This window comes from Urocitellus parryii, unplaced genomic scaffold (assembly GCF_045843805.1).
Source record: "Urocitellus parryii isolate mUroPar1 unplaced genomic scaffold, mUroPar1.hap1 Scaffold_40, whole genome shotgun sequence".
NCBI lineage: Eukaryota > Metazoa > Chordata > Mammalia > Rodentia > Sciuridae > Urocitellus > Urocitellus parryii.
The window spans coordinates 4406445-4533471 of NW_027553586.1; the positions used below are offsets into that span (position 1 = coordinate 4406445).

The 127027-nt window shown below is 36.7% G+C and overlaps 1 protein-coding gene and 3 pseudogenes across 1 annotated transcript; 3 read left to right on the forward strand and 1 right to left on the reverse strand.

Annotated features, from left to right (window-relative positions):
• Positions 1-27220: 27220 nt before the first annotated feature.
• LOC144252320 (HORMA domain-containing protein 2-like) lies at positions 27221-36141 on the reverse strand. The gene is made up of 5 exons (XM_077794723.1): positions 36127-36141; positions 35442-35468; positions 30331-30398; positions 27669-27820; positions 27221-27501 (listed from the first exon to the last, which is right to left on the reverse strand). The coding sequence occupies exons 1-5, from the start codon at positions 36139-36141 to the stop codon at positions 27221-27223; spliced, it is 543 nt and encodes a 180-aa protein (XP_077650849.1).
• Positions 36142-47883: 11742 nt separating this feature from the next.
• Positions 47884-59431, forward strand: LOC144252321 (leucine-rich repeat-containing G-protein coupled receptor 4-like; annotated as a pseudogene).
• A 5681-nt stretch (positions 59432-65112) lies between these two features.
• Positions 65113-70223, forward strand: LOC144252322 (protein lin-7 homolog C-like; annotated as a pseudogene).
• Positions 70224-91576: 21353 nt separating this feature from the next.
• Positions 91577-92323, forward strand: LOC144252262 (homeobox protein BarH-like 1 pseudogene; annotated as a pseudogene).
• Positions 92324-127027: the final 34704 nt, after the last annotated feature.

A 127027-nucleotide genomic window follows, 5' to 3' on the forward strand; every position in this document is an offset into this window, starting at 1 on the left:
AGCCAGGCCCACCCTGATCACCCAGTCAGTCTCCTTTCCTTAAAGCTGACTGTGGACTTGAATCACAGCTACAAAATGCCTCCGTGGTGACATCTAAATTATTGTTTGGTTGACTAACTGGGACCGTAGCCTCAACAAGTTGACATTCAAACTGTCCTTCATAATCTTCCCTTGAAGATACACTCCTAGATCCTGGGAGACTGGAGATGGTGACAGAAAATGTAAATACGCTATATGTGTTTGTAGCTGTGTAGCTGGACACACATGTGAGTGATATGTGTGGGTACGTGTGTGATAAACATGTAAACATGCATGTGTTTCTGTGGGTGGTACACATGCGTATGAAATCCCCCGAGCGGGGTCTGTGTGTCAACTCTGAAATCAGCTCTACGCCGTGACTTAGAGATGATCTGTGTGCTTCCCTACGTGACAAGGGTTGCCCTGTAAGACTAGCAATAACAATAAATATAAATAAATTACGTGCGGCCAGTTATCCATGTTAAAGCTGCAGTTCATCTGGAGGGATCAGCCACCGAGCATGCGGCAGCCCTGTGGGGGTGGCTCCTGTCACCAGAGGTCCCATGGAACGATGGGACCATGTGAACTTGGACTCTGTCTCCTGTCTGAACAATGGGGTGGTGTCTGGGGCTGTGGGGAGCTGGGAACTGGGCTGGAGGAGAGAGGCTGCCCCGGTCCCGCCCCACCCCTGGGATGACCTCCTCCGGGGGGCAGCAGGGTGCACACTCGAGGAAGATGATGGTGTTGTCCAAGGTCCACCTGGGGCCTTGCTGGTGCAGAGGCTCTGCCACGCCTGCCTGTGGCTTCCCGACACATAACCCACAGGGTGGGCCCTGAGGTCAACGGGCCAGTGCTCCTGGCTCAAGGGCCCAGTAGGTAGGGTGCAGCTGGTCTGTCTGCAGCTGAAGTGCCAACCGCGGGGTCAGGGGCTGTCCTAGCCCAGAGAGCAGTGGGCATGTCACAGGGCCGTGGGAGGCTGAGCAGTGGCTTCAGAGATCCCAGATTCCAGTCCCTGAACCTGAACACGTGATCTTACTTGGGAAAAGGTCAAGTGCTTACGAGAAGGGTCTTGAGACAGTGGGTCTCCTATACCATCTGGATGGGTCCAACGCCATTGCAAGTGTCCTTCCACGAGGGAGGTAGAAGGACTTGAGACACAGGAGAGGGGAGGGTGGTGGGACTGGGGCAGACTGTGGATCCCTGAACGTGACAGACGTCCAGGGCCACCAGAAGCTGGAGAGCCTGAGAGGCAGTGAGGCTCTGCCTCCAGACTGTGGGAGAATTGGGTTCTGCTGCTTTAAGCCACCCAGCCTGTGGTGATTGTCACAGCAGCCACAGGGGACTAATGTGACCCTTACAAAAGTTGAGGCACCTGCTCCCCTGCCTGCCCGTCCCTTCCTTGCTGGAGCCAAATCAGGGGTCCTGGGGCTATGTAAGGACACTGGAGGTCACTGCGTCAGTGGCTGCTGTCATAGACTCAATGGCTCATCCTTCATACAAGTTCTGCAGGTCAGCACTGTGACTCAGGTCCAGCTAGATCAAGGTTTCAGAAGGCTGAGTCCCACATGGAGGCTCTCAGGAAGAGTCCCTTTCCCTACCTTCTCTATATGCCAGAGGCCCGGAAGAGAGGAGGTGGAACTTCCTGGGAGCAGGAAACTGGGGGGTTCAAAGTTCGAGAGCTCCAGGGGAGCCTCTATGTGTCTTGCATACAAAATATCAGGGGATGCCAAAACCAAAACAAACACACCTGTAATTAAGATAAATGACATTTAACTGCAATTGAAAAAAAAAATTAAAATCAATGCAAAAAAATTCATGATAGCCCGGCATGGTGGTGCACACCTGCAATCCCAGTGGCTCAGGAGGCTCAGGCAGGAGGATGGCAAATTCAAAGGCAGCCTCAGTCTCAGCGAGGCCCTAAGCCACTTACTGAGACTCTGTCTCAAGATAGAACATAAAAAGGGTTGAGGATGTTGCTCAATGGTTAAGCGCTCCTGGCTTCAATCCCTGGCACAAAAAACAAACAAACAAACAAACAAACACACAAAACCCAAACCAAACCAAAATAAAAAACTCCATGATAACAAATATTAAAGTTTTAAATAAAGACAGATAAGCCACGGTGCTGTGCTGAGCCAGGTGAGGGAAATCGGTAATACTGATCCTGTCTCCATTTAAAGGTTCAATATTTAGTGCATCGTGGATAAGTCTTGCAGTGATTTCGTATTTTGAAAATACTATTTCTCTGAATACGGATAGTCTTCCGCACCTCCTTGAATTTCCCACCCACTTGGGCGGCCTGGGGCGGCTGCCGGAGGCTGCGGGCAGGATGGCTGGGCCGGAGCCAGGGCGCCCCGCGCTCTCCCTGCACGCCGCGCGTGCCCGGCAGGGGGCGGCGTGGGACCGTGCGTGCGTCCGCAGTGGGCCGCGTCCTCCCTGCCGCTCCCTCCTGGCTCACGGCCGGCCGAGAAGCAGGGTCTCTGGCTGAGGTCTTGGGACAATGGGCCCAGTCACCTGCTGTGACTCTGGATGCCTGTGGCTGGGCCCATAGATGTGGAGCTGAGATCACCACCTCTCCTGGGGGCATGGTGGACAGAGCCTGCACCTGTCCACCTGTCCTCCCCACTGGCCTCCCCAGCCACCTCCCCAGGCAACCACTCGCCCTCCTGGGCATGCCTCAGGACAGCTTCTGTTCAGTAAGGAACCCTAGCTGCACCGCATTTATTGAGCACTTCTTGTATGCCAGGCACGGTGCAAAGGCATTGTGAGTTACCTCCCTGGAACCTCACAATGGCCCCAACTGACTGAGAAGCAAACAGGAAGCAAGGTCACAGGGCTGTGGGGATCCCAGCCAGGTCTGAGGTCCCTGTCCAGGATGGTGAAGCTGTTACAGGAGGACAGGAGGACACCTGAGACTGAAAGGCTGGGTGGAGAGTCCAGGGAGGGGGAGTGCATAAACACCAGGCCAGGGTTCCTCTCAGGCAGTCACTTAGAATGGCCAAGTGGGGTCACTGATGGTGAGTGTACCCTGGGCGCCCAGCCATACAGAGGGAAAGGGAGGCCCTGCTGGAGTGGGCCAGCTCTGGCCAGGGATCTTGGTTTTCTCTTTGTGTGTTTTCTACTTTGCTCACTTTCTACTGTAGGCAGAGGGCATTAGTTTGCATAATTTAAAAAGAAAAGCATAAAATGGAGGCCTTTTGGAAAAAAGGACTTTTAAAGAAATTAACTGAGAAAACACAGCTAAGATAAACTCTCAGCAAGAAGCCAGTTGAAGGGAGTTTCTGGGATGAGGGATGGGTGTGGGCCTGATTCCCTGCTGGAAGGGCAGGGAGAGTGCCCCTCTGGAGGGGTCCACCCACAGACAAACAGTAACTCCTAACACTGATGTGGGGATGGCCATGTGCCGGGACCCTGCACACTTTTAATCTCCACAGTAACTCTGTTAGGTAGGTCTTTCTATTTTAATTATCGTTCCTATTTGTCAGATAGGAAAATTGAGACCCCAGCCAGGTAAAGTAAATGGCCTAAGGTCACACAGCACAAAAGAATTCTAGTCTCTGAATTTAACCCAGAGCCCTCCCTGGCACCCTGACACCTGGTCCTCCTCCCCACCCTGGGATGCCAGCTTGGTCTGTATAAAAAGCAGATGTTTCCAAATAGTGAAGATGCACTTTTAAAAAATAAAATTAAATTTGTTCTTAATTGTTATACATGACAATAGACTGCATTTATATACTTTGATATATCTTACATAGATGGGGTATAATTTCTTATTTTTCTGAGGATACCTATTGTAGACACATTGGTCATGCACTCACATGTATACATAAATCAATAATGTCTGTTTCATTCTGCTATCTTTCCTATCCCCACATCCCCTCCCCTCCCTTCACTTCCCTCTACCTAATCTAAGGTAACGATATTCTTCCCTAGTGCCCCCCTTCCCCTGCTGCCTTATTGTGAATTACCATCCGCATATCAGGGAAACCATTTGGCCTTAGGAGAAGTGCAAATCAAAACCACACATCGCACTCCAGTCAGAATGACAGTTATCAAGAATACAGGTGAGGATGTGGGGGAAAAGGCACACTTGTACACTGCTGGTGGGACTGCAAATTGGTGCAACTGCTCTGGAAAGCAGTATGGAGATTCCTCAGAAAACTTTTGAATGGAACCACCATTTGACCCAGCTATCCCACTCCTCAGTCTATGCCTAAAGGACTTAAAATCATCACACTACAGTGACACAGCCACATAAATGTTCCTAGCAGCTCAATTCACAATAGCTAGACTATGGAACCAACCTAGATGCCCTTCAACAGATGAATGGACGAAGAAACTGTGGTATATATACCCAATGGAATGTCACTCAACTTTAAAGAAGAGTGAAATTATGCCATTTGCCAGTAAATGGATGGAGCTGGAGACTATCATGGTAAGAGAAATAAGCCATTCCCCCCAAATCAGATTCACTCTTGACAGATCAGAACTTTTGAGGGCCACAGAGGGTGTGTTGTCCTTCAAAGGATGGTTCAGGGTCACAGACCCTCCTTCAGCTGTGATCTCTGATGGGGAGAGGCTGAGAGCTGCTAGCACAGGGGTCCTGAGTCAGCCCTGAGGGGGTCCGTCCCACAGTTCTTGGGGTGAGGTGCTGGCAGGGCCGTCCATCTGCTCACCTCTCAGCTCCCTGCTGCTGCACTGTCTCTCCCTCCCTCTGCCCCAGTCCCTCTCTCCTGGCCAAGTTCTCATCTTAGCTGTGTCCCTCTCAAGGGTGATTCCTGAGCAGGGTCTCTTCACACCTCTCCCAGCCAAGTACGCCTCTGAGCACGCAGCGCGCGCTGGTGCAGAGGACCAGGGTGTGGAAGATCCACTGTCTTGGGGAAGGGACAAGGGCCTGTGGTTTCTGCTGCAAACGGGGAAGCAGGAGGGGGTGATTCAGGCAGGAGAGGTGGTCAGGCTTCTGGTGCTTTCTCTAGGGTTCCTGTCTGTCCCCAAGGCATGGCCAAACTCGGCTTTGGGGCTTTGGTTGCAGGTGGAGAGAGAGCCTGTAGCCCTCTGCTGTGAGAAGCCTGTGCGTGACCTCAGGCAGCAGCGCACCTGGGGCCAGGAACCTTGAGGTCCTCCCTGTGGGCCAGGAGGTCAGAGGCATGAGAATAGGGCCCTTGATGAGGGGGGAAGGGGAGGATGCTGGGGGATGGGGGATGGAGGCCGATAGGCCCTCGCCTGGCGCCCTCCTCCTTGTGCGGGGCTCTGCGAGGCAGACAGAATGGGGAGGAGGCGCGGGTGGAGAAGGATGGATGGCAGGGGCCTGCGGGTGGGCGACAGTGATGGCTGGGTTTTTTGTGGGTGTCTGGCTGGTGACCTTTTGGAGGATGGATTCAGAAGTGACTGCTATTTGTTGAGGCCCAGTTCAGAGACGTTGGAGGGGGTTGCCTCCTCCACGTTAAATGTCAGGCCCCTACTGTCTCTGGAAGAGGGAAGTCCATCCCGGCAGGATGCAGGCAGATGATGCTCAACAGGCTCCTGACCAAATGTGTCCTTAGAAAATGCACCTGTCACCTGGCCTGTCGGGGTGGTGAAGGGACGTGTGTGCCCACATGCTTGCTCTTGCCTTCCCCGAAGTCGCAAGTTCCTCCTTCAGGGCTTTGTGGTGCGGAGTGGAAACTCAAATTTGCTTGCCACCCCCCCTTTGTATTTTTGAAAGGGGGGTACTTTGGCGGGGGTCTGGCTGAGACAGTGGCAGAGACACTAAGAGGGAGGGCTTCCCAGAATTGCTGGCTCACAGCCCAGCCCTTGCAGCCTCTGGATGGACAGCAAGGCCTATGGTGCTGAGATCCCAACTTCTCCAAGGTCCACTTTGCTGATCTCCTGGCCTCTGCCCTTGGGACCCTTAGGGTTGGTGCAAATCAAGGCCCAGGGGCCAGAGCCACAGCACCAGAGTCTGAAGCAGGCTCACCCACCTTGCTGGTGGCCTGGGGCAGCCCCTTGAGCCTTTGCATCCTCCCCAGTGGGTTGGGACAGGGAAAATGCTTGCTTGAAGTCCAGGAAGGGTCAGGCAAAGCATATTGAGCCATGGCTGGTATGCAGAAAGTGCTTAATCAGTGCTTGCCCTTGCTCTTCTCTCTGTAGTGACTGAGCAGTGCCAACTGACTCTGGGCCTCCCTGGAAGGTGCGCTTGACAACAGGAACCCCTGGGCTGGGAGGGGATTCTCCTCAGCCAGTGGGGTGGGGCGGGTCCCTCTGGGGGTGGAGAAGGTGAGGAGTGAGCATCCAAGAGCTGCAGGGAGATCTGGACTTTCTGCCTGTCTTGCAGGAGGCTGGCTGGACTAGGATTGTGGTCTCAGGGTTGATGTGGGGACATCTGGCACCAGCTAAGAAAACCCACCCTGTCACCTCAGTGGGTCAGTCCAGCATCTTTTGAAGGGATCTATGGCACCTATTTTATGGGTCAGCAAACAGACTCAGAACTGTCCAAGATTCATGGCTGGTGACTGGGGACAGGGTCTAGAATCAGGTCTAACTGCCCCAGGCTTCTTACAAATTAGACTCAGCTGCCCTTCTGGGGACAATGACGTCCCAGGAGGCACCTGGCTTGATTTCAGTGACAGAATTAGCTCTGCACTGCCCCCACCCCCATCCCCATCCCAGCCTGGTCTTCTAAGGCCAGTCCAGTTCAAGTAAGTGGCCAAGCCAGCCTGCATGGACCACCTCCACCACCCTCCTCTATCCTGTTGCCTGGAACAGAGTAAGTGACCACACAGAATGCTTGTGTCTGGGACAAATGCAGAACTGGACAGTGGTGTCACCTGGGCCTGTCCTGGGCAGATGGTTGGCCCCTTCTTGATAGGCAGTGCTGGTATGAGGAGCGGGGACGGGGGTAGCTCTCCCTTGGCCTGCCAGGGTAGGATAGGGAGTGGCTCATCCCTCCTTGCCCTCAAGGAGGATGCAGAAGGACCTGTTGCCCAGAGGTAGCTCACCACCAGGGGGGCAGGGTGGTGCCGCCCAGGCTGGCTGGGACTGAACCTTGTGCTCTGTGGGACGGCTGCTCCCAGGCAGGCCCAGGCTCCCCTCTCTGGGGCTCACCCAGGAGGTCCACCGGGACCCCGCCCTGCCTCTCTCCCACTGTTGTGTATTTCTTTTCTTCTTCTCTTTCTCCCTCCCTCCTTCCTTCTGATTCCCCTCCCTCTCTCCTCCCCCACCTGGGGTGGGGATGGAGGTGCTTGTGCCCTCTGTGGGGCCTGACCTTTTCCATTCTGGAGGAAGGAACAGGGATGAGGAGCTTACCTAGACCCAGCAGCCTGCTGTTGGCTGAGCGGACGCTGCAGAACACATTCACAGGGTGGGCGTGTGGCCTGGCGGCTGGAGAAGAGGAGAGCTTGACGGGCCACCAGGGCTTGGTACTTTGTCAACCTTCCCTGGGGTCCCTCCAAGGCATCTGGGAGCCTGTGGAGGGGAGGAGGGTGGGAGGGTTAGGGACAGCAACTTCCCTAAGGAGTCAGTAACACAACAGTGACCCAGATTCCTTCCCAAACACTAGAGAAATATTTGTTTTCTGCAAGTTGTTTTTTTTCCTTTCCCCCCCCCTGATTCTAACCCTGAGAACAGGGCTGGGGATGAAGTGCAGTGTTAGAGCCTCACTTGGCATGAGTGAGGGTGTGTTCCATCCCCAGCCCAGGGCGGGGAGTGGGTTATCCAACCCTGGAAATACTTTTGGTCTGGGTCAGTAGCTCTCCTGTCCTTGTGGCCTCCATATCCTCAGGTGGTTTGCACCCTCTGCCCCCTGTGCTGGGTGAGGTCAGCTGCTTCATGCCCTTTTGGGACCCAGGAGCTTGGTCCCAGATGCCATTTCCGTTTGCACAGAAAAGCAGTGTATGAAGGCTTTGAGATCCACTTCTGATTAATTCCCCATGGCATGGAGATAGGGGTCTGGATGACACCTCGCGGCATGAGGTCTGGCATGGAGATGCAGGTACTGGACAGACAGATTCACCTTCTGGGCATCTGAAAGCCAAGCTGTGGGTCATTTAAGGGTTTGCAGGAAATTAAACATATCCAGTGGATTTGTGCATTTGCTATTTACTAAAACTGAAGTAACACAGGGAAGTGCACATATACACACACAGCCAAACGTGTGTCCACAGGCAGAACACACCTGTGCCACGACACTCAGACTATCTAAGAGCAGAAGGTGATGAGCAGCCCCCACAGGCCCCTCCCAGCACCACCCACATGACTCCCATCCTGACCCCTGTCACCACCATTAATGTGTCTCTTTGCACTTCACATAAACAGAATCCCTCAGTGTGTTCTCTTTCCTGTTAGTGTTTGGCCCAACGATCTGCGGATTGATTTCTGTCTTCGATTCCACCACAGCAGGTTTCCTGAGTCTCAGAGCGATTATCATGAGCAGGTTCTTTGGGTGCTGCTGGCTGACGGCAGGAATGACCAGGTGCCCAGTTGGCCACAAGTGAGAGTGAGAGCCAGTGTGGCTGACTGGGGTGTGAGAGCCTATCTCGGCCCTCCATGGTGTTCCACTTGACTTGTGCAGTGGGTAACATATATTCTCTTATACGTGTAAGAAGTGGGGAAGACTATGTATGAGAAATAGAAAGTCCTGTGGCCCATTTTCAGAACATAGTATTTAGCATTTAAATGTAAAATGACTTGGGATGTAAGACAGGCAGCTGGAGGGAAGAGCAGGGTGGAAAGTTACAGGCAGTTAATACCCGAGTGTAAAGATTCACAGCCCCTCGACAGACAGGAGGTGAGAAGGAAGCCCCCACCTCACCCCCACCTGACCAACAGAGCTAAACTCTGCCAAAAGGCACTAAATCCAAGGGGACTTTCTTGCCACAGGAAAACAAAGGGAGGTGGGGACAGCTAAAGATCTATTTTTTAAAAAATAACCTAATAGGGGACAGTAAAACCCAGGTGACATTTGGGAAGACTGTGCACCCCAGAGTGCTCACCCAACAGGGAACTGGGGGAGGGAACTTGCACTCTAGGAAGAAAACACTGGTTGTGGCCAATCTGTGTGTCCCTGACCAACAGGCATCTGATCTTGCAAGACTGCCACTAAAGCCTTGCTTTCCCTGTGCCTCTGTCCCAGTCCATTCTTTAGATCTGGACACAGTTGCGTGTGTTTCTCACAAGCCGGGGGCTCGGCTGGGATCTCTGTGTCTGTGTGGGGTGGAACTTTGGGTGGACTGCGCTAAACTAAAACCTTGCTTTTAGTTCAGACACATTTAAACAAAGAGAACCTAAAGCTGTTTTTCCAACTTGCTTGAATGTCGTGTCCCCTTAGAGGCCATGGAAAGACCTGAGACTGCCCAAAGGGGGGCAGTTGAGGACACAGGGAGCTCTGGGTGTGCAGGAACTTCTCAGGAAGGGGGACTGGGCACATGGAGGGCTTGGGGTGTGTGAGAGACCTCCAGTAAGGGGGGTGGAGTACCTGGGGAAACTCAGTTACAGAATCTACCAAAACGGAGGTAGGCCCACGGACAGGAAAGGAAGATGGAAAGATCCCCATGGGCACAAGGCTTCTTTTCCTGAAGACCCTTTTCCTGAGAAACCTGTGGTTTCCCACATTCTTTAAATATCTGGACTGACTCTAGTCTGATGCCAAAGTCCACTCTGATGGGATACAGATGTTCCATCAGCTCCTTTACTAGACTCCTTATGGAGGGGACTTTTTTTTTTTAAGCTTTTGTCTTTTCCTCAGCTCAACGTTATTCTGGTGAACTCATCTTTGGTCCCACACACCTAAAGTGAGATAGTTTGTTCTGATTAGTCCTGTTTTTGTCCCAACTGGAGTTTCTAGTCCTTTGTTCTTCTTTAGGCTGTTTTTATTCAGAGGCCTGTTATTCAAGGGTTAACTCTGAATACACTAGGAAAGAAACTCCTTTGTAGAGGCCTAGGCAGCAACAGTCAAGAGTGTGATGGTGGGAGTGAGTCTGTCCCCACGGAGGAGGAGAGGCCCCTGAGCCTGTGAGTCCAGTGACCACCGAGATTGACGACTCTATTCCTAACGTTCCCAACTGCACGGTGCTTTTCATGTCCGGGTCGTACTGTTAAAAAAAAGCCTATATTTTGGCCCTTGCCCTCCAAGGTCTATTTTAGTTTCTAAAGCATCATTTTACATGGGTAAGAATAATGTCTTTGAAATGAATAACCTACATGTTTTCCTAGGTGGTCAGCCAAATACTAGTTTCTATAAAATATTTGAAGTGAAATGTCCATTGGCTTTGAAGGATTTTTCTTTGTCAAGAATAAGTGAGTTAAAATGTTAACTATAGATTTATCTGATACCTTAGTTTTCATGGGTAACCTAAGTTAAAAATGGGTACATTAGATTTAAACACTTATGAATGTGTTTGTTAGAGGAGACATCTAATTAATTTGCAAAATTAAAATACTGAAACATCAACTGCTAAATTTAAATTTAAGTACCCTTGGCTTCTTAAATTTTATAAGGTAATATATGCTTGGGTCTATTAAGCTTTTTTTTAATATTTATTTTTTAGTTGTAGTTGGACACAATAACTTTATTTTATTTACTTATTTTTATGTGGTGCTGAGGATCGAACCCAGGGCCTCACACATGCTAGGTGAGCACTCTACCACTGAGCCACAACCCCAGCCCCTTAAGTGTTTCTTTTTAAAAAAATTTTAATTATTTATTTATTCTAATTTGTTATACATGATGGTAGAATGCAATTCATTTCATATTACACATATAGAGCACAATTTTTCAAGTGGCTGATTGTCCACTGCCTCAGCCTGGCTGGGCACCGAATCACGAGCCACTCAAGCAGGAACAAAACTTTATTTTGAAAATGCTGCCAATCCCGGTAGGTCAGACAAGCCAGCTGATCCACCCACATGGTGGCGTCTAACGGAACCGCCCCCCCCCATCTCCCCCGGAATTCCCTCCTACCGTCCTTCCCCAACCAATGGGAACTCTCCAGGAGTCCCGTAACATGAGTCCCATAGCAGGCCAAGGTGAACAGCAGGAGTCCAATTTCCATATGAATGTAAATCTTAACATAATCATATCATCTCAATGGCTAGCTGGCCACCTTACAACCGAAAGTGCCATGCATCATATTATTTGCTTGTGGCTCCTAGCACTCCACCCCTTTATTCCTCTAAACAGTTTCTCTTCCTGGTACTCATGCTGTTGCTGTTAACCATTTATTGCCTAACATAACAGTACCTTGCTCTCAGGGACCTAATTTTATTTTGATGACTGGGGCAACCCTTACTTAAATACTACTATCAATTAAAGAGCAATACAGACTGGAGTGTAATTAAGTGCCCAAATATGTGGCTCAAGGGTAAGAATCACCAGCCTTTCAACATAATGAAGCCTGTGGGGTGAAGAAAATGACTGTTCATCCTGGCAGAACCCCTTGTCCCTCTCTCCCACATATACACACCTTTATCTCAGAGACTCCTAGTTCTTTCACCCCAAACTTCTTTGACTCATGCCCTCCTCCCTGCATCTGAGCCCAGCAGGGAATATGGGGGAGGGGGGCGTGACTCCCGCTTGGCTGGAGTGCTGGTTTATGTCTCTGCCAGTCTCTGGGAGGTGCTGGATGAGCTGCCCTAGTCCAGCTGCAGCTGACCCAAAGCACTTCTGCTTTTCAATAAGTCCTGAGGCTGTGGAGGGTGGGAGTAGCCTCCAGTGCTAGGGAAGCCTGGTAGGGGAAAGGGAGCTTGCAGGAGCAGGGGGTCAGAGGTAGGGAGCTTCCCCCTTCTGCACCCTCATCGCAGGGCCGCCAACTTCCAGCCGCAGCGGTGACTTTCAGTTTCATTTCCACGGACCCTCCTGCCTGGGCAGCAGCCGCCACTGCCATGCCCAATATGTTCAGCTGCCGGCAGCTCCGGGAGACGGGCCAGTGCTTCCTAGTCGTTCGGGGACTGGACATGGAGACAGATCGCGAGCAGCTGCGAACCGTTTATAACCCCGACTTCAAGATCAGGTAAGGGCCTACGCACCCCCGGCCCGAAAGGTGGGCCCTGCCTACCTCTGCTGCCTCCTGCCACTCCCCTCGCACTTCTCACTTTAGTGCAACCAAACTTTATGTGATACTAATGATCACTCACTATTACTGAGGTCCCCTATGTGCCAGGTGCTGGGCTAAGTGGCTTGCTGCAATGCTACTATCTTGGGTGAGGATCACAGCAACCTTTAAAAGAGGCAAGCCTTGCCATTCCCATTTCTTTTTTTTTTTTTAAGAGAGAGTGAGAGATGTGTGTGTGTGTGTGGGAGAGAGAGAGAGAGAGAGAGAGAGAGAGAGAGAGAGAGAGAGAGAGGGAGAGGGAGATAATTTTTTAATATCTATTTTTTAGTTTTCGGGGGATACAACATCTTTGTATGTGGTGCTGAGGATGGAACCCGGACTGCACGCATGCCAGGCGAGCGCGCTACCGCTTGAGCCACATCCCCAGCCCTGCCATTCCCATTTCATAACGGAGGGAAGCGAGGCTCCCAGAGGTGCAGTAACGGCCCAGGTAGCGAGGTCACACCCCTCACCTTGACTCACTGTGCCCTCCCTCTTTTGCCTGGCACAACTTAAAAATAACCTTAAAATAAGCATATTTTTATCTCACAGAAAAGACAACAGTCATTTGTTAATTCAATGGTTCATTAACCTGTCTCTGTCCCACATTTCTGTTATTTCTTCTCCATGTATACACTTAACACAGAAGACTGGGCCCGTGGAATCAAGATGGTATTAACATGACTGCAGGCCCTTCCAGGAATCACATGCAGGTAGCAAAAGAGGAAAGCAACAATTTTTGTTATGTATCTTCATTCTAAAACTAAAAACTTTTCTAGAATCCCCTCACATGGCCCTTCCCTCTCATTGGCCAAAATTTCTTTATATCCCTGCCTCAAATATTTATTGCAAAAGAAATGATCAGATGCATTCCCTGCAGCTGGAGATAGACCCAGCCTACTGTGAAGGACAAGATTACTCACAGGAGGGCACAGAAATTAGAGATCTGTTGGAGAGTAAGAAGATGGGCACTAGATTTTTCTTGGGTAAGAGCCACTTTCCAGCCATGATGCACTGCCTGGGTGATGTCATTGTAGGAATCTTCATTGTTTATGGCAATATTAACTTGTCTCATTAACCTGTCTCTATATATTTCACATACATGAAAAAGAATTAATAGGATTGTGAACACATGAGTACTGAATCACTCAGCTTTAAGTATTAACCTTGGCTTGGATATCATTAATATATTTGTGATTGCTGGGTGTGGTGGCACATGCCTGGAATCCCAGCTGCTAGGGAGGCTGAGGCAGAAGGATCACAAGTCCCAAGCTAGCGTAAGCAATTTAGCAAGGCCCTGAGCAACTTAATGAAACCCTGTTTCAAAATAAAAAATAAAACTGGCTGGGGATATGCCTCAGTGGTTAAGCACCCTTGGGTTTAATCCTTGGTACAAAAACAAGAAACAAATAACAAAAACCTCTGTATTCAGCTATCCAGAATTCATATGATTCCTACTTTTTACCCAGGTATGACTATTAACTGAATTTCTTATTCATCTTTCTCATGCTTAATTATATATTTATGTGTTATAAAGACACTTTCAAAATTCATTTGTGATTTCCCAATCATGGGTAAGGAAAACATAATAAATATTCAGGATGCAAGAATAACATTATATTCCTAGGAACTGCCAACTACAAAAAAATTTAATTCTTTATGGTCTTGATTTTGGGTTTCACCCAGTTCATTCAATCAAATGAATCAATAAAAATTGGGATCACATACCACAAGAAATTATTTTTATTTTTTTCATTTATTTATTTTTATTGGTGCATTATAATTATATATGATATGGGTTTTACCGTAATATATTTGTATATATTGTATAATTTGGTCAATTGGAAAGGTCAAGTAAATAAGCCAGTGATAAGCAATCCTTTATTTCTGATGTGGAAAAAAAAATGAAGAAATTTATGAATGGACTGCAGCTTACCTTATCAATGGGCAACACCTACTATCTTCCTACGTTCCTGTATTCTTCCTGAATTCTGGACACTGTCCAGAACAGGCTCATGGTTTTGTGTCCAAGATGTGTACCACCTCCAAGCTCTGTGACATGGCCATGTACTGGATAGCTGAAGGGATTTCCGAGCATCTCAGAAAACTCAGATATCAGTGTGACCAGGAAAGTCTCAGCGGAGAAACTTTGCTTAGGGCCTTTTTCTTACCTATTGTTCTGTTGCCCTGAATGTCAGGAAGGTCTTTGCCTCAGGCCACCCCTTTGTGAAGCCTGAAGAAAACAGTTTCCAAATGGAAATGAAGGGGCATCACCTGTGGCTCTTTGGTTAACTGCTTTGTAAAGGGATGTGTCTGAATCAGCCTCTTGGCCCTGTGTGAGGCTGTGGCTTAGATTCTCAGCACCTGATGAAACTAAATAAAGATCCCATGTGTGCATCCAAAACAAAAATGGCCAAAAGAGCAGTCATTGTGGATGAAGTCTCTCGCATTCCTCTGTAAGGTTCCTGACCTCCATGAAGTGAAAATAGGGATCCTTTGTGTCAAATTAGTTCTTCAAAGCCCTGCAGAGGCTAGCCCATAGGTTTTTGGGTTTTCTCATGACTGCAATTCACATAAAGAATCAAACCCGACAGTCAGTAGGCCTCAAATTTGAGTAGCTGAGCAGTATTAAGGACCGGCCTATTTGATCTCTGCTGGTTCTCAGGAAGGTTGTGCAATCCACCCTGACTTTAGGCAAATGAGGGGCATGAGAGCATATTTTGGATACTGTCTTGGGCTACACCCCTCATGGAAAATTCTAGCCAGAGGTTATGATGAATGTGTATGTGGAAGAAGATGAGGGCCATGTGGGAGTCTTTGGTTTTAATTGTTGTCTTTTGTGTGGCAGTTGGAAGACATGACTGGGTCAACCACATCTTGAACTCTGGTGTGATCCCCCTTAGAGACTGAGTTCTGGAACTTACCTCAGAGAAGTATTGCCATGATTGTGTTGGAGTTTTAGGAGGCCATTCATGAGTCACCCTTGGAAACTGAGATCTAGGCCCAGTGTGGCTTTCCACAGAGCACTGGGAATCTCAGACAGGATATCACATAATTTTACTCTTAAGACTTGGCAGGCATAGTTGAGAGTCAAAACACACATGTACCTCACATTGTAGACCTCAATGGGACTGGCTTCATGTGACCTTTTGGCCACTGTTTGCGAAGCCTTGCCTGCGAGAGTTCTCCAAAGCTTTCATTAAAAGGAGATTCCTCACCATTTAATGGTTCCTGTATGAATTGAAACCCACAGTGCCTCCTCCTTCATCCTTGAAATATGTCTAGATAAATACCATGAAATTTTTGATATTCCCATGAGCAGGTGGCACTGGAGAACCTTTGGATGTCCTGTTGCTGATCATGAATGTATCAGACAGTGCCTTGATTGACTGGATTTCATCAAAACGGTGTAGAACAGAGATTCCAGTAAGTTGGAGCCTGCTAAGAAGTGGGCCTGGAGCATTGGAGTGGAGGTGTGTGATAAAACATCTGTGGTGGGGCCATGGGGATCTGCCATTGGCTTCCAAATGACTTGTGACTGACATGGTGCAGCCAGCAGACTTTTATATGTAATGACATCTTGTTATGTGGAGAGGTTTCAGGTCAATGTTCAGAATCAGGTTGCTATGGTCAAGGGGGAAAGCTGTATGGAAAAGCAGCCCGGTTGGTGTATTCTTTTGTAGACTCTGACCCAGCACATGTGAGAGAACTTCCTGAAGCCCTGTGTTTCTTTTGTACTCCTTGTATTTCGTGAAATAAATTCAGCACTGCAGCTTCATGTTAATTGGAAAATAAGAAACCATGTACTTCAGGTCACATAGATGCAGACCCAGCTTTGAGGGTCTCACTACAAAGGAAGCTAAAGCTCCTAACAACAACATATATTTCAAGTGCCCAACCTCAGAGGCAGTTTCTCAAGAAGTCAATAAGCCTGTAGAGCTGCATGTTTATGGAGTGTTTACCCTTTCCCTTACTTTTAAAATCTCCTCTACCACCTCCAAGGTTGTGAACTCCTGAGAATTTTCCATTCCAGATATATCTTCACAGAGTTTCTTCCTCTTTTCCTATAACTTTGTCTTACTTGGGGTGATGTTAAGGTCAAGGAAGTGTTCTGGATAATACTTGGAAGATTTTTGTGTAGCACATTTTTGCATACACATTGGGTTCATTTTCCTCTTTTACATTTGAAATACTTAATCCCTGACACCAACCCATACCGTACTAGACTCTGAATACTAATCTTAACATGATGGAGAAAAATAAACCTAACAGAAAAGAAGTACAGGCAGTTCATAGGAGGCCTGGTGTATACTTGGATTTGCATTTTGCTTTATCAAGGTTATGTGTTATAAATCTAGTCAACTTTTCATTGTAATAATTCTGCATGAGTTTTGAAAGTTAACAAATATGTAAATTCCTGTCTCCATTTTTCTGTAGCCTATTCAAAACATGTATTTTTATATGCATATATAGAATCCTACCTGGTATCCCACGTACATTCTTGTGAGGTCACTGAATTTGGCAGATACAAATTGTGAGATCACCTCCCCTAAATGCTTATTGAAGTGAAAATTCAACCTATTGGTGAACTTCCTAGTTGAATAACATTATACATAAAACCATGTTCAGAAAAATGAAGAGCAAAAGTCATCTTCCATGGCAAAAAACCCAGTCAGGATGAAGGGATGTGTCTAAATCAGCCTCTCTATTTTCAATGTAGTGAAGATGGTCCAAACCAGGCCTGTGTTGTTAGCTGTTCCCTGGAGCCTATGGTTTATATACCATTCTAACTTGTGAATGTGTCACAGGAAGATGGGGCAGCCTTTATCTCATGGGACACTTGGAAACAATTGTTAGGACAAAGTGGTTGCCAAGGCAGTGACCTCATTCAGTTCCTTGAAGGTAGTGACCTCACATCACTTCCTTGGTGATGGAAATCTCTTAACTTGGGATCCAGGTAGCGAGGCGCCCAGAGACAGTCCCAGTCCTAGTCCCATTGGGCTCACTTGTTTGGATTTAACAAGGACAGTGTCAGTCTTTCTCGATACCTACTGATGAGAGGATGGACAAATGCCTGGAAATTTCTGAACAGTGTCCCTTCCTGAGAATGAAGGTATTGGCTCATCACTGGCTCCTGACGACTTCACAGATTTGGCCAAGGAGACCAGATCTGAGACAGCACAGGCCTCTGCTCGGAACATAGTATGGCCCATCAGTCAAAGGGCACTCCAGATAGTCACACACCTACTTGGGGGAAGGAGGTGCCTCTGTAGGTGTGTGTTTGAATTTATGGTTTTGTCTCATATTCTGAGAATATGTAGGAAAGTTGGTTTGTTTGGTTTGGATTGGACTGTTTCTAGTAAGTCATTTGCACATGGCATGTTTTTCTATGTCTATGTATCTCACTGTGTCTGTTGATGTAGACATTGGAAAACATTATGCATCAAGGGATGTGTCCTGTCTATTGGAAAGGTTCCAGGATTCTTCCTGCCCAATTTATGAATGGACTGAGGATTGCTTTATCAATGGGCAATACCTACTATCTTCCTAAGTTCCTGTATTCTTCCTGAATTCTGGCCAGTCTCCAGAATAGGCTCATGGTTTTGTGTCCAAGATATGTACCACCTCCAACTCTTTGACATGGTAATGTAATGGATAGCTGAAGGGAATACCAAGCATCTCAGAAAACTCAGATTTCAGCGTGACCAGGAAAGTCTCAGTGGAGAAATCCTACTTTGGGCCTTTTACTTACCTCTTGTTCTCTTACCCTGAATGTAGGAAGGTCTTTGCCTCAGGCCACCCCTTTGTGAAGCCAGAAGAAAAGAGTTTCCAAATGGAAATAAAGGGGCATCACTTGTGGCTCTTTGGTTAATTACTTTGTAAAGGGATGTATCTGAATCAGCCTTCTGGCTCTGTGTGAGGCTGAGGCTTAGATTCTCAGCACCTGATGAAACTAAATAAAGATCCCATGTATGCATCCAAAACAAAATTGGTCAAAAGAGCAGTCATTGTGGATGAAGTCTCTCACCTTCCTCTGTAAGTTTCCTGACCTCCGTGAAGTGAGAATAGGAATCCTTTGGGTCAAATGAGTTCTTCAAATCTCTGCAGAGTCTAGCCCATAGGTGCTTGGGTTTTCTCATGACTTGAATTCACATAAAGAATCTATACCCCAGAGTCAGTAGGCCTCAAATTTGAGAAGTGGAGCAGTATTAACAGCAGGCCTATTTGATTTCTCCTGGTTCTCAGGAAGGGTGTCCAAGCCACCCTGACTTTAGGCAAATGAGGGGCATGGGAGCTTATTTTGGATACTGTCTTGGGCTGCACCCCTCATGGAAACTTCCAGCCAGAGGTTATGATGAGTGTCTATATGGAAGAAGATTAGGGCCATGTGGGAGTGTTTTTTTTTTTTTTAATTTTGGTCATTTTTGTGGTGGTTGGAAAAGATGACTGGGTCCCCCTCAGCTTGAACTCTGGTATGATTCTACTTAGAGATTGAGTTCTGGAACTGATCTCAGAGAAGTATTGCCATGAATTAGGTTGGGATTTTAGGAGGCGACTAATGAGTGTCACCCTTGGACACTGAGATCTAGGTTCAGGGTGGCTTTCCACACAGCACTGGGAATCTCAGCCAGGATATCACATGATTTCATTCTTAAAGATTTTGCAGCCATAGTTGAGAGTCAAAACACACATGGACTTCACATGGTAGACCTCAATGGGCCTGGCTTCATGTGACCTTTGGGCCATTCTTTGGGAAGCCTTGCCTGCGAGATTTCTCCAGAGCTTTCATTGAATGAATATTCTTCACCATTTAATGATTCCAGAATGAATTGAAACCCACAGTGCCTCCTACTTGAACCTTGAAATATGACTAGATAAATACCATGAAATTTTTGAAATTCCCATTACCAGGCGGCACTGGAGCACCCCTGGATGTCCTGTTGCTGATCATGACTATACCAGACAGTACCTTGAATTGACTAAATTTAATGAAAATGGTGTAGAACAGAGATGGCTGTAAGTTGGAGCCTGCTCAGAAGTGGAGAAGTGCAGTGCATTGGTGTGATAAAACATCTGTGGTGGGGACATGTAGATCTGCCATTGGCTTCCAAATGAATTTTGACTGAAATGGTGCAGCCTGCAGACTCTTATATGTAAAGGCATCTTGTTACGTGGAGAGGTTTCAGTACAATGTTCAGAATCAGATTGCTACAGTCAAGGGGGAAGATGTATGAATAGCAGCCTGGTCGGTGTATTCTCCAGCAGACCCTGACCCACCACACATGACAGAACTCCCTCTAGCACTGTTACCCAGTTGAACTCCTTGTATTTCATGAAACTAATACCAAACTCCCATTCCAGCTTTAGAAGCACCATGAAAAGTGGAGGATGACCAAATGGCTTCACAGTCCACAAGGGGAGACGCTAAGCCCCCAGTGGCCACTGTTTACCTACAAAGAGAGGATTCAGCACTACTGCCTCATATTCATTGGAAAATAAGAAACCATGTGCTGCAGGTAACATAGATGCAGACCCAGCTTTGATGGTCTCAGTACAAAGGTAACTAAAGCTTCTGACAACAACGTATATTTCATGTGCTCAACCTCAAAGGCATTTTCTCAAGAAGTCATTAGGCCAGCAGATGTTCATGTTTGTGGAGAGTTTACCCTGTCCCTCACTTTTGGAATCTCCTCTACCACCTCCTAGGTTGTGAATTCCTGAGCATTTTCCATTCCAGATATGTATTTACAGATTTTCTTCCTCTTCTCCTGTAATTGTGTCTTACTTGGGGCAATGTTAATGTCAAGTCAGTGTTCTGGAAGAGAGTTGGAAGATTTTTGTGTAGCACATTTTTGCATACAGATTGGATTCCTTTTCCTATTTTCCATTCAAAATACTGAGTCCCTGACACTAACCCATACCCTACTAGATTCTGACTACTAATCCTAACATGATGGAGAAAAATAAACCTAACAGAAAAGAAGTACATGCAGTTCATAGGAGGCATGGTGTATACTTGGACTTGCCTTTTGCTTTATCAAGGCTATATGTTATAAATCTAGTCAACTTTACATTGTAGTACTTCACCATGAGTTTTTTTTTTTAAATATTTATTTATCTATTAGTTATTGGCGGACACAACATCTTTGTTTGTATGTGGTGCTGGAGGATCGAACCCGGGCCGCACACATGCCAGGCGAGCGCGCTACCGCTTGAGCCACATCCCCAGCCCCACCATGAGTTTTTAAAGTTAACAAATATGTAAATTCCTGTCTCCCTTTCTCTGTAACCTATTCAGCACATTTATTATATGCATATATAGAATCCAAACAGGTATCACAGGTATTCTTGTGAAGTCGCTGACTTTAGCAGATACAAATTGTGAGAAAAGATCACTCCCCCTAAATGCTGATGAAACTGAAAATTAAACCTATGGGTGAGCTTCCTAGGTGACCAACACTATATATAAAACCATGTTAAGTAAAATGAATATTTTGGGGCCTGTGGATGATATATATATATATATATTCCATGATGAATTTCAATTGGCATATATACTGATGCTATTTTATATATATATATATATATATATATATATATATATATTCAGCAGATTTTTCAAAATATGAAAAATATATGTCCTTTTATACACCCCTAAATTCATTCATTTCATGTATGCATGTGGATTTATAATCAACTTTTCACAAGATTATTCTCAGAAATATTCATTTTCCTGAAATACATATTTATTTCCTAGTACTGAAAACTAACTTCAGTGAATGGTGCATACAAATTCTAATATTTATACAGTAACTGACCCCAGTTTAACATCAATGCAAGTAGATTCCTATGGGTCATGATGTGTATTTTGATGTTAATTTTTATTCAACATTGGTTCATTACTATTTCTTCAGTTTATGCACATCATAGGATATATGCTTTCATCCACAAGTTCACAAATTTTTAGGCATTTCATTCACATTCTATCACTTCCTGCTTCGAAACTCATGTATTTCTCCATGTTTCTTGACTGGCCTTTTCATGAGACTTCTTTTTAAACACATTATTTTCAATTTGCATAATATTTTTTGAAGCAAAACCCACACAGTCTTCATGATAACCAGTAACTCTAATATTACTAAGAGATGTATAACTGATTGGAATGAATATATGTATATCAATATGAGATTTCATGTATATTTTCAGATATCAATTCATTCCATTATTTAAAGTTTGAACCAGTTATATTATTTATTGACAGTATGGTCTATTTATGCATCATCTCTATATACATAGACACAGTATACACCTATTTGTAACCCCAATACTAATTTATAGGTCTTCAAAATATTGCTCCCATAAATGGTGGAAAAATAGTCATCTCACCTGATCTACATATTCATTTCATCACAGTAATATTCTGGACACAAAATGCAAAGGTCAAACTTAGGATTTTACCAAAGCCTCAATTAAAGGTTGCATGGATTTCTGAAAACATCCATGTCTATGTAGCCTAATGCTTTGAAATTTCATTCCTATTGGTGACTACATATTTGTTTCTTCCTAAGATTATATTTTCAACCTTCCCCCTGTTGAAAATGTCTAATCCTATCACTCACTTTACACTTTGCTTGATTTCCTAATATCTATATTGGTATCTGCTTTCCTACATATTTTCCCCAGTTCATCATTGTGACTGACTCTTCACATGTGCTTACATTTACATTCACTCCATAACCGAAACTCTATTGCAACAGAACTTTTGGTCCAAATTTTATACACACTCTTCTTCCTAAACCTACCAATTATCTTCCGACTATCACTTTTTGACTGGATGTTCTCTTCTACATTCAATAATCCGAGGTACAAGATCCTATGCCATTGTATATTGATTTATCTGATACAGCTGTGCAGAATATAATTCAAACCTATGTATCCCAATCAAAGGCCCAACACCCTTCTGTGCTTCAAATCTTACCTAGATTTCTCTTTTCATACTTATATTTCACCTATATATTCTTATAAATATCACAGGTTTCCAATACCAGTATTCATCCAGCAGAATGATTCCTAACCCAAATCCAACATGTTATTAACCTAACCATACACTGTCCCTCAATCTAACTTTACAGAAGAGCAGGTACAGAGTTGATCTTACAATACAGGAATGTAGGAGATATTACATCTGCTGAGAATCTCAAAGGTAGATGCAGAAATAATCCCTGGAGAAGATGTAGGCAGCTATAGAGGACCTGAGAGAACAAAAGTCGTCTTCCATGGCAATCAACCTGGTCAGTATGAAAGGATGTGTCTGAATCAGCCTCTTTCTTCTCAATGCAGGGAAGATGGATCAAACCAGGCCTGTGTGAATAGTTGTTCCTGGGTTCCTATGGTTTATATACCATTCTAATTTGTGAAAGTGTCACAGGAAGATGGGCCAGCCTCCATCTCATGGGACCCTTGGAGGCAACTGTTAGGACAAAGTGGTTGCCAAGGCAGTGACCTCATTCAGTTCCTTGAAGGAAGTGACCTTACCTCAATTCCTTGGTGATGGAACTTTCTGAACTTGTGATCCAGGTAGTGATGCATCCAGAGCCAGTCCCAGTCCAAGTCTCATTGTGCTCACTTGTTTGGAATAACCATGGACAGAGTCAGTCTTTCTTGGTACCTACTGATGTGACAATGGCCAAATGCTAGGAAATCTCTGAAGAGGGGACTTTCCTGAGAAAGAAGGTAGTGGCTCATCACTGGCTCCTGACAACTTCACAGACTTTGTCAAGACGACCAGATCTGCGACAGGACAGGCCACTGCTGGGGAACATAGTATGGCCCATCAGTCAGAGGACACTCCAGGTAGTTGCAACCTAATTGGGGAAAGGCGGTGCCTTTGTAGGTATGTGTTTGAATTTGTGGTTTTGTCTCATATTCTGAGAATATGTAGGAAAGGTGGTTTGTTCAGTTTGGAGTGAATAGATTCTAGTGAGTCATTTGATCAAGGCGAGTGTTTCTATGTCTATGTATCCCACTGTGTCTGTGGTTGTAGACATTAGAAAACAGAATGCATCAAAGGATTTGTCCTGTCTAGTGGAATGCTTTCCAGCATTCTTCCTACCTAATTTTTGAATGGACTGTGGCTTGCCTTATCAATGGGCAACACCTACTATCTTCCTAAGTTCCTGTATTCTTCCTGAATTCTGGCCACTCTCCAAGATATGTACCACCTTCAAGCTCTGTGACATGGTTATGTACTGGATAGCTGAAGGGAATGCCAAGCCTCTCAAAAAACACAGAAATCAGTGTAACCATTAATGTATCAGTGGAGAAACCCTGCTTTGGGCCTTTTTCTTACCTATTGTTCTGTTGCCCTGAATTTCAGGAAGATCTTTGCCTCAGGCCACCGCTTTGAGAAGCCTGAAGAAAACAGTTTCCAAATGAAAATGAAGATGCATCACCTGTGGCTCTTTGGTTAACTGCTTTGTAAAGGGATGTGTCTGAATCAGCCTCTTGGCCCTGTGTGAGGCTGTGGCTTAGATTATCAGCACCCCATGAAACTAAATAAAGCTCCCATGTGTGCATCCAAAACAAAAATGTCCAAAAGAGCAGTCATTATGGATGAACTCTCTTGCCTTCCTCTGTAAGGTTCTGACATCCATGAAGTGAGAATAGGAATCCTTTGGGTCCAATGAGTTCTTCAAAGCCCTGCAGAGGCTAGCCCATAGGTGCTTCGGTTTTCTCATGACTTCAGTTCACATAAAGAATCTATACCCGACCATCAGTAGGCCTCAAATTTGAGAAGTGGAACAGTATTAACAGCAGGCCTGTTTGATCTCTCCTGGTTCTCAGGAAGGTTGTCCAGGCCACCCTGACTTTAGGCAAATGAGGGGCATGGGAGCTTATTTTGGTCACTGTCTTGGGCTGGGCCCTCATGGAAACTTCCAGCCAGAGATTATGATTAGTGTCTATATGGAAGAAGATGAGGACCATGTGGGAGTGTTTTGGTTTGAATTGTGGTTATTTGTGTGGTGGTTAGAAGACATTACTGTGTAAACCTCAGCTTGAACTCTGGTGTGATTCCAGTTAGAGACTGAATTCTGAACTGACCTCAGAGAAGTATTGCCATGAATTGTGTCGGAATTTTAGGAGGCCACGCATGAGAGTCACCTTGGAAACAGAGACCTAGGCCCAGGGTGGCTTTCCACACAGCACTGCAAATATCATCCAGGATATCACATGATTTTATTCTTAAAGAGTGGCAGCCATGGTTGATAGTCAAAACACACATGGACCTCACATGGCAGACCTCAATGGGCCTGGCTTCATATGACCTTTGTGCCACTCTTTGGGAAGACTTGCCTGCGAGAGTTCTCCAGAGCTTTCAATGAAAGGAGATTCCTTACCATTTAATGGTTCCTGAATGAATTGAATCCCACAGTGCCTCCTACTTCATCCTTGATATACGGCTAGATAAATACCAGGAATTTTTTTTAAATTCCCATAACTAGGTGGCACTGGAGAACTTGGTGGAATATAAATTGGTACAATCATTTTGGAAAATAGTTTTGTGTTACCTAATGAAGTTGAAAATGTGCAAGACTATAACTCTCTGATATATTCCCTAGAGATATTCTTTCACATGTGTATCAGGAGATGTGGACATGAATGTTTCTAACAATTTAAAAGAAATAACTTCAACAAGAGTAGGATATTAACTGGGCATGGTGGCACACTCGTGTAGTCCCAACACTTAGGAAGCTGAGGCAAGATTATCACCTAAGCCCAGGATTTTGAGGCCAGCCTGGGCAACAGAATAAGACCCCATCTCAAAAATGAAATAAAACAAATGAGTAAAATATATTACAACAGTATAAATGAAAGAACAACCACACATAATGGATGAATCTCAGTTTTGATGGTCAAGATAAGGACTAAAATCATAGAAAAATACTTGGAGTATTATTGTTTTTATATAGAAATTTTAAAAGGGCCCAAATATTGGTAGATGATAAAACTAAAAAGACCAAAGGAAGGATTATAAAATAACTCAGGATGTATTTCTCTTTAGAGATACATGAAGTGCATTAATAAAGGGATACCTGGTGATTTCTAGTGGTAAATTTCTACTTCTTGGCCTGTGTGGGTATATGGATGTTTTCATTATTCTTTAAATGGTTCAGATAACTTTTGTATACTCTCTTTGATGAATTATATGTTTCAAAATACAGTAATTTTTAAAAGCAATAATGTTAAAGTTCTACATATGTACACATGTGTATAAATTTTGTATTTTCCATGAAGTAAAACAATAGGAATCTTTAGTAGAAAAAATGTCAGTAGCACTTCAGTATATTTGCATTCTCTCATGTGACTGGCTGGTTGAGAGAGAAACTAATATCAAATATAAGTTTACCATGAAAGCCAGATCTTTTTACATATAGCTTCTGTTAAATATACACTTGGAAAAGTGTCATCACCTGCCTCATTTAATCTATTACTTAAAATATACTTCTCCAGGCTGTCTTACTTAAATCTTATTTTGCAAACAAGAAATTTTTAATTTTTTAAGTATAAAAATCCATTTGAAATCTGTTCATTCTTTTATTAACCTTTATTTGTTTTTTTCTTAGCCTTTCTATGTTAGCTATATCTTCCTTGAGTAGAATCAGAGAAGAAAACTGTACCAAAATTCTAAAGCCTATTTTCATGACTGATATTGTGAAGATACTAAAAATGAAAACAAAACAAAACAACCTTGTTGTTAGTTTGGTTGTATTATTTATATTAATTCAAGTAAGACTGGGTTTGTTTCCCATGCAGTAAACATATCACTGAGTTAAAGATCTGGAAAGAACCTTCAGAAATTACCTCGTAGTCATCTTCTGTAAGTATGACTCAGATTATCTCAGTCAAATAAGTTACTATCCTAATCTTAAAATTTCTCCTGAGAATATTTTTAAAATGTGTTTGTCTCAGAACACTTTTAATACAATGTCAGCCTACAGTTAGCAGCCAGTAAACAGTAAGCCAACAGTATAGATTTACCTAGGGTACAGTGGAGTCCTAGCAGTACCCAACTCTAAAGTCTCTATGCAAAATGCAAGATAAGGGGCTCAGAGCCCTGCCTGTTCAGCTCCTTTGGCTGCAAACCCAACAGCTCCCTGGTTTTCCCCAGTGATCTAGCCCCAAAGCTTGTCTCTTCACATAAATGAGTGCTGACATTCTGTTTTCACTCTGATTTGGTTTAATCCCCAAACTTTCTTTCTTGGCTCATTCCCACTTGATTATTCCAGAAAATAAAGAGCTGATTTGTACTTGTATTTGATATGAATAGACACCTAAAATATTTGTAAGTCCTAAAAATATATCACTTATTAAAATTAGAAATATATTGGGAAATATTTTTCTCCTAATCATGGGCAATAGGCAATTTCATCTAAAAACATATTTATTTCTTAAGGCCCAGACTTTTTTTTTTTGGTACTAGTGATTAAACCCAGGGGTGATTAACCACTGAGCCATATCCCCGGCATTTTTTTGTTGTTGTTTTTTATTTAGAGATAGGGTCTGTCTCATTGAATTGCTTAGGACCTTGCTAAGTTGCTGTGGCTGGCTTTGAACATGTGATTCTCCTGCCTCAGCCTCCATAGCTGCTGGGATTACAGCTGTGATTAACCTCATCTGTCCTGGCTAGGACTGTACTTTTTTAGAATAAAAAATCTTTGATGTCAAAACTTGTTTTGTTTCAGTTTTTATACCTGGCATGCTCCACTGGAATGTTGTTACTGTGACATGACCTGATTGCAAAGTGAAAAATGTCAGTTGTATTTAACTGAAGAATTGGAGACTCACTAAAACTTGGCCTCACTTGATTTTTTTTGTAAATTTATTGTAATTAAATAATTTTAATTTAAAAATTAATATTTATTTACTTTAAGAAAAGGAGACTTCAAATTATATAGGTAAAGCTCCTGACTTTTCCACAAACCAGCACTCTCCCTATCATTGAAAAGGATTGTTCCAGAGTTAATGCTTTTGTGTATACACATATACAAATACATATGAATATACATATATTTACTTTATTTAAAAATATTTTACTTAAATAGTGTGGTTGAATATTTCTTTCTTTTTTTAAAATTTTATAATATTTTTTTTATTGGTTGTTCACAACATTTGTACTCCTCTTCTTCATCATCACAGTCTAGACCCTGATGGGCAACTTCAGTAGTATTATTCTCCTGAAACAGATTTTTCTCCAAATCAGATACTCTGGCTGCCTCCATAGTGACTTTTATTTTCATGCTGTGAAAGCCTGTGGAGACCAATCTCACTTGCAGATTGACAGGTTCCCCATCAAACACCAAGAAGTGTGAGTTCACTCCTTCTTTAAAACCAGGCGGTTGGTAATCTTGTGGAGTCACTGCAAAATGAAAAGGGCAAAAAGCCATGAAACTTAGTTTCAATAGAAGCCAGAAAAATATTTTAAGTATAGCAACATGTATCTTTCAGATGTTTGTAAAATCCTTCTATTTACATAAAATATTAGTTTAGTACTTAAGAAGAATTGGAATAAAGGTCTACACCTACCTGAATTGTAGTAATGGAGTTTCATAGTAAGTATAACATCATTAGGAAGGGGTCCAAGGTTCTGCATCAGTATATATAATTTACGAATCAGTAGTACACTGGCTTTCTTAATATCTTTACTATTTGTTCCACTTTCAAAGCTTGTACTACTGCTATAATCACATAGAAAAAAAGGCATATTTTTCAATCATATGCAATACTGACAATATATTCCCAAAAGAACACAACTTTTGAGTATATGATCAAATAAATATAAACATCTAGACATTTTGGAGACAATTTTTAGAGTATAAATTAAAGGAACAAGTATACAATTTCAATGAATATACAAAGGACTTATAAATAATACATTCACCTAAAGCATTTGAAATATGACTTTATTTTTTTAAAATGTGCTTATTACAAGTAACCATATGTCATAATAATGAGAACACTGGATTTGGAATTAGATATCCTGGCATCTAATATAATCTCTGCTGTTAACTAGCTGAATGTCTTCAGTCAAATCATTTAGATACACTTTTTTGGTTATGTCATTTGTAAGATAAGCTTACAGACATTTCTACAACTTCCTAACCATAAAATCAGCTACTAGCTCTGTATCTATCATCTGGTTATCTCTCAAAGGCATCCCATCCTCACACTTGCAGGGATTACCCCACTGGGAATCTTAACTATTCTTCCTCTTTCCTTCATTTACACATTGCAAACCATTTTGCATACCACAGACAAAATAATAACCCTAATAGAAAAATATGCTCATATCCCATTCATGCTTAAAATGCCTCCATTAAATTAATAAACTTTAATGTCCATTTATACTCTTTAATGTCCATTTATACTCTTTAATGTCCATTTATACTCTTCTCTACTCTCACCAGCAACTACTGTCCAATTTCCTCTCAACCATGTGCATTTGCTGTTCATTCCACCTGTATTGTACTTTTCTATTTCTCTTCTAAACCCTAATGCAATGTGTCATCTTTTCAAAGAAGTCTTCTCCTATAATCCCCACAGACTCTGCACAGACTTAGGAGAACTGTTTGTCGCTCACTAAGCAGCAAGTGACTGTATCTTTCATCAATATCTTTCATTCAGTGAATATGAATGAACAAGTTGGACTAAATTACCTTCCAATTCTAAACATTTTTCTCTCTGAAATTTTCTTCTCCAATTAGTCTCATATTTGAGTAGTTTTGGGGGAAGAGCTATGATTATTAGTATAATTGCACAGTGTTGAAAAATAATCCTAAGTAATTGAACTATTGAGTTTTCCCCTAACTGATCTTTAGAGGCAGTGTAAATTTATAAAGCAAACCTTTATTAAGCTTTTCTATCAATTTCAAACAACTTAGCTTTGTCTGCCAGAATTTAACCAATTTAAACACGGTAACCTGAGTGAAGGGCTACAGCCAGGTGGCCCAGGGGATCCTCCAGGATTCATCAGTAAAATCATTCAAAACTCTGATGTAAACAAATACTACTTTTTGGCTTCTAGGAAATTCTAATATGTATTATTTTCTTGCCTCCCTAATATCTGCAAGATTTGGCCATTTTTTATTTTACTGCTTACCTCTTGGCATATGTGTCTTTATAACCAAAGAGATTAATCTGGTTGCCAGGGATACTTATATTTGAGTTTTAGAGAGTAAAAACAACAGCTTTATGTGAGAAAATATGTGTAAATGTGAATATAATCTGTAAAGTGCTATACAAACGTTAGCTAGTGATAATTAAAATTTTAACTCTCATTTTTGGAACTTTGTTCTCACATTTGAATATTGCCTAAAAGTTTTATAAATGATAGAATAATTAAGGAAGTGAGTATTAGAGAGAAATCATCAAGCCCCAGAGAGCTAATAATAGAGAAAAGGGAGAATTCTGCCACATTTCTCTTAAATTCATTCCTGTCAGAGATATCCACCTCTCTTACTTGGAGCACTCTACTACCTGGGGCTTTTCACTATCATTTTCATCTTCCACTTCGATTGTATCAGTAAATCTTTAGCTCTATCTACCTCCTGGATAATCTGAAGCCAAAAAACTACTGAAAGAAGAATAAATATTTCTCCTCAACAAACATCTTCATCTGCATTGGGCCCTTCTGAACTACTATTTAATCCACTAGTGTGCTATTTAATGCACTAAATGTGTTTAAAACTTGGAGTTTTAGATTTGATAGGACAATAAGGTGTTTTCCAGTCTTTTACATACAGAGAAGCACATAGAAAGTGCTATTTGTCCATCATGGTGGGGTAGGCAGATGACAAAAGTTATGCAGGTAGGCAAACAGTCCAGGGTTTTTTATCTAACCCTGGCCCCAACTGACTATATAGAATGTGTAAAAGATCAATATCTCAATATAGCAGTTGAGAAACATTGGGTTAGTAGCTAGACAGGGCCTTATGGAGTTCTTCAATCAACATTTTGCAGACAGCCTTGTTAATATAATGGTGATGCTTATCATGTCCTCTACTCTCATCAATTAAATCCATGGATTTCAGAAATTTAATTATTATAGTTCATTTTTATAATAGTGAAGTTTTATGGGAGTTATGGAAAAATGATAAAAAAAGTATAAAACTTTTTTCTGGCTTATAAAAATTTATGTTTATCTCACTTCTATATACTTTATCAGGTTCATTAAATAATTAGATTCTACCTGTCAAAATCCATAGTGGCTCCTTCTTTTGTATATTTGAATTTGAACTGGTATATCTCAGTCACTTTCTAGAAAAACCAAAGGTTATAAAGAAATTAATTTAAAAAAGAAATCCAGAATTTTACCTGATAATAAGGCACATTTTCATTGTATACCTACCATGCTTCCTATATACCTGTTTATTCCACAGTATTATATTATTTAGGAGTAATATTTCCAGATATTAAGATACTTTTTCTCCAAAAGTGAGTTAGATGATAAATGCTTCCATTATAATTGAAGTTGGAAAAACTAAGGCACAGTCAAGTATCTCACCCATTAGGTTCTGACAGGGGAATCAGTTGAGAAACTATTCTTCACATAATACGTATTTTAGTGAATGTCTGTTTTGTATCAAGCATTGGAGTCACAGTGATGAACAATATTTTGGTCCCTGTTGTTCTTGAATTTACAGTCTGCTCAGGAGATAATCAATAAATAATTTCACATAGTACAATTGCTGTGAACAATATGAAGCAGATGCTGTGATGGAAAGAAGATGAAGGGAGAAAAGTGCTGATTTGGCTTGAAAGGGCCAAGGAAAGCAACCCCAAAGAGGTGATATTTGAGTTGAACCTCAAGATTGAGGATATTACTGCTATCTGCTCTTCTGTTAAGAAAGCTAGAAATACCAAGGGACAGATTTCAGAACACACAGAAGTGCCCCTCATTCATCTGGTTGAATATTTAATCCTTGATAATGTGGGGATGAAAATGTTAGATTGATCAGAAAAAGTCTCAGTGCTTCTATTACTTTTCTCTACTCTGAAGTTTAGTCTTCTGGTTCTGCAGATCTTACTCCTTAATATACACCTTAATCACAGGTGACCATGTACTGGGAAAACTTTCTCATGTTGGTTAAACTCTAAAGTGAGAGATTTATCATGGAGTTAATTTCAATACAAGTATTTTTTTCTAACTAGACAACCTACTAGAGAAATGAAAGTTCAGAAGGCTGCTTATGGCAACATTAGGAGAGATGGGTGAGATTAGAAGCATCTACAGCTGCCTAACAGCAACAGGTTCACTCTGGACAGGCTAGATACACACAGTATCTTCTCTTAACCAATGCTGGATGTAATTGCCCTGTCAAACAATGCCTACAGCCTGCCTGCCCATGTTTCTGAGTCAACTATAGCTATTTAACGTTGTGAGCTTTTATTTTTTAAATGAAAGAAATCTTTCAGTAGCTGATAATTTTACTTGCATTTTATTATTTGATCACTGAACCAATAAGTTTTACATTTATAATTGTTTTATAGAAGATGCTAATTCTTTTAACTTGAAACTAATTTATCAAAGAAGGTATATTATAACTCACAAAATGTTCTCCCACTTTTCAGGCTGTATTGCCTGACAAAGGTGATATTTAAATTGATCATCAATTGTTTCTATCAATCATGCTGATCACATTCATATAGACCAAAGCAACAGCAACACATGAAGCCTCTTCTCCCTCCACTTTCCAATCCATTGGTAAGACTTTTCAGGACTATCTTCAAAGTGAATTGCAAGACCATCTAATATTCATTCTTTATTCTATAGCCCAAAAGATCATGCAATACCGTTGTGTAAACCCCTCTAACTAATGGCATCCCATTGCCCTGACAACATTTAATTTATGAATTATTTTGGTCAATAAGACATTACTCATCTGTCCCCTACCTATTTCTCCTGCACTTTCCCTCCCATTCACTAAGTGATAGGATCATGGCACCTTTTTTTTTTCATAAACATCCAAGATTCCTTCCCATCTTAGGGCCTTTGTATAGTTATGCTCTGGGACATGCTATCTCCGGTTAATGATAATATTTGGCCACTGCCCAAAATGCTGTAGCCATGAAGTAGATTTCAGTAGCCCTCCCTACTCTGAAGTACATATTATTATTCTCATTACTGAAGAAGCTGGTTAAGTGGTAGAGCTGAGATTTGACTCTAGTACCTGTAATGTTAATTAGCATATTATTCTACCTGTTATATTCCATTACCTCTCATAGACCTGCAAAGGCTGACTCCTTCTGGTCATTCATTCTCAGCTAAAATAGTGGTTTGGCAGAAAGGCTTTCTATGAACTGCCAATCTAAAAAATCGATTCAATTCTTCCTTTTCCATCTCTACCTCAGCATTCTTTAGTAAACTACATTTAAAATCTTTTTTTCATACACAGTATTATGACTATCTGAAAGTTTTTGCTAAATTTTGCTTACTTATTCATTATTTATCCCCCACATAAGAATGTAAAGCTTCAAGAGGGCAGGGACCTTATTTATTCCATTTACTTTCATGTTTTTGTAGCTTGAATAATGCTAAGCACATAAAATGAGCCTAATTCATATATAATATGTATATATCCTCTCTCTCTCTCTCTCTCTCTCTCTCTCTCTCTCTCTCTCTCTCTCACACACACACACACACACACACACACACACACAAACACACACACACATTTGGCACTTAATCATTGAGTCACATCCCCAGCCTTTTTTACATTTTTTTTTATTTTGAGACAGGGTCTTGGTAAGTTCCTGATGCTGGCTTTTAATTTGTGATCCTTCTGCCTTAAACACCCAAGCTGCTGGGATCACAGGTATGTTCCACCATGTCCAGCCCCAATTTATATTTGCTGAGTGAATAAATATTTAGCCCAGAGTTCATGCTCAGTTAGGGTTTCATCTTATAAACATTTTATAAAAAAACAAAATTTCTGAGAGCATAATGTGGTTAGAAACAGGGACCACCTATAGTTCAGTTCCTGAAGGAGACTATTATAATTGGACATTGACTACCTCTAATAAGCACAGAGGAATAGATAATAATATCATAATATCTGTATTCTTACAATATTCATATATACTAATTCTTTATGTCATAAATTAAAACTTTATTTAACATATTTACATACAGCTTACATATCTTATTAATACCCACCATACTTTTTGTAGTATGTGTCTATGAAAAGCTATCATTCTTTACTATTTCAGCTGCCTTTGTCAATTTCTCTTTCAAAAGACAGAGCAAGCAGAACAAAACTTAATGTGCAGAAATGCCAGAACTTTGTGCAGTACCCCAAACTTTGTTGGCCTTTGAACTAGGGAAGCACAATTTGTCTTAAGTCAAAGTCTTTCACTGTTGTATCATAACATACTTGTCATAAGAGTCCTGCAAATTTAAATTGATGTGTAAAGTATATTTTTGCTGCTTTAGTTAAATATTAACATTGTTATTGTTTCTGATATTTTGTCTAGGGAAGGATATATTTCTAGGGATATGACTCAAATGTTTGGCACAATATAAGATAAATGCCAAAGACTGTTTAAGTGAGAATGTTGTTTTGTGAGTACATAAAAGAATATGATCACGGAACTAAACAGTAGTATCAGTGACATAATGCTAAACAGCAAGTAAAACAATGTAATCTTGTGGAGGAATGCTTTTAGGCACTATGAATATTGTTATGCTATAGTAGTAGTTATACTATAATTATTGCTGACTCTGTTATTCTTTTGAGTTTTTTTTAATATCCTCAAGGAACCATCAAATCTTTTAGTAATCAGAAGGGTGCCTTGAACATCTAGTAGTTAGGGATCATCACTATAGGGAATAATTTACAAATATTCAAGATATTTTCTTGGGTCATAAGTGATAGCTTAGAACTCTCCATATAATAAGTTTTTGTTTTATATCCTCATTGTTGTATGTGCTAGCATTGAAACGTATTTAACCGTTTTTTTTTCCATTCTGTAAGATTTTTCTGTATTTAAGGGTAAGTTAGTCAGCATTTCACTACTCACCAAATTACTGATTTATCACTAGGAGTTTTACATTCATAAGAAAATATGATAAATGCTGTACCAAGAAAATAACCAATTAACAATTTATCAGAAAGTTGTAGTTTAGAAAACTTCTGTTTAAACCTAAGAAAAAAGGACAACAAGAGACAAAGGCAGATAGGGTTGTAGCTCAGTGGCAGAGAACTTTCTTAGCATGTGTGAGACACTGGGTTTCATACTTAGCACCACAAAAAAATAAATAAAATAAAGGCATTCTGTTCATCTACAACTTCAAAAAAAAAAAAAAAGAAGGAAAGATAAAACTAGTTTGGACATTGAGAAATGGTGATCCATTTGTATTCAAAGTTTGCTTCCCCTTTGCTTACATAATTATTCATAATTTGCAGAGAGAATTTTAAGAGTTAAAAACAATTTTGTCTTGAATATGAGCAGTTAGACAAAATACATTGGCTAAGATAAGAAAAACTGAAAGCAAGGAAAAAGTAAAGAAAGCTAGGAAGTAGATGAAGAGAACAGAAAAAAAGGAGAGAACAGAGGGCTTCTCCTTCCAACTCACTACTACAGCCACAGAAGCCAAAGGGGCAAAAGTAACTATTACGTGTCTAGGACTATAATATTCACTATGGAAGATAGAAAACAAGACAATAACCTTGTTCTCAAGAATTCACTGTCTGCTTGGGAAAATAATCTGCATGAGTCAATTGAGAGTGTTAAATTGTGGGGTTCTTCTGGAAAATAAATTTACAGAAGAAGTTAGTTTAGACAATCTAGCCAAAGAGGCTTTTATGAAAGATTTGAATTTAAGTTGGCCTTGAGGGTAAGTAGCAATCACTAAGGAAAAGAAAGAAACAGATAGAGAAGTAAAGAGGTAAAAATTCTGAAACTCTGTAAAGGTCAAAATGGGAGAATTTTGTTGGCAAAAATAGTTTAGAATTATGCCATGACTGGTTTATTTTACTAAAAGACCATAAGCAATTTTAAGAATCAGTTAAAATAAATAAAATGTGTTTTTTATATATTTATATATCAAGAGAGTCTTTTAGTGTTAATATGTTATAGAAGAGGCCCAGTTCTACTCAATGCCTTTAAAAAAAATACCCCTAGGTAATATTTGAAAATCTCATACTAAAGTATTGGTCACATTTATAAGAAAAAATGTTGAAAGAGCTCACTCTTACTGTTCAAATAGTAGTGGAGCAACATAGTCTATAGTCTCAACTCAGGTAAACATACTTAAATACAATACACATATACTATCCACCTATACATTTGTCTTCTTACCTCAGGTTTCTTTGGATTTGTGTAAAGCTTTTAAAGGAAAAATAAACAGCATATAATTTCTGAAATTTACTAGATTACTCCTCACAGAATACATTTTTTACATAAAGAGGACAATTTGTACTCTATTGAGTACTGTATTGATACATATTTCAAGCTGGAGATAGGATAAGCTCTTGTTTTGTGAATATGGATCCATTACAATACTTTATGAACACTGACTATTAAGGAAATTCCATAAAAGTAATATAAGGTATTTATACCTACTGTTAATGAGCTACAATAAATTTTAAATAATTGGCATGTTTTAAATGTTTAAACAAATTATATATCTAAGAATCTTAATGGCATATTCTCATTTTTTTAAACTACATATGCCATGTGATAATCAGGAGTATATAAAACTTCAAAAGAGTCTATAAAATTTCAAAAACAAAAAACTTTGAGCCTGTAAAGTAACTTTAAAACTATAAAAATCCTGATAGCCAACAGATGAAGAAGATAGTATATCCCATATGTTTCCTCATGTCTATAATCTACAAAATATATAATAAATGTTTTAATAAAACTTCTGATGAACTATTTTTTAAAATTCCAAAATGTAATAATATGGATAAAAAAAGGAAGAGGGAGAATACAAAAGTCAAGGAAGTAGAGACAGAGGTTTAGTCTTTAAGTGTGTACTTACTCTAAGTACTGCCATATGTAGCTTCAAGAAAAAAAAAACTTTGTTAGAATATAATTATATCTATATCATTGTTATTTTCAACAAAAGCTAATTAAAATATTATTTTAGAGAAAGTAAAGGAAAGGATCCAAGGGGAGGTAAAAGGAGATGGAAAGGGGAAATATTGAGGAATGATATTGGCCAAGTTAATATTGTTGTGTTATATGTATGTATAACATACATTTATGTTCAACTATAATGCACAAATAAAAATATGGAAAAGATAGCATTTCAGTCATATTACAAATATTTAGGTAGAAAAAAATTATTCAAAATTCAGATAAAGGAGTACTAATTATTCATTCATTCAAATAGTACCTATTACATACCCACGACTGCTGGAAAGAAAAGGGATACAAAAAAAAAAAAAAATGGTAACAATCCTACTCTCAAGAAGTTACACTTGAATTTTGGAGGCAATAAATGCATAAATGCATCAAGAAATATGAAATAATTCCTTGTTTCTAAAAATTAAAGACACCCCAAGTATCTTTTTAAAAAAAAGGATCTCTTTTGAAACTTATCTCCTAGAATAAAAATCTAAGGCTGATGTCTATAAAACTCTTGCCTCTCTATATATACACACTACTATTAAGAGATTCTCTCTGATTTATAGAATAGAATATATAGACATAGATAGAAATAATCAAGCTTTTTTTTTTTTTTTTTTTTTTTTTGTTAAGCCTAGAATTCAAATCGGAAAATTTTAGGAGTGCAAATAACTAAAACTTTAGTGACACCCTGTGGTTATTTTGGTTACTGCATATAATTGATTGGCATGTATTAGAATCTTTGTGTTGCTTGAAAATGGAAATTAGAGCAATGCTTTGGGAAGGCAGATAGGTATAATACAGGTCTTGCAGGTCATGTGAAGGACTCTGAGCTTTATTTTAAAAGCCCTGGATATTGTTTAGGTAAAAGAATTACATAATCAGATTCAGGTTTCTGAAAGAATGTAATGGGGACAGGGATTTGCAATGGTTGGGAACTGAGAATGGGAGTAAAGAGATAAATATATAATATTTTTTATAATAATTATATAAAAATTTACATAATTACATGAATAATTCAAGCACAGTATACATACAGCACAAGGAAAACAATGTAAAAAGCACCCAATATTTCATAATTGTAAATAATCATCTACTAGCACATATTCTAGGAATCTCTAGGTAATCCAACTTGACTTTACTTAAACTACTTTAAAAATCTTTTTTCCTACAAGCACAAAAATCACCTGAGAGAAGTTATAAAATATCAACAACTGAAAAATAATGTGAATACTATTTATCTAAGAGCTTAAGTCAATTTCTGAAACAATTTGCATCAGTTATACACATAACCATTTAGTATAACAAATGCATCAAACTAGTTAAGATATTTTTGTACATTACGTGTTATTTTAGTACATAGAATGTTAGATTTATCTTACTTAAGGAGTAACTCACTAGTACACTGTGACCCCCCCTGGAGAGGAGGAATCACATCTTCATCTCATTTGTATATCATCTCATTTGTATCCAGTGTCTAGGCACAATGTCTGGTACAGATTAAACAGTCAAGGATAAAGAGTGAAGGCATAAATGGTCAACATCTACATAGAGTATATTATGTGCCAGGCATTGTTCTAAATATTTCAGATCAGTGTTCCTCAAAGTATGTTCCTAGAGCAGCAGTGAGAGCATCACCTCAAATTTGTCTAAAATACAAATTCTCACATCAGAAATTTGGGGATGGGGCTTGGCAATCTGTGTTTTAACAAGCCCTCCAGATGATTCAGATATGAACTAAAGTTTGAGAACTATTGTTTTCAATTATTAACTCACTGAATTCTTAGTTCTTAGATAACCCTAAAAAGTAGGTTCTATTATTATTCCCATTATATATGTAGTACTAAGAGGCAGGTTACTAGACCAAAGTCACACAGGTATTAAGTGATAAAACTGGGATTCACTTAAGACTGTTTGATTCTGAAATTCTAGTTCTTAAATATATTGTATGGCCCTTTAATGATGAACACCCAGAAGATGTTGCTAAATGAATAGATGAAGGAGAATGCTCTTTAGTATGCCAGTGATGACCTCCTTTTTTAAACCTGTCCAAAAACTCAGGGTCTCAAAAGTTCAAAAGTCTTTCAAAATTTCCCCTTATGTCCTTATGGAGTACAACATTTCCTTTTCAATTCCTCATACTGCAGCTGATTAGTAGCTCTCCTTTGACATCTATCACTTTTTTTTCTTTTCAATATTGGACTGAACTTAGGGATGCTCTGCAACTGAGCTACATTACAAGCCCTTTTTTAATTTTGGGACAGGATCTTAATAAGTTGTTCAGGCTGGCCTTCCAACTTGTGATCTTCCTATCTCAGTCTCCCAAGTAGCTGGGATTACAGGCATGTACCATCACACCCAACTTGGCACTCATCATTTTCTTTTTTCTTTTCTTTTTTTAAAATTTTTAATTGTAGATTGACACAATATTTTTATTTATTTATTTTTATGTGGTGCTGAGGATTGAGCCCAGTGCACCAAGCCACAACCCCAGTCCCACCATGCATAATTTTCTGAGTCTTATAATTACTTATACTTGTTATACGGGTGATAGTCAAAAAATCGATATATATATATATATCCATATTTTTAAATAAAAATATAAAACTGATATAAAAAAAATCAATATTTGAAGTCCAATATGACACAAGAATTGACCAATCAGAAGGGATGCTGACTTAGTCTAGAGCTGGACTTGTAGACACAACTTTTGGACTACAGATGTTAATCCTTAGTTGCTGGATTTGAGAAAAGTCTAGACAGAAAAAAAATGGTGGGGCAACAGGAAGGAAGTTGGTGAAGGTTCACATGGGGCCTAGGAAAAGCAGAGATTTATCATAAAATACAGAGTACAACCAACATTTTCTCAGCAGGTAGAGCTGGGCCAGTATGTAACCATTGATCATTAGCCCTGCATATAAGTAGTGTTCATCTTCTACTGTGGCAATTTGGACCACATGAAAAAAAAAAAGAGTCAAAAATATTGCCAAGTACAGAAGTAGTTTACCCTTTCCCTGCTTTTAAATATTTTGAATTGATAACCATTATACCTTTCCTATTTAATTATTTTTAAATCTCCCAACATCTTTTAAATGCTTTTAGAACTTTAAGCAATTCTAAGGCAGTGGAACAACTTTTTTTTTCTCTCATAATGTTTATTACACTGAGGTACAAATGATAACAAACAAATCTTGATGTTTTTCTTAATACAAGTTTATTTTCTTTTGAAAACAAATCAGTATTTTAAAATAATCTTAAAGTATTATTGAAGAATACAACAAATTTCTAGAAAAAAAATTTTAAAGAAAGAAATGGTTTTAAGGAAATGATAATACTAAATCAAATCTAATGGGCAATTTCAGCTATTATAAAAATTTGTTCAATTTTTGAAATTTCAGTTACCATTTGATAATGTGCAGTGACCCAGGACATTTTTGTCTTCTCAAAAAATTTTTAAACTGAGATCTATAAAAATGGAAACAGTCTATTTTCATCTTCTGAGTACAGTACTGAGAATTTCCATGCTAGGATTTTTCCATTATTTTAGTTAAATAACTTATTTAATTTTATGGCCTATAAAACATTTTGAATCTCCAAATATCATTTTAAAAATAAATCCTATTTTGATAATTATATTAGTCCCAATTTGATGACAGTTTAGCAGTCTTTCATGTTTTCAACACAGAAAAACTAGATTGCAAAATTAATTTGTTACTTCTTCTTTTCAATTTTAAGTAATCATAGTATTGAGATTAACTCTATTTACTAATTTAAAACATACACCTCAATCTCATTTCTCTCCATCTCACTTAATAAAAAATGAAAAATATTTGCATGGATTATTCTCAAGATTCTTTTCTTCCCTAAATACTTGGGTTTCAGATGGAAATAATGTTTGGTAATAAAGCAAGTGTTTAGGGAAGAAAATAAATATCATATTAAAAGTGTCTTGATTAAGATCAGTCAAAAGTCAATCACTGATTTGTTATAATTTTGTATGAGTCAATTACCTTTTCATATTGTTTTCCTACCCTAAAATAGACATCATCTCTTCTTCAATTGAAGGATATGAAAATCATTCCAGGTTGGCATAACATTTAAAAATTATTAGAAAGAAAATGACATAGGAGAATTGAGCATTTTAATAATGTGGGTTACTTTAAGTACAAATGGTGAGAAGGAGACAAAATTTCTACTATAACTGTCAAAGGAATGGTTTTACCCCCATGTCTAGGATAGTGACTGACATATAGTAAGTGCTTAATTACCTAAAATATGTCCTTCACAATTCCATATTATAAATACGAGGAGAAACAGTAATGAGATGCTATATATAAACATTCACTACTACAGATTTATATACCATATTTTTTAAAAAAATATCATATAATACAAGTTATCATGATCACAATATCATGCTGATATTTTTACAGTACATCTGCATTTCACTGATGCTTCCATAGAGAATTGAATACTACTTAAAAATTCAATTGGGATGAGGCTAAGTTATGCCATAAAATATGAATGTGAGAGAGTTAAATTTAGATTTAAAAAATAACCTCTTAACAAGGAAACTTGTGGCTCTATTAATTTTCCAAATGACAGTTCCCATTTTAATAACAAACCAAAAAAGATTCAAATTCCAGCTTTTAAAAAAAAGACACTAATATTTTGAAAAACTGAAGAATCCCAGGTACATTTTTTTTAATATGAAGGAAAGAAAGGAGCCAGAAATAGCTTATGATACAAGGCAATAAGGTGATATGTTTAAGGGCACAAGAAACAAAAGGAGTGAAATTGGCAATTGAGAAAAAGACAGAACTAGTAAGAATAGTAATTTGTCTAAATATCCTTAATAATCAACAAATAGATTTGCCCTTTTCCCCCAGCATAGTTATATATGTTAATAGGGAAGAGAGTTTTTCACCTGATTCCTTTGAACTTTCTCAAAGAACAAATTCAAATAAAGTGAAGACTAAAGTGAATCTTTAGCATTCAGATTTTGTTCTGGCTATTATTTTACAGGTATAGCTTAGAAATACTACTACACTTGTCCATACAGATTTATTTTTTTCATTTGTGACTTGTCAGAAATTAATGTTTCTTTTAAGAAAAACCACTAAAATAGTGAAATTAAAATGGAAAATGGATTAGCAACTTAGTCTTGTAGACTCATGAGTTGCAATTAGTACATTGTGAGAAATGAATTTACTCCTGCTAAATTGAGAAAATGGCTATAACAACCAAAGCAACTATTTTAATTAAATTTTACCATCCAAATGGCTTTCTCCATAAGAACTCTCTGGGAACAGGCCCCTTAGGTATCTTATGCATGAGCTAGAAGTAGCAAAATGTTTCTTCACCGTTATCAGTGTCTCATGCTCATTAGTAATTTGGGATGGAAAAATTGTTTCCTAGAAAAAAAATAAGGTGAAAAAAATTAGTATTTTTAAATATATTCATCCCACCAATCATACTATTATCATAGCTAGGATAGAAAGTTATTTTATTTCAAGTTTGATACATTTAGAGGTAATAAAATGGAAAAAGGGCTTTATATTGCATTATATTATGTAGTCAGTGCTAGAGCACTTGCCTAACTTGGGAGGTTCAATCCCCAACATCTCGAAAGAGGGAAAAAGGAGCTGGGGCGTGGTCAGCAGAGGTGCACTTTTCTGGCACATGTGAGGCACTATGTTCGATTCTTGTTATTAGTAGGTTGCACATTTGTGTACTTTATTAGTCACTACAATTTATTTGTAAATCCAGAACCAACAATTTTTCATTTTTGCAATCATTTACAGATATGCATAGGGCAGCAACAAATTTGTCATCTGAAGCTCATGTTTCCATGTTTACAGTATGATAGCTGAAATAAATCCACTCTCTTTCTTCTCAGTTCAGCTATCATACTGTAAACATGTGTACTTTTCTTACTCTACTTAGTGTCGAATCATTTAACCCTTTTGGGCTTCCTTTTATGATTTTGCTATTTAAAATGGCCCCATGCATAAGGAAATGCTGATTGATTCCTACGTTCCTGTGATATCCCTTAGAGAAAAAAAATGCATTTGTTAGATAACTTTCTTTTAGGCATGAATAAGTGTGTGTGTGTGTGTGTGTGTGTGTGTGTGTGTGTGTGTGTATATATATATATATATATATATATATATATATATATATATATTCACAGATAATTGTACACATTTGTAACAGCAAGGAAAAAGGTGTAGAAATAAGCAGGTGAAGTTCTTAACAGCATTTCACCAATTTTCCTTTAAGGTCCTGTTTCTGTCTGGGAGCTTGGGTTGCATTTATTCATGATGACTCCTTACTCTCTTCAAATTTGTGGCAATGCCTCGGTCTCTCCTAGTCTTTTATGACCATGACCCTTTAGAAAGTTGCTGGTCATATGTTTTGCACAAAGTCTCTCCTTTTGGGTTTGGTGTTTACTTATGACTGGGCAGAGTTATGGGTTTTATAGGGAGATGTCACAGAGGTGAAAGGTCCTTATGGAATTATTTGGTGGGAAGAGGGACACATCAGCATGACTGGTTAGGAGTGATATTAATTTCAATTATTTGATTAATGTGATGCTTTTTGTATTTCTTACTATGAGCTTACTATTTCTTTCTTTGTAATTAATAAATATATTTTGGGAGATACCTTGAGAATATATTATTTCTCCCTCAATTTTTACTCACTTAGAGGATGTGGCTCAGTGCTAGAAAACTGGCCTGTCATGGGTGAGGCCCTGGGTTAAATTCCCAGTACTAGAGGGAAAAAAATAACTTTGCTTTTGCTCACTTAAATTTTGGCATTTATTCACAGATCTTACCAATAACAATTATTATTATGGTCTCCTAAAAGTTATTTTGTTTTTATTTTTCTCATCATTTCTTTATTTATGAACTGTAATTTTCTTTAAGGAAACAACTTGCTCTTTCTCTATTCTTTCATTTCCTATTTTTTACTATTCATATGGGCTATGGTTATATGTTTAATTCTATAATTTATAATCAAATACTACCATTATGTATTTGCTCAAACTGTTCTAACTTGGCTGTTGGGAACTCTTTCAGATTGTTTCCTGAATCCTTTCAATAAGTCCCTGTCAAATTGACCAAGTTATGCTGCATGCATTCCAAATATGTCACAATAAATCCTCCTGGTATATGTAATTATAATGTACCATTTTAAAAAAATCAATCCCCTATTCCTTATTAAGCATCTCTCTATTTTCTGCCACCACAAGGATTTCCAGGATTATTTTACATTTTCCCTGCTCCAGTTCTGGGATCAAGCATTTCTTAAAGAGCCCTGGTCTCTATTATTGGAGAATGGTATTTAGAAGCCAGATCTGGGTGGAGATCTGTCCTGCTCATTGCTATGGAAAAAAAAAAGTTCTAAGTCCTCTTAGTGTTCAGAATTTGGAACTATGTTAAACCTATAAATGCATCCATACACATACATCTCTTTTTCTTTGTTTTCTTTTTCCTTTCTTCAAAAATCTTTAGTTCATATTTTTACTACTAATTTCAATTCATCACCACAGTGTTCATCCTAACGCCATCTTTTTTCTTTTCCTTTTTCTTTTTTTGTACTGAGGATTGAACTCAGGGGTACTCTACCACTGGGCTACAACCCCAACCCTTTTTATTTCATTTTGCAACAGGGTCTCAGTAAGTTGCTGAAACTGGTCACAGACTTTCCATCCTGCTGCCTCAGCTTCCTGAGTAATTGGAATCACAGGCCTGCACTACTGCACCCACCAAATGTCCTCTTTCCTTACTTGTAACTGTGGAATTTGTTTTTCCTTTTCTTTTTTTTAATTAAAAGGCTGGTGCTTACGTATTCCTAAATTGTGAAAAAATGTTCCTCGATTGTGCATGACACAAGAACACAAGATAGGTTGGTAGATATTGTTGTAAGAAGCTACATAAAAGAGAAGCCAACTGATTTAATGGTCCTTCTTCATGCAAAAAGAACTAATCACACTCTTTATGCTTTATTGGCAGTGGAGTGCAGAAGGGTAAGCCCAGGCTGTGGAATGTAAGCTTGTTGTTCCAGCCAAATGAGACAGATGATATGGGATTGAAAATTTATTTAAGCAGTTGTTTGTGAACATAGTTCTGAAAAAAAAGTTATTTCTTGCTCCAGCCCTCTGGGGAAAATTTCCACTCTGAGGTCCTCTCACTTTGGCCACTGGCCTGCCTGGAGACAACCTGCCTCTTGGGCCACCTCTTTATCTCTTCATTGATTTCTGGTCTCTTCTTTTTTTTTTTTTTTTTTTTTTTTGAGAGAGAGAGAGAGAGAGAGAGAGAATTTTTAATATTTATTTTTAGTTCTCGGCGGACACAACATCATGTTGGTATGTGGTGCTGAGGATCGGATCTCAGCAAACACCACTCAATCAAATTGGGTCTTCAGAATATTTTTAATCAGAAAGCCAAATTTACATTTTTCTTTATTTTGTGGCTTGAGCTTTGGTTTCCCTCATAGGTTGCCTGTTCTGATGACATTTGGGGTGTGGGAAAATTAACTCTTTTCCTGTCCTTTTATAATAGCCCAGACTTGTTCAACAGGCAACCTCAACTGGAATGCCTCACCAAAACCCCAATTTGGCCTACTGTGCTTCAGATATCTGAAAAATGAGGAAGGAAGGGAAACAAGATTAGATCACTCTGAGGGCCGATGGAGTATTATTATTCCCAACTGAAATCCCCATTCTTTGAGTTCCTTCTAGTAAGAATGAAAATAAGCTTGGTGCAAGTATTATTCCTTTTAGAGTTATCAATGATTCCAGAAGTCCACAGGACTGTTTGACTGCCACCCTGACCCTCCTGCAGGGAGAGGTAGGGGTCACCTCCACAGTGGCCTGGGCTGATCATAAATGAATTGGAAACACCCATAGTGGGGAGAAGGTCAGTGAAAGTGGGAGCCTAAGGAGAACCTATGTTTTCTTAGCCATATCCAAAGAGCCTGAATGGAACTGTTTAGCAGCCACACACTTCCTGAGAATGCACTGGGCAGCTTCCTGGAGGTACCAGGGAGATAATTCATGATTGGGACACTGAACCATCACAAGAATGTGAAGAACTCATTTTTGAGGATTCTGAGAATACAATACATTCTAGGAAGGAATGTTTAGCACAGCCACTTAGACTTGGTGGGATGTATGAGTGATAATATTAATGACAATGTCTTTAGGGGCATGCTGAGTAGGGATAATACCAGTGGTTTAATAAGAAGATGCTCATAACAACCAATGTGGTTGGAATTTAGTTCATGTCTCCCTTATGAACAGGCAAGACACTTAAGTTTTCATCTTAATAAATTCTTACAACCGTGAGGCAGGTACTCCCATTAGTCCATTTTACATCTGACAACTGAGATTCACAAAGGTGGAGAATTGTACAGTGGTTGCAAAACTACAAGAAAACAAAGGCCTTTCATAAATATTTTACTGTGTGTTCTTGTTGGAAGGATCAGTCTTGTGGGTTGCAGCGATTTGATTTAGCCAAGGTAAGCATTCATGTGGCCATCGCTGGTGCTTTAGCACAGTGTCCCCAATGCTACTTACATGACTCAGAGAAAAGAAACTGAGACCCAACTGCAATCTAATGATAGAGGTGCTCAGTGAGCCAGTAAAGGAATGTGCTGATGGGGGCAGTCATAGCACCAGGGATTGGGCCACCCAACCCCGTATTCAATGACCTGGCTGAGGTTCAGAAACAAGGTGGTGAGAATTGAAGTAGGGCACGCCAGACAGACATGGCAGCAGGAGCCAAAGCACTGTGCAGTAAGTAGCATGGCAGAGAGAAAACTGGAAGAGAAGCAGGGGCCTTAAATGAATCAGCCAAGGCATTGGGCCCTAGATAGATAAAAGCCTGGATCTGGAGTCCAATTGAGCCATGTACTAACTATTTTGACCCTGCACCACATCTTTAGAGGTTTTCTAAGCTTTGTTTTACATAACTGGAAGCATAGTGATGGATAATAATCTACATGTTAAACTGACAGCTTGGGTACCTGCTCTGGATTCACAGAGTTGATGAATGGATTTGTCAAGAAGAATATCTAATATCTACTACATGTGATGAATGGATTTTCCAAGAAGCATATCTACTTTCTATTACATGTAAAGCTTTATTATTCATCAATTGCTTCTATATTCTTACTTACTTTTGCATATTTCTGGTAATTTACCCTCTTAGTAGTGTGATTTTTCTGGCTCTGGGCTTGTCCTCTCAGTCTAGGTAGCCCTCAAGTGTAGACACCATATTTTAATCTACCATCACAAGATGTAGCCATGCAGGAATCTCAGCCTTGCTAGACCATTAGAATCACTTGGGAGTACCAGAAAGCTGCACAGGTCTGTTCCCCATCCCAGATGTATTAAACTAGGACCTTCAGGACTTTGGCTTAAGCTTTTACTCTTGACCAGCTGGGCAGAAAAATGTTTGAATCAATGAGTAAACAATCATACTGTATGTACAGTTGTCCCTCAGTATCCTTGAGAGTCTGGTTTCAGAACCTCTCCTGGACTCCCAAATCCATGGATGTTCAACACTTTATACAAAGTGGCGTAATATTTGTATAACCTATAAATATTTTGGTACATTTTGAATCACCTCTAAATTACTTATAAACATAGTACAATGTAAATTCTATGAAAATAGTTGTTATAATCTATTGTTTAGGAAATAATGACAAGAAGAAATGTCTATACATGTTCAGTAAAAATGCAGTTTTTAAAATATTTTTAGTTACATATGGACACAATACCTTTATTTTATTTGTTTGTTTTATCTGTTTTTTTAAATGTGGGACTGAGGATCATACCCAGTGCATCACATATGCTAGGCAAGTGCTCTACCACTGAGCCACCACCCTATCCCATAAATTCAGTTTTTAAAAAATATTTTTACTTTCATTTTTGTAGTTGTCAATGAAGAGCATGCCTTTATTTTATTTGTTTATTTTTATGCAATGAAAGGATCCAATCCTGTGCCTCACACATGCTAGGCAAGCACTCTGCCACTGAGCTATAGCCCCAGCCATCAAAGCATTTTTTTAAAGAAAGTTTTTGATCCTCAACTGGTTGAACTATGGATATAGGAGGCTAGCTAAATCAGTCAGGATAGACTAGAGCAGGCTATGATAGTTATTAACCCCCAAATATCAATGGCTTAAAATCAAAAAGATCTGTGTTTTGCTCACATTTTGCAACCATGATAGTTTGGTTGAGGGCTCTGCTCAATGGAGAAAACACCTTAAAGGGCATTATTGTTTGTCCTATCAGAGAGACATATTTTAGGCTTGTCTCTCACTAGCATTAAATGCTCCACCCAGACATGGCACAAACTCCTTCCATGCACACTCTTTGGTCAGGACTAGTCATGTGATCTGGAAGTGCAATCCTGCACGTTCCCAGAAGATGAAAATCCAGAAGTCATTGGTGAGCAGTGCAAATCACTACCAGACTACAAAATTGGCACCATCAACTTTATTTCTCAGCAATACTTACAAGGTGTGTTCAAGGCCAAGTGTAAAATATGGAGTGGTATTTGAATTTTTTTTTTTTTTTGGTTTGGCTCAGGGCCCTATTTTTTTGTTGTTGTTGTTTTTGTTTTGCTTTTTTTAATTTAATGAGGCTAGATGGTATATGGCATTAAACTTGGTGGTTAAAAGCCTGAATGTCCAAACCTTAAGCTCTGCCATTTACCAGATGTGTGAGCTGGGCAAGTAAAAGACAATTTATACCCATCAAAGAGATAATCAAAGGATGTGAGAAGCCAAGGAAGGAGGTTCTTTGTTAAATTGAGTGCTTAGAACCAGACAGCATTTACCTGAGTAGGACTGATGGGGAGAGGGCTACTTTAGGAGGTTTCACAGGAATTGGGGTGGCTCCAGATGGCAGGGAGGACGCATGTTTATCCCCCATAAATTGCTGCCTTCCTGCCTGATCCAGTGTGAATGTTTGGGCTGAAGAATCAGAGAAGCCAACTGGAGTTGGTTTAACCACATGAATTAGCTAAGGAAAGGGGATGTACAGGCTTCCTGCAGATTCTCTCTCTCTCTCTCTCTCTCTCTCTCTCTCTCTCTCTCTATATATATATATATATATATATATATATATATATATATATATATTCATTTTGCAGTATGGGGATTGAACAAGGGTCTTGCATGTGCACTCTACCACTAAGCTACATCTCCAGCCCTTTTGAAAAGCATTTATATTGAGATATGGTCTCACTAAGTTGTATAGGCTAACTTTAAACTTGCCATCATCCTAGCCTTGTCTTCCAAGTAGCTGGGAATTCAGGCATGTGCCACCTCATCTTCCCGGGGCTCTCTCTTAAAGCAGATAAAGTTTCTTGTACCACTGTCTCTAGCAAGTTTCCCCAAAATATCCTGGGCTCTAATGGGCTTTGGCTTATGAGAGGCCAGTGTTTTTGGGTAGAAATACTAGCTGCTTTAAGTAGAAAGGGTATTGCACAAGAGGATGTCAGGCACCCCATAGAACCATTGGTAGGGCTGGAGAAAACATTGACCAAAAAAACTGTTTTATATATGACAGTTTGGATTATAGGCCTGTGCCATTGCACCTGGCAACAGTTTTACTTTAAATTACAGTATTATTATGAAACTTTATATATACTTGATTTGCATCCACCTTTCTTAAGAGACACCTCATAGAAAGGGAGAAACTTTGTGGTGTATCTTTATGATCATTTTTATGAGCTTTACCAGAGTGTTTAACATAGATAAGGTTCCTAGAGGATAAATGGTCAAGACTAAAGTATATGATACTTAGACTTTTCTGACTCACAGGTTGGGGTTTTCAAAGATTAAAATGCTTTTTACAAAACAAAATTATGTCTATGAAGTTGCTACTCAGGGTGTATTTTACAATTTTTTCTCCAGGTCTTTATCAGTACCATATGCTTCTCAGTGCTGTGCATTTTGGGGCTATGAATCTTATGCAAATTTAAACATAGAAGATAACAGGCTTCAAGACCATAGTGTGACAAAGGAGAAAGGCAAGTACATGAACCTTTAGAAACAGAACACTCCCTAAGACATTAATCAAAATGTATGTGTTGTAATCAGTTTGGGAAGGGTCAATATGAAGTCTGTGAGAAAAATGGCCTTTCCTCTGTTACTGGCATTTTTAATGTATTATCAAGCCACATTTGTATACACTGAACTTTAACATCATGCAGGGGAGAGAAAATTGTGGGAACATTTGGTTCTTTTGAACTGCCCACTTTTAATTCAACATACTTTGTTGTATATTCGGGTACCACTGATGCAGCAAATGTCACCAGCACTGCTGAAAATGAAGAGCGTAGTCAAATAATTATCCATTGTACACCCCCAACAGGTAATGCTCAACCCATTTGGCTGTAATATTTTACTTTAAGTAAACATTGGGCAAATATATCTAATCTTCCTGGCGATGGATGTTATTTCTATTTTATAAGGGTGGGACTAGATGATCCTGTAAGGCCTTCTGATTCATAGTGTGGTCAGTGTACCAGCATTTCTTGCAGAATTTCAGGCTCATACCACTGAATCAGAATCTGCATATTAACAGCTCTTGCTCTTTTATATTATTCTTTATTTATTGTAGTGCCAGGGATTGAACCCAGGGCCTCCAGAATGCAAAGCTTCTGCTTTATTAATGAGTTTTGTCCCCAGTCTTCTTCTTCTTCTTCTTCTTCTTCTTCTTCTTCTTCTTCTTCTTCTTCTTCTTCTTCTTCTTCTTCTTCTTCTTCTTTATTATTATTATTATTATTATTATTATTATTTTATTTCATTTTATTTTTTGGTATTGATTGAATCCAGGATTGCTTAACCACTGAGCCACATCAACAACCTGTTTTACTTTTTCATTTTGAGGCAGCGTCTTATTAAGTTGCTTTGGGCCTCACTAAGTTGCTGAAGCTAGTTTTGAACTTGTGATCATCCTGCCTTAGCCTCTTGTGCCCCTGGGATTATAAGCATGAACCTATAATTGTTTTTTAAATGCAATCTTGTCTACTCTTTCTGATTTACTTCATTGAAGTTGTAGTTTTAGGAAAGTTATTAAATGATGCCAATATTTACTTGATTGTAATGTCATATTCTGTCTGCCTACCAGAGAACTTGGATTTATACTTTTACTATAAAGGCAAGGTTTTAAATATTTTTTGTTAAATCAGGTGCTACCAAAGAGATTCCTATTAGTATGATGTCACAGGATGAACTGGCCATTAATTTTGGGGGTAGGGAGGGTGACGGGGTAACAGGGATTCAACTCAGGGGCACTCGGCCACTGAGCCACATCCCCAGCCCTATTTTATATTTTATTTAGAGACAGGGTCTCACTGAGTTGCTTATCTCCTCAGTGTTGCTGAGGCTGGCTTTGAATTCACGATCCTCTGGTCTCAGCTTCCTGAGCCACTGGGATTGCAGGTGTGTGCCACCATGCCTGGGTTGGCCATTAATTTTATAACTTAGAATCATCAGTGCTGTGAATTTACTAATAACTGATGCTGAATTGTGAGCTTCTTAAGGGCCTATGTATGTATGCTTTGAATATTTAACCCATTTCCTTGTGTGGAGAATGAGAACAAACTTAATTTTAACAGATGAGTAAGTGCAACTAGCAAGAATCATTTATGTAATTTATTTTATTGTGCAGATATTAATTTTTGACAGTTAGGAGTGCAGTTGACTCTCTTCCCCATGAAGGATTCAGGTGTTGGAGATTGTACACAGAACTGATGATCAGTGAGAAGTAAACATCATACTTTTTGGAGGAGACGGTGGTACTGGGGATTGAACCCACGGGTGCTTAACCATTGAGCCACAGTCTCAGCCCTTTTTATATATTATTTATAGAGGCAGGGTCCCACTGAGTTGCTTAAGGCCTTGCTAAGTTGCTGAGGCTCGCTTTAAACCCATGATCCTCCTGCCTCAGCCTCCAGAGCCTCTGGGATTATAGGTGTGTGCCACGTCACCTGGCAGGAAACAGCATTCTTTTGCAGTACTGGACACACCTATAATCGGATCCATTCTGGAGGCTGAGGCAGGAGTACTGCAAGTGCAGGGTCAGTGTCAGCAACTTAATGAGACCCTCACCAATTTAAAGAGATCCTGTCTCCAAATAAAAAATAAAGAAGGCTGGATATATACTTTAGTGGTAGAACACCCCTGGGTTTTGTCCCTGTACTACCCTCCTCGAAAATAAAATGTGAGAAAGAACTTCCATTTTAGCACTTCCTGAGGGTTCAGAGTGAAAATAAATTTGATTAAAAAAATTGTGTTCATTGAAAATCAGATAAATGGTGCAGAACTGGAGTTCCACTGTATATGTCAAATTTCATGACAGTTCAGAAAGTTAAAACATCCTTTAGGCAATCATAGTTTTCTTGTTCTTTATAGTCAAACATTTTCACTCCTTAATTATAAATGAAATATTTTTCATTTGTGAGATTACTAGCATGTCAAAGTCAGTTATTAGAACCAGCAATTCAGCTACTAAGTGCATTCTTGCGATCCTATATATATATAGGGGTTTTACTATTATAGAGGGGTTTTGTTTTGTGCCAAGCTTTGTATGAATAGTTAACATTGATTATCAACCATAACCAACTTCAGCAGGTTGCTGTGAAATGCCATAAGAAATTGGGTTTAAAATGTTACAAATCTGTGTATATACATACATATCAGTTATAAAATATATAGAGAGCTGGGGTTATGGCTCAGTGGTAAATGGTAAAGCTTTTGCCATGTTTGAGGCACTGGGTTAGATTCTCAGCACCACATATAAACAAACAAACAAACAAATAAATGTTCATAAACAACTAATACAAATATTTTTTAAAAAATAAAATACATAGGGAAAAGGAAGGAAGAAAAAAAAAAGCTAATATTTACTAAAGTTCCACTATGTGCCCAGCAGCCTGCATAAGTACTTATGTATGCAAATTTACTTAAGCCATCAACTGAATTAAGTAGGCATTATTATCTACATATCAGAAAATGCAACTTATTAGGCTTAAGTGGCTTTTTTAAGGTAAGAATAGCAAGTTATAAACCATCTGATTACAGACCCTCAATATTTTAAGTACCTTTTATATGCTAAATTCTGTGCTTTGTATATTTGGTATAAGAAAAAGTAGAGGGCTGGGGTTATAGCTCAGTGGTTGAGTGTTTGCCTGGCATGCGTGAGGCACTGGGTTCAATCCTCAGTACCACATAAAAAATAAAGATATTGTGTCCATCTACAACTAAAAAAAATATTTAAAAAAAGAATAAAGAAAAAGAAAAAGTAGAAATTTTCTTGGAAATATCTCTATATGCCCTTACCAAATAATAAAAGAAACTAATCCTGGTTATGTTTTGTTTCAGTACTAGAGAGTGAACCCTGGGGAGCTTTACTACTGAGTACCCTCCCTTGAGGCCTTTTTATGTTTTTAGTTTGAGACAGGATCTTGCTTAGTTGATGAGGCTGGCCTTGAAATTGCCATCCCCTCCTGCTTCAACCTCTTGAGTCCCTGGGATTATAGGTGTGTGCTAGCTACACCCAGATATTAAGCTGCTTAATTTTTAAAGTAGCCTAGTCTGTGACTGAAATATCTTAAAAGCAATATTTTTTTTTCAGTTTGGTTCTATTCAATTAGGTAACTCATTTATTCTAGAATCAACCATCAATAGTCATTCTATCAAGCATATTAAATGAAATATGGTATTTTCTAAAATGTCTTTCATGTTTCTGTTTCTTTTTCATGTTAGGTGCTATTAAGCCCTGTGGGAAGCTGGATGACATGTCTCACCATGTGGCTCATTTTCTTGGTTGCATTGTTTTTCAACCTGCTAGTCATTTTAACAACATTCACATCTTGTACATCACTGCCTTCCTCCAAGTTGTTCATAGGCTTGATTTCTGTGTCTAACTTATTCATGAGAATCTATACTGGCATCTTAACTTTTCTTGATGCCGTATCCTGGGGCAGATTTGCTGAATTTGGCATTTGGTGGGACACTGGCAATGGCTGCAAAGCAGCTGAGTTCCTTGCAGGTTTTTCCTCAGAAAGTGCAATATTTTATTAATGTTTAGCAGCTGTTGAAAGAAGCTTATCTGCAAAAAATATCATGAAAAATGGGAAAGCAATCATCTCAAGCAGTTCTGGATTGTAGCCCTTTTTGCTTTTCTGGGTGCTGCAGTAGCAGGCTGTTTCCTCCTTTTCCATAGAGGGGAATATTCTGCATCACCTTTGTGCTTGCCATTTCCCACAGGAGAGAAGCCATCATTAGGATTTACCATGACTTTAGTGCTGTTAAACTCACTAGCATTTTTATTAATGGCCATCATCTACACTAAACTTTACTGCAACTTGGAAAAAGAAGACCTCTCAGAAAACTCACAATCTAGCATGATTAAGCATGTTACTTGGCTAATTTTCACCAACTGCATCTTTTTTTTGCCCTGTTGCATTTTTCTCATTTGCACCATTGATCACTGCAATCTCTATCAGTCCTGAAATAATGAAGTCTGTTACTCTGATATTTTTCCCATTGCCTGCTTGCCTAAATCTGGTCCTGTATGTTTTCTTCAATCAAAAATTTAAAGAAGACTGGAAGTTACTGAAGTGACACATTACCAAGAAAAGTGGATCAGTTTCAGTTTCCATCAGTAGCCAAGGTGGTTGTGTGGAACAGGATTTCTACTATGACTGTGGCATGTACTCACACTTGTAGGGTAACCTGACTGTATGTGACTGCTGCGAATCTTTTCTTTTGACAAAGCCAGCATCATGCAAACACTTAATAAAATCACACAGCTGTCCTGCATTGGCAGTGGCTTCTTGCCAAAGACCAGAGGGATATTGGTCTGATTGTGGCACAGTCAGCCCACTCTGATTAGGCAGATGAAGAAGACTCCTTTGTCTCAGACAGTTCTGACCAAGTGCAGGCATGGTAGAGCCTGCTTCTATCAGAGTCAAGGATTCCCTTTGGTGTGCGACGCTTACAATCTACTAAGAGTTAAAGACCGAATTACTGTGTTTGTAACTATTTCCCCCATCAACCAAATTCACAGTGTTTATAGAGTGAACCATATTCTATTCTTTCATCTGGGAAGCACTTCTGTAATCACTGCCTGGTGTCACATAGAAGGGGAAGGTGGAAGTTTATTTTTCAAACCTGATATTTTTCAAAGAACAGGTGCCTAAATTATTAATTGGTGAAAAATGCAATTTCCAAGGAATGTGTGGTCTATTTGAAACAGAACTTGAAAAGGATTTGAGGTGTGGTATAGCAATATAACTTTTAGGTTTTTTCAGATTCATAAGGAGCAAATTTATACCTATTTCTGAATTAAGCACAAGATAAAGGACAGCTGTTAATATTTTTAAAAAGGTAGTTCAAATGTGACTTTATATAACTGACAAAAGAGTCTTGCTAATTTTACCTAATATTTGATCATTAATCTCAGGACAACTTACTACAGGGCCAAAAAAGGGCTTGTCTTGATTGTCTCCCAACTAGAACTGTGAGAGTACACATAGGTATCATTGTTTTCTATTTCCACTTTTACATGAGAATCATAGATTTTGTTAAATTGCTTTATAAATCTATATAAACCTGAAGATGTTTTAAAAACCATATTAACAGCTGATAGAATAAAAATATCAGTACATTTGTTTGGGGTCATTTTACATTGCTTTGTTATGCTCACCATGATTTTCAGTGTTTTGCAATTATATTACTAGTACAAAATAAATGGCTAATTGATGTGTGAGTTGAAGTAGTTTTGGCTACACTACATACTAATGAGATTTTAATAGTACCTAAGGGATTTGATGGCTCCATGTAATGTTCCCATTAATAAATTCTTCTTAATATCATTGGTTCTACTGATATTTTCCAGTTTTGTTGGTATGTCATCTATTTACAGTATGGATTACACAAAAAGTAAACTGGGGTCATTTTTTAATTGGAGGAAGCTGAAAATAAATATGACACAAAGCACATAATTTATTTCTTAGTGAACTGGATTCTCCTAAACTTATGTTATTACTTGTATGCTTCTATAAAAATTTCCCATACCATGACTTACAAAAAAACCTATTCAATAGTTCATATGCTGAGTTCTGGTTAAACTAGACAGACATATCATTAAGGGGGTGGGGGAGAAAGGATAAGGTTTAATCCTATGTCTTTGAAAATTAAAAATTTTACCTGATTCTCATCTAGGGTCTTCTGCCATGTTTTTTTTGTAGAGTCTTAAAGTTATGATTGCCCAATAAGTTTTTTGAACAATGTACTAAATAGCAAACCTACTGCCATATTATTATACTGGATATACTAAAAAAATTAAGCTAGATTACAGTTTAATAATTAAACTGTACATACTGAGCATATAAAGAATTTTTATCTTATGTAAATTATTTTTACAACACAAGTAGGGAAACATGGCTTCTGTTCAGTTCGTTTAATTAAAGCTACCTCCTATAGTGACTGCCAGTAGCAGAATGTTAAATTGTGGTTTATAGACTTTTTTCATTGTAAATAATCTCGGTTGTACATTGTCAGTGTAAAAACAGAATCTTTGTATATCAAAATCATGTAGTTTGTATAAAATGTGGGAGGGATTTATTTACAGTGTATTGTAATTTTGTAAGGCCAACTATTTATAAGTTTTAAAATTTGCTATCACGGTTTGTATATTTACACATCTGATAAATATTAAATCATAACTTGGTAATAATCTTAATTAAACTTGTTTTCTCAAAATTCAAGTTATTGAAAACTTCATTCATTTAAAAAATAGAATAGCAGATATACAAAATCTTTGGTAAACTGTGCTATATATTGGATGAAATACAATATTGTACTCTATGTTTCAAATTATTAAAGTTTCTAGAAAGCAATATATTTTGCCTTAATTTGTAACTAAGTATGTTAAAGCATTTACTATCTATTATGGAGACAAATTTAAAAAGTTTTAAATAGAAAAGACATTATTAGAAAAAATGTTGGAAGTAACCATTAGAAAATATTGTTTGATAGTTATCTGTCAATATTTAAGAACACTTAAACTTAAAACTTTTATCCTGTCTTAAATCTGAACTATATTGTGGAAAACATATTTTGAAATATAAGTGAATATCACCAATTTAATCTTTATTTAAAAGCAAATGATTAAAAATATCTACATGATATTAATTGTAGTCAGTTGCCTAGAAATGTAGTATTACAATCTCCAAGCTCTCTTTGGACAAATGAGAAAACAAAGGGTTTAATAAAATTTAAGTGAATGCCTGAACCACAGCAAATTAGATCCCAATCAAAACTTAGTTCCTCTTAATTTTGGCTATATTTTGTAGGTGTTAGTAAATGTGTATGCCTCTTCCTGTTTTAAAATTTATATGTGTTTGAAATTTTCACAATAAAAAGAATGGTTTAGGTACCCCTCTCCCTCTCCCCTTCCCATGCCCACCACCAAAACCACAACACACAATAAACCTTGTTTCATCTTTACCTTATTCACTAGCCCCTCAATCCTTCTGCCTCTTAGATTATTTGAAGCAATCCAAGACATATTGTTTCATCTGTAAATTTCTAGGAATAATTATTTTTAAAACTAACTAAAATTGGCATGATTTTTGTTACAATGTCATACAGGAATTTGTAAGGAAAAGTCATTCTTCACTTACAGGTTACAGAACCAGTAAAAAAAATCTCAAATATACCATGAAAGTGAAAATAAATGAGTAGTAAGAAAAGACATTAGTAAGTAAAACATATGGGAAAAAATCTTTTAATGCTTTTTATACCCTTCTTTATGACTTCTTGGCCCCAATAATGTAAAGGCAGTATAAGAGACCCCAAGACTTGACTACATTCAAATATGTGTACACACAGCATGGAATTGCCCCATAGTCTTTGGGTCTCCAGTATTGTTAACATATAATGTAATTGTCATAATGATGACCCTGAAGCATGAAGGAAAGGGCTTTCTTTTATAAAGCATTTTTTAAAAAATAAAACATCTAAAGGAGGAAGGGAAGTATATGACATCTTAGATTCCCATACCAAAAAGTTACAGTGCAAAAGCTTTGGCATTCAAGTGATACAATTTACTCTTAAATCTGTCAGATCCTGAACTAGAAATTTTGAGGATTAATTAGATAATATGACTGTGATGTAGATTATTTCCTTAATATTATAGAGGAATAAATTAGGATCAGAAAGGTCAACAGCTTATTTATGGAAATTTATTAAGAGAAAAACCATTGATTAAAATTCTTTTTCTTTCATAGATAAAACCTGTGAGTTTTCCACTATGCTTGCATTAGGTTATGTCTGTTGGGAAATTTCTCCTAAAGCTTTCTTCCTTATGAAGTCCTAAAACAGTTTAGGGTCTTTTGATATTACTGATTCTCAAAATGTTCTAATGAAAGGTTTTAGCCAGACATGCCAATATTGAATTATTGGGGTAGAGAATGAAAAAAACTCTACTAAATAAATTTTATTCTTTGATCAATTTATTACTCACTTGGATTGCTCTGATTTTCTTCATTTCACTGTTGTTACTAAAATTTAAAAATATTCCATTTAAGAAGTTTTAAGCATACATATTTATTTTTTTGTGGTAGGGGAATCAAACTCAGGGTCTCCCATGCTCTGTGCCTCTAGCTGGCATATCATATTTTATTATAGCTTCTGCTTCCAGAATTGTCTTTGATTGTTAATATTTTTATCATATATCAATGTCCTGTGTCAAATTTTGTAGATCTAAACTTCATCAAGGATGGTGTATTACTCTTTGATCAGTAACAACTTTATGTGCTATTTTTAGTCATTGTCTGTTTTCACATGATACTTCTACCAGTTATACAAATTATGAACTAGACAGAGCTAAATTTACACCAGTATAAATAAAGCATCCAGCTTTATAATGTCTGTCATCTTTCTTGCTACCTTTATCCCCATCTCCAATCTCCGAGTTCCCACAAAATATTCTTTCCTCATAAAATACACATAACAGCATATTTTAATTACATTTGTCACCACAAAAAGATGAGGAATTTAGAGTAACAGCAGTTTTTATCCCAGTGCTTAGCAAAGGTTAGAGGCTTAGCACATAATAGAGGCTTAAAAAAGTAAAAACAATTCGCAGGTGTAGACAGACTAGATGCCTTAAGACGCCAGGCAAACAAGATGTATCAAAACACTAAAAGATTGTCCTAAACCTGCATTATTTTTTGGTAGCAGGGATGGAACCCAGGACCCCATGCATGCTAGGCAAGCACTTTACCACTGAGCTACTTCCCCAGGCCACCTAAACCTGCTTTCGTGGATACACTTGTAAAGTTAAATTAAATCAGCCTCAAAAAAAGCATGACCTGTTCAAGGAAATCAAGACTGGTGCATATAATCCTGACCTTATGTGTGTGTTGGGGTGGGGGGGGTGTGGTGGAGGGGTGGATGTTAGTCCTTAATTCTGCCTCTTTCCCTTTAAGAGGAGTCGCTTTATTTAGTAATAACGTTATTTCAAATACCAAATGGTCTGCAACAACACCTCAAAAAAAGCCCAGGCCCCCGGAAGGTGTCAGCTGGAAGAGACACAGAATTGAATAAGTTCACAAGCAACAGGCACCTTCCAGACACAGGAAGAAGGGCAGACAGAGAGAAAGCCAAGTTCTACAGGCCCAGACACAGCCCTCGCGTCCTCTTTGCGTCACCATGGCAACGCGGCACCCGGGTGGCCCGGATTGGCCGGGCCCAGCACGCGCGGGGCCTGCTGGGAGATCATGTCCCAGCTGCAGCTTGGCGGGTTTGAACTTGGCGGGCCAGATGTGGGCCAGATGCGGGCTGTGTGGCGGTGGAGTGTTGCTTCTTCCCCTCCCGGCATCCTGTTCTCTGCGGACTGCAGTTCTGAGTCTGAGGCCTCCGTGGCCTCCTTCTCCGTCCTCATGACGGGTGCGCGGGGACAGAGGCTGGGGGCGACGTCTATCTGTTGGTCGCCGCTGCCTCAGGGCTGCAGTAATTCCACCATGTCACTGTTGTCTCCCCTCGGCCACCAGAGCTTCTCGTTTGACGATGAACATGGTGACAGAGAGGATGAGGAAGATGTGGACGAAGATGCCCATGACGTAGAGGCCGAGGTGTTGAGCCTGAGAGGAACGGAGTTACTGGGTCGCGCCAGGTAAACCTGAGGCTGCCCGACCGATAAACCGGTCCCAAGGTTCCTTGGACCCTTCCAAGTACCTTCAGCAAACCAAAACAATCTCCTGTCTTCCACCTTAGAGGCTGAGCAGGCGCCTGCATCCTTAAATGCAGCCCTTTCTGCAGAGAGTCCTGGGCCATTTCTTAAAGATGATATGTTTTCTGATTCTTAGCCCTTAAATTGCTGCTATCTCAGTTTCCTTAAAAAGGACCCGTATATAGTCTCGAACACACAAAACTGCTTCTATTTCAGGAGTTTTACGAATCCTCAGAAATCCAGATGGTGAACTGAAGAACTCTTGTCCATAATCTTAGTTCCAAAATGTGTTTTATGTAGTAGGTTGTAATAGTGTAAAGAGCTGAAGCATAGAAATTAGTCCACGACAGCCGCATAAGGACACAAGTGCAAAATACTGTCTAAGAACCAGAAAGTCTTTTCCAGAAACTGAGTCTGCTGACATCTTGCTCTTCGACTTCCCAGCCTCCAGAACTATAAGAAATAAATTCCTATTGTTTTATAAGCCATTCCGCTTATGGTATTTTATTATAGCAGTCTGAACATTCTAAAACAGGCACAAAATCATAAAATTTCTATTATGGAAAAGAGTAGGGTAGGGAAAAATTAAAGGTATGGGAAAATTCATATTACATACTACAGATCAAGAATCAAAATGCCAACACCACACCCTAGAGATCCAGGGGAAAGGCCTACCCCACATATGCACCGAGAGCCACCCTTTGCTGGGGTTTCCTATTCACCAAAGTGTGGTTCCACAGCCCAACATCAGGGTACTTATAGGCTTGAGGCTGCCACCACCACAAAACTTGGATATCGCCACTACTATCAAGGGACAACAATAAGGACCTGGCATCACCAAGGTCCCTGTGGCCTGGCTGCACCACAAATTTCTCTATTGGGGTGCTAACAGTTATCCTGCTACTGAGTTAACAGGGAATTTTGCATGGGGTTGCCTATCTCTTATTTCTCCTACTAACATCCAACTTATTATTATCCTCACTAATCATATAATCTAATACCTCCATATTCTCACATCCTACCTCATAAACATCTCAGCCAACCTCTAAGTCCCCCCTTTTACCACTAGAAACTGTAAACCTCTATGCAAACCTATTTACTATATGGTAGAAGATAACTGAATTCATCATTTCTGATTATAGTGACAAATGTGTAAATGTAAAAATAGAAACTAACTGATATATGGCTGCATATTGGATACATTAAATGCTGTAATATTGATCTCTTCCTTTAAAGTGAGGTATTGGTAACTTATAGCGACACTATAAGACAATAGGGCAGAAGCTGCAATACTTTGGATCCACACTGTGAGAGAGGAAGACACATAGACATCATGAAATTAACTAAAATGATTTGGAAATTAAAGAACAACCTAAGTGAGCATATATAGGTAAAAATTGATCACTCTGACAAAGAGAGAACAGAACAAATACAGGTTGCAAGAGATAACTTCAAGAAAGAGATAGAGATACTGAAAAAAAAAACTAGAAATCCTTGAAATGAAAGAAACAATAAGCCAATTAAAAACTCAATAGATAGTATCACCAACAGACTAGATCACTTGGAAGACAGGACCTCAGACAATGAAGACAAAATATACAATCTTGAAAATAAAGTTGACCTCACTTGAAGATGGTAAGAAACTATAAATGGAATATCTAAGAATTATGGGATACCATCAAAAGACCAAATTTAAGATTTATTGGTATAGAGGAAGGTTCAGAGACTCAAACCAAAGGAATACACAATCTCTTCAATGAAACAGTATCAGAAAATTTCCCAAGCATGAAGAATGAACTAGAAAGTCAAATATAAGAGGCCTATAGGACACCAAATGTACAAAATTATAATAAATATATACCAAGACACATTATAATTAAAATGCCTAGCATACAAAATAAGGATATAATTTTAAAGGCCACAAGAGAGGAAAATCAGATTTCATATAAGGGAATACCAATTCAGATCTCAGAAGGTTTTTCAACCCAAAAAGTCAAAGCCAGGAGATCCTAGAACAACATAAACCAAGCTCTAAAAGATAATGGATACCAACCAAGAATCTTATATCCAGCAAAATTAAGCTTCAAATTTGACAATAAAATAAAAACCTTCCATAATAAACAAAAGCTAAAAGAATTTACAGCAAGAAAGCCTGCACTATAGAACATTCTTGGCAAAATATTCCAAAAGAACAAAATGAAAAACAACGATTAAAATCTGCAAAGGGAAGAACCACAACAAAGGAAAAGCCAACCAAAGGAGAAATCATGTTAAGCTAAATACCAAAAATAAACAAAAATGGCCAGTAATACATATAATTCATGTCTCTTTTAACACTTTTTTTTCCTTTGTGCAGGGGATTGAACCCAAGGACTTGTGCATGCTAGGCAAGCACTCTACCAACTAAGTCATATCCCCAGAACTTTCAACCCTTTTTGATAAATTTTTACACATAAAAATTTTAACTACAATATCATCTAATTATTTAGGTTTTTTATATTTTTTGTTTTCCATTTCTCTTCACAATGTTATACAAATATTTTCTTTAAAATTTTTAGCATTTTATACATTATATTTTAATATATAATTAATCTGGTGTGTATATACATTGCCTGTGATATGGGATGAGGTATATTTTACTTTCTTATAATTAAAAAAAACATTATTCAAGATTCAAGGATGAAAAATATCAATTAGGGTAAAAATTATTTAATAAAGTATTTGTAAAGGTAAGGACAAGTTTGAGGGAAGCCAACAAATTTTGTGAAGTACCTGTCCTTCCATAGACTTGGAGAGGTAAGAGGTGAAAGAAGAGAGAGCCATTAAGAAAACCTTGTAGGAGAAGGCAACCTAATTGAAGTTATTCCCACCAAAAGCATGAAGAAACCAATTCACAGTCTAATAAATCTTGTGGGGAGGAATAAAGCATCTTGCTCTACTCTTATATTCTAAATTCATCTTTTTGGTGTTCCTTTCTGATGTAACTCAACAAGAAACCACATAATAAGGAGATTTATCATGCAGCCTACAGCATATATCTCACCAAAAGGTGAAAGATGGAAAAAGGAGCTAATATGGCAGCCATTGGTTACATGAAGCTACTGAGTACTTGAAATGTGTCTAGCCTGAATTGAGGTGCGCTACATGTTAAATAGATATTGGATTCCAAAGAATTACTAGGACAAACAAAAGGAACATGAAATAGCTTAACAACAATTATTTTCTTTGCAAATTTTGTTGGTAATCCATGGGTTAAATGAAAATATATTAAAATTAATTTCTCTAGTTGTTTAAAAAAAGAAGTTAAAAAAACAAGGTAACATATTCTATATCTTGATTGTAGTACTATATATAATACTATATATATATATATATATTTATATATTTATATATATATATATATATTGCCATTTTTTATATTTATGTTGTCAAAAATCATGTAAGTATAAAACTAAATAGGGCAAATTGTACCATATATAAATTATATCTCAACAAACAGGACTCTAAAAGAAAATCTAGCTCATAAAGTGATTTAACGGTATTTGGCACACACTAACTACCTGATAAATATTGGCTATCATTATGATTCATTAAAACAACCAGCATCAGGTTGATTCACAGTGGAGTAGAAAAGGGGAGCATAGGAGGAACAGACAAACTCTAAGAGGGGAAGGGAGGAGGCATGGGGTTAGAAATGATGGTGGAATGAAATGGAAATCATTATACAAAATACATGTATGGTGTGAATGCATTTTTGTATACAACCAGAGATATGAAAAATTATGCTCTACATGTGTAATATGAATTGTAATACATTCCACTGTCACATATGACAAATCAGAATTTTAAAAAAGATTTCATTAGCAGAGAAAAACCATTTTGAGTTAAGCTAATAGCTATAGAGGATTTTGAGTACTCAATCAGATCAAAGGTAAATGATGTCATCCACCAAAAACTGTAACTGTGGTTTTATGAGAGCAAAACATGGCATTTTCTGGCTATGCAAAAAGGACATAGGTTGTGAAAATAGGACTGACATAAATATAGCATAGTGGTCAGGAGTAAGGGCTCTGGAGAGGGAAGATCTGGGTTCTACTACTTGCTAGCTAGGTGACCTCAGGAAAATTAATTTCCCTTTCAGATTCTCACTGTAAGCTTGGGTCATATTTTCTACCTTGTTGCTCTGCAGACTGAATGCAAATTAAAATACACATTCATGTTTTTGGCACAGAGTTCTAAAAACTGGCAGATACTATTGTGAATTATTTTTATCAAAGGGAATGTGTGTCTTTCTAGGTCCTGGAGTAGAGCACATACAGATGGCTTGTGCAAAAGTGTGCCAGATCATTAAGGAAATACTACAAAATAAATAAAGAGGAATCAGAACCTTTAAAAAAAAAAAACAAGAATCAAAATGCCATCAGACTTGTCTACATTAACACTGGGAGCTAAAACATTTCCCAGAAATTTCTTCAGACTTCTGAGTAGAAATTACTTCCAAAGAATAATCTATATCCAGCCAAACTATCAATCAAGTATGAGGATAAAATATATCTTCAGCTATTTAAAGTCTCAAAAATTATTTTCCATGTACCCTATTTCAGAGAGCTACTAGAAGATTTACTCTACCCAAACAAGAATATAAACCAAAAAATGAAAAGCAAGAAATCCAGGAATCAGGGGATTCGACTTAAGAAATAGATCCACTTATGTGAAGTAGTGGTAGATTGTAAAACACTTGGCAGGTGCGAATATATATATATATATATATATATATATATATATATATATATATATATATATTTTTTTTTTTTTTTTACAGACCCTACAATTGCAAACTGTGATTAGTTAATTGCTTCTTGAAGGAAACTGTTAACAAAGATAAAACCTAGTTTGCTGTGTATTTACAGACCAGAGAGTCAAAATACAGATATTAAGATTTTGAACGCTCCATTGTCTTCCCCAAATCCTTTATTTCAGACAATTCAAACACGCTTTTGACACACAAGCATTTGAAGGTTTTCTTTTCTTTCTTTCTTTCTTTTTTTTTTTTTTGCTTTTGTTCTGTTTTGTTACCATTCTGGGGATTGAACCCAGAGATACTTTACCACTGAGCTATATACGAGCCCTCCTTATTTTTTATTGAGATAAGGTCTCAGCTCAGGCTGACCTTGAAATTGAGATCCTCCTGCCTCAGCCTCCCAAGTAGTCAGGACTACAGGTTTGTATAACTTGCCTGACTTAAAAATTATCAGTCAAGAAGTACCACAAAAAAATTTAGCACTGTTGGTAAACAGCATAAAATGTAGGTTAAAGTTATTTTGCACATATTATCATTTGAAATTACAGTCTCAATATTCTTCTTTAAGAAGAAGATACATTTTTAGAATTGTATTTAGAAAAGCCTCTTTCCTTATCCCTTCCCACAAACAAATGTGCACATATGATTGTTAGTTTGCTCCTTATGGTGTTCCTCATTTGGAAGTCTTTTTTTTATAAATAAGATTGTTTCTCTACAGCCCACCAGTCCATTTATTGAAGCATAATTTTATAACAGAAGAGTAGCTTCTCTGAATAGACTTTCTAAGATAGGCTTAAGACAAAGGTGACATCTTCCTCCTGAGCACAATGTCGATGTGCTTTGCAGAAAGGAACAAATCTGTTGGTGCTAACAGAAGTAGGTGTTTTTCTTTTAAAGGTAGTTAGTTGTAGAATTCTAACACGTGGCAGTCTTGTATTTTTAAATGCAGTAGAAAATGTGGGACTTCATCCCCTAGCATTTAGTTTTGGTAGTTGTCTTTGCTTTTTGTTGTTGAATTTTTTTTAAGTTCTTCAGTAGAATCTTCATCACCTTGGTAGGGATGAATTATAAGTGGTTCTATTCAGCAGCATAGGAAAGTTAAATTATCTCAGAATTCTGTTAACAAATAACTCCCAATAATCCTACAGTACAATATCAGTGCATGTAATCAAGATCCTGAGTGCCACTTGGGCACAGTAGTGTATGTCTGTAATCTCAGCTACTGCAGAGACTGAGGCAGGAGGATCCTAAATCCAAAGCCGGCTTTGGCAACTTAGTGAGACCATTTCTCAAAATACAACAAAAAGGGTTGGGGATGTAGTTTACTGGTGGAGTGCTTGCCTCAAATGTTTAAGGCTCTGTGTTCAATCCCTGGTAATAGCAGTGGGAGGCAGGGGGGGAGATAGTGCCTTCTAAATCATCAAAACTTAATTCACAAAGGTACAAAAAGAGGTAAGAAAAAATCAAACAGATATTGTCATTAATTGTTGAACATGACTTTGAATCTTGTAGAGTTTCTTAATAAAACACATCCCCACACTTCTCAATGACAATTGACTAACATGCTTAGTAGATTTGTATAAATGTATGCAACCCCTTAATATTTTTTAAGACTGATGCCAGTGTAACATTATATTTATGTTTGCTAAGCCTCTTTAAAAATATTATTTGGTTTGGTCATCAAATGCCTTTTATGAAGCAGGTGTATTATTTGCATTTTACAGTGAAAGGCACCGAGACACAAGGAGTTTAAGTAATTTGTTCAAGGTCTCACAACTAGTATGAAGAACAGAATTACATAGCTGGTTTTTATGTTTTATGTTTTATTTTTAAAACTACGTATTTGATTGAAATTGTCTGAATTAAAACATTGTGTTAACAATCCTAACTTGAAAACAAATCAGTTAATTTTATTCAGTTTATTTTTAATTTAAATGTGTCCTAGCCACTAACTAGATCTGTTATTAAATAGTTCATATCTATGCATATATCATGTTTATCTTTAGGAAATGACCAGTGATTTCACTAGCACATGGTCTGCTATTCAGTGCTTTGGTTACTAATATGATAATTAAGTAAATTTTTATTGCTTAAATAGTTCCCAATATTACTACTGACTTTTTTTGAAGTAGTGCAGTTAACATATCTGTCACATCTGAGCCCCAGTCCTTTCCTGTGACATTTAGTAGTTTATATTCAGTTTGTCTGTCTCTCAATTATTTTTTAAACTATGCTTCTGTAACATGCGAAATTTTAAAATCTGTAAAATTTAATGTGCTCAGATTTTACATTCCTGTTCTCAATGTGTACATGAATGATCTCCTCTTTCTCATACAAAAACCCAGATGCTTTGTTTTACCCCCTCTAATTTCTGCATACTGTTAGTCCTTTGGGGAATTAATCCTAATTCCTACAGTGTTACATAGGCATTTCAAGAATCCTTAGAGAAAGTTATTTTTCAGTATGTGTTTGTTTAACTCTAGATATTTGTAGAGCAATTGAAATGTTGGAAAAACTACAAAGGAGTGGACAGGTACCACCACAGAAACTTCAGGCTTTACAAAGAGTCCTTCAAAGTGAGTTCTGCAATGCTGTAAGAGAGGTGAGTAAATATGATTAAAAGTTAATACATTTAACTTCACAGAGGAAATCAAACATGATATATTCCAAGATTTAAAATATAACATCTTTTATGTTTTGCAGGTATATGAACATGTCTATGAAACTGTACATATCAGTAGCAGTCCTGAAGTGAGAGCTAATACAACTGCAAAGGTAAATTTGTTTATTTGCCAAAAGTGAGAATTCTTCATAAATTAGAGGTTGAAAATATATAATTATTAGATTCATAGTAAGCTTATTTTAGAAGCTAACATAATATCTTTCAAATTATACCAAGCTTCCCAAGTACTAAGAAGTAGAACATTTTTATTACTGTATGTAGTTTGGATAAGGCATTGAAAATGCTCTCACATACATTAATTATATACATATGAAATACATAATTGTGTTATATACAACATATTTACATGTAAAATAGCATCAATTTTATAGTTGAAGAGGAATTTCTCATTGATGAGGAAGTATCAAGATTAGATTATTTGTCTCAAACCACCACACAAATAGTAAATGGAAGAATAGGGTTATTTGATTTATCCTTTACCCTAGCTCTGCAAATATGGTATAATGTCAATAGTAGGCTACCTCTTCAGGGCTGAAGATGGAGTTTGTGTGCTTTTCCATATCAGATTTTCCCTCATAATACATTATTTCATTGTGTATTACTTGGATAGATATGTTAATTTGAGTAGTAGATGACATACTAGACTTTTAATCATTGCAGATTATTTTTTATTGAGTTCCTGGTTTCCAAAAGGACAGACTGGATTCTCTATTGAATACAAATACTTAAACTTGTGGATATGGTTTATCAGAGTAGAAAATAGAAATTTATTTTTTATACCTGAGTTGTATAACCTTCACAGCTTATTTAGTTTTTGAACCTTAGTTCTGTTAGGTAGGAAATGAGTGCTTTTTTGGGTCTTCAAATAAGTCTTGATTTTCTTCTTACCCCTTGCACCTTTGTTCATGTACCCTGATCCAGCATGAAAAAATGGTACCAGATTCCTTGATTAACTTTAAAAACATAATGAAACAGGAAAATCTTAATTTTGTGTTAGAATTTAAAGAGCATATAGCTCTATTAAATCTTCTGTGTTTTTTTTTTTTACTTGTAATTATATAGTTTGCTAGAGCAACAAAAAATATTCATGTTGGCTATACATGTGCCTGCTTTTCTTAATATAGAGACAATTCTTGATGTATTATTTATTTTGTGTATGGTACAAAGAGTATACAAAGAATATAGCAGCCAAAATGACTATATATAAGAACAACTCTGTGTGGGTTGTTATAGGTATGGTGTATTTTACACAAATGCCAGGCTATCTGGAGTTGAAGCTCCGGACTGTTAGTGCATTAGGGTAGAATATTCCTGTTTAAATGTTATGTGCCCAGCAAGCCTGCTTGTCAAGCTCTGCACATGGAACTACACAAAAGTTCTAGACAGTGGATGAGAGTGTGCCAAAAAATTCTGTTTTATACATAGTCCTGGAGTGTGTATTCTTTAAGTTATTATTTCTTTTTGGGGGGTTAGGGGTACCAGAGATTAAACTCAGGGGCATTCAACCACTGAGCCACATCCCCAGCCCTTTTTTGTATTTTATTTAGAGCCTTGCTGTTGCTGAGGCTGGCTTTGAACTCGCAATCCTCATGTCTCAGCCTCTGCTTACATTTCTTAAAAACCTCTGCTTAGCCTCTCAGAATGACCAGTGAATTTGTGAATACCCACACATCAAAAATATGCCTTACAATGCAGAATGAATTCTTTAAAAATCATGTTACATGCATTCATAAATATACCACAGGAAATTTCATCTTTATGTATAAATAAAAAGAATCAGTCAAATATAAATGAATGGATTAGCCAAAGAAAGTCAAGGAGATTGGGGAAAAGAGGGGAAAGGGGGGATTATGAACTGAAATTGAATTTCATGCAGCCGTGAGTTTGTCAAGATGAATCCAGCTACTATTTATAACTGTAAAGCTCTGATTAAGTGTGTGTGTGTGTGTGTGTGTGTGTGTGTGTGTGTGTGTGTGTATACATGCCTCAAAAGTAGTGAGATAGGTCAGGGATATACCTCAGTGTTAAAGTACATGTTTATTAACATGTATGAGTCCCTGGGTTTAATTCCCAGCACTGCCAAAAAACAAAACAAAAAAGGTATTTTTTTAAAAGGAGATGAAGTAAACAAAGTTCATATATTTTAAATATGTAAAATTTTCTTTCAGGTTACTGTCACTGCATTTGCTACCAGTGAAGGACATTCTCATCCTCGAGTTGTTGAGCTACCCAAAGAGAAGAGAGTCTTGGGTTCAATATTATGGGAAGCAAAGAACAAAACTGTCCAATCTATATATCTAGAAAAATTCCAGGTGGAATAGCTGATAGGCATGGGGGCCTTAAATGAGGAGATCAACTTCTTTCTGTTAATGGAGTGGTGAGGATGAATTTTATTTATATTTGCAGTAATGTTCTGTGACCACTTGGGGGTGCCTGTGGATTGTAGAAACAGAAGATGCTAGTGCAAGGGATTAATAAACTTTGTAGTTTAGGAATGCTTTAAGTGAATGGTAGGCAGTACTATTTAGGACAGTGGTTGTTTTTTGTTTGTTTCTTTTTTTTAAATGCAGCTCTGGGGATTGAATCGGGAGCTTTGCTCATACTGGTCAAGTGCTTTATCACTGAGCTCTGTCCCCAGCCCAGTGATCTTTTTAAGGCACTCTAAAAGTGGTTTGCATCCCTTCAATGTAAATTACCAGTGCTTAGTGGGATTTTTATTAGATAATTAAACTCTTCAGTAGTTAAAACAGTATACTAAATTAGAAATGTACCATCATATTTACTTTTATAGAATGGCAGTTTCTTGATAAATTCTGACATAGTGCAGTAATAAGACATGTATATTGATATGCTAATTACTTGGAACTTAAAAAATGTTTTCGAGACTGTAAGCACAATTGACGTATCACTGGATTTCATACTGATAAAACAAGATTTAGCATTGAAAGGATTCAGTATCTCTATAGCTATACCACCCTGAATGTGCCAAATCTTGTGTGAATTGAGGCAATAAAGACTCTCTTTACTTAATTTTAAATATTTGTAGTTGTTGTTACTCTCAAAACCTAAGTATCAATTGTGTGTGTGCACTTTTTCCGGAGCACTGAAGGAGAACATTACTAAAAAGCTGTAGAACTGCTGAAAGCAGCCCAAGGAAAGGTTAAATTGGTAGTACGGTATAAACCCAAAGACTTAGAAGAAATGGAGTCATGCTTTGAAAAAATGAGATCTGCAAAACACACGCAACAGACCTAATACATTTAAAACTTTATATTTAATTTTGCTTTTTAGCTAGAGAAGTTTTACTTGTGACCTACTAATGGCCAAAATGCCAATAATTGTAAAAAAACAAAAAAACAAAAAAATACAAACTTCCCTTGAAATCCTCCTTGCCATTTTATAAATGCCTATTTTAACACAGGAACATTTGTTCTTTTTTTAAAAAATTGTGAAAGACATGCTAAACGAAGATGGATTTTAAAAAAAAATAAGAGTTTGGCATAATTATCAATCCTGTGTTTTAAAAAGTGGGCATTGTAATATTCCTTCAGGAAGAATAGAAATTTCTATACATTTTTCTGCATGTTTGTGAGCACTGTGGTCTTAAAAGATTATTCCACTTTTCAGTGATTTCTCAGAATATAAGTCAATCAGCATTGTTATTTATCATTTAGGTATTATTTAGGTATTTAACACTGGATTGCATGGTTGAATGTGTCTGTAGTCCACTAAAAAACATGCTTGTTATTGATAGGATCATGTTGTTAAATTGTATATTTTCAAAATTAATGGGTGTGTTTTTAAATGTTGGGACCAAAGTAGTATAGAAGAATTATGGACTTAATTTAATTGTAAAATTATTAGAGATATTTGTTGTAGAGCTTAATATATTAAAGTATTGGTGTATATAAAAATATTATTGTTATTGTTATGCTTATATTCTTGCATTACAGGGTAAATAAACCCTGAAGAAATCTTATTTTAATATAGCTACAGCTATAGTAGCTTTTAGGATATATCAACATTTCCTTATAAATTATAGCTTCCTGGTGCAATGTCTCAGCTGTATCTGAACTTTCAGCCAAGTTAAATCTTTTTTTGGTGTTGAATCTCAGTAAATTAAGTAATCTGGGTTTTTTTTCTTTCAAAGTAATTCACAATCTGTTCTTTGTGTGGGTTGGCACCTATTTATAATTCTTAAAATAAAGATAGCATAACGAGCCAAATACAGTAGTTTTGCTTGGTACTGTTGGTACTTTTGAGCATGAGTAGCAGTAGCTTGTTTTCATTAATGCAATTTTTATAGTGTGTCTCAGAATTTTAAATCTTATCATAGAACGGTTCAGTCAATAGCAAAGATACACAAAGTGGTCTAGTATGATGAGGAAATGAAGGAATTTTCATCTTGTAAATGGATGGTTTGTGAATAAAGCTAAACATAAAGTAAGTATATAATCGGTGCTTGATTTGTAAATCACAAATGTTAACCCCCCCCTCCATTTTTTTAAATTTTCTTATTACTTCAAAATGAGTTGACTCAGTGTTTCTGAACCTTAGTTGCATATTAGAAAGCCCTGCAGAGCTCAAAAATTATTAATACTTAGGTCCCCTCCCATACAACTAATTCAGGGTCACTTGTTTATTTAAAAAAAAAACATACCAGATGGTTCTAAGGGACATCCAGGCTTGAGAACCGCTAATTCTGTTTGCAAGTATCAGAATAGAATACTTCAATTCGTAGCTACATGCTGATTGATTATATTATTTATTTAGGCATAAAACATACTTGGCATTTCTTATTTGGAAAGTAATAATAGTCTACCTTTTTTATTAAAAAAAATAGTAGTTTAAATATAAACTTTTAATGTTTAATCTTTATGCCCCTTTTGCTTTAAAACTTACAAAGATAGTGTTTATTCTTTGAAAAAGCAGCTTAAAATTACAGATGAGAAATGTTGTAATTCATGATTACATACTGTCTTAATATGGTCACTCTATCTTTTACTGTAATGCTAGATTATAGTGGCCTAGTTCTTTAAAAGTTTGATGATTCAGATATGTAGGGAGTTATTATGTTTTGTTGTCATTTTCCTCCTCTTCTAAATTTTTAGTTTATGTTTTATTTTTTCTTGACAAGTATTTAAATAGTTTGGCTCAAATACTTTGTTTATAATTAAAATGGATATTATAGCATGTATGTAGTAGAAGAAATAGCATGGCTTATCTGGAAAGAATGTCAGCATGACTTGGTATAGACTTAAAAGAATACATGTTGTGAATATTTTATAATGTGGAATGATCATTGAAATATTAAGGACTCTAGTAACTGTATTTCCTGAATAAATGTATGTTTATGAATTTTTTAACTTACAGTTTGTTGTTTCCTCTGCCAGCAGTCTGGTTTTACAGTTTTTATTGTCCAAAATTCATTACTGTTGTTTCTTTAAAGGTTATTATAGTAATAGTTAAATAATGGAGAAAAACAAGTCACTTGCTTTCTCATTGCTTTACAAGAACTTTAGAACTAATTTATATCTGGACATGGTTTTTAAAATACTGGCAAATGATATGCTTCTACTTTTTTAGTTCAAGATAATATTTCTCCAAAATGGATGTAAAATAATACTTTTTCAGCAGATGACTTCATTTATCAATTTAATTCTGATTCTAAAGCTTATTTAAAATAAATTTGTATGTGTTATGACCTTGTTCTTTGGAATTGAAAAAAAAATGATACAATTAGAAATAGTTGTGTTTCTGAACTCTGTTATCAAATAATTTTGCATAAGGTAAAAATACAATTCATGGTGATTGTCTAAATGAAACTTCAAGTTTCTATATTTTGCTTTGTCTTTCATAAAATGTAACTAAAGGAAAATTTCTGCTTTTTCAAGAGAAGCAGTGTGGTGTGCGATTGACAGCACATATTGTGGGCACCAGCTTCGATGATTTTAATCCCAGTTCTGACATTACTGTGAATGTTAGATAAGTTACTAAGTTCTTCAGTCCTTAGTTCCCTCATCTGTCATCTATAATAAGTGTGCCTATAAGTGTTATGCCATTATTGCCATTATCTGTAAAGCCCTTAGAGAGATGCATGTGTTTGCTTTTATCTTCTCCCCCATGTAAAATAGCTTTAGGACCTTATCAGCAAAAAGGAAATAATCATAGTCCAGTAATTAAAATTAGCAAGTTCGTATTTTGAAGTCCAGAAAATGGGATCTTTAAGTTATGCTTAAAATTTTTAGGAAGAATACCATAAAGAAATTACACATTTCTGTCCAAAGAAGCTCATGGAATTCTAATGTTAGTGCAGTTTTTGGGAAGTGGAAGATTTGGACCACACTCGGACTGAAAATCATTGGAAGATAGGTGCAGGTAAGGGATTTGTTAAATAGAAAAGCAGTTTGTAAGAAGATGATCTAGATGGAAATAGTTAACTGCTGGTGTCATGTATTATAAGGCTTAATTCATCATCATGATATATATATATATATAGATATATATATATATATATATATATAATTTGGCAGTGGGTGGGATTGGATTTAGGGCCTCATGTATGCTAAGCAGGTGCCCTACCACTGAGCTACACCCCCAGCCCCCTGAACTTCTAAAAAGCCATGGATGGACAGGGTTAATGCCGGAGGTGTAGTTCAGTGGCATATTATTTGCCTAGCATTGCATAAGGCTAGGTGTATGTTCCATCCCCAGCACTGCAAAAAACAAAAAGACACAAAAATACATGATAATGTACCAGGCAACCATAGTTTAATAAAAGAAAAAAAAAAACATTTGTTAGGCTTTACTTTCTTCAAAATTTCAGTAAATCAGACAATTCCCTAAATCTTTAAATTGTTTTGTCATGTTCAGTATTGTTGATTGCTGTGATTTTAATATAATGAAGTGACCCAGGTTTTTATACATTTATTTCTTCAGTGGCAAATGATCTTCACTTGATGAAATTTTTAAGCTTTATATACAAAGCAAGAGGTAAAACTCATACAGAACCAATTTTTCAGTTTTCTTCCTTGGATTTTTACATTTTAAGAAAGGGACAAACCTAGAGTAATGGTATATGCCTCTAGTCCCAGCTACTTGGAGACTGAGGCAGAAGGATTGCTTGATCCCAGTTTTGAGACTCTCCTGAACAAGGTAGCAGGATACATGCATCTCAATAAACAAATAAGAACAATAAAAAACAGCTGTGCCACATCAGTAACAAAGTATGTGTAAGACCTAATTTTTATCCAGTACAGAAGTGTATTTTGGACACCCATTAAGGAAGATATTGTCCTTCAAAAATTTTTGTAAGGAAAGGAAGTAGAAAATTTTGAATTGAATTTGTTACAGTCTCTAAAGCTGTTCTAACCAATTAGATTTTTTAAAAAATGGCATTGGAAGCACATAAGTTCTAAATATGTGCTAGGGTTTTTGTTTGTTTGTTTTGTTTTAAGTAATTCATCAGAGAGAAAAAAATTCTATACCCAAGTGAAAAATTTTATTTTTTTAAATTTTTAAAAAAAAATTTTAAATTTTTTAAAGAATTTTTTAAATTCTTTTGTAGTTGTACATGATGAGTGTATTTTGACATAAAACATCTGTAACTTCCCATTCTTGTGGTTGTACATTATGTGAAGTTACACTGGTCATGTATTCATATATGAATATAGGAAAGTTACATCTGATTCATTATCCTGCCTTTCCCATCCTTACCCCACTTCCCTTCCCTTCATTCCCCTTTATCTAATTCAATGAACTTCTGTTCTCTCCCCCCCCCACATTGTGTGTTATCATGTGCATATCAGAACATTCTGCCTTAGGTTTTTGGGGACTGGCTTATTTCATTTAGCATGATAGTCTCCATTTCTAGTCACTTACTGGCAGATGCCATAGTTTCATTATTCTTCATTGCTTAGTAATATTCTATTGTGTAAACACACCACATTTTCTTTATTCATTCATTTATTTCTGGTATCTCTTCTTTGACAGTCTTGAGCCCTGAATTTAGATGCTACCTAACCTGTAACTGTTTTCAGGTGTTAAAAATGAATGGTCTCCAAAGCATAAAAAGAGAGATTAGAATCCTAATCCCCAGTACCTCATATTATGACCTTATTTGGGGATAGGGTATTTCAAAGGTAATCAAGTTAAAATGAGTTCATTGAAGTAATTCTTTATGGCTGATTAGTACTCCATTGTGTACATATATTACATCCATTCGTCTGTTGAAAGGCACCTAGATTGGTTCCATAGCTTAGCTATTTTGAATTGAGTTGCTATAAAAATTGATGTGATTGTCAGTGTGGTATGCCGATTTTAAATCCTTTGTATATATACTAAGGAATGGGATGACTGGGTCAAATGGTGGTTCTATTCCTAGGTTTTTGTTTTTGTTTTTTGATGAGTCTTCATACTGCTTTTTCAAAGCAGTTGCAGCAATTTGCAGTCCCACCAGCAATATATTAATGTATCTCTTTCCTGACATTCTTGCCAACATTCATTGTTACTTGAATCATTTGACAGTAAATGGACAGATCTGGAGATTATCATGCTAAGTTAAATAAGCCAGTTCCCAAAAGGCAAATGTTTTCTCTGATATGTAGAAGCTAAACTACAATAAGGGGAAAAAGGGTATAGAAGTTCAGCAAATTAGGAATGAAGGGAAGGAAGGCAGGGATAGGAAGGAAAAACAGATGAATCTGATATTATATATATATATATATATATATATATATATATATATATATATATATATATATATATGAAAATATCAGTGAATCCTACCATCATGTACCTTCACAAGAATGGGGTCCTAAATAGAATGAGTTATATTCCATGCTTCTATAATTATATCAAAATAGATTCTATTGTCATGTATAACTAAAAAGAGCCAATAATTTTTTAAAAAATCAAGAGCAAAAGGAAAGATTGCTACATTTGTTTAAGGTGGGGAGGAGAATTATTTAGAGCGAACCCTAATCCAATATGGCTGGTGTCCTTACTAAATAAAGAGAATTTGGACACAGAGATAACATAGAGAGACCATGAAGAATCCTTAAAGATGCTTCTCTACATGTCAAGGGATGCTAAAGCTTGCCAACAAATCACCAGAAAAAAGGGGAGTGATGTGGAGCAAATGCCCATCGCATCTCTCAGAACCATTGCTGATTTCTAGATCTTGGAATTATAGCCTCTGGAACTGTGAGACAATAGCTTTCTTTTAGATACCTACTTTGTAGTACTTTGTTAATGCATCTCTAAAAAATGAATATGTGATAATCCACCTTTTGGTGGCACCACTATCAAAAATGGGTACTGGAATAAAATGTGGTTCCTTCCATGTACAATTAAAAGGTTCCCATGGAATTAGTCTTGACTAAGGAAGGATGAGATTCCTGATCTTTGAGAGTAAGGAGGATGCTACACACCTGTGTAGCTGTTAGCTTGTTCCTCCTGGGACTTGTCTGGGACTCCTGAGCTTGTCTAACCTAGGCTCAGCCTCACACAATGTAGCTTTTTCCTCACTTTATATCAGCTATTAATAGCTCTCATCTCAACTCTAGGCTCTGGCAATGTCTTCTTAAACACTGAGGAGAGGAATTTCTGCAGCAGCTGTGGCCCCAGTTGGACTGTGATGAGACTGTTTTTGGCCAGAAGTATTAAACCCAGTAAAGTTTTGTGCAGGCTTCTTATGATCCATATACTTTATGCAAAGCATTAATTCAACCAGAACTAATTACATTGCTCGCTCCTTAAAACTTCCTTGTACTTAGGATAAAATCAAAATACCTTGCCATGACTTAAAGGTTCTGCATAATCCATTTCCTACTTCCTCTACATTCTCATTTTATTGCCCCATTTGTTATCCTCCACACCAGTTCCCCTTACTGGAAAACTTTCCCTCTGGTTCTTCAACTCTCACCGCTCACTCAGTTGTCAGCAGAAGTCACCACTTCCATTAAACCTTCTGTTCACTTCCTCTAAATTTGGGTTCCTCATCATTTTGTTAATATGGTTAAGATATTTTTAACATTTTTAATTTCACTTTCTCCATTAGAATTTAAGTTCTGCAACAGCAAGAAGGATCATAGCTATATGTCCATCACTTGGATATATAGTGCCTGAAACATAGTATGAAGATTCATTATAGCTTGTTGAATTGGCCTACTTTCTATAAGCTTATGGATATATCAAGAACTTACATTGGAAACCAAAACATTCATGCATATGATACAGATTTGTCAACTGATTCTGATATTAAAATAAATGTCCTAGCAAGAACCTAAATACAAAAGATAATACCTTTGTCAATCTTATCACCTCATTCCATTAAAATGTCATGTACAATTTATGGAGGACAACAATGAAGGTTATTTTAGTCTTTTATAATAAAAAAACTCCAAATCTTATATATATATATATATATATATATATATATATATATATATACACACACACACACACACACACACACACACAATTTTGTGGTGCTGGCAGTCAAACTCACGGCCTCACATATGCTAGGCAAGTGCTGTACCCCAAACGTACATCACCAGCCCAATAGCTGAAAATTATGCACTCACTAATATCTGGTTTTAAAAATGTTTAATAATTATTTAAGGATGTCAGAAGAAACTAACTGAAGAGACAACAAAAAAGAAAGTTGTAAGAAGAAATTTACCAGCAATGGTTTCATTCACATCAGCTTTTCATTGCTGTAACAAAATACCTGAGGAAAAGGATGAAAGATTTATTTGGCTCATGATAGAGATTTCAGTCCATAATAGAGGTTTCAGTCCATGGTTCGCTTAATTTCTTTGTACAGAACAACATTGTGAAAGGATGTGACAGAGGAAAGCTGTTCACCACATGGCCACTGGGCAGCAAAGAAAGCTAGAGAAAAGAGCCAGGGACAGGATATTCCCAAAGGCACACCCCAAGGACTCACTCCATTCAAATGGATTCCACCTTGTACAGTTTCCACTACCTCCTAATAGTCCTTCAGCTATGAACCCATCAAGGGATTAATGCACTGATGAGGTCAGAGCCCTCATGAAAAATTTCCAAAAGTCCCATCTCTGAATATTGATGCACTAGGAATCAAGCCTTCAATACGTGAGCCTTTGGGGGAACATTCCAAAGCCAAACCATAACAATACATTTCAATAAAATGAGCTTTATATTTGAGTCTCAGTGGGTAGAAACTATAAAAATCATTATTGTGTTTATTTATTTAGTGTGCATCTACTCAACAACTATCATGTACTGGACAGTGTGCTTAGGATTCAGCAGTAAAGAAGACAGCTGAGAAGGGGCTTATGTTATAGTGGGAGAGACAGACGAATGAGAAAACGAGTAATGTAAATTTAGCTGATGAGCATCATAAATCCAGCAGGATGGGAGGGCTAAAGAGCAATAAGTAAAATAAGACTCAGTAGCAAATCTCAAGATTCACAACCTGTGATTCCATGCTGGGCTGTGACTGGGGTGTTTCAGGGAAGGGCTCAATAGGTCTGAGCAGCTAGCTCAGTTTTTATCAGAACTCTTAACAGCACCAATTGCACTCCTATAATGCTTGAAATCATTAAGTACTAACATTATTTTTTAAAGCACCTGCCATGTTCTGATGATGCTCCCTTTCTAACACTTCCATCAGCTCCCGACTCCAGTGAGAATAAAATCCTAAATTCCTCAAAATCTAAGTATGATCCTCTGAACCCTGCAAAACCCAGCTTCTGCTTCCTGCTCTACTGTTCTTTAGTCTCCAAGATGACAAGACTTTTATACTTTCTGATCCCTCTCCCTGAAATCTCCTTCAATTTCTGTTTGTATGCATTTATTTGCTTGTATACATATTTTTGCAGCTCCCCCACCTCAAGACTATAAACTTGAAGGGCAGGCTGGACCCTTATTCATTCTTTCATTCATTCATTCTCACCAGAACTGAAAGCCATGCCTGGCACATAGCAGACAATATTTATTGAGACAACAAACAACTTGAAAGAATGCAGTCATGCTATTTTACTGAGGATCCTCATTCTGTCTTCCAAGAATGGAAGCAGTTAGAGTGACCACTGAGGTAGAAGTGAAACCTATCAAGTATGGTATTACAGCAGTCAAGTAAAAATATGAGCACAAAATTTTGTGAGTAGAATAGCTGAAAGCAAAATTCACATTTTTAAATCAATTTGGTTGCAAAAACTGGAAAAATAGTTTTAAAGCCCCAAGGTGTGAACATTTATAATATTAATATTTTAATTTTGAATCTAAGGAAAAAGAAATCAGAATTTTCCCTACTACTTTGTGTAAATGAAAAACAGATTTATTACACCGCCTGCGGATAATCGTTCTCAGTTTACTTTTTACCACAAGGTGGCGCCAAAGTTCTATGGTTTCTATTTTAGAATTTTCTGGCAGTTCTTGCTAGCTAAAGATCCAGTCTAAGCTTAGAAATACACCTGATCTTTTCTTTTGAATTCAAAATTAAAATTGAAGTGCATTTTACAAAATTAAAATCTTGTTAAATGTGGAGAAGCAACTCTTACCAGTCCTCCATCCTAGTCTGTTGGCTCTGCCAGTCTTCCTCAGTTCCTTCTCCATTTCCCCTCATGAAGGTTTCCCCTAATAAATCTCTCACATGAGTAATCTTTTATTGGTGTCTGCTTCTCTGAGGACCTACACTTGCATAGTCATCTAGCAGAGAGTCATAAACATGAGTGTGGGCCTGTATCAAAATCAGGAAATTTTGTTTGGTAGTTGAGGATTGAACCCAAAGGCACTTAAACATTGAGCCACATCCCCAGCCCTATTTTGCATTTTATTTAGAGACAGCACCTCACTGAGTTGCTTAGCACCTCAATGTTGCTGAGGCTGGCTTTGAACCCATGAGCCTCCTGTCTCAGCCTCCCTAGCCACTGGTAATATAGGTGTGTGCACCACCATGCCCAGCAGAATCAGGAACTTTTAAATATTGGGAATCCAGGGTCTCATGTGAGACCTACTCTAATAGAATCAAGGGAGGTGGAACCACTTCTCCACATAGTTAACATGTAGACATTTCTGCATTAATCAAAGTTATTCAGTTCCTAGCAGAGTAGCTTCTGAGTAGGTATGTGGTAAATCCTTCTTGAAAAACTGAAATTAAAAAAACATTGAAAACTTCACAGCTTTATGTTATTTTATAATAAAAGGAATACACTGGAAGAATTTCTATAATTTTCCCCTATCACTTGAAGATCTTCCATTTAACCTTTCATATTAAAAAATTTAAACTTCTATAACCTAGATTCATATATTTTAAACTCAATATAAGATGAGCGTGTGTGAGAGAAATATTAGTAAATATTACCAGACCTGGTAATATAGCATTTTGGGCACCACTGTCTAGCACCACTGACCTGTTCTATGCTGTGTTTTTTGGTTTGGTTTTATTCCTTTCCAAAGTAATCTGAAAATTACAAATAATTGGTAGTTTGATGTGTTTTTACAAGAATTACCTCATGATTATTTATTTATTTACTTACTTACTGTGGTGCTGGGGAGTGAACACAGGGCCTTGTGTATACCAGGCAAGTACCTTACCATTGAGCCACATCGCCAGCTGCCCACCCTTGAATCTTTTTAGTTCTTAAAAGACATTTTCAAAAACCTTAGGGATGTTAAATTTTCCATTCTGTCACTTCTCTTATTTTGAAAAATCATAGTAAGCAGTAATTAGACAAAAAATAAAAACATAACTAATTGCTTGGGAATTACCCAAGAAGTATTTGGGAGTGTCATTTTGAGACTGTATTATGTCCAGTATAGAAAAAGAGAGAATGTGAAGTCTTCCCTCCACATCTTACCAAAAGATTTCCTCTCTTAAATCTCTTGTTATCTACTTCTTTTCTAGATTTTCCAAATATGCAGATAAGGAAGACCTTTCCAGGATGCTCTACCCCAAATGCTGGTTTTCAGTATGCACATTGTGGTATGCATGGATTTTGCACATAGATCCCTAAAATAACTGTTTTTTCCAAAGTGTTTAAAGTTTTCTTTGGAATTCCAGAGGAATGAAAATGTCCTTGATTCCATGACTGAACTTTGTGTTGGCATTTTCATTTTAACAAATTCTTAGCAAGACCATGTAGTAAATTGTTTTGGGTTTTACTCTGATGTTTCCTGCCTTTACTCTTTCTCAACAATATCTAGTTTCTTTAACACTCATTGAATTTTTTACCTAGTTTTATTCCTCCCCAGTAGTTGACACACTCAGATTATGGAGCCCACGTGTGGTTCTGCAATTCAGAAGCTGTTCCTTAGGGTTGCATTTTCCTCTTGTGTTAAAATTGAAAAGGAAAGATCAAGAAACGAAAATCAGATTTAGAAAGGATTAGGCGAGAATAGGAAAATACTTCTTATATTTAACCAATTGTTTTGAAATCTGGGGTAAATATGGGTCTTTAGAAGAACTGAAAAGTATATCTAACTCAGGATATTCAACCAGGTCAAGAGAGTAAGAGGCTTTTTTGGTGATGTTTTGAAAAAGGGATGGCTTCAAGCCAGTCCTGCCATAAGCCTCACTACTAGCCCTTTCATCCCAAAAGGTTCATAAGCTATGCACAGGTGGTATGTGTAGCTGCCAGTCACCGTCAACCCTTGCCCAAGCTTAGAATAAAGAGAAGCCCAAATTCAGCCAAGTGTGTAGCTTAAAAGGATGTTTTAAATTTGTCAACAATTTTACATTGTTACTGAATTTTTTTTGTCCTTCAAAATAATCAGTTTTAAATTAGCTTTAAAAAAATAAATGCTGTTTCCTATGAAAAATAAGAGATGTTGAGACACAGAAGGAGAAGACAAGTGAGAGAAAGCACCCTACTTAAGACTTGAGAGGATGACTGCTGGCTTCAGGGGCCTCATGTGAGAGCGTCACTATTCCAGAGTCCTGGATACAAGTGCAGAGACTCACAGCATGGAGACAATCCAATGGCAATTGAGGAGGGAAATAGTTCTTATCTGGAATATTCAATTATTAGAGTCTATGTCTATAGGTGTTTGTTCAGTGGAGATTAGACCCAATAGTCTTTCTTTATTCTCTGAATGTATCTTAGTTTGAAATGTTTTTTTGTACGTGTGTTTGTGTATATATGTGTATATTTACTCTACATATTCAGCTTCTAATTTCAGATGGCAGTTTGGCACCTGTGTTTTTGTTTAAACTCAACAGTCATTTCTCAACAGGTTATCTAATTATATCAAGAACAATTATGTTAAATATATTTGGTATGACTTTTAGATAAAGGGTAAGGTAAATTCTGAGTGTCTAGGACTACCTCTGAGCCATTTGTTTTGGAAAGAGAGGTATTTTAAAACTCATGGGTGTGTGTGTGTGGGGGGAGGCTGGGGTTGTGGCTCAGTGGTAGAGTGCTTGCCTAGTGTGTATGAGGTACTTCAATCCTCAGCACCACATAAAGATAAATATGTAAAATAAAAGTATTGTATCTATCTACAACTAAAAAAAAGTCTTAAAACATAAATAAAAATAAAACTCATCATGGGTTTTTCTTGGTGCATTGTATAATATTATCTTCAAGTATCAGCTCACCATGGACATCAAAAGTTTAAAATTGCTTGAACTCAAATCGTCAGAAAAGATGGTTACCTTTGAAGTGTGTCACTTCAACGGTTACATTGGCAGAGCGCGGCCCGGGCAGCTGTGCTGGGCCGGCCCTCTGGCCTGAGCCGCCTGAGGAGCGGGGCTGCCTCTGCTCTTCCATGGAGCAGAGGGAAAGGCGAAACTTCGGAGTGCTGAGTCCCTGCGCTGCTGCAGCGGACTGCTGAAGAGGCTGAGCCCACGCGGACCTCCAAAGGAGACAGACCCGCCCCAGCACGCAGGCCAGCTACCTTATAGCTACTGAAAGGGACCTCTTATAAATAGACAGTTTTAAAGAAATTGCAGATCCTATTAAGAAATTCCTTTTAGGCAGGCCAGAGCATTGCTTCATTTCCAGGTGGGTGGTGACAAGCTGTCCTTCTTGTCCTCTCAGGATGGGGTTTAGTGAGCACTAAGGGCTCATACCTTGAAACTTGTTTCATTCGTCTACTTCACCTTACTCTGTCCAGTAGGCTTGGTCCCCCATTACACCACCACTCCTTGTCTCAGGTGTTAGCTGTTGGTTATTTGAAATCATTTGCCTGCAGCATGGTGAAGTTTAACTTTTCATAAAAAAAAAAAAAAGTTAACTTTGCCGCATGGAACATTTTGTTCACAAAGGTGCTGTGGCAAAGTTTGAGCAGAAAAAGAAGATATGGGTAGAAGAAATGGGCGTTCTTAAAAATCTCCAAAGCCTTTAGATAAACTCGGAGAATTGAGGCAGAGAGGTGCCTTCCCCAAACTTCTTCCAAGTCTCTCCATGTATAGAAAAGCATGATTTACTATTTAGACAAGTTGTGAAGATCTTGTTATGCAGACTTCTTGAATTTTAATGACCAAACTTGCCCTGTAAGAAAAAGTACCTGTTTTACATCAGTATCTAAAGTCAGAAAGAAATGTCACATTTTTATGAGAGTATGTTTCTCTCTAGAGAGCATCAGACATCTTCCTGTTCAACTCAATGGAGGCAGTGAAATGCTGTATCTTCAATTTGAGCCTAGGAAAGTTACGTTATTGGCTTGGGAAACAGAAAATAACTGGATCCAGTCCTTTAGAGTGCCTACACCAGCATCATGACAGCCCTTTCTGGGCTGTGGTGGTGAGCAAATGTGTTGTTGTATTTCCTTCCTTGATTCGTGACCTATAGGTACATTAAGATGCCTCCTATTTCCCCCTAGTACTCCTCATTTCATCCTCAGAAAGTATATAGTATTTACTATTTTTCTTCTCTAAAGGAGGTTTCAATATAAATAGGAATGTGATAAGTAGGAACAAAAAAGGAGAAGATTTTCACTGTCATAGATTGCACAAACAATGGTACAAACAACTAAAGATAAAGTCTGTCCATGAACAATGTCAGATCCCACTATAGATGATTCATGATTAGTCTAGCATGAATTTGGGAAGGTCCTGTGTTATGCTACTCTAGCTACCATGAGCCATATATCATAAATAATAGATAATTATTTTCACATTATTTTGGAGGCTACAGGTCTGAGATCAATGTGAGAATACTATTTATTTCTGGTGAGACCTTACTCTGGCTTATAGAGGACCACTTTCTTTCTGTGGCCTCTTGTGGTTTTATCTGCATGTCTAAGTACACAGGGGGTGAGTTCTGGTGTGTCTTTCTTTTCTTATAAAGACAACATTCCTAAAGCATTATCAATTTAGTTAATTGGAGTTACCTCCTTAGTAGCCCCATGACCAGATTGGAGAAATTTAGTACTTCAACATTTATTTTGGAGGGGAACAGCATTCAGTCAATACAAGTCCATCTGTCAAATGCTTCCTCTGTAAGATACTACAGTTTTGTAAAATAATCATTTCTCATGGCATCCATATATGTATGTTCTCTATTCTCACAAAACATGATGATAAAACTTATATATCAAAAGCTTAATACATATTCTCTGAGTCTACATTTGTTTAACAATGGTACTATAAGGCTCAAGGACAATGAATGTAATTTTAAAAGCCAAATTGGGCTGGGGGTGTGGCTCAAGTGGGAATGCGCTAGCCTGGCATGTGCAGGGCACTGGGTTCTATCTTCAGCACCACATAAAAATAAAATAAAGATATGGTGTCCACCGAAAATTGAAAAATAAGTATTAAAAAACTCTCTCTATCTCTCTCTCTCTCTCTTAAAAAAAGCCCATATTAAGTAATCATTCATTATTTAGAATCAAACATTTAAAATATCTTTCTGTCATTTTAATAATCAGAAATAATGTCTTAAAGCTTGGAATATATCAATAGATATCAAGAAGTTGCAAGACTTTTTGAAAAGACCACTATCTGTACACCGGTATTTAAATTTTTCTCCTTCATTACTAAAAACTTCTAATAATACTTGTTGAACTTCTAATAATACTTGTTGTTTATAAATCCACACTCATGGACATCCAAAACACACACACACACACACACACACACACACACACACACATACACACAGAATAAAATAGTGGTTATTCAATTATATAATATGGAAATATATCACCTTGTAATTTTAGGGTACCATTTCCAATTCATTTTTCCTTTTCTTCTCATTTATTTGCTAAATTTAAAATAAAATCCTAAAATGAATATATAGCTCAGTACAATGTCTTCCTAACCCTATTGACTAATAAAAATCTAAATCTTACTTTAACTACTAATAAAATATACTTTGTTTATTCAAATATTAAAAAATCAATTTTTTGAATAGTTCCCATATTGACATCTATTTTAAAAGCCATAGCTTAATGGTATTACCAAAGTGAATGGAACTAACAAGAAATCAAGTGCTTAAATTAAGCTGCTTAGTTTTCCTTCAGAGTCTAATGTGTGATTTAATCTTATTTCACTCTATTGAAACAAAAGATAAAAGGAGTATAACATTGCAAGTACTTTAATTTGATGCTGATTTTCAGTGACATTTTATCAATATATTTTTCTTTTCCTTTATTTTCTTATTAAGCCATTATTTCTAGTTGTGTTATTTGTTTCATGATTAATTATAATCACCATTTTTAGGGATGCGTCTATGCTAACAATAAAATAGAAGTAAAATAAAATAAAAAAACATTAAATTCTACCAGTCTTATATTTGACATGATTTAGGTTGAGTCTAAAGAGTTTCTCCTTAATTTAACCAATATTCTTTACATAAAAAGTACATAGTAATAATAACATAATTAATAATGATAATTCTAGTTTTCTCTCTTCTCCCTACACAATTTGTACCATATATAGAAATATTTCATCTGGCAATGTGTAAATCCACAAAAAAATTAAGCCGAATGAAAATGGTATGTATCTTCAAATAAGTGTATGCCATATATTTGCATTTATATAAATTTATGTGTCTTTATGTATATAAAACTGTTATATATATAAAACAATGACATATTTATTTATGATATATGTAAATTCATTAATAATATACATATATGACAGAGTATTTTTTCTACTGTTTATTAAATTTAAAAATCTATGTCTAAAGAAAATAGGTATCGTCTATATAAGAAGATATTAATAAATTGGATTTAATAACATTATTAACATTTTTTTCATCAAAAGATGTCATTAGAAAAGTGAAATGCTCAAGCCACAAAATGAAAAATAAAGCTGTCATAGGTAAAGCCTAAAAAGGACTTGTACCTAGATTATAAAAAGACATTTGAAGAACAAGCAAAAAGCACTATGAATTCAACTAAGTTTTGAAGAGGCTCTGCACACTGAAATGCCAAAGTATCTGAAATAGTTGAGGTGTGCTCAGGATCATTACTCACAAAAAAGTGTAAATTAAAACATTTATTTAATAAATGAGAGGAATTCATTTAAAAATAATCATATGGTATACACTTACAAGAATGACTAAATACTGGAAATAACAATTTTAGGCAAAGATATTGAAAAATCAGAAATTTATATTGTTTGTGGCAGTACAATTTGATACAATCACTTTGACATTATTAAATAAAATTATTAATACATATACAAGGCCCAGCAGTCTTAGTGCTTATATATAACCCAGAATATATATATATATATATATATATATATATATATATATATATATATATATGTTAGTCGTGACAAAAATTCATACTTGCATATTTATAACTGCCTCAAGTTAAGAAAGATTTTAATGTTATTGAATAGATAAAAAACTAAATACAAAACTAGTTTATTATTGTAACAACCAGAAAAATAAAATTGTAAAAATAACCTTTTGATACACATGACTAAATGGATGAAACTCATACTGTGTTGATGAGAAAAAGAAGTCAAAAAAGCAGAACCTGTATAATTTCATACACAATATAATTTAAAGTATAAAAATGTTTTCTATGCAACTGGGTGAGAATAGTGGTTACACCTGGGGAGGAATATTGACTGGGAGGATCATTAGGCCCCATTGAAGAGCATTGGAAATATTCTATGTCTTGATCTAGGTGCTGTTTTCATGGGTTGTGTACTCTCTTCTGGCTATATATTGAGTTTGATACTAAGGATTTCTGTATCTCTGTCTCTTTCTCTATCTATCTATCTATCTAGCTAGCTAGCTATATTTCTTTAAAATAGTAGAAACAAGTTCTAAAGTCTTTCATTAGTCAGAGGTATGGGTTAAACTAAATACTGAGATGAAAAAACACACATGTATACATGTATGCACACACATATACGTATCTCTCTATATATACAAAATATATTTTATCTTTTCCTTCTTTTTCATAATTATTTTTCATCCCTTTGGTACCCAACATTACTAAATATTTATTATCAAATGATTATTTCCTTGTCATCTTAACTTTTATGCTAATCAAGTAAAATTTTAGAACATTCACATCTGCTGAGCTTTCAGTATGTCACAGCTAGTATCATAAGCATAAACCATATAACTAATTGGAGATATATTGAAGGGATGACATTTATTAAAACATTCTCAACTTTCTTCTCTTCTATTTCTTCATGATTTTTTTTCAGTTTCTTTCCTTCATATTTCTCCCAAGAAACTCCATCATGTTTAATCATATCTTTCGTGCTTTGTGACACAGAAATGGGATAAAGAAGAGGTTGAGTGGAAAGACATTGGGGAAAAGGAATAAGGATGTTGGAGAAAGTTTACAAAGCATTTTGAAAAATGACCTTGAAGGAATGAGAAGATTCCTCAAAAAAACAGAAACAATCTTTGCTGTGGTCTTTGCATATCATTTATGTTGTTTGGGAAATGCAAGGCAGAACCTGATTATGTGGAAATTTACTTAATGGTTGCTGAACTCTCTTCCTTTGAACATAACACTGGTTTAATATTAAAGCCTACCAGATAACCATTTTACCCACAACAAATCTGCAAAGAAATTACTAAAAATTCTACTTTTCTGAAAAAGCTATAGAGTTTCTGAATGTCTTAATAATAATTTTAAGGTTATTTGGCCAACAAAAGTCATTTTAAATCAGGTCTATATATCTCTAAATACCATTTTCATTGAATGCTTTTGTTTAAATTATTTTATAAACTGCAAAGTGTATATAATACTTGCTATTTTCCTCAAGAAAACAATGATAATAACAAAATTAAACAGGATTTCTTTAACAAGTTAAAAATGTTCAAGGGTTTACATTATGATTATTTGAAATAGCAGATGAGAGGCTGCTGGTGGCAGCTAATTGTGTGTCCTCATAAATACAGAAGGAAATGACCCTTTCACAACACTCTTCCTGCCTGCCAAGACAGCTGAGGATTATTATGGCAATTTAGAGGCTGTGCCACTTAGTTAAGAAAAAGTAAAATAACTTTCTTTAAAAGGTGATACATGCATGTGCAGTATTTCCTTTAAGAATAGTTTCAGTTATGTGTAGGTAAACCAAAATAAAAGGATCTACAGAAACATAATTAGAAGACAACCAGCTGTTGCCATATTAATACTAAGAAATACAGTCGAGAAACCTGCCAGCTCAAAAATCACAAATCCGAATTCATGAGCATAGGTTTGTGCCTCAGTGGGGGTCAGCAGCTCAGTAGGCTTTGTTCCCTATGGAAGATGAGGTCTCTTGCACCTTTTGTGCTCCTAGATACAGTGAATAATGCAGGCCATGATGGTGGCAAAAAGAGACACCAGACCCCTTCTGGCACATTACAGCCTCTGCCTGAATCAGGGTTGCCAAAATCACAAGGTCAGAACATAGTCACATGGTGATTCGTGGTAGTAAAGGAGGCTGGAAAATGAAGTCTGGGACTGTCTAGTCAAGTACAGGAGACCGGCTAATGACAACGACGGGAGGAATCGGTCCTTAGTCAGTGCCACATTGACTGATTCAGGTCTTAATCATGGAATCATCTACACATACACAAACCAGAAAGTGCATGATAATGGGCAAATCATGCAATGTCAAAACAACAACAAAAAATCACCACTGTTGAGATATAAAGAATCTGTTCTTAGAGAATATTTTGACACTGAAAATAAAGGCTGAACAAGTGCAAGATTTTACTGACTGATGTTATAAGAATTGGGGGAGTATTATATTTCAAGAGATTGACGGATTATTGATTTACACTTTTATGTGCTGTGTGTGTGTGAGAGACACACACACACACACACACACACAGAGAGAGAGAGAGAGAGAGAGAGAGAGAGAGAGAGAGAGAGAGATACACATAAGATGTACATATTTATGTACATGTTTATCCACACTATAGTATTTTCCTGGATGCCCTGTTCATCTTATGTATCTTCCTGATTTTTAATCATTAAAGTCTGTGAATCTGTTCTTAATGGGTAAACATCAAATTTTCCCACACTAATCTGAAAGTTCAAGGTCTCCCCATTATGTAGTTCTAGGGTGTTCCAACCACTTAATTCTACTTAAGAAGTTGCTAGTAACATACCATACGGCATGAATGGAATCCTAATGCTGGGTTCCTAAAACTGGAGAAACAAATTCTTATTAAATCAGTGGAAGAAATAATGTTAATTCAAGACCAAAAAGAAGAAGAATTTGTAGTCCACTGAATAAATTTTAGCTTGGAGTTATGCCAGACTACCAAACAAGGAACATAATGATTCCCTATAGAAAGTATGACAGAAATATTTGGTTATCTTTCAGTAAGCTCCATCATTGCATTCTCTAACAATCAAAATGCAGGTCTCATCTTTTTTCATCCCCAAGAAAACACACACACACACACACACACACACACACTACAAGGTGCAAATTATCTTGTGAGACTAGTTTTGCATGCCACAACCACTCTGAAGAACATAAATAAATTTATATTGTGATGTTTTCCACATATTTTTCACACGTGCACTAGTAAAACAGAATTCACTGCCCTTGCTATTTCCTCAAACAAGGTATTGGCTTCTGTGTTTCCCTCGACAGCCTGGCTCTGCATTTTCCCATTGTGAGAATGAGGAGAGAAACCAGATGAGCTTTAAACTTCTTATCCAATTTCTCCGCATACAAATCTAGGTATATAGGCATGCATATTAGAGAAGACAGAGTTGTGTTATAAATATTAAATTTGTTGTTTTTATCACTACTGTAATTTTCATATATTTATTGTGAAGATGTGGTTGACTTGCCAAAATATGGAGAGAGTTCTTTAAGATGAAATCTCCTAGAAAACATTTTCTTACATCTTATTACTGGAACACTGCTGTTCTTGTTTTAACCCCAAACATAGTGGTTCTTTTAAGCACTTATGTTTCCACTTGGATTTCCAGAATGAGAAGAGATAAAAATGTGATCCATCTTTGGAAAAATATTGCTCCATTTTTTTCTCCTAGATTAACTTTAGTCAAGACAAAATAGCAGACATTTAAAATAACATTTTCTTTGTTTTTCCTTTCCTACTTTTTCTCTTATTTCTCCCACTTACTTCTATATAATGGTATCTAAAACTTATTGGTATTTTTAGAATATGAAAAATAAATAAGATTACTGATAGAAATAGCTAATTCATGAAGTATATTACTAAATGCTTTGAGACATCCTTAATTATCTCAAGACTCAGGAATGGCCTATATTTTTTTCCACTTTATATAAAAAGAAATGGAATTCAGAGATATTACATAACTCACTAGCATTTGCACAGTTTCATAATGTAGAGCTGAATCTGGTATCCTGAATTATGTGCATACAGATTCAAGCTTGGAACAATCATACTTTGTTCTCTGTTAAAACTTTTATTATCAAAGTGCTGGTATATTAAACATATATTTATATTATTTTGTAGAATAGAGTGATGAAAAATACAATATGAGTGTTGATAACTTAGATGATATATTTACTGTTGTATGGAAAAAGGCAAAAAGTACATCTTCTCATAAACTGCACAATTCTATAAATTCAATCAATATTTGAGCTGATAGTCTCCCTCTGTTATGTGAGATTCATAACATGTAAAACTTTCTTTTGTTCTCTTGCTAAAAAATCAAGATAAAGTTCTCATGGAAGACCTATTAATAGGTATTTTTTTCCAGTCTTTTACTCATAATTCTTTATTACGTTCTAGAACTTTTCTCAGAAAGCAATGAGGGGGGCAAATTCCATACCTCTATTTTGAAGAAAAAGTGTCAATCCACATCCACATTCTAAATGTACATATTATCCACCAAAAAGAAAACAAACAAAATACTACAACAATATGGTTTCTATACATTCCCAGAAAGTGTTGTTAGTTCTAAATATTATATTTAGAAGACACAACATACCTAAGAAATGAACAAAATGTTTGTGGTTAAATGACAGAAACTACTTTGCTTCCAAAGCTCATATTTGAGGGCCAGCATTGGTAAAAAATGAAATTCTCACTGGAATATAGTGAAATAAGGGAAACAATGATAATGTTTACTGAGTTTTTAAGGAAGACATTGATAACTATGTGCCTAGTACCCATTTTCCCCTTCTTCCTTACAAACAAAATCTTAATTATTATTCCATTACAAAAGTGTCCTTGTTTTTTTTTTTTTTTGCAGCGATGCAGTTGCCCGGGAGCCGGGAGCCGGGCGCCGTGTGCTGCGGCCCGCCCGAGGGCTGTGCAGATCACTGGCCACACCGCTACCAAAGCTTCATGATCGAGGAAATCCTCACTGAACCGCCCGCGCCTCAGCCGCCGCCGCCGCGGGGGAGCTGCTCAAGTTCGGCGTGCAGGCGCTGCTGGCGGCGCGGCCCTTCCACAGCCACCTGGCAGTGCTGAAGGCAGAACAGGCGGTGTTCAAGTTCCCGCTGGCGCCGCTCGGCTGTTCCGGGTTGGGCTCAGCGCTGCTGGCCGCCGGGCCTGGGTTGCCTGGCGCCGCGGGTGCGCCGCACCAGCCGCTGGAGCTGCAGCTCCGCGGGAAGCTGGAGGCCGCAGGCCCTGGTGAGCCGAGCACGAAAGCCAAGAAGGGGCGCCGGAGCCGCACTGTGTTCACCGAGGTGCAGCTGATGGGCCTGGAGAAACGCTTTGAGAAGCAGAAATACCTCTCCACGTCCGACAGAATAGATCTCTCCGAGTCCTCGGGCCTGAGCCAGTTGCAGGTGAAGACGTGGTATCAGAATCGGAGGATGAAGTGGAAGAAAATAGTAGTGCAGGGCGGCGGCCTGGAGTCCCCTACCAAGCCCAAGGGGCGGCCAAAGAAGAACTCCATCCCCACAAGCGAGCAACTCTGAGCAGGAGCGCGCCAAGGAGGCGGAGAAGCCGGCAGAGGTGCCAGGCGAGCCCAGCGACAGGAGCCGCGAGGATTGAGCTCGGCAGAGTGTGGAGCCAGGGAGCCAGAGAAGCAGTGGCCGCCTGAGTCCACGGAAACCTGCGGACCGTCCCTTCTCATCCCCACCGTTTGCTTTCTAAGCATTTTATTATTACTTTAAATGCGGACAATCAGGGGTCAAACAAGGAAGGACAGAGACCCTGAAGCCAAACCCAGGCCCCGGCGCGCTCTGGTCCTTACTTGGGACGTGCATCGTCGAGGAAGCAACTCATCTTCCTTGGAGCTCCGAGGCGCCCGTGCGCTCCACATGCATTCACGCCCTGCTCCTTGCCCACACCCTCTCCCCGTCTCTGGTCCTGGACGCCGCCAGGCACACACTCGCTTCCTCGCGTCGGGGACCCAGCGGCCGGGCGCAGGGCATCGGAGCCCGAGACAGCGCCGGGATAACTCAGCGGCTCAGCCTGAGGCCGGGACCCCGATGTCGCTGGGGCTCCTACCCCCCATCTTGCTAAGACGGTGACTTTTTTTTCCAATAACATATTTTATGACAAAAAAAGAAAAATAATTCATACTTAGTGTTTACATAATACCTAAAGTATTCTTAACTAATATATTGTGTCAACTGTAGTCCATGATAAATATTGCTTTTATTCCTGGAGTAAGTTTGGACTTTATTTTGCTGATGAAAATATTCACTTAAGAAACAATAAGGATAAGCAACCTTGGATTGAAGCTATTTGAAAAAATAAAAATTGTGAATGTACTAAACATGCACAGATTTTGTTATTATTCTTAAACAATACTTTTTTAAAACTACAAAAATTGAAAGTAATTATAGATGACCATTTTTCATTATTTGCCTTTTAAAAAAATTCTCAAATTTAAAACTATTTCATTGAAATAAACAGTTTTGAGACTGGTAGCTTATGTTTTCTGGTTTCCATTTCTCACCTCAGTCATCTTTGGCCAGTCCATGGGCTCTAATTTCCAAGAATAAAATACACATAAGAAGTACTCAGTTCACAGAATTACTTTAAAGACCATGTGAAGCAAGGAAGTATAATGTACAGAGCTTTATGAAACTTTGCATGATTATTGCCAATAGAATATATATCACAGCATATTCATTCATCATATTCCATTCTAAATTTAAGCCAGAATGAAATAAATGTCATTAACACCAGCAGATTCCATTTTACCCCACAGTTATACTACAATTATATTTCATAACTTACAATTTTGTAGTAGAAATTGTCAGCATAAATACAACCAGCTCAGTGGTCCCCTTTGCATTGTCAGAATAGTCGTGATTCTAATGAAGTAAAAAGGACACCTATGAACATAAATGCCATAATGTGTGTTCATGCACCTTTAATCAAAATATACTAGAAACAGTGTCATGACTCTTTGTAATAATACTCCTAGTTTGGAGTTCTGGGAGTCATAACAGGGTGTGTTTACATATCTCAGAAGATGGGATCTTGGGAACTTACATTGATGGTAGCACGTGATTGTAAAATCAGGTATATGGAGGAAATCTTAAACCAAAATAAGAAGAACAAGAAGAATAAGAAAATTGTACACAGTTTTCTCAAGTTGTTTCATTACACCTAAAAGGTACTTAGGAAGGCCTTGGCTGATCTGAGCATTTCATAAAAGATGATGATAATGAAATCTTTCCCCTCTTATTCTCCATATATTTTCAGGGGAAAGGGGAAAGGAAGATATCTAGACAAGCATGTTCAAAAGAGCTACAAAAATAAAATTGATGAATACATCAGAAAGTTTTCTGAAGTGCAATCTACTAAATGGAGATATTAAAACCTAATTAGCAATGTTTCGTTGTATTCAAAGGGTCAAGCCTCTGGGAACAACCATATTTGCTTCTCATGCTGAACTTGACAATTTTAAAGCAGGAATACATGCTCCCCCTCAGTGTTATCTATTTTTTCTTGAAAAATCTACAAGAAATCCCATATAAAGATATAAATTCCATTAAAGGTTTAGGGAAATAGAAGATTCACCTTCTACAAGAGCTCTTCTTAAACTTTAATATACCAAATTGCCAACTAAGAATCTCATTAAGTCCTTGCGGGCAAGAAATCATCAAAGATAATTCCACTTCCAGAGATCATTGTGAATGTTTTATTTAAAAACCCCAATTATAGAGCATCTTACTTAAAGATTATAAATAACATATACTACTAACAGAGACATGATTTCACACATCCCTTACCCTTCAAATTATAATTTTAGCAACCTATAAACTTAACTAACTATGGGGCTTTATTCTGATCATTCAAGAATTGCTTGACAAGAAATTTCCTTATAATGTTGATGTTATCCATAGGATGAAAACTGTTATCATTTTTTTTTGTATATAGTCAGACCTCTGTATTCATAGATTCCTTGTCCATTGATTAAACAAATCATGGATAAGAAATAGTCTAAAAATCAATCAATCAATAAATAAAATATAACACAAAATTTTAAAGAGTACATTATAACGACTTTCCACACAGCATTTAAATTGTATTAAACACTTAAAAGCATCTAAAGATGACTTAAAGCATACAGGAAGATTTCTCTAGGTTAAGTGCAAATAGAGGAATTGAACCCTCTTGGATTTAATATATCCTCTGGAAGTCCTAGAATAAATTCTTTAGGAATACTAAGAAATAACTGTTTCATTTTTTTCAGTGGTCTAGATTATTTGGGAAGAAGAAATTAGATCAGTCAACTTCTTATTGCTGTGAGCAATATACCCAACAACAATAATTTAGAGAATGAATGAGGTTCAGTTCATGGTTAGCCAACTCCATAGCTTCGGGCTAGCAGAAAAAGATGGCAGAGAAAAGCTGCTCAATGGCATTTATCCAAAAGAACTAAAATCAGTCTAGTATAGTGAAACATACATATCAATGTTTATAGCAGCACAATTTACAATATCCAAGCCAAAGTACCAGCCCAGGTGCTGCTCCTCAACAGATGAATGGATTAATTAAAATGTGGTATATAAACACAATAGAGTTTTACTTAGCCATAAAGAAAAATGAAAGTATATAATTTGCTGGTAAATTGATTGAAGTAGAGAACATCATGCAAAATGAAAGAAGCAAGACTCAAAGTCAAGGGTTAGATATTTTTCTCTCATATGTGAAAGTAGAGAATAAAAAAATAAGAAGAGATCTCAGGGAAATACAATAAAACAGAAGAAGCAGATCAAGAGATCAAGAGTGAGTAGGGGAGGGCATGGGGAAGTACTGAGGAATGAAATCTACCAAGTTATGCTATGCCCATGCAAATATACCATAATGAGTCCAACATTCATATATAATTATGATGGGCTAATCAAAACAATAATAGAAGGTAGAGCAAGTGGATCTAGGGGAGGGAGAAGAGAAGAGAAATGGAAGGTAGTTAAATTATAATGAGCCGAGAAAGAAAGAAAGTTAGTTATCTAAAACATGGCAGAGTCCCAATGGCTTAGATTCAAATTCATTATTTCTAACCATTTCATGGTGCTACTTTATAATAAGGAGAGAGTATCCAATGGGGTGAAGAATCTTTCATAGCAAAGAAAATGTATATGTTTGATTCTGTGACATCTCAGCTTGGAAGACTGTGTAGTTACTTTATGTAAGTTACTTTGTCATAGCCCTGTCAGAGAGGATGTCTCAACAAGATGTCTCTTGAAGATGTAGTTAACTAATGTTTCATGTTTTTCTAAGGATTACTGGTTTTCAGCATTGAACTTTAAGAACTGCCAATATTTTTAGTATTTTTTTTCTCTTGTATTTGCTTGTCATAAATTTTTTGTCGGTATTTTTTAAGTTAGCTTGGGGTATTAAAAGGAAAAACACTACCAGTATAATTTTTGAAAAAAAAACAATTAAAATTAATTTCAAGAAAAATGTATTATTTTTTCTCTGAATTTCTGTGATACATTCCTTAGATGCTTAGAAAAAATTTAGGAGCAAGTTATCAGCTTTGGAAAGGAGTATCTTAGATTCTTACAATCATCTTAGAATTAGCTATGTAAACTTACAGCTCCACAAAAAAATCACCCATTATTTATTCTTTGCATTTTCAAATTGACTCAAGATAACAGGGTTAAGTCATCTAAGGCATCTTAAAAGTTGTTCTCAAAAACATTTAGATGCAGCTAGGTTCAGTATTCCCAGTGACTTGGGAGGCTGAAGGAGGAGAATCCCAAGTTCAAAGCCAGCTTCAGCAATTCAGCAAAACCCTCAGCAACTTAGTATAACCTCTTCTTAAAATAAAAAAGGAAAAGTTCTGGGATGGGCTTAGTAGTTGAGTGTATTATGGTTTGATGTACTATGTCCCCCAAGACTTCATGTGTGATACAATGCAACAAAGTTTAGAGGAGAAATGATTGGGTTATGAGAGCATTAATTCAATAATCAAATTCATCTCTTGATGGGATTAACTGGGTGGTGACAGAAATTGGGTAAGGTGTGGCTGGATGCGGGGTGGGTCATTGGGGGTGTGGCTTTGGGGTATATATTTTGTGTCTGGTGAGTGGAGTCTCTCTCTTCTAGTCATCATGTGAGTTGTTTTCCTCAGCCACATTCTTCCACCATGATGTTAAAATCTGAGGAATGGAGCCTGCTGTCTATGGATCAAGATCTCTGAAATTAGGAACCCTAAATAAACTTTTCCTCCCCTAAAATTGTTCTGGTTAGGTTTTTTAGTCATAGCAGTGAAAAAGCTGGTTAAAACAAGTGCTTTCATAGAATGTGCAAAGGAAAAGGGCTGGGGGCTGGGGATGTGGCTCAAGCGGTAGCGCGCTTGCCTGGCATGCATGCGGCCCGGGTTCGATCCTCAGCACCACATACCAACAAAGATGTTGTGTCCACCGAGAACTAAAAAATAAATATTAAAAAATTCTCTCTCTCTCTCTCTCCCCTCTCTCACTCTCTCTTTAAAAAAAAAAAAAAAAGGAAAAGGGCTGGCCAAGTATCTCAGTGGTACAGTGCTTGCCTAGAATGTGGGAATCCTTGAGTTCCATCCCCAATATGGGGGTGAGGAAGGGGCATTGACCCATTCCAATGCAAAATTTGTACTTTTAAAAATTTGCACAGGCTTTTACTAAGTTTGCTCCTTCTGCTGCTTACCTGTACAGCTGCCCATATGACAAGTTTAAGCCTGCATTAATCATCTCTCAGTGACACTGATAAATATTCATAGAATCCTGAGAGGAGAAGGAGGATAAAAAATAGAATCTATTTAAATTGCTACATTTAAAGCCAACTTTATTTTTTAAGCTCATATTCTTACCCTGTTTAGTATACATGGCTGAAAACAAATCATCAAAGAAAACTGTGTGCACTGTTAGAGGATTGAAATTAAAATGTTACTAATTATTTCATATCCAATAATATGAAATATAACCGATTCTATGTTTACACAATTGTAGTAAGTCAAAATGTTGCTAGTTAGGGCTTTATTACCAAACTTGCTGAAAGAAGAAACAGAGCAATGAGAGGGAAAACAATTGTTGAAATGGGCTTAAGATAATTAAAGATGCTTCTCTCAATATAAAGACCTGGGGGAGGGGAGTAGTAATTTAATGGGAAAGTGTGTGCTAAGCCTTTAGGTCAACTTTCCAGCAAGAGGTTAAAAAAAAAGACTTGAGCAAAGCCACACCCCTTTATAGAATATTAGAAAATTCTGCTGACTGGATTTTTTTCTTGCCAATTAGTGATAGTTCATCTGTAAAACAGGCATGTTAAATGTGACCAATTGAGATAATAAATAAAAGTTGAATTTATAATAAATAAAAGTTGAAAGAATAAATAAAAATGGAAAAGCAACTCTTTTCCTTAATTATGAACATGTCTGTGATGGGGAACATTCTTGAGACCCAAAAAAGCGGGGGTGGGTGGGTGTAGAAACAAATGAAACACAGAAATAGCTTCTAGAACTCCCTATTTTATATATATATATATAATCATTTGCTTCCCTATTTATACTGCATGGTGACTTGGAGCAGATCACCTGTCTTTTTGGCTCCTGAGAATTCATTCAGTAAATTTCAGTAAGTTCACTCACTCTCAGACATTTTCAGTGACCTGGTTTAATAAGGGCCTTTTTATTTGTTAGCTGTCAATAGGCAGTCCTACAGACCTTTATGATCTCAGTGGGCAGCTTCACAAGCATGGTCAAATTCAAGTTTAATGAAAACCTACGCCATTTACAAGGAACTGAGAAGAGAACTCTGGTTTATTTCCTGCTGTGGCTAACACTGGAAGCACAGTAACTTCCTAGTCAATCACGGAAGGAAGTAGAACTCTTCCAACTGGTGAAATATTTTTTCTCCATGCTAGAATAATAGATTTATTGAACATCAAGAACATGAGAATATAATGGAGTGCCTGGTCAATAAACACATTTCAATTTCAGCTGGGTTAATTTAGAGGGGGTAGGTTGATGGTAGGGGGTGTTTCTAGAGATATTCCCTGTGATCTGGTCAAGGACTTTAGGTGTATACATTATGAACATGGCAATAATTTCTCCGTCACAAGGCCTCAGTGCAAAAATAATGACCCGTTTTGAATAAAGTAGAGGAAAGTTTGGACTTCATAAATTGACTGGTTCTCTTTATTAGAGTTCCTACTCATTTTCCCCAAATTTACTGCCCTTTGAAATCCAAATCCTTTAGCTTATTCTAGTCACTTCTCCACACTTTTGCTTCCTTTATCAAAAGGCTATATAAATATCCAATCTAATCATTTCTTTGGGTTTTCTACTTTGTGACATGAAAGAATATTAACATCAAATAAAATACATATATTTTTTTTCCTGTTAACCTGCCTTTTCTAATTTAACTTGTCATCACTACAAATTATAAGAAGGTAGAGGAAAAGTTTTTCTTTCTCTAAGGGATCTTATTGAAGTTTTTGAGTTTCATTTTAAAAAATGAGAGAAGAATTTTAATTGATCAGATTTGCAGCTTGAAATACCAATGCAAAAAATCTCTGGACATAAGGAGAGAATGAGTGGAAGAGACTAGCTAGTACTCATTCCCGTACTTCAGAGAATGGAGATGATATTTTGAACAAGAGCCCGACAAGAGTAGACAGTCATAAGCCAAAGTATTTGATGGCTATTTAGAAAAAATATGATGGCACTTGTAGATGGAATAGATGTGAGAAGAGGAGGCTATAGAATTAAGGTCACTCCAGTATTCCTGGCACATGCAAACTTTACTGAGACAGAACAGGGAAGGGACCAAGGGTAAGATGAAAAATCACATTCTGGACACATGGATTTTGAGGTACCTTTGACCTATCCAAGTGGAAATGTTGCATTAAAAGTTGAATTTGATAGAATTCAGAGAAAAGGTATAAACTAGAGGTTTACATTCAGAGGAGTGCATAATATTTGTCATTAAAGCCATGGACATGGGTGATATTGCCTTGGGAAAGAAAAGAAAGTGATATTCTTCATCTATGTGCTGCTACTTCAATTACCTCCCAGATGGTCTGGTCCACTGTATTCTCTTCTTCTATTAACCTGTTTTCTGCTCCTTCCCCTTCAGTGGTTTCTCTGAATTATGAATTTGTGTGGAAAGAAAACTTGTAGATCATTATGCCTAATCTCCAAATTTTAGAGGTAAAGAAATTGCAGAGGTTTATACAAGGTCAAAAAATGCTGATCTTTTGAGGAAACAAAAGCTGAGGTCTAAAAAGAGGTCAATTACTCCAAAGGGATTCCATCTGGAAATACTGGAAGACAACTGTAAGAATCCCTGGTACTTAGAAGCCTACAGATACCGATGTGTGTTTTTCTGTCACAATATATAATACCATGCAAAAGACCTCCCAAGGTGGTGGTAAAAAAAGGGAGCAAAAGTTTAAATTGGACCTATTGTGGTTTAATATTAATAAACTCTCCAAAATGGGGCCAAAAGCTTGAACTGTCCATTTCCTTCTCTATGAGGAGAGATAAATAAAAATTACTTTGAAAAAATGCTACATAAAAACTAATGTATTCAAAGACACCAATTGCATAATAGGTTTCCAAATTATTAACTAATAATTTCATACAAAGATGCCATGGAAATAATAAATCTTTTTTATTTAAAAAAAATAAAAGCGCAAGGGCTCATTCAAACCCTATTGAAATACTGAAACATCAAAAATGCAATTATTCCTCTTATCGGGATTTAAAGACAATTATATGATATAACATCCTTCAATTCTAATTCTAAAGAGCATCAGGATCATCAATAAAAAAATCTACATCCAAATAATGCTTACTCTTATTATAATGTAATATATTACCTAGAAATAAAGCACAAAAAGGACTATTGTAAAATCTTCCTAAACAACTGAAGGCCTATGTTATCTGCTTTAATTCATTTAAATATGAATGAAGCCAAGATAAATAGAATAGTTATTAAATACTATAAAAATGAACCAAATATCCTTAAAATGTAAAATTAATCATTTCCTCTTTTATTCATAAACTTTTGTGATCTGCCTTAATTTGGATCTCTTTTCTGCTTACATTCAGAGTTTAAATGCAAAGAATTTCAGCTGGGCATATCTTGCTTTACCAAAGATTCTCAAATGAAAAGATAAATGAACTCCCTAAGTTGCAGGATATGAATTCTAGGGAAATAGTTATCTTGCAAGAATAAGACTTAGGGGTTCATTTAGAGAAAATTCTCACCAAAATGTGCAAATATATTTTTAGCTTTAGAGTTATTTTTTTCCAATTCAAATAATTAGTTGTGTAAAAATTGCATGAGCACATTTATGAAAATCTTATGTAGTAATATTTGAACTTCCTCTTTCACTTTTTATTGTGATGGAGCACTTCCATTGAAAGCCTAGATGTAGGCACACTTGAATAGGGAAGTTTCTTGGTAAAATCACTCCTGAACACATTTGTCAGACACTTCACCCAGGCTTATTCCTTACATATCTGCTAAATATGATGTGAAACATAATTTTTAAAATCAGTTTTAAAATATCAATCCCCTGGATCCATCTTGGTCCTAATGAATTTGAATGTCTGCTCTTTGACTTTGTATCTGTACCCTAAAAATTCTTCCTCCCTCCAATGAATCTGTAGTATTCACACTGCAACCAAATCAGCACTAGGTCCTGCCCCAAATGTGAATTCTCCTTTCATAAAAATTTTCTGTGTATACTTCATTATCATTAGTATTATTTTGCAATCATGAAGACTTTATGTCTGATATATATGCCATGGGGGATCACTTCTGGATACAATTTGAATGTTAAGATGGGGAAATTTTTAAAATACAAAAGGAAAATACAGTACCCAGTAAAACAAAAAGTAGAAGGTTTATGGTAGAGAATTGGAGGAGATGAGAAAACCCATTATTCATTCAGAGAGCAGGTCTGTGGAACTAGGGTAAGTACTGTAAAGTCATTAGGAACTGAGGATGATGTTCCTCATATTTCTCTTTCTTCATGTGTTGTATTGTTGTCAACCCACTGATGGGCTTCTGATTCTCTCTGCACGTGACCATTATCCAACCTCTAGGATTATATCACCTCAAGCTGGGAAAGTACATGTGTGTACATCATCTCTTTCACTCTCTCTCTCTACAGGGAATTTCTGGGAATCTTAAGAGAATTTCAGGGAGACAGAGCTGATGAGTCAAGTTCTGATCAGCTCTACAGTTGATCTCAGGCCCTGGCTTGGCAACATGAGGTCACATGCCACCAATGGCACTGCCTAAGCTATTTCTCCAGCTGAGAAAAGAGAAATATGTTGTGATTTTTTTCTAGGTCAAAAACCAGTACTGTAATTGAATACACCCAAGAATATCTCCCTTCCTGACTAATGTGACAGATCTGTCCAAGGATTTTTCTTCTAGACTTCAGAACATGGAAATTAGAAGGTTGTGATCAAAACCAAACTCTAAAACCAAAAATTAGAATTCATAGATATTTTTCTTGGAAAAAAACACACTTAGTATGATATAAGACCCAACCTATTATTAGGTATTTTATATTTGTCATAGGACTCATTGACATGATTCTGGGTCTGGATCCCAGATGTAGCAGGGTAATGAATCACATTATCCTTTTCTCAGCTGAAAGTACATCTTTGCCTTCATTACATAAAGCATGGGTGCTGCCTATATATTTGGATGAGTGCCCTTTCTCCACAATACCTGTGGAAATCCATCAATCTTAGGGATTGCAAGGCTCTTAACTTAGTGGTAAATAAAATAGGAAGAATTAGATTCTTCTTGCTCTTCTTCCCTCCCCCAAAAGAAACTTAAAAAGCTCTTAGATAAAGTGAAGAGCCATGACTGAGACCAGATTTTAGAAGGATGATTAGAACCCTTGAAAGGGAACAGGAAGAACTACACATGTAATTTGTCACTGTGCCTAGAGCCTGGGTGAAATACAAGTGTTTTCTGGAGCTCACTCCAGCTCTGCGGTCTGGCTTTTGTGAGTGAACTTTCTTAAATTTCAAGGTTGAAATTGAGATTCTGGCTTTGACCATCTGAACTAGGCCCATAAATTATACTTCTAACAAATTTCCAGGTGATACTGACATGAATGATCCACGAACCATGCTTGGAAGCCTAAAGACTTTTAGAAAACATAAATGTGTAACATGAAAGAGTAGGAAAAATGATATTTGAAACCCGTTCTTCTTTGTGGAAATAGTTCATAGAAAAGATAAACTCCTGTCCCCAGGGATTGCCCTACCTCATTTCACACACCACTGGCCTTCATCACAGTTGGCTTTGGCTCTACTAAGAATGGTGAAGTTGGTAGATCTCCTATTTGATTAGTAGCTCTGAAGAAGAATGTGAGGAAGGTTCAGAGAGAGAAAGGAGAAGCAAGAGCCAAGAAAGTAAGCAGCAGGCAAAAACTTGAGCCACAAAAAGAGGAATTAACAATACCTAGGGACCATAGGTAAAAATCTGGGTCGGGAAATTATTAAAAATGACTAAAAATTGGATAAAAGTGGATGGGGCTTGAGGCAACTACAATTTGAAGATATTATTATGCAGAGGTTGATAAATACTAGACATAATACTAGATATACAATTACATCTATAGCAAGGTATCTAATTTAAATGTGAATCAAAAGCTCAGCTACTAGGGAAGCTGAGGCAAGAGGATCAAGTTCAAGGCCAGGCTGGGCACTTTAGTGAGACCTATTCTCCAACCAAACCTATCAGGCACAAGGCCCTAGGTTCAGTACTATATAGACATGCAAAAATATTCTAGGAAATGGAATAAGAATTTAATTTGTTAATAAGTTGAATATATTAATATGAAAGTCATTGACACCATCTTTATGTAAGAGCAGTCACTGTTGTTTTAGATCAATTAATATTAAAACAATTAAAAGGGATGTTCAGGTTTATTCTCAATCTTTATGCCCACTCTTACTTTTTAGTTAAGATCTTAATGTTGTCAATAAAGAATTCTCCCAACAGGTTGTTAAGATATTGTTATCCAAAGAACTCAATCAAAAACTTTAAACTCAGGGGCTGGGGATGTGGCTCAAGCGGTAGCACGCTTGTCTGGCATGCGTGCGGCCCGGGTTTGATCCTCAGCACCACATACAAACAAAGATGTTGTGTCCGCCAAAAACTAAAAAATAAATATTAAAAAAATATTCTCTCTTATTTGTGCCCAGCCAGACTGCGGCAGTTTATAGCCCCCCAAAACCTCCATGAATTGAAAATATCATAAGTGGCAAATTCATTTTATATGCCCAAATCATGGCTTATAATAACCTATCTTCCACATGCTCAGAATGCTTACATTAACCTACAGTTGGGAAAAATCATCTCTCACTAAAATTATTTCACAACAAAGTGCTAAATATCTCATATAATTTGTTAAATAATGTATAAGAAAGGAAAAACCAAACAGTTGTTGTATATTTTGCACTATTTTAAAGTAGAAATATAATAGGCTGAACCATTGTAGGTCAGGGTTCTTCTATATTAATTCACTCAATACCAGATTAACTTCACAAACATTATGTTGAACTGAGGAGGATATTCACAAAAGGATGCAGTATGATTACACTCATAAAGTATGAAAAGTCAAAAAGTCAAAACGTTATCTGTGGTGTTAGATGTTTATCTAACCTGGAAGAGTGTATAGAAGGAGAACTGAGAAGGCTCATGGGGAGGGATAATGTTGGTTTTTAATCTGAATCCTAGTCATTGGGTCTTTCATTTTATGAAAATTTATTCAAGGATACTCATTTTGTCATGTATGTTATATGATAATAAAAATACTTTTCAAAAAAGATAAATAAGCTCTATATCCTGCTTTTAGTTTAGAGACAGCTAAAATTCTGTAACCTTAACAAATTTATACATGTGAAAAAAAAATAAATGGACTGATAGTGGTAGAATGGCAAAAAATAGAAATCTCTGAAGATAGTAACTACCAAACCATCAACAAAATCACTTTCAAGAAAATTCAGAACAATAACTGAAGCAAAATTTTAGCAGTTTAACTGAATTAAAGAAAAAATTTTGAATGTTTAATTTAATAGAATTTTATTATGCTATTAGAAAGAATGACATTACATTGCAGATTTATCAATTGTCATTCATTCAATCACCCAGCTAGGTGTGTACGCTTTATTCTATATTCCTGTTTTAAACTGTCTGTTAAGCTATTGATATATTCTCTTTCCCTTTTCTTGTGTGTGTAGGGGACATTTCGATGTCAAATTATACTTTATTAAAATTTGATCTTATAAAAAATACCATAATACATTGAATGGGTATAGCCTAAATTATTTCATCCAGATCATGGTCAAAGAGTTTCAATCATATTTTCCTCAGGACATATTCCCTGTTGTGACAGTAATTGGAGAGTTCAGCTTGGACTGTAAAACCTTTCTTCCTACTCTAATCCTTCACATGTGGCATTCACACAAAGGCTTCAGTTTTCAGAAACAGCCACTCTTTGTGGAGACTAGTGCAGTTTGTGTTTCTCTCTTCCAGGTTCACTTCATCCTTGCTGTCTTTGATCAAAAATCATCTCGCTTTCAAAATGCTTCAGGCAAGGTGCTTCTGACAGTCACTGTTGTTTTCCTAAAGCTTCTCAGTTCCTCTCCTTCTTTTGAAGCCACAACTTCTTTTGCCTGGGAAGTAAGGTATTTTAGTCTGCCCTCTCCTTTTGGTCCTCTTTCATTTGGCCTAGTTGCACAGCTGATGGAATGTCACATTTACCATCCTGAAGAGTGTCAGTATGCTTTTGTCCCTTTTCCAATCTTAAGAGGCAAGACTTGCTTATCCAGTGAGACATGCTGGGATACACACAGCAGCAGAGAGTTAAGTCCTGGTCAGGATCAGAAAGCAGGGTGCACCTGCCTTATTCCTGAGTAGGCATTTGGAAGACTTCACTGCTGCTAGGAAAGGGGATTCTAGAGGAGCAACCAACATCTGGTAAAAATCTAATTCACACAAGACTCCTCTGCAAGGTATGCACCACAAAAATGAACTCTGTGGTGATCTAGGCCACTGTCCTTAAACACCAGAAGAAGAGGGGCTTCTCTCATTCTCAACTAGAGCCAAACCTAAATTTGATGTTAGTGTTTGATTTCAAAGTGAATATTCTATTTAACATATATAGAGTGATCACAGCGCACAAAGCACTGTTACTGTTAACACTTTATATGATCTTATTGAATCCTGTGATAAAATTTGAATTGTAAAATCTTATTTTGTCCATTTTACAGATATGAAAACAAAAGCAAAAAAAGAAAGAGACATTATATACCCCAAATTACACAAACTGTAACTTTTGAAGCTCGGCTGGCAAATCTGACTCTACAGTCTAAATGCTTGGACTAGATGTGCCCAAGGAGATGAAGGAGAAAGATGCATATCAATGCTTAATACCACCCTTGCTGTGGGTATGCATCTCTTGCAGATCCCCAAACCTGTGAGTGATCAAGTCCCTTATGTAAAATAACATTGTATTTGCATAAACCTGTACAGATCCTCTTTCATAATATTTTGAGACTAATTGTAATACCTAATACAATGTAAATACTGTATAAATAGTTGTCATAAGCTATTGCTTAAGAAATAATGACAAGAATAAAAGTTGGTCTATGTTCAGTACAGACACAATTTTTAAAATTATTATTTATGATTTGCAGTGTGTTGTATCAATGGACACTGGATTCACAGATGGTGGGAATATCACTCTTATACTGGAAACTTAAACAAAAATTCCCCACTGTTAACTTTCCACGTGTTATTGCAACAAAGTACTATAGGGTAGGTGAGGTTCAAAAACTTGGCAAGCATTCCAGACATTAATAAGTGAACTCAGGATTAGAACCCAGGCAATCTGGCTCCAGTGCCCTGTATCTCAGGTTCCTGTAACTGCTACAAACAATAACTTCGCACTGAGTCATTCAAAAAACGTAAGTTTATTATCTCACAGTTTTAGAAATGGGAGTCCAAAACCATGGTGTGGGTAGGATCATTCACTCTCTGAAACCCTTAGGGAATTCTTCCTCTCTTCCTAGGTGTTGGTGGTTTTCCGTCATCACCAGCATTCCTTGGATTGAAGCTATGGAAGTCCATCAACACCTTTGCTGTAATATGGCTTTGACTATTTGTGAGTGTCATCACATGACCATCTTATCTATAAGGACATTGATTACATTTGATTAGGGGCTCACGCTATTGTAGTATGACCTCATCTTACTTAATTACATCTGCAATGACTTTATTTCCAAATAAAGTCACATTCTGAAGTATTGGGAATTAGGAATTCAACATTATCTATTTGGTGTTGAGAGAACACTATTCAACTCATAACATTCTCCTGTACCTGAATGCAAGTCTTTTAGGATATATCAATCTTTTCCTTGTTACTACATCTCTGTTCATATATCTTATTTGCCTATTAGCATTTGAGATATAAACAGGTTCATACTTCCAACATGTTATATTGTTACCCTTTGCCTATATTTTGTATTTTATCATGGAAACTTGTATAATTAGTATATTATTAAATGAACAGGTAAATAATTTGGATGCATACCTATATTAGATATATATTTCTAAATAGCAATCTACTTATCCTTAGCAGTTTAAAACAAATTTACTGTCTCTCAGATTCTCCAGAAAAGAAATCCAAATGAGTCTAAGTTAGATCAGATGTCTCAATATAATATTATATGAAACTTACTATGCAACTATCTATGAGTCTCAGCAACATAATTAAGATTTTGAAGAAAGATAAAGTGAATTTTTAAGTGGTGGTAGTATACAAAATGTACTCTGAGATCCATTATACACAAATTTGATTTAGTTAGCATTTCTTACAAAACACTGTAAGAGATGTCGAATAGGTAAAATACGGTCTCTCTTTTTATGGAATTTAGAGTTTCATGGCAAGAGTTTAATGGCATATGAAAAGGAAAAAATAATTAAAGTAATAAAATGCCAGTAGTCATCATAATTAATTGTAATAGGCATCTTGAGAATCCCATTGTGCTAACCTTTCCAGTTCACTTATCCCTGTAAGGTTTTTATTTGGAAAACATTTTAGTTGCAGAAGACATGATATTTAAATTCCTGAACATCAAAGACTTATCTGAATATCTTTTAACTATCAGTCCATTTTATAATATTTTGTGTCACTTCAATTGCTGTTTCAGATTATTATTACAAGATAGATGTTTTATAATATTAAATGAAAGTGATGTCATGTATCATTTCATGTTTCTGTACCTAAGAATCATATTCTCACTGGAACTGGCTTCAATAAATACTTTATAGATAAAATGAAGAAAAAAAATATATTCCTGACATATTTACTCTTTTCTAGCCTTAACTTTCTATTCCTATTTAATATTTTAATTTTAGAAGTGGAATTTAAGAGATTCTAGATTTCCCGGTGAATGGTCTTTCAATGTATTTTTTGAGAACCTATTAACACATTCTAGATTCTTCTTGGCAGAAAACAAGACAAAATTTCCTCTTTTTATATAGCTTATTGAAGAAATCAGGCAAACAAAATAACAACAAGCAACAGGAAAAAGGCCAATGGATAAGACAAATACTTTAAGTGAAAAGCCCCAGAAAGTTTGTACATTTAAGGAACTCAGTGAGTTCTGTGGAAACTCTTCAGGAAGATGGGGATAAGTGACTTCACCTTTACCTAGCACAGGGACTCTTACTGCTGCCATAGTGAAATTGGACTCCCTTTATTCTAGTGTTTTGTTTCAGGGAGGAATCATGGCATATATGTTTAAAGAAACCATGTACTAACTGGGTGGGATGACTCATAACTGTAATCCCAGCTACTCTGAAGGCCTTAAGAGGATCACAATTTCAAGAGTAGTCTCAGCTACTTAGTGAGGCCCTAAGCAATTTAGTGAGGTCCTGTCTCAAAAAAAAAAAAAAAAAAAAGAATAAAAGTACTTGGATATATACCTCATTGGTACAGCATCTCTGGGTTAAATTTCCAGAACTTTTCCCTCTCCCCAGCTTTGAAAAAAGAGATCATGTTCCAAAAAAAAAAAACATAAAAGAGAAATATTTGATAGACATATTTTGGCATCCAATTATAAAGAAAGTCATTCATCTAACAAATTGTTTTAATAGATAGAATTTATAGAACAGCATGCTGTATGCCATATTCCAGTCTGAGTATATTGTAAGGATTGTTTAATACTGTTATTTATTTTATAAAATATATATTTTTTCATCCTTGTTTATAGATGAGACCATTGAGATTTATATAGGTCAAGAAGGTTGCCTTTTATCAAAAATGTCATTGCATGTGGCTAAAATCCTGCATAGTCTGAGACTATTATCTTCTTTGTTAAATACTATGCTTTACAAAATAGAATGTGGTTAAATTTTCCTGATATTAATAAGCTCAATTCTATTACATTTGTATAGAGAAATAAACTGAAAGATAAATATCAGCTAGGACAATAGTAGTTATTATACAAAATAGTCAAGACAAAGCTTAAAACATGGGTAATTTTATCAAGCTTGTTGGCACCTAGAATAGGAACCTAGAACATTTGAATTTGTGTAGTTTCCATTATCTTTGCCTGCTCCCAACTTTCTGCTTTATGAATGCCATTTTTACTGTTAAGAAGCACATTTTTGGAAAATATCTTTTATAAATCTATTTAGTGTTCTCAAATAAAAAATAAAAGAGTAAATTTTTAAAAAAGTCTAAAGAGATCCTATAATGATCAATAACAAAAGTGTAGCTCATCAAACATAAATCTATATTCAAAGCATAAAGTGGACCAGTTACAAACATGCACACATTCATACACACTCATCAGTTTTAAATGATAAGTTAGGACAAAATATTGAGAAACTGTTAGTTATTAATCAAGTTTTGGCCACCTGGGCCCAATAATTGCAAAATTTATATTTTAATTCTGGATTATTACTCAGGATAGCAGTTTGACTTCCAACAAAAATAACATAGTAGGTTGGCTTTCAGAGTTGGTTTTATGCGCTATTGACTGCAGTTTTTGAGTCAAAATTCAATTTTTTATATGGTCCTACTTCTCTCTCAGTCTTACCACTTGAAGGGTGTGGAAGAGAAAGTGAGGAATGAGAGACAGGTAAGAGAGAAATGACAGATGGAGACCAGACAGAGACACACAAGAATTTATTTGTCAGAACTAACAAATAAAGGCATCTCTCTATGGTGGAGAGAAGCAAAATAGACTTGGTTCTGGGACTTTTATGAGGGAGGCTCTGAAATCAGATCCAGGAGGGTCCTAATGTGGATGGTTAGGGATTGGTCTGGTAGGAGGGAGTGGTGAGCCTTTCTCAGAAATGCCCTAGGGCAGGAAAGGGAAACTTTTTCCTTAAAATGCAGACTATTCATTCAGGTGCTAAGCAAGGAGCTTATAGGTGTTCTTTTTTTCCAATTAAAAATGAAGTAATTATAATAAAAGTTTGCATATTACCATGCAGAAAATTAAAGGTAGATTTAAAATTTGATTTTTTAAAATGTGTGCAGCTGCATCCATAATATCTATGTTGTATCCTGGTAATGTCTGTCTTTTGAATCTAGAAATTACTATCTTTTCACAAATAAAAACCTCAAACTTTTGCCAATAGAAGTGCTCATAATGGTAAGAGTTTGTTTCTCTTGTTAATAGTAAAGTTTGAATCTTTCAGTTTTCTGTTTGCATTTTTCTAACTTTGCAGATTATAGGAGTTCACTAGGAGACAACTGCCAAAACAGAAAGAGGGATGCATAATTGAATTTAACAGGTCCACTGAAATGAAAGGTATTGTATTCCCAGAGTCTCTCTGGAAAGTTGCAAAATTCTAGGCTTTATGAGCCTTGATTGCTCTAATTAACATATGTGAAGTCTTGGAAGTGTCTTCAGCAGCAAGTGTGTCAAGTGAAAACTACCTTTAAACTGCCTTTAAGCAGAAGGAAGATGTGATTTCTAGCTATTTTTAAAGTCATGGGTTAGTACATAATAGTTAACATGAGATTAGCTTTTTATGAAATATGGATACTTGACTGTGAAAGGATGAAAACTATGTATTCTTTCTAAGAGTTACTTTGTTATTTCTTTCAGAAAATATATGTACTTGATGCAAAAATTGGTCTTAATAGCAATATTAAAGAAAATGCATCATCATAAGGAATTCACTGCCATGTCTCTAGGAAATTAGGGATTGTGGAATTAAGACCTTTTTGTCCACATGTGCACTAGGTACAGGTAATTTACTTTATGAAAGAAAGCAAGAGGAACTGGGGAAAATGCTTTTTTGATTTAGGAATCAAAAGGCCTGGGCTATAGTAATTCTCTGACACCATCTGCATGGGCTCAAGTCTCCCTGTTTATAAATAAAGTAATTATGTTTGGTAAGTTTAAATGCTCTTAAAGGTTTTTAGAAATTCATATTCTTAAAGCAATCATAAGTCTTAAAATTCTTTTGGAATATTGAAGATTTTTTCTACTAGTGAAATCATGATTCCATAGTATCTATTGTCTTCTTATGTTAGTCATATTAATAAGAATTGGACCAATGAAAGATAAAATAAATAATATAAAAGAAAATCTCTTTCCCCCTAAATTAAGCTCTAGTTATTTGCTACATGTAAGTAGTATAACATAATAAATATATTTATATGTATAATTATTTTAAGAAAAACATGGTATAATTATTGTAAGCAAAACACCAATAATCAGGATGGAATCAGACTCCAAAAGGATCAGGTATAGAAAGGGCTTATTTTCTTTCTTATGCTTATTTTCTTCACACACAAAAAAATGGGCACTGGTTATAGAAAGAGTCAGAATTTTCTTCTTTACAATGAGTGTAGCTTAATTATTTGAAACTGAAGCAGGACATGTTGGTTTGGAGAGTCAGGAAAGAAGTTGTAAAAAGCCCTTCACTCACTGTCACTGGGAAAAGCTCAGAACTCAGTATTTTCAGCTCACATTCCTCCCACCCCCAAGCTCCATGGTGCTGGGGATTGAACCCAGAGCCTATGCATGAAAGGCAAGTACTCTACCAGCTGAGGTATATCCCCAGCCTTTCATCTTCCTTTCTCAGTGTCTTCAGCAGCAAGTGTGTCAAGTGAAAACTACCTTTAAGTAGTTTTAAGTAACCTTTAAGTAACCTGTTGTTACCCAGAGCTTCACTATTTGCTTTTCTCCTTCTAGGACTCATCAACAATGAGAAAGGGTAAAAGTCCAACTTTAGAACCCTTTTTGGTTGGGAGGGGGTGAATGAACCCAGGAAGGGATGAAAATTAGCTTTTTCCCTCGAGGCCCATTGTTACTGGGAAAGGATTGACTGAGGGAGGTTTGATGTTTGGCTAATATCCCTCCCTCTTCAAGCCACAACATCTTTGAGTTTTATCCAAGGACTTTATACCCTTCAAATATAACATTTACAAGCAATATCATACTCATTGTAAAATCACATATCAAAATAAGTTCAGAAAAATAAAAAAAATGTCAAGACCAAAATATTTATATTTTTTGATGAATGAAATATAGTAAAGAAAAGGCAGTATAAATAATTTGTTCTTTTTGTAGATATGTAAAATTTAGGGCCTTTTTGAAAGGAATGGATTTCAATGCTTGAAACAAAAGCAATTACAATAATTGAACCTTTTGTTGCTGAGTAGTATGTCATATATTCCATTGTGTGGATGTATCACAGTGTGTGTATCAGTTCTTTTAGGACATCAGCTATGCTTCCAATATTTGATAGATAGACTTAAAGCTGCCAAATATTCTTATCCATTCATTCTTTAGAGCAATGTTTACATACATACATTCATTTACCTTTTTTTAAAAAACAAATCTATTCTTTAAGGATTACAATATATGTCTTAAATTAGAGTCTATCTTCAAATAGTAGTATCTTGCTTCAAGTGTTCTGAAAGAATTTCACAGCAGCATTCACAAATTCCCTTCCTCCACCCTGCCTTATGGCTTCACTTTTACATATGTTAAGATACATAGTGTATTAATATTACTTTTTGCATTCGGCAATTATGTTTTAGAATTTTAAATTGTCTTAAAATCGCAATTTATTCCATTTCAAGGCTTTTTGGTTTCTTTCTGAATAGTTTTATATTTACTCTTCTTTCTAGTTGAGAAACTAAGTATAAAACTTTAATTCACTGAGTTTTTTTATGTTGAGAATGTCTTTCATTTTTAAAGATGTTTTTGTTGGTATAAAATTATTGGGTAACAGGTTTGTTTTCTTTTGTTTTCTTCCAGTAGTTAAAGGTGTTATTCTACTGCCTTCTGCTTTACATAATTGCTGATAACATGCCAACCATGCATACTTTTATCTTTGTTCCTCTGTATATGTTTTTCTCTCTCACTTGTTGCTCTCAATACTTTTTTCCCAGAAGTTTAAGTATTCCTAGAGATAATTAATTTTTTTAAGTTTTATCATAATTATGTGATATCCTCTGAGCTTCTTATTGTCTGCCATTAACTTTAAAATTATCATTATTTGTTCAACTATTTCCTCTGTGTTATTATCCTTCTCTTCTCTATGGAGGATTTCAATTATGCATATATTAGAATGTTTGAAGTAGTTCTACCTCTATTAAATGGTACTATTTTTTTTTCTTTTATTTTTGTCTGCATTTCAATTTGACCTGTCTTTAAGCTCAATGATTCTTTTCTCAGTGACATTGAGTCCTCTACTGAGCTGTTGGACATTTTTTTTTAATTTCTGTTATGTGCTTTCCTCTTTCTTGTTGTCCTGAAGCAATTCAGCCTAAACCAGTATTTGTATTTGACTACTAATTTTGGCCCCAAACAACCTGCATACATGGAAAATTGCACCTTGGATTAGAACAAATTCCAATATATCTTAAAGGTGACCTTTATAGCCAGGGCAGTCACAGCAGTTGAGTTACAACCAAACACAGATATCAACTTACCAGAGTATGTCCACAGAAGGAAAGTGCTAATTGTTTTTATAAATGTTGTCTCTGTATGTTACTTTCTTTTCTCTTCCTATAAATATAACCTGTGTTAAGATGTTTAACTTCTTAGAATATTTTCCTTGCTCAAGTAACCTTTGCTAAATTGAACTGGTTTCAGCTTTTCTTATTACAATTTGAACCCTTTTAAATTCCATAATTTTACTAAAATGATCAATCTGATCTTGCATGTGCTCCATTCCTTCATTAGAGCCTTCAATGTATTAATCATATTTATTTAAAATTTCTCCTCAAATAATTCCAATACATATGTATACCAGATGTATTTCTGATGACTGTTTCTGATAAATTTTAACCACCACAGATAAATGATACTTACTCTTCCTCCTGTTCCACATGTTTTTTTTTTTTAATAACAAAAGAAGATAGATTAAGAGAACAGTCTCATGTCATCCCTGACTTCATGTTTACACCAAAATTAAACTATCTCAGGATATATCTCAGTCTTTTCTACAAATGCTTATTGGTATCAGTAGAGAACAATCCAAACAAGTATAGAAACTCCCAGCTGCTGTAGAGTCTACAGGTTTCCAAGGTTCTCATCTTCCTGCATTTGACATTTGTAAAATTATCAACTCTTCTAGCTGAGCTTGTCATTGCCATCCAGTTGTGTCTACCTCAGGCGATACTGTTCTCATATCTTCTTTTTTCCTGCAGTCAGGGTTTCTTGGGACTATTATTTATTCTTCACGTGCAGCTCACTTTGGGTGCCCTAGAAGTCAGCACTTGGATATTAGTCTTACATTGCTTCTAGATCTCTACATCCTGGGATGGATGTTAAATATCATGAGATTTCAAAGATAGACTAGATAACAGCAAGAACAAGAACAACAATAATAATAAATATCCAGACTTAGATGGTGAGTATTTTCTAAATGTTTTATCTGTATTCTCTGTTTATCATGATGGTAATAACACAGAGTAATCAGTACTGTATTTATTTTCCAGACAAATTGAGGAATACATACTGAGGATATTTCATTTACTCAAATTGCTACCTGAAGAGTAGAAGCTTGAGCTGAGTACTGACACATAGTCCATAGAAATATAAGCATTAAATGTCCTTGGTTTCTATTATATGTAAAATCATGTAGATGCATCTATCATTTTATGATTATACTCAATAGGTTTCCAGGCAACATTTTCTTTCTTTCTGTTGTTTATTTATTTATTTATTTTTGCTTCAGGTTCTGGCTGAAATTTATTGTCATCTCAAGAATGTCAAAGTCCATCAAAAGCAATTCTTGGATCTTTTTGAAAGCCTTCCCAATAAGTTTTTTGTTTTGTTTTGTTTTTAACAAACACAGTTATATTGTTTGTGACATGTTTTATTCAGAAGCTTGAACATTTTAGTTTACAAATAGAATCTAAGTCATTATTTATTTCTTTTTCCCTTTCTTAGGGGGAAATCAACTTTGCAACCAGTGTTTGTTTATAGAGGTTAATAATCAGATTGAGTGGTTAATGAGGATATTTGCTCAGAGCTAAAATTGGTTACTGAGCACAGAGCTAAAATTTCCAGCCACTCAGGAAGGCATCCAAAACGAAAGGTGTGCTATTTCCACTTTTGAGGGAAAGAAATGAGTACATAGGCAATAAGGAAATAAATAATCAAAGAGTATTTATAATGTTACACTATGCAATTTTGACCTAAGATTTTCCAGAACAGCACCTCAGTCTCACACTGATGATTCTTGAAGGCTTAGATTGGCCTCTTGAAGCCACAAATCTGTGACACTGATATTTTTAATTTCCTTTTGTACTGTCCTAGGCTAACCCTGTCATTGTCAAGCACCATCAGGTCATAGTAAAAGAAATGCAGGTGGTAGCATTCAATTTACCCTGAAACTATTTTCAGAGACCCCCTCTTGATCCAATCAGAATTCCAGACATTTTCCTTAGCTTTGTCTTCTAATCTTGTCATGGGAAAGGACTCTCGAAATTCGCATTACAACAGCTCAATTTTAATCTTTTGAAACACAATGGACTTTGATTAATTAATAAGCTAATGGACTCCAATCTTATTTTGTTAATTTTGGCAATCAATGCATGGACTTCCAACTGTGATTTGAATGGCTTTTCTTATCAATATGCCAATCTCCATGGATACCCTTCTGGTTTTAGAACAGTCTTGTTTTATAGTATCCATTTTTAGTACCTCAATTTTTTCTTAAAATTTGGGACCATTTTTAAGAATTTTTATTCTTAAGGCAATATTTTATTACATGAAAGTTATTTACCCAAATCTAAATAACAATTTCATAAACATTGTATATACTGTTTTTATTTAAAATAAAATGATTATTTCATAGTTTTAAGAACACTTGTACAGGAGGAAGAATTCCAAGATCATCGCAAATGATAGTCACCCCTGTATAATCTCCCTCTTCTGTGAAAGGAACTTCTGAATGTGATGAAATGTCACTTTCGTGATTACTATGGCATGTGCATTTTAGTTGCCCCAAAATTCATAGGTTGAAGTCTTAACCCTTTATTTGATAGCATTGGTATCATTTGGGGAGGCTGATTAGGTTACAAGCGTTGTCATGAATGAGGAAAGTAGTATCTCCCTAGACATCCAATCTTCTTGTACCTTGACTTGAAATTCACTAGCTCCATAACAATGAAAAATACATTTCTGCTGTTTTTAAGCCACCCAATCTAAGACACTTTGCTATAGCAGCATGAGCTAAAATCATTACCTTCCAATGCAAAAAGGGTTTGGAAAATATAATTAAAGCTCCAAACTGACCTGAAGTTAGAGATTGTCGGGATGGACCTGACTGAATCATACATTTTTTACAAATATGCATGTGCAGATCAAAAGTGAAGGAACTTATAAATTCAAAGCACAAGAATTGATTTGAAGTACCATTGCTGGCTTGAAGGTTGGATGTACCACATGAGGATACATGACAGGTTGCATGAGGGCAGCCTCCAACAGTTGAGTCATCCCTAATGTGCAGTAAGCAGGGAAATGAAAAATGTACATTCTCCAACTTCAAGGAATTCAATTCTGCTTACAAGATAGGTTCAGATTTGGAATTTCTCCTAAACCTTCATACAAGAACTCAACCTGACTGACAGCTTCATTTCACTGGAAAGATACCATGAGCAGAAAATGTTGCCATGTTATCTTGGACTTCTGACCTTCAGAATTGTGAGCCAATAAATAGATGTTATTTTAAGTTGATAAATTTATGATAAGTTATTTTTTTACAAAAAAACATCTATTCTTCTTCTGGTATATTGAAAAGTCATTTATCACATTCTCTTCTCACCACTAATGATATTTATATCCTTGTTACTTGGGAATTTTAAATTTAAAAAATCCATTAAAAGAAATTAGCAAAATAGTTTTCATATAAGTCATAAATTTACCTCACAGGATAAGAATCTCTTTGGCAATTAAAGACCTTTATTTTTCTCATAATTTAATAATTATGTTTATCTCATACATTGTATTCTATAAGGATTAAAAGTAAATAGAAAGGATATAATATGAAGTAAAAAACCTAAAAATAAGAAACCTCTTAGGTAAAAAATAGTATAAAAATTTGTAAGACAATATATTAAAGTGCTGCAAGGGGTAGTCTGGGGTCACTAAGTCTCAACTGTTCTAATTTTAAGAAACATAAGAAGCCTCTGCCAAGCAGTGGGTGAGTTTATTACAAATCCTCAAAGAGTGTGGGTAAAAGTAACTACCATACTTCCTTTCGAAACCTTATATTAAAAAAGACCCAGATACATGCTTAATTATTAATAGAATTTTAAGTAAGCCCTATTTAACAAGAATTCTGATGTCAGATATGTAGCCATTGTCAAATATAAGTCATTGTTACTTTTTGCTCTTGAGATTCAGGAGTTGGTTTTTACCTGAGCTCATGTAGTCTCTCCTAACAAAATCTGTTCCTTCCCCAGGATTCTTTACTTATGTTAAATCCAAGCCCCTGGGAGAAATGGCCAAATTCAATATTAGTTCAAAGAAAAAAAACAGTGAATCAAAAATACATTATTTGTCAGAGACAGCAAAACTAAAAAACTCATTATAATGTGCTAAAAAGATACAGGAACTGACTTGAAGAGGCTTCCACTGCCCAATTGGAGCATAAGATACCTAATGGCAGTGACAAAGTATAGTGTGTGTGTGTGTGTGTGTGTGTGTGTGTGTGTGTGTGATATGTACTATAAATATTTAATGACTAATACTTAAATTATGGCAAATAACACCCAGCTAATTCAACTGAAAGTATTTTAATAAAGAAGTGATGTAGGAAATGCTAATAAGATTGTGGGAACCAACAAGAGATGCTGAGATACTAGGTGTAAATAGCAGTAGAAAGACCTGAATAGACCTGTAGAGTAACTTATATTGTAACTGGAACTAGATGAGAACTTGAACTGTAGAGGAGAAACTAGTGAATGTTGCTGAAGTTTGGAAAAATACCTGAAACAGAGAGGGAGTAGGATCTCTCTTTTCTGCTCATTGGTAACTGCAGCTTTTGCATGAAGTATTTTTGGGTATTTTAAAAACATTAAAATTCATTTTAAAAATTTACCAAATGTTTATTCTTTGGTGGCACTTTTCATTCTTTCTTAAAGGTCTGTGTTTATCTCTGCAATTAAATCCATTCAGTCTGAAAAAAAAAATGCCCTTTTAGCAAGCTTATCTTTTAGTGTCAATATGTTTGTGAATTCCCTTAGTTTATTTTACACCACAGTAGCCTTTTCACCTTCATTCTTAAAGGACATAGAATTCGAGGATGACAGCTTTTTTTCAGCCAAATTATGCTGTGTTCCTTCTTCTTTTTTCCACTATATGCTTATTTTCTGGTTGACCTTAGTTTTTTTCTCTTTATGTTTGGTTTCAGCAGTTTGACTATGTCATGCTAGATGTGTTTTTCTTCATACTTACATTGTTTAGTGTTTCCTGAGGTTCTTGAATCTGTGGAAATCACTGTTTTTTCTTTTACCATATTTGGATGTTTTCAGCTGTTCTTTCTTTAAATAGTTTTTTCTTCTAAAGTCTCTTTTTTCTGGACTAAAAAAATATTCTAGAGATTTCAAGATTTTACTCAGTAGTTCTTGAGGCTTTCTGCATTATTTTTCACTCTTATTTAGATTGGAAAAAATTTATGTATTGATTAATTTTTAAGTTTACTGAATACTGCTTTTGATATTTCCATTTATGATTTTAAGCTTTTTCTATGAATTACATTTCACGTAATTCACATGTGAAATACATTTCCATTTTGTTTCTTTGCTGAGATGTCTGTCCTTTCTTCTGATTCATTAAAGCATTTTTTATCTCATCTTATAGAGCATTATAACAGCTTCTTTAAAGTCATTTTCTGATCACCCCAAGGTTGGGGTCATTTGGTGATTGACATCTGATGTTTGTCTTTTCCTATAAGAATGGCTCACATGTTCTTGGTTCCTCATTCTTTGAGTAATTTTGGATTATGTCCTGCACATTGTGTGTTTATATGTTGGGACTTTATATACTGTTTTAATTCTCTAAAGAATATTCATTAGCAGGCACTTAACTTGGCTACACTCAGACTAGAAAGCCTATCTCAACTGTGGTGAAAATTTAGATCTCAGACTAGGTTTTTTAGTTTTATGGGAACCTTTGAGTGGATCCAGCACATGTATTTTAGAGTTCTTACCCATTATCTGGAACCCTTCTTCTTTAGATTTCTACCATCTGAGGTTAGCCCCTCACTTTCTGGTGACTGGATTTCCCAGACTCCATTGCTCTGCTCCTCAGGTGACCAAGATGGAAGGCTTTTCTCAGAGTATTAGCCACCCTAATACATTTTATTACATCATGACTGCAGTTTGTCCTCAGGCCATGGGAGTAGACATTGAAAACTCCTTTTAGTTTCTTCACCCAAGTTTTGATAACCTTTAAAAATTCACTGTTTTGTTTAGTCTCCAGAGAGCACAGGTAGATTTTTTTTCCTTTCTGTATTTCTCTGTTATTTGTTATTGTTTATTAACGGATCATTCTTTTATCTGAAAAAGAGGGGAGCTGTGTTTCTCCTCTTCCCAATTATGTTGGCAGTAATTTCTGTTTTAAAGTTGTTTTCAGTGCATTACAGTTATATATAATAGTGATGTTTATTTTGACATAATGATACATACACTTGACTACATCAAGTAGTCAAGTGTGTGTTTTTATTTTTTTAATTTATTTCCTCAAATATTTATTAAATCCTGTAGCAGGTTCTGGGAATATAAAGAAGTTCAAGACATAGCAATTGAAATATGGTCTTTGAAGTATGAAGATTGGGCTTATGTAGTGACTTCCTACCTTACTCACCCAATGTCCTTGATCAAGACATTTAGCATCTATTTCTTAACCTGTTAAGGAGTAACTGGAAAAAGTAATTAGAAATACTGAACACTACCTTTCACATTGGAAGCATTTTGTATGTGCTAGTGTCTCTCATTTTGTATACCACTATCAAGTAAGGGCAATTACCTATAACATAAATATTATACAAAGGGCAACAGAGGATTTTACAGACAGAAAAGGATTATCTGTCACATTATGAAAAGAAGTAGTATGACTTTGTGGGAGAGATGATAAGTAAGCTGACCCTTAGAGGACCAGAGGAAAGACTAAACTCTTATTTTGGAAAAAAATTACTTTGTCACAGTGAGACTAGCCAGTCGTTAGATTAGTAGTAAGGAGGTAAATTAGGAATTTCTTACAGTAACAGGTACCATATATCAATCATTAATCATAATGTATTGATTGTAAAAATTAAGTATTTATACTAATTCAGTAAATATTAAGATTAGATATTTATATTAGATGCTTATATTAATCATATTAACATTGCGTTAACTTTTCAAACAATATTTTTTCTTTCTTTTTTTTTTTTTTTTTTTGGACAGGGTTACCTGGGATTGAACTCAGCTGTACTCCCCTATTGAGCCACATTCCCAGCCATATTTTGTATTTTATTTAGAGACAGGGTCTCACTGAGTTACTTAGTGCCTAACTTTTTGCTGAGGCTGGCTTTGAACTCATGATCCTCCTGCCTCAGCCTCCAGAGCCATTGGGATTATAGGCATGTGCCACCACACCCAGCAATACTGATTCTTAAATAATATTTAATCTTCACAACAATCCTTAGAGATAAATAGAAGTGCCTTAACCCTATCTTATAAATAACGTTTAGGCTTGGAAAAGCTAAGTTGCCCAAGACCACACAGCCAGCAAGAAAGAGTATAGAACTTGATAGAGATCTATCAGTTGTATGGACTCTAGTGGTTTAGCAGAGATAAGATGAAGGCATAAATTAGGACAGATTTTTTTTCTGCCTAAGATTTGGTTTTGGTAGCCTCAGAATTATTATTCTTTTGAGGTATACAACAATGCCTATGCACATCTTTTTTGGATGTTATAGAATTAAGTTGATGCTATTTAGGAATAATTGCATAAGATCTTTATTGAAAGAGATGCATCACATAATAATTCTCACATGCCTACTTTTTAGAAAAATTCTTGATATGTACTTTTTATTGTTGCATACTGTTTTTCCAGAATTGTGGGTTTCATTGTGGCATATTTGTGCATACATAAAATGTAATTATTTTCTGGAGGAAATTTGTGGCAACAATATAATTGTATCTTTCCAGTACTTTGAATATATACAGTTGTTCCTTGGTATCTGCTGGTGATTTGGATTCAGGACCCTTAAATCCTCTACATGTAATGGTGTGGTATTTGGATAGAACATACACAAATGCATACACTTATAATGCCTAACACAATGTAATGCTGTGTAAATAGTGGGTAATAGTGTAATAGTTTAATCTGTTGAATATGTAGTTGTGCAGCTCATCAGTATGGGGGCCAACTCTGAGTGTGCATGAGTGTGTATGTCTATGTGTATGCATGTATGCACATAGGCATACTTAATAACATATGTGATGTTTAATAAGCTCAACTCATGGATGTAATAGTAAAGATATTTTATATTTTTTTTCACTGTGTCTCTGAATCTTCTCTGGACAGCACATTTGCTCTGCTGGGTTCACAGAAAGTTATGTCTCCTATCAGGTACTAGGGAAGGCTCTCACCAGGTTATTAGGTGGGTTTTGGGGAGGCAACACCAGAAGAGAGTCAGAAGGATACTTCTGAGCTTATAGTTGAGACTGCAGTCTATAAGTCTACTTCCAGGTACATGGTACATGGTGCTTCTTGCTGGGATCCGGGGATCTGTTTTCTAGTGTTGCTTTAGGATCTGCAATCTGATTGAGACAGCAAGCAGAATCCAGGGGCATGAAATGGGCATGTCTTATGGTGGATCCCTAGCCTGCAGCTGAGAGGGGCTGGAAGTTTGCAGGGCTCTTTCAGGATCTAGGCAAATTGGCTTCCAAGGTCATGGACAAATGTGTCTCCTCGTGGGTCTCTATGCAGGCAGGAATGTTCCCATATGGCTGGGAGCAGAGAGAGATAGATCACAACTCATTTTAGGGTCCTCAGCTGGAATCAAATTTGGCAGCCCTATTACCTAGGGCATGGGAAGAAGGGGAATGACTCACCTTTGGTCCCACATGATCCTGGTGGGAAGATGAAGGCCAAACAGAGCTATATCTAATACCACAGGAGGTAGGACTGATTCTGGGTCTGCTACCTGAGTAAAGATCTGCCTTCTCAAAACAGGCATTTTTAGTCTTGTGTCACTAGGATTTTTTCACTTCCTGCCAGATTCTCAAAATTCTTTCTAAAAATACATTTTCTGTTGGTGGCTGTGAAAATCATTGTTGCTTTAGGGGATATGAGTGTAGAACCTTCCTTTCTACCATCCTGTTGGCCAATTGAATTGAATTTTGAAGAAGAAAGGGGAGTTTTTGAGCTAAAAGGCAGTATATAGAGTAGGGTATTTTAGACAACTGGGAAAAAAATGTGCACAGATTCATCCAAAACACTGAGAATGAGAAAGCCATGCTATTAAGTACTAATAAATTTTATTAAGATTTTTGGGAAAATGTTCAATATTATTTCATTTTGAAAACTAAATCATAGTAAAAATTTAAAGATACTTTTGAGTGGATCTTTTCATTGGTTTTGTTCTGCCTTTTGGTAAGTCAGCATGGATGGGTGATTTTGGGTATTTAAATTTAGACACTGGTTTTCTATTGAAAGAAACTAATAGCATTGAATTGCAAATCCTCATTCTCACTGAGTGAAATAAATTAAAAACATTGTCTGATGGAGTGCTTATAGAATGGAAGAGACAAATATGATCAAATACCCAGACTTCATGGAGAGATATACCAGTATTAGTTAAAAAAATAATTTAGCATTTAATTTGGTTTGTTCCCTAGCTGGCCTGAAATAATGATGCCCATCAGAAGATTTGCAACAATGGAATATTCTTATTCACTGTCTAATACAGCAATCTCTAACTTCACCTGGATATTGTGTGCTTGAAATGTAGTGTGACTGAAGAATTGAATTTTGAATTTTATTTAGTCTAATTTTACTTAAAGTGTGAATAGTCACTTGTGACTAGTGACTACTATTGGATAATGCTGATCTAGAACATAAATACTGCTTCTCTTCCAAACCTAATATACAAGTTTCCCCAGTTTTTATAATTTTATATATAATTTATTCTAAAATTGAAATTGAATCATATATATTACTACACATAAGAATCCTAGAATTTGATAGTTTTATCTTCATTTTTCAGATGGAGAGACTGAGATATAGAGGTGTCAAAACTGGCTAGCTAATAAGAATTTGGCTAAAATGTGGAAAAGCTGGTATTCAAACTTTGGCCTATTTGCCTAAAAACATGTATACAGCAAGTCTTTTGTTTACAAAGAGAAAAATCCCTTTATAATATACTCTTAGTTATTCAGTATTGTGTGGTATATATATATATATATATATATATATATATATATATATATATATCTGTGATATTCCAATTTAAAATATCCATCCTTATTTATTGATGTTGGAAGATAACTGGTCTAAATTAATAATGGTTCAATCTTTAAATTGATGGCATTTTTTTTGGTACTTGGGGGATGAACCCCAGGGAACTATACTACTGAGCCACATCCTCAGCCCTTTGTGTGTGTGTGTGTGTGTGTGTGTGTGTGTGTGTGTATAATTTAGAGACTAGGTCTTGCTGGGTTACTTAGGGCCTTGCTAAGTTCCTGAGGCTGGCTTTGAACTAGTGATCCTCCTGCCTCAGCCTCCTGAGCCACTGGGATTACAGGAGTGTGCCACCACAGCCAACTTTATGCCATTTTTTATGCTTGAAAAATACATGCATGGGGCTGGGAATGTGGCTCAATTGGTAGTGTGCTTGCCTGGCATGTGTGCAGCCTGTGTTCGATCCTCAGCAACATATACAAACAAAGATGTTGTGTCCGCCAAAAACTATATATATATTAAAATTCCCTCTCTCTCTCTCTTTCACTCTCTTTTTTTTAAAAAAAAATACATGCATAAGCTGATTAAGTTGCTTAAGAAAATCATCTCACAAGGGCCATGAGGGACAATGCAGTATGATGAAAAAGAAAAGGAAATGGAAAAGTCCATTCAAACTCTCAATGGCAAAATGATAGCATAATTTTATTTTGGAGAGAATTAGAGGGTTCTTGAGATTCTTTTCAATTTCATCATAAATGAACTCACAGAATATTTCCAATATCAGTTTTTTAAAAGGTTAGCTGATGTTTTTACACAACGCAAGGCCAACTAACATCTTCTTTCATGTAGTTAAATTTTTAATACAATCTTATGACAAGAAAATGATGATGGAACCTGATACCCTCACCATTTCAAATTTGTAGAAAACCAAATTTTATTTCATGAGAGTCATTCAGAATTAGAAAATATTTTCTTTTAAAGTGTTTCTTTATGGCAGCATGTGACTTTTGGCCCAGAGAAAAATAGTGAGCAAAGTAATATCTGTGTTTCATTAAAGATGTGTCTTCTTATCCCCACCCCATTGGATCCAAATCCATCAAACTGCATGATCAAGAGGAGACTAATTATCCAAGTCATTTCATCTGTAATCAAAATGACATTTTAATAAACTTTTATTTGATAAACATTTTACTATAAATCATTTAATCATCTTTTCTAATTTCTTTTCTAATTGTTATGGAAAAGCTCAAATAAAAAAGAAAAAAAATAAGCATTCAAAATGGAAGTTTGAACAATAGTATAAGCAGGTATCCATATTTTTTATTTTTTCAGAATCACAAGTTTGAGCAGAGCCTGGGCAACTCAGGCTCTATTCAAAAAATAAAATAATAGTTGGAAAAACAGCACTGTGATAGAGCATCCTTGGGTTTAATGCCTAGTATTGTAATTATAGTAAAATTATAGTAAAAATCTATCAAGTCATTTATGTAATGTTAGACCTTTGTTGCACTTTGCTTATATATAGAGTATCTGTTATGTCTATATTATGTGCAAAATGATGTATGAAGTTTTGAGATAGAGAAAGGTATGATTCAGTCCTTGTCTTTGAAGAGTTTGTAAAGTGTAACAATATATACAAATAATCTATCACATTACATTATATCACATTATACAATTATGATAATTAGAAATTCCAACTCAGGAGCTTTATGATGTGATGATAAACTAGATGGAAATCTAGGTTCAAGTTCAAATTCCCCATGAATCACCCTATAAAAGTTTTTACCCTTGTACTTCATTTCCCCATTTTACATAAAAGTCACAATCATGTTAACCTTAAAGGAATATTAAGAGTGATCATATAAAGAAAGATAAGTCAAAATGCTTTGTAAAGCATAAGTTTCTATGAAAATGTCAAAAATTCCATTGTACTTCAGGAAAATTTATGACATCATTTAATCAATTTTTCTTAGGCTTTCTATTTTAACCCAGAAACAAAATGTGAAGTCATAAAATACAGAAGGTAATTTAAAAATTTGAAATAGAATCTTTAGTTTTCTCGTCTCATTCTTCAAGTTTTATTCTATCCAACCTCTCTAACTAATCTCTGAAAGGTGAGTTGAGCTGATTAGTTTGGCTTTTAATAACAGGGTTTCAGAAAAATAACTCAGAACCATATTTTGAATAAATCACATTGTTGTGTCTCCTCCATCCACTCCCACTCAAAAAGGTGACTATAGGAGTCATTTTTCTGTCATCATTTAGTTCAATGAAATCATGTGGATTTATTTTTTCCAATATACAAAATAATTTAAAACATGTGGTTAAATTCTATACTCGCTTAGCTAATATTGGCAAGAACAATGGGTAGCAACCAGGGCACAGAGAAAATATGTTCAGTCAAGATGATGAAAAAAAGGGATTAATTTTGGTTTTGGCCCATTTCTCCTTTATTAACTTGAGAATTGTCCAGATTTTCATTTATCTTTGAAGACACAGATTTCTGTATGGTTATTTCATTTAGTCCAGTTCGCTTTAAAAGTAGGCAAAGAACATATATATTTTTTTATAAAAACATATTGTCCTGACCATTTGCTTTTTAACTTAGTAAATGGTGATTTTGTAAAAATGTATTTGGTTTATTAAAATGATAATTTTGTGAAGATGTAAAGGAAGAGTGTCTGCTCAGAAATTCCTCTGGGGCCTTTGTGGATCTACATTGAGCACCTCCTTCTTTGAGAGGGAATTTTATTAGTGAGATAAGAGATGGTTTCCAAAAATATCATGAGTATTCTGTTCCTTATCTTTGAATCCCATTATTATGCATGTTCACAGCTCCTTCCTTGAGTTGACTACTTCCTCATTTTTTGAATCTGGGCAAGATTTGTGGTTTTCTTAGACCAACAACACACAGCAGAAGAAACACTGCACAAATAATAGCCCAGGCCTCAGGAAGCCTTGCATACTTTGGCTCTTTCTCTGAACATTGTGTCAGTTGCCATGGGCAGAAGCCTGGGCTAGCTTGTGGAGGATAGTAGACCAAGTGGAGCAGACAAGCCATCCTAGATGAAGTCACCAGCCCTTAGCCAACTCATCAGCTGAGTTAATCTGCAAATAAGAACTTCTCAGCAGAACACAGCCTGAATAGCAAAAATTGGCTAAGTATGTGGGTGCTCTTTTTAGCCTTTAAGTTAGGGTGTGGGTTTTCATGTAGCAATAACTGATAAAAATGACAGCCATGTCACACTGTGGAAGAACACCATCTTGTGTTCCCTGATTTCATTTTCTTTTTTAAACTCTCTTACTGGGGATATATATGCAAAAAGACA

Excerpts from the sequence above, each read along its gene's own strand:
- LOC144252320 (XM_077794723.1), bottom strand. Across the intron at positions 30,399-35,441 it reads CAAATCCAAAGAAACCTGAG|AAAGTGACTGAGATATACCA; the intron begins GTAAGAAGACAA and ends TGGTTTTTCTAG. Across the intron at positions 27,821-30,330 it reads GCCACTATGGATTTTGACAG|CAGTAGTACAAGCTTTGAAA; the intron begins GTAGAATCTAAT and ends ATGTGATTATAG.